Source organism: Apium graveolens, chromosome 2 (assembly GCF_009905375.1).
Source record: "Apium graveolens cultivar Ventura chromosome 2, ASM990537v1, whole genome shotgun sequence".
Taxonomy (NCBI): domain Eukaryota; kingdom Viridiplantae; phylum Streptophyta; class Magnoliopsida; order Apiales; family Apiaceae; genus Apium; species Apium graveolens.
The window spans coordinates 31,971,149-32,115,327 of NC_133648.1; the positions used below are offsets into that span (position 1 = coordinate 31,971,149).

Genomic DNA, 144,179 nt, shown 5'->3' on the forward strand with positions numbered 1-144,179 from the left:
TTCCTTTTCTTCTAAGCAAGATTTTCAGAAGTTAATATTTCACATGTTAAAGTTTAATCTTTGTAACTAATTAACATGATTTTAAGATATAATCTCAACTCAGTAATATCATCAGTATGAAAAGCATAAGTTGTTTGAGGTACCTTCAATTCAGCAGTTTCAGGGCTGCCTTCAGCATTTGCCATCAAGGCATAATTCACCTCATCTTCAGAATCTGAAGAGTATCTCCAGTTTTCTTCTTTGTGACAAGTGCCTTACCTTTGTCACTCTTTCCTTTCTTGCAGTCAAGAGATATGTGGTCTCTTTCACCACAATTGTAGCATTTGATATTTGAGTTGTCTCCTCTGTCAAACTTTGCACTTTTGCCAACAGACTTTCTGAACCCTTTCTTATCAGCACTTACACCTTTCCTGGAAAACTTCTTTCCCTTTATGAATTTCCTGTAGGCTATCTTTGTGATACCATTCACCATAAGAGCACACAATTTCATCATCTCTGCATCAGCATCCAGTTCAGGTAAGCATTCACTTTCTGAATCATCATCATCAGAATATGATGACTCTGAATCAGACTTTATGATGAGAGCCTTTTCTTTGCCCTTCTTTGAGACAACAACTGTAGGAGATTCCTCCTCAGCCTTAAGAGCAACTATCCTTGACTTTCTCCCATGTCTCTTGCTCCTGTGATCCATCTCAAGTTCATAAGTCTTGAGCATACCATAAATTTCATCAAGAGTAGTTTCATCAAGAGCATAGTTGTCTCTTATGGTAGTAGACTTCAAATCCCAATTTTCAGGAAGAGCTAAAAAGAATTTCAGATTTGAATCTTCAAGATCATATTCCTTGTCCACCAGTGACAGATCATTCAAGAGTTTGACAAACCTGTCATATAATTCAGTTAATGACTCACTAGCTTTTGAGTCAAAGTGCTCATACTCTTGCGTGAGTATAGTCCTCCTGTTCTTTTTGATTACATCAGTTCCATGGAATCTTGTCTCCAAAGCATCCCATATCTCCTTTGCAATCTTGTAATTAATTACCCTGTTTGACATGACATTATCAATGGCACTATGCATCAAATGCCTTATCCTTGCATCCTTGGCAATAAATGAGATGTCTTCAGCTGTGTAATCACCTTTCTCCTTTGGTATGGACTTTGCTGGTTGATCTGCAACTGCAACAGAGAGCTTGCTTGGCTTATATGGTCCTTCATTAATCCTATCAAGGTATTCTAGATCTGTAGCTTCCAAAAACATAGCCATCTTCACTTTCCATATGGGATACTCAGAAGGTCTCAGTATTGGAACCCTAATAGTCTCATATCGACTGTGGATTTGAGTGTTTTTAGTTTCTTCAGTTTTGGTGGGCTTGGTTGGAGTTTCTGCTTCTTTAGACATGATTGTTTGGATCTTTACTGTATGTGTGTTAACAGATAAGCTCTGATACCAATTGTTAGGTCACACAACACTGTAGAAGGGGGTTGAATACAGTGTTATTACAACCAAATCGATCTTGAACACAAGTAACAGTAAACAGATATATTCAATATAATAAATTCTATTACAATGGAACTGTTGTCTCTCAGTGATGAACAAATATTACCAAGAGCTGCTAGGTTACAATGAATAATGTATCTCGATAATGATAACACATATAGTGTAAACCTATGTTTGTGTTCATATATTACACAGTTACAAGATAACTTCTAATTGATATGGAATATAATTCTGTCTCCTAAAATATATCAATCAGATATCTTATACAAGTCTTCCAGTCTTCTAATTCTTTCCATGCATATCTTCTTTTATTTTAGTCTCGATCTTCTACTGTAAATCAACTTCCTTCCTTAACTGTAAGTCCTCCCGTACTTAAGTTCTGATCTGACCTTAAGTTCTGATATGAAATTCTGACTTCCAGTAAGTACTGATTCTAGTAAGTCCTGATATTTCCTATTTTTTAAGATCTGAAAACTAAATATGAAATATATTAGACATGACATCTCAAATATATCTAACAGTTTTCTAATCGGGCGGTCTCGGCTCTGATATTTTTATAAAATTGAAAAATTATTATTTTCACTTGAAATTTTTATAGAAGTTAGGAAACTCAATTTACTACTCTCTGTAAAAATTTCATGATTTATGAACATTTTTAAGTCGGTCCTTTTTATTTTCAAAGTTCGTAATTCGTAGCAATTTTTGTCGCGTAAATCACTTTTAGTAAAACGGCCATAACTTTTGATCCGTAAATCGGAATCAAGCGATTCAAGCACCTAGACGATCCTTATAAAATTTTATATCATAATCAAGGATTATCTTTCAAGAAACTACAGTTTACATCTTCGGGACTTTCTGCAGAAACTTAAAGTTACATTTTGTTCGTTTTAGTGAGATTACGGTTACGATCGGAGTTTCGTTTATGCCTTAAATCATTATACTACCACCAACAATCAACGTATAATTATCACCACACTAACTCCTCTCAAGAACATCATGTTCTTGAGGCAACAACAATCAACTTTAAATCTAATTAGTTAAACATCAAGATTACAACAATACTTCCACTAAAACTAGGTTTACAACTATATCCTAAAAGGATCTTGAACTTAAATCTTAAATAAGGTTGGGTCAAAGATTCATACCTTTCTTGAGAGCTTGAGATGTGTTCTTGATGATGATGAAGTCTTGGGAGAGCTTAGTATGGTTTTTGGAACCTAAAACATCCATTAAAATCAAGAAACCAAAAAAGAGTTACTATTCACACTATTCATTCTCATCTTTGTTAAATTTATTTCACCCATCAAATCTTGATTAAAAGAGATCAAAGATTTATCTTACCTTAGTTTAGGTGGTATAAAGCTTGAGAATTAATGGGAGGATTTATCCATGACTAGAGCTTGAAGATTTGAAATTGGTTTCTTGGTTTTTCTTTGAAAAAACCAAATGAAGAAGAAGAAGAAATGGGGATAGAAAATATTGTTGCTTCTTGGTTGCTTCTTGCAGTGATGTTTGTGATAGCTTGTAGTTGATTGTTATTCCTTAGTATATATCCTAGGATTTGATCTTGGTTGCCAAATCTAGAGACAAAACTAGCTAGCCTTTGTAGTTTACAAGCTAAGCTACTTGGTTTAGTTCTTTAGCTTACTATTTGCAAGCCCTTGGTTGATCATCCTATGCTCCTTTGTAGTTTGTTAATGATATGTAACATAATTATTTTTTTTTATTTTTTTTAACTTTGGATAGCTTTTTACAATTATTTTAACAATAGAAATACTTAAAAGTTGAATTTTTTTGTTAGAAATTAGTACTCACTTAAAGATTTTTTTTTTGGAATATTACTTATTTTTTAAATTTTTTATTTTAAAATTGAGTTTTTTCCCAATAATCCATGTTTTCCCGAATTTGACTACAGGAAGTAAATAACCTAATATATAAAAAGGGATCGCGAATAAGTCCGAGTCCGAATTTGAGTACTCCCCCGAATGCACATCGTGTAATACAAGTTTTGAAACAGGGATTAAAAACCAATATAGTGCTAAAATAAAGTTAATATAGTATGCCTAAAATAAAAATAAACTTTTACACTACTTATTAAAATTAATATGGTATCGGCTGTATAATTAATTTATATCTATATTTTGCATCCAAATTATAGGGAAATGTTATTTTCAAAACTCTTTTTTTTGTTTCCAAAGCAAAAAAATTGCGAAAAAACCAAATTAGCCTTATATTCATATTTTCAGAGGGAGGACAGTTTTATCTTTTTACATTAATATTAATCTGGACATAAAAAAATAGCTCTGAAAATAATATTTTCCAAATTATATTTGATGTTTCAACTTTCAACCGTTCAATTCAATACCTGCCATGTTCAAAGAACATTAGTAATCAGAATCTGGATGTACTAGTTTTACACAGCATCATATTCACTGTTTGAAGTTACTTCACTTGTACATCATCATTAATAACATCCTTCATCATCGGAAAAAGATGGAATTCCTAATTTAGATTCTAACAAAGAGCAAAACCATGAATGATTCAATATCATATAAATCAGTTAAAATGTAAAGAAAGCCAAATTAAATAATTACGAGAAATTAAATAAAATATCTGTATATATAACAATTGTCAAAACACGGCAATTAAACTTGGAAAAGTGATTATACATATAGTGAAAAATAAGTCATGCATCATTCTTTCTTAGCAAAGAGACCTCCAAAGCCACCAAATCCACCGCTCTCCTTCTTGGGTGGCGGAACCACGACGGAACCTTTACGAGAACCAGTTGTACCAGTAGTAGACGAGGGCTTCTCATCCACCTTCTGAAGAAGTGGATCAACTTCATAGAGCTGCTCTTCTTTGGCAATTGCACCAAGTACAAAATCCCACAAGCTCTTCTCCTCGCTTCCTCCACCCGAACCTTTGGCTGCGGTTGCGTATGTTTTTGTTGTTGGCAGTCTTTTCCTCCCGGGGATGACTGCTGGACAGAACATTAATGTGTTCAATGAAGCCATCTGGAAGTTCTGAATATTCTGAGAAAATTAGAGAGGATGAGAAATAGCAGTACAAGGTGTTTTGATGAGGAGGATTGTGTTGGAGAATTATATGGACTTGTTTGTAGCACAGAATTATATGGATGGACTTGTTTGTAGCACAAGCACTCCACAAGTATCTTATCCCCTTTTCTTCCTGTTTATTGATTTTTTTAAATTGATTTATCTTTTATTTTATTATGTGCTTCTTAAATTCTAATCATGTTTTGGATGTGTTTTTTAATGAATTATTTTTCTTCAAAAATATAATTATATAAATTGAAATTTAATTAATTATGGTTTACTAAGAATAAAAATATGTTTTCATTATCTAAATTATATTCAATAATGTTATTTGCAATTCGAGTTAATATAGCAGACAGTTATTATTTGTAGTATTTTGAAGTTAAAGCGCAACTTGACCCTGAATAATAATTATATTTTACTAGGTTGCTAGATTTTGTGTAAGAAAAATAGAATTTATTGTATGTAAAACAATTTACAAAAGGTGGAGAAAAGATGTGAATAAAAAGCTGGTCCTCAGAGATAATTGGCTATCAGTTCGTCACGTGTCATTACTTGTGCAAATCGTTTATCAGAGGGGCAAAGCAATAGGTGAAGAAATATCGACAGGCCAAGATCAAGTTATAAAATCTAGAGTAATTAGTTTTTCCGTTGGGTTTCCTAGTTTACAAATCAACGACTTGCATTCCACAACTTCAGCATTTGCCACGTATTGCAATCCTTGACCTAAATTCTGTTAAATTTGACTGTTAAAATTCGTTTATCCAAGTTGAAATAAGGATCTTAACTTTAAACAAAATAATTCTTTGTCAGGAAATATAATTTTTTGCGAATATTAAAATTGTGAGATGCAAAGGGTTGATTACAATTCTGAATTCCTATGTGCAAAATCTGAAAATAAAAAAGATGCAATACAAAAATTACTCCTCTCCGTTGACTAACTTTAACGGTTAAAGTTAACGAAATCTAGGGTCAGGGATGTAATATTTATTGTAAACACTATTGGGACGCAAATTATTAATTTGTAAATTATGAAACTAACTGTAAGTGCAAATCCGAAAACTAAAAGGGATGTAAAAGGTACCACATCGAGAAGATAATAAATAATACTCTTGTACATAGGGCGGGAAATTGAACTCCTCACTAGAATGAAGGGTTTTGGGATATACTCAAAAAAAAATTGTGGACCTGGTCTAAAACGAACAATATCGTACTATTGTATCCAATAAGAGGTATCAAACAATAAGGTTCAGAAGTTGGATCTTGAGGGAGTAACGGGATGCGGTTGTTCGATATATGAGAAGTTCCTATCGGTGTGAAAACGATTAAAAATCTATCGAGTGCCTTGTGTCAAAAATATTATTGATGGTGTCTTCAAGTTGTGGGTTATGCGAGTAATAACAGCGGTGCAAGATGAGCACATATTATTCGCAGGTATAAGACCACGGGGTATGTGGTTCTTCGTTTGAAGGGAGGATTTTCGGGTGGTGTCAACTCAAATACCACATCGATGAGATAAGAGATAATACTCATATATATCGAATTAATTATATTCTCCATTAGTATGAGGATTAAGATGCATGATGGAGTGCTAAGACATTGACGGATGTGAGACATGACCCTGATTTGAAGAAAACCTTATTTATGTTGGTGCTTTGATTTTGGTCGGTGTAAAATCATTACACATAAGGGTGAGATGAAAGTTGTCCGGGGTTCTTTGGTTGTGATGAAAGGTATTTCTCAAGAAAATATTTATTCTGTTTTAGGGACAACGTTAACTGAAAATGCAGTCGTTGAATAGTGGCAGAAACACATGTGAATGCACTCGGTTATGGCATAGGCAACTTTTGCATATGTCAGTTATGACATTAGCTTGCATGATTTTTTGTGAGCACCGCGTGTATGATAAAGCACGCCGAGTTCAGTTTAAGAAAGACAAATATATAAATAGAAGTATATTAGACTATGTACATACAAATGTCTGGGGTTCAGCTCCCATAACTTTCAAGGCAGGCTTGAGGTATTTTATCACTTTTATTGATGCTTATTCTAGAGATGTTTGAGGCTATTTCATGAAAAAGAAGATTGAGGTATTCAACACATTCAAGAAGTGGAAAATAATGGTTATGAATAGAACTTGTAAGAAATTGAAGACATTGAGACCTGATAACAACACATAGTATACAGATGATGCTTTCAAGGAGTTTTATGATCAGGAAGACATCGTTAGAAACTTGACAGTCAGGAAAATACCACAACATAATGGGGTTGCAGAAAGGCTTAATTGCACAATGTGAGGAAAATTAATATGTATGTGATCATATGCTAGGTTGGGTAAAGAATGACGGCATAGTCAAATGTTATGGCACACTATATTGTCAACTAGTCACGTCGTTATGCATATGTAGATGGAGATGTATCATACAAGGTATGATCGAGCAAATTTGCAGATTATGAGAAACTTAAAATTTTCGGATGCGCATCTTACTACCATGTTGACGAGGAAAAATTTGATGTAAAGGCCAAGAAGGCTATATTTTTCGGGGTATGCAACATTTGTAAAAGGTTATCGTCTTTGATCTATTGATTATTTTAAGTTTGTAATCAGTAGGGATGTTACGTTTAATAAGGATACTATGCTATATTCTCTGAAAGCTAAAGTAATTTGTTATAAAACACTGAGACTTCTAAGTCTCAAGTGGTTGGGATATAGTCTGAAGGTTATCCAGGTTCTAATAGTAATCATTCGGAAGATTATGAATATATTCATAATAATGAGAATGATGAGTTTGAGTACGAGACTCTTGAGTAAGAAAATTTGCAGGAACATAAACAACAAGAGTTCAAAGAAAGTTTGGCTTCGGCTAGGCCAAATCAGGCATATAAATATGTTCAAAATCATGGGTCAGATAAGCCTTTACACTACGTGCATGTTAGTGCAATAGGGTATGCACTCTCGATGGAAGAGGGTGAGCCTATCTTCTTCAAGGAAGCTATTTGGAATAGAAATACTGAGAGTTGTTTGACTGCGATAGATCTTAACAAAGGAAGCAAACTTGGGATTTAGTCACATTTTCCGCAGGGAGCAAGCTGTCAACATTATTTGGACTTGCTCAATATCAACATGTGTTGATTTCCCTTCTGGGTGGGGTGAAGTGGATATTTCACCCCATGATGAGAACTACTAGGGCTAATTGCGGTGCGGGTGGTGCGGTTTTTACTCAAATAACATATGCTGTAATAACCCCAAAATTTTCAACTTTTTGTAACCCTTGTGAATAGTGTTTTAGCTGAATGAGAAAACTTTTCACGCCACACTATGTAGGGGTTCTGTTATGGATATTTTGGGATATTATTAGTACTCTATGAAGTATATAAGTGTATGTAAAGATCGTCAGAATCCAATTCCGAACACTTTGGTTTTTCCCGGAAATCCACAAGATACGGAGAGAATTGAGTATAAGGTAACAGGATAAAAAGGATTTAAATTAAAGGATTATAATAGAGGATCATAAAAAGGAATATAATGTATTGAGAAAGGTTAAAGGAACCTAAGTAATAAGATCCCGGGTATGATCCTTCAAACGATAAACGAAAACGAAAGTTAAGCGAACCGTATAAAAGATCAGCGGTCATTAGGCAAACGATTAGGAAGTTAATCAAAGGGATTAGTGGGAATGATGTCATCCAACCAATAAAAAGAGGACAAGGAATGGAGGATGACATCATGAGGATGACACAAGCATGACATGGGAAGGAAGGAGGTGTGGTGGCTTTGTAACCACATAAATTCAAGGGCAAGAAGGTAATTGACTAAATCAAACACAAAAGCAAAGCAACCAAGCCAAGTAAAATCATTTTCATCAAAAATCAAAAAGCAACCAAGGCTTGTTCTTGAAGAGCTCTCGGCTTTTTAGCATTTTAAAGGCAAAGAATTTCAAAACTCAAGATCCAAGCCTCCTAAATTGGTAAGATAATTCCCTAATCATCTTCATGCTTAGTTAGGACTATATCATGAGTTTAAGCCATTAATTCCTTCTCAATCTTCTTCATTTAATCAAAGAAGAAGACAATGAATAGTGTTTTCAAGTTTTTAACTTGAAATTTTTCTTGTTTTTCTTGAAGATCCAAGCATTCTTAAGACTTCTCAAAGCTTCTTAAGGCTTCCTAGCTCCTCCAACCACTTCAAGGAAGGTATACCATCTCCAAACCCTAGGTTCCTATATATTATAAGATGATTTTGATTAGTAGGATGATATTGTAGCTTGTTGTTGTGATTAGAGTTTGGGATTTGAAATGGTAGTGAAATGGAATGGTAAATGTTGTGGTTTTGATTTAAAAGAACTTAAGTATGATTAAAGTTAAGTTTAGGCATAAGTATGAATGATTAAATTGAATTGGTTGGGGTTGTTATGATGTGATAAGGATGGATGTTGGTTGTATGTTGGATTTGAGGTTGATTTGGAATGGTTTTGAATGGTTTAAAATATTGGAAATCGCGTAAACATAGCCGTCGTAACGTCCGATTTTCTTTGGACTGTTTTTGTGCATAGCATTAGGACCCGAGAACCCCCTGCTAGATTATGACCACTGCCATGTTTAGATAGCTCATGTTGCGAGCTTCGTTTTGATATGTAGTTCGTTCGATTCTGATGCACGGTTTAGGAGAAACGACCGTTTCAAGTAACGGCGTTTCGCGAATGAAACTTTTTCCCTCGCCTTACTTTGAAACATAGGTTAAAGACCAAAAAGGGTTAATTAATGTATGAAACATTTATGGTAAGTATGTTAGGCAGTTGGTAAGACACTCGCGAAGGAATCGCTTTAAAACTCGTAAAGGTTAAATTATTAAAAATGGTGGAGCCGAGGGTACCCGAGTGACTTAAGCAAATCAGTGAGCGCAAAACAAGCGTTAGAGTCTAAGTTAGTTAAAGTATAGATTTACAAGTGATTTTGGTTTAATTCCAACTTACTTGTTGTTTATAGGTTACCAGACTCGTCCCGAGCCTTTTATCACCCCGAGTCGCTCAGGCAAGTTTTATACCCGTTATAACTGTTGTTGTGATGAATATATGTATTTGCATTATCTTGTGATAGATGCATGTTGGTTAATTAGCAAATGTTGCAATATATTGAAGCATGCTACTATGGTATATATATATGCATGCCTGTTTCGTATTCTTTCCATATATATCTGTTGATTCAGTTGATAATACCTATGCTAGAGGATAGCGGTAATTTGCATATACCCTTAGTACAGGGACCCAAAGGTGAAAATATTTTCTAAAATCGGGAGTCGAGGATCCCGAGTAGATTTTGTATATATGGATATAAATAAATATATATATATATATACTTATATATATATATATGGTCATAGTTTTCAAAACTATTAATCGAATAAGGTTTATTCGATAACTTTAACTTTATTTTATTATTGAATATTATTTTGAATATTCATTCGAGGACTTATGACTCCTTTTATTTTAATTATCTGAATATTATTTGAATATTCATTCGAGGGCTTATGACTCAGTTTATATTATTTAATGAATATTATTTGAATATTCATTTGAGCATCTATGACTCCGATTATTTGCTGAGATATATTCTTTATTTTATTAAAGAATAAGGTGTCAATAATCAAACTTATTTTCGATTATTCAAATAAAGATAGTACTTTCATATAAGTATATCTTTGGTTATTTAATACTCGTTTCAAGTAGAAGTTTTAATACTTCTACTTCAATTATTTTTATAAAGATTATTCTTTATGGGAATATTATTTAAATAATAATATTCAGTCATTTTCTAAATATTCTGGGGACTGATTTACTTCATTAAATCAGCTTTACTCCAAACACTCTATAAAGTGTTTTCGAGTCTTCAAAATGATTTTTAAAGTCAGAGCGGATCCCAAAACTCATTTTTATATTTAAGATCTTCCTTTTTTAAGGGGATTTAAATACTCGCTCAAAACCTGGGGAATCCGGCTCTGTGGTGTATTTTATATTCGCAACGAGGTTGCAGTTTTGGTAAATGAATTGATTACTTGCCCAATGTTCGGGAAGTAAGCCCATCTAATTGAGTCGGCATAAGCGACAGGCCGGGGTACGGTCTATCAAAGTGTAAGTGGCTGGGTGGCAGTCCATCAACGCGTAAGAGGCCGGGTGGCGGTCCAGCACAAGGTCCTTATGTGGCCAGGGTGTTGACCGGTTGGGGATTCATCCATCTACTAGTAGAAAAGGTTACTTATTGGTATCTTTGCCTGATCAGCAAGATATCTGGTTTATGCCAAAATTCTTTTCCTTTCCAAAATTTATTGGATGTTTCAAACTCTGTTCATACTTTACATAACAGAGGTTCCAGGAAATGTTTAAGAGATATATATGTGGATATATATATATCGGGACTAAATAAAGTATCTCGTAACTTTTTTTCATTCAATAATATTTCAAAGATTGAATCTATTCAAGTCTTAACTTGTGGTCTCATCTATGGGATGTTTTTCTTAAAACTTATAATACTTTGAACGGTGGTAGTTCAAGTAGCTTTATAAATGATATAAGTGTGGTGAAGTATTGGTAACTTCATTCCTTGTTTTTACTTATATCTAGTAAGTAATTATCTTACACATGATAGAGATTCTATTAAGTATCCATTTAGATACTTATATTATTGTTATCACTATGTATTATCTTGCGAGCTGTAAGGCTCACTCTTGCTTTATTTCTTCATCACACAACGACAGTTAGGAGAGATGGCCAGACTCCAGCAGACCCAGCGCAAGCGCGTGGGAAGCGTCCCGCGTCTTCCCGATGATGTTGTAGCTGCTATAGCTGCAGAGGTAGATCCATTGTAGTTCAGACCATCTACTTTTGAGAATCAAATTATGTATAATTATAACTTGTGGCAGATAATGGCAATTAACTGTAAATTTATCAAGTAATCATTTTGGGTTGTAATAACTTTTAAATGGTGGATTCAAAGACTTGTACTTATTTAAATTTCATCTCTGAGACTATAACGGGTTGTGGTGTGTGTTAGTATGGGGTCACAGCATGAGGTTATTTATTATTAATTAAGTGAAGTGATATTGTGGAAAGAAAGACCGTGACAACCCGGATCCCCGACCCCGGATCTGGGGGTGTTACAGAAATGGTATCAGAGCTAAGCGTTATAAACCTCAGAGATGATGCGTCGATATAATAACAAACTCACAAAGATAATAAGAACTCTTGCCAAGTTCATGGTCGGACTACTTAAAGTAGTGCTGACAGTTAAAACCCTTACGGGAACCCTTATAAGTATCATGATAGTAACTTAGCTCGTTTAATGTGTAGGCGCCTGAGATAGAGGACCCTGAGATGTTCGAGCGTGAGCATGATGAGGCATTGCTAGATGTTGAGGATCAGGAGGAGCCTGAGATGGAGGAGGATGAGGAGGACCCCTCAGAGGAGCCTGAGACGGAGGTCATTGCTGTTTCAGATGAGGAGGACCCCTCAGAGGAGTCAGAGACAGAGGTTATTGCTATTCCAGATGAGGAGGACCTGGATGAGGTCCCAGTAGCTGAGGAGCGTGTTGGACCTATGGTAGTGTATGCTGGTACCCCATTACCCACACTTCCGGTGGTCAGAGCCCCTACCCCTCCACCACTATCTTGGATTCCTGATGATGACAGCTCAGAGACCCATACTTCCGAGCCTAGGCAGACCGAGGAGGCACCCTCAGCGGCTCTGGATTCACCACCTCTTGACCCTGCCAACAGGCAGTCTTCGTTAGCTCATGGATATGTTCAGGATGTATTGAGGACCCGAGTGGCTGTTGCCGAGGGCCGACTAGATGAGGCCAGGAGGGAGTTGGATGCAGAGAGGGCGGGTAGGCGTACCCGAGCTTATGAGACTAGGGCTTCTATACCCCGATCCTTGAGGAGGGAGCTTACGGGGATAGAGCTCACATCCCGAGCGAGGCTCAGATCGCTCCAGGGGGACAGGCATGGTAGGATCTCCAGGCGGCAGGCCGACTATATCTTCCGTCGTACGATGGAAAGGGTTTGGGAGCTGACCCGCTCCGGTGTGTGATTCAGGATTGATGATGGAATAGTCTAGTTATCTAGTTAGCCGAGGCCTTAGTAAGAGCCAATTTTCCGGGATAGTTGACTTGTATATAGCATCCCTTTTTCTGACTAGACAGATAGACTCTTGTGTATCACTTTTGGGACAGATGACTGTAGCACTGTTGTACTTTTGACCAGATCAAACTATGTATTTCTCGCATTATGTATATATTTGTTTCCTTTCGGTTCAGTTCCATACTGACGAGATCACTGTTTTTATCATTATTATTACTGCACTTCGTATTAGAACTTTCTTAAAATAATAGAATTGCGTTATACGTTCTCCCCATTATAAGAGCTGTGCAAGGCACAATGTTGTATATGATTGTGACCTAACGTTGAATTTTCCCAATAATTGTTTTTATTATTATCAGAATCATGCCGCCAAGAAAGATTGGAACTAGGGCGAACCCTGGATCTGAAGACCAGGGAAGCCATAACCAGGATGATAGGAACCAGGAGCACAGTGAAGAGGAAGATGAGGATTATGTGGAACAGGATGACTCCCTGTATGAAGAGGAAGAGGAAACATATGATGTTGAGGGATTTGAGATAGAGGCTGAAGAAGGAGAAACCGAGGTGGAACAACCAGTACCAAACCCAGGCATGGATCCCATGGGCCAGTTCATGCAACTCCTAAGGAAGAATTTGGAACGTCAACCCAACCCACCCCCTCAAGGAAGTAACAATGTTGTGGCAAACTCTTTCAGGGCTTTTAAGTCCCTTAAGCCCCCTGAGTTCCACGGATCAGCCGACCCAGTTGAGGCAAGGGCATGGTTAAAGGAAATGGAGAAATCTTTTGAGATTTTGAGTACCGAGGAGGCACAGAAGACTGTATTTGCTACCTACCTTCTGAAAGGAGAAGCTAACTACTGGTGGGAGGCCAAGAAAAACATGGAGACAGATGCTATTATAACCTGGGAGAGATTTAGTCAGTTGTTTCTGGGAAAGTATTTCCCGAGGTTTATGGAAAACCAGATGGAGCTCAAGTTCTTGGAGCTAAAGCAGAATAACTTGTCTGTAGCAGAGTACGAAGTGAAATTTACTGAGTTATCAAGGTTTGTGCCGGAGTTTGTGAGCACCGAGGAAAAGAAAGCTAGGAGGTTTCAGCAGGGACTGAAACCGTGGATTCAGAATAGGGTGGCAATCCTTGAGCTTACGGACTATGCCACTCTGGTGCAAAAGGCAACGATTGTAGAAGTCGGAAGTGAACAGATGCAGAAGGAAAGAGAGAAGAAAGGAATAAAGAGGAAAAGTATGAGCATGGGTGGAGGTTCCGCAGGAAGGAGCTTCCCAACTAGATTTAATCGAGGAGTAGTGTCCCTACCAGGAAGGAACACTGGGTTTAAGCGTCCAATGAGTGTGAGTGTGAGCCAGGGCGGCCAGAAGTCAAGAATGTCCTATTCCAACCAGTCTCGACCCCCATTGCCAGCCTGTAACATATGTGGAAGGAATCACACTGGGGAGTGTAAAGGAAAGCCTGTAACCTGTTTTAAGTGCGGTCGGGAAGGCCACTACTCAAATAAGTGCCCATCATCAACCCCTGCCGTCATTCCAACCGCCACTTGTCATCAGTGCGGACGCCCAGGTCATTGGAAGAGGGAATGCCCAATGAACAAACCAGCAGCTTCGGGAGCAAGCAGGGCTGCTTCCAATAAGCCACCTACTGCGAGGACTTTCAACATGACAGTCCAGGATGCTATGAAAGATTCAGATGTGATAGCAGGTACCCTTTCTCTAAATTCAGTCAGTGCAAATGTTTTATTTGATTCGGGAGCAACTAAATCTTTTATATCAAAGGACCTTGCGCGTAAGTTAAAACTTAAGGCTGAACCCTTGATAGAACCCTTACAAGTAGAAATAGCCAATCATGAAATTATTCCTGTTAACCAGATTCACCCCGCCTGTGAGATAGGCATAGGGGAGCAATCTTTCAGTGTTGATCTGATTCCTTTTAAATTAGGGGAGTTTGATGTAATTTTGGGAATGGACTGGCTATCTAGCAACGATGCTCAGATAGACTGTAAAGGGAAGAAAGTTAAGTTAAATATCCCCGGGAAGAAAGAAGTTATATTTAGAGGAAAGAGGAAGACGCAGAAATTTTTGACTATGACCCAAGACAAAAGGATGCTATGAAAAGGAAGTGAGGCTTACCTAGCCTATGTGGTGGACACGCAGAAGGAGGTGCCCAACTTACAAGATATTCCAGTAGTCAACGAATTTGAAGATGTATTCCCACAAGACCTTCCGGGATTACCACCCGATAGAGTGATTGAATTTTCTATTGAGTTGGCCCCAGGGACGGCGCCAGTTTCAAAAGCACCTTACCAGTTAGCCCCATTAGAAATGAAGGAATTAGCTATCCAATTGCAGGAACTCTTGGATAAGGGTATGATAAGACCCAGTGTGTCTCCGTGGGGAGCACCGGTTTTATTTGTTAAGAAGAAAGATGGGAGCATGAGGTTGTGCATAGACTATCGAGAGTTGAACAAGCTAACCATAAAGAACAGGTACCCATTACCTAGAATAGACGATCTGTTCGACCAGCTAAAGGATGCTGTTTATTTTTCCAAGATCGACCTGAGAACTGGATATCACCAACTAAAGATTAAACCCGAAGATATTTCCAAGACAGCGTTCCGTACCAGGTATGGGCATTATGAGTTCTTGGTAATGTCCTTTGGATTAACCAATGCCCCAGCGGCTTTCATGGATTTAATGAATAGAGTATTTAAGAAGTACTTGGACAAGTGTGTGATAGTTTTTGTCGATGATATTTTTGATCTACTCAAGGACTGAGGCAGATCATGCAGAGCATTTGAGGATAGCTCTAGAAATACTCAGAGAGGAGCAGTTATATGCCAAATTCTCGAAGTGTGAATTCTGGCGGAATGAAGTACAGTTTTTAGGACATGTGATCAATAAAGAAGGAGTATTGGTCGACCCCTCCAAGATAGAGGCGGTCTCAAATTGGGAAAGGCCAACCACACCCACAGAGGTAAGAAGTTTCATAGGATTGGCTGGCTACTATCGTAGATTTGTTCAGGACTTTGCGAAGATCGCAGCCCCTTTGACACGACTTACTCGTAAGACAGAGAAGTTTGAATGGACGGAGAAATGCGAGAACAGTTTTCAGGAATTAAAGAAAAGGTTGATAACGGCTCCGGTATTAGCATTGCCGGACGGAAAAGGAGATTTTGTGATATATAGTGACGCGTCGCACAAAGGATTAGGATGTGTGCTTATGCAGCACGGTAAAGTTATTGCGTATGCGTCGAGACAACTGAAGGAATACGAGGTTAGATATCCTACTCATGACCTTGAGCTCGCGGCAATAGTATTTGCTTTAAAAATTTGGAGGCACTACTTGTATGGAGAGAAGTGCGAGATTTTCACAGACCATAAGAGCCTCGAGTACATATTTACACAGAAAGAGCTCAACATGCGCCAGAGGAGATGGTTAGAACTAATCAAGGACTATGATTGTGAGATTCTCTATCATCCAGGGAAAGCCAATGTGGTGGCTGATGCCCTTAGTAGAAAGGAGAGACTCAGAATGATAACGACTTCGGAAGAGTTGATAAGGGATTTTGAGATAATGGAAATAGAAGTAAAGGTAACCGGAACCGGAGCTGAAAAGCTTTTTGAGATCTCAATGCAGCCAGAGTTATTGGAAAAGATCAGATTGTGCCTGGAGAAAATAATGAATGAAGGCAGAGAGTCAATGACTGGAGAGGAGATCCATACTGAGAAAGATGATAAAGGGATAATGAGGTACTCCTACCGAATTTGGGTTCCGAATGTTCAAGAACTTAAAGATGAGATTTTGGATGAAAGCCATAGTTCTAGGTATTCCATTCACCCGGGAAGTACCAAGATGTATAGGGATTTGAAGGAATATTACTGGTGGCCCAACATGAAGAGGGATGTAGCAGAATGGGTAAACAAGTGTTTGACTTGCCAAAGAGTAAAGGCAGAGCACCAGAGACCCAGTGGACTTTTGCGACCCTTGGAGATTCCCGAATGGAAATGGGAACAGATAGCGATGGATTTTGTTGTAGGCTTGCCAAGGACGAAAGCCAATCACGACGCCATTTGGGTAATTATAGACTGACTGACAAAGTCAGCTCATTTCATTCCTATCAATGAGAGATACACAGTCGATAGACTGGTGGACATTTACCTTAAGGAAATAGTGACGCGACATGGAGTCCCAGCGTCCATTGTCTCAGACCGAGACCCCAGGTTCAACTCCAGATTTTATAGGAGCTTTCAGGAGTGTGCGGGGACCAAGTTAAATATGAGTACCGCGTACCATCCCCAGACGGATGGACAGAGTGAAAGGACCATCCAGACACTAGAGGATATGTTGAGAGTCTGTGCAATAGACCTTAAAGGAAGTTGGGATGATCACTTGCCGTTGATCGAGTTTTCTTATAACAATAGCTTTCATGCTAGCATCGGAATGCCGCCTTATGAGGCCCTGTACGGAAGAAGGTGTCGATCTCCCTTATACTGGGATGAAGTAGGAGAGCGGAAGATGCTCGGACCCGAAGTGGTCCAAAGGACCAAAGATATAGTGGATCTTATCAGAGGGCGACTTGTAGCAGCCCAAGACAGACAGAAGAAATATGCAGACCTAGCCCGAAAGGACAAGGAATATGAAGTAGGGGACTTAGTACTGTTGAAAGTATCCCCTTGGAAGGGATTAATGAGGTTCGGAAAGAAAGGAAAACTAAGCCCAAGATACATTGGACCTTTTGAGATATTAAGACGGATTGGAAAGTTAGCTTACGAGCTAGCCCTACCCCCTAATTTGCAACAAGTTCATAATGTGTTCCATGTGTCAATGCTAAGGAGATATCATCGGGATGTCAGGCACATAGTGGAGTACGAGCAGGTGGATATGCAGCCAGATCTAACTTACGTGGAGAAGCCAGTAAGGATTATGGATAAGAAGGAGCAGGTGCTTTGGAACAAAGTGATCAAGCTAGTCAGAGTACTATGGCAGAATCATAAGGTGGAAGAATCAACTTGGGAACTAGAGAGCACAATGCTAGAAAAGTACCCCCATTTGTTTTATGTTTGATTCCGGGACGGAATCCTTTTAAGGAGGGGAGACTGTAATAACCCCAAAATTTTCAACTTTTTGTAACCCTTGTGAATAGTGTTTTAGCTGAATGAGAAAACTTTTCACGCCACACTATGTAGGGGTTCTGTTATGGATATTCTGGGATTTTATTAGTACTCTATGAAGTATATAAGTGTATATAAAGATCGTCAGAATCCAATTCCGAACACTTTGGTTTTTCCCGGAAATCCACAAGATACGGAGAGAATTGAGTATAAGGTAACAGGATAAAAAGGATTTAAATTGAAGGATTATAATAGAGGATCATAAAAAGGAATATAATGTATTGAGAAAGGTTAAAGGAACCTAAGTAATAAGATCCCGGGTATGATCCTTCTAACGATAAACGAAAACGAAAGTTAAGCGAACCGTATAAAAGATCAGCGGTCATTAGGCAAATGATTAGGAAGTTAATCAAAGGGATTAGTGGGAATGATGTCATCCAACCAATAGAAAGAGGACAAGGAAGGGAGGATGACATCATGAGGATGACACAAGCATGACATGGGAAGGAAGGAGGTGTGGTGGCTTTGTAACCACACAAATTCAAGGGCAAGAAGGTAATTGACTAAATCAAACACAAAAGCAAAGCAACCAAGCCAAGTAAAATCATTTTCATCAAAAATCAAAAAGCAACCAAGGCTTGTTCTTGAAGAGCTCTCGGCTTTTTAGCATTTTAAAGGCAAAGAATTTCAAAACTCAAGATCCAAGCCTCCTAAATTGGTAAGATAATTCCCTAATCATCTTCATGCTTAGTTAGGACTATATCATGAGTTTAAGCCATTAATTCCTTCTCAATCTTCTTCATTTAATCAAAGAAGAAGACAATGAATAGTTTTTTCAAGTTTTTAACTTGAAATTTTTCTTGTTTTTCTTGAAGATCCAAGCATTCTTAAGACTTCTCAAAGCTTCTTAAGGCTTCCTAGCTCCTCCCACCACTTCAAGGAAGGTATACCATCTCCAAACCCTAGGTTCCTATATATTATAAGATTATTTTGATTAGTAGGATGATATTGTAGCTTGTTGTTGTGATTAGAGTTTGGGATTTGAAATGGTAGTGAAATGGAATGGTAAATGTTGTGGTTTTGATTTAAAAGAACTTAAGTATGATTAAAGTTAATTTTAGGCATAAGTATGAATGATTAAATTGAATTGGTTGGGGTTGTTATGATGTGATAAGGATGGATGTTGGTTGTATGTTGGATTTGAGGTTGATTTGGAATGGTTTTGAATGGTTTAAAATATTGGAAATCGCGTAAACATAGCCGTCGTAACGTCCGATTTTCTTTGGACTGTTTTTGTGCATAGCATTAGGACCCGAGAACCCCTTTCTAGATTATGACCACTGCCATGTTTAGATAGATCATGTTACGAGCTTCGTTTTGATATGTAGTTCGTTCGATTCCGATGCACGGTTTAGGAGAAACGACCGTTTCAAGTAACGGCGTTTCGCGAACGAAACTTTTTCCCTCGCCTTACTTTGAAACATAGGTTAAAGACCAAAAAGGGTTAATTAATGTATGAAACATTTATGGTAAGTGTGTTAGGCAGTTGGTAAGACACTCGCGAAGGAATCGCTTTAAAACTCGTAAAGGTTAAATTATTAAAAATGGTGGAGCCGAGGGTACCCGAGTGACTTAAGCAAATCAGTGAGCGCAAAACAAGCGTTAGAGTCTAAGTTAGTTAAAGTATAGATTTACAAGTGATTTTGGTTTAATTCCAACTTACTTGTTGTTTATAGGTTACCAGACTCGTCCCGAGCCTTTTATCACCCCGAGTCGCTCAGGCAAGTTTTCTACCCGTTATAACTGTTGTTGTGATGAATATATGTATTAGCAAATGTTGCAATATATTGAAGCATGCTACTATGGTATATATATATGCATGCCTGTTTCGTATTCTTTCCATATATATCTGTTGATTCAGTTGATAATACCTATGCTAGAGGATAACGGTAATTTGCATATACCCTTAGTACAGGGACCCAAAGGTGAAAATATTTTCTAAAACCGGGAGTCGAGGATCCCGAGTAGATTTTGTATATATGGATATAAATATATATATATATATACTTATATATATATATATGGTCATAGTTTTCAAAACTATTAATCGAATAAGGTTTATTCGATAACTTTAACTTTATTTTATTATTGAATATTATTTTGAATATTCATTCGAGGACTTATGACTCCTTTTATTTTAATTATCTGAATATTATTTGAATATTCATTCGAGGGCTTATGACTCAGTTTATATTATTTAATGAATATTATTTGAATATTCATTTGAGTATCTATGACTCCGATTATTTGCTGAGATATATTCTTTATTTTATTAAAGAATAAGGTGTCAATAATCAAACTTATTTTCGATTATTCAAATAAAGATAGTACTTTCATATAAGTATATCTTTGGTTATTTAATACTCGTTTCAAGTAGAAGTTTTAATACTTCTACTTCAATTATTTTTATAAAGATTATTCTTTATAGGAATATTATTTAAATAATAATATTCAGTCATTTTCTAAATATTCCGGGGACTGATTTACTTCATTAAATCAGCTTTACTCCAAACACTCTATAAAGTGTTTTCGAGTCTTCAAAATGATTTTTAAAGTCAGAGCGGATCCCAAAACTCATTTTTATATTTAAGATCTTCCTTTTTTAAGGGGATTTAAATACTCGCTCAAAACCTGGGGAATCCGGCTCTGTGGTGTATTTTATATTCGCAACGAGGTTGCAGTTTTGGTAAATGAATTGATTACTTGCCCAATGTTCGGGAAGTAAGCCCATCTAATTGAGTCGGCATAAGCGACAGGCCGGGGTACGGTCTATCAAAGTGTAAGTGGCTGGGTGGCAGTCCATCAACGCGTAAGAGGCCGGGTGGCGGTCCAGCACAAGGTCCTTATGTGGCCAGGGTGATGACCGGTGGGGGATTCATCCATCTACTAGTAGAAAAGGTTACTTATTGGTATCTTTGCCTGATCAGCAAGATATCTGGTTTATGCCAAAATTCTTTTCCTTTCCAAAATTTATTGGATGTTTCAAACTCTGTTCATACTTTACATAACAGAGGTTCCAGGAAATGTTTAAGAGATATATATGTGGATATATATATATCGGGACTAAATAAAGTATCTCGTAACTTTTTTTAGCTATCCAATTGCAGGAACTCTTAGATAAGGGTATGATAAGACCCAGTGTGTCTCCGTGGGGAGCACCAGTTTTATTTGTTAAGAAGAAAGATGGGAGCATGAGGTTGTGCATAGACTATCGAGAGTTGAACAAGCTAACCATAAAGAACAGGTACCCATTACCTAGAATAGACGATCTGTTCGACCAGCTAAAGGATGCTGTTTATTTTTCCAAGATCGACCTGAGAACTGGATATCACCAACTAAAGATTAAACCCGAAGATATTTCCAAGACAGCGTTCCGTACCAGGTATGGGCATTATGAGTTCTTGGTAATGTCCTTTGGATTAACCAACGCCCCAGCGGCTTTCATGGATTTAATGAATAGAGTATTTAAGAAGTACTTGGACAAGTGTGTGATAGTTTTTGTCGATGATATTTTTGATCTACTCAAGGACTGAGGCAGATCATGCAGAGCATTTGAGGATAGCTCTAGAAATACTCAGAGAGGAGCAGTTATATGCCAAATTCTCGAAGTGTGAATTCTGGCGGAATGAAGTACAGTTTTTAGGACATGTGATCATTAAAGAAGGAGTATTGGTCGACCCCTCCAAGATAGAGGCGGTCTCAAATTGGGAAAGGCCAACCACACCCACAGAGGTAAGAAGTTTCATAGGATTGGCTGGCTACTATCGTAGATTTGTTCAGGACTTTGCGAAGATCGCAGCCCCTTTGACACGACTTACTCGTAAGACAGAGAAGTTTGAATGGACGGAGAAATGCGAGAACAGTTTTCAGGAATTAAAGAAAAGGTTGATAACGGCTCCGGTATTAGCATTGCCGGACGGAAAAGGAGATTTTGTGATATATAGTGACGCGTCGCACAAAGGATTAGGATGTGTGCTTATGCAGCATGGTAAAGTTATTACGTATGCGTCGAGACAACTGAAGGAATACGAGGTTAGATATCCTACTCATGACCTTGAGCTCGCGGCAATAGTATTTGCTTTAAAAATTTGGAGGCACTACTTGTATGGAGAGAAGTGCGATATTTTCACAGACCATAAGAGCCTCAAGTACATATTTACACAGAAAGAGCTCAACATGCGCCAGAGGAGATGGTTAGAACTAATCAAGGACTATGATTGTGAGATTCTCTATCATCCAGGGAAAGCCAATGTGGTGGCTGATGCCCTTAGTAGAAAGGAGAGACTCAGAATGATAACGACTTCGGAAGAGTTGATAAGGGATTTTGAGAGAATGGAAATAGAAGTAAAGGTAACCGGAACCGGAGCTGAAAAGCTTTTTGAGATCTCAGTGCAGCCAGAGTTATTGGAAAAGATCAGATTGTGCCTGGAGAAAATAATGAATGAAGGCAGAGAGTCAATGACTGGAGAGGAGATCCATACTGAGAAAGATGATAAAGGGATAATGAGGTAATCCTACCGAATTTGGGTTCCGAATGTTCAAGAACTTAAAGATGAGATTTTGGATGAAAGCCATAGTTCTAGGTATTCCATTCACCCGGGAAGTACCAAGATGTATAGGGATTTGAAGGAATATTACTGGTGGCCCAACATGAAGAGGGATGTAGCAGAATGGGTAAACAAGTGTTTGACTTGCCAAAGAGTAAAGGCAGAGCACCAGAGACCCAGTGGACTTTTGCGACCCTTGGAGATTCCCGAATGGAAATGGGAACAGATAGCGATGGATTTTGTTGTAGGCTTGCCAAGGACGAAAGCCAATCACGACGCCATTTGGGTAATTATAGACCGACTGACAAAGTCAGCTCATTTCATTCCTATCAATGAGAGATACACAGTCGATAGACTGGTGGACATTTACCTTAAGGAAATAGTGACGCGACATGGAGTCCCAGCGTCCATTGTCTCAGACCGAGACCCCAGGTTCAACTCCAGATTTTATAGGAGCTTTCAGGAGTGTGCGGGGACCAAGTTAAATATGAGTACCGCGTACCATCCCCAGACGGATGGACAGAGTGAAAGGACCATCCAGACACTAGAGGATATGTTGAGAGTCTGTGCAATAGACCTTAAAGGAAGTTGGGATGATCACTTGCCGTTGATCGAGTTTTCTTATAATAATAGCTTTCATGCTAGCATCGGAATGCCGCCTTATGAGGCCCTGTACGGAAGAAGGTGTCGATCTCCCTTATACTGGGATGAAGTAGGAGAGCGGAAGATGCTCGGACCCGAAGTGGTCCAAAGGACCAAAGATATAGTGGATCTTATCAGAGGGCGACTTGTAGCAGCCCAAGACAGACAGAAGAAATATGCAGACCTAGCCCGAAAGGACAAGGAATATGAAGTAGGGGACTTAGTACTGTTGAAAGTATCCCCTTGGAAGGGATTAATGAGGTTCGGAAAGAAAGGAAAACTAAGCCCAAGATACATTGGACCTTTTGAGATATTAAGACGGATTGGAAAGTTAGCTTACGAGCTAGCCCTACCCCCTAATTTGCAACAAGTTCATAATGTGTTCCATGTGTCAATGCTAAGGAGATATCATCGGGATGTCAGGCACATAGTGGAGTACGAGCAGGTGGATATGCAGCCAGATCTAACTTACGTGGAGAAGCCAGTAAGGATTATGGATAAGAAGGAGCAGGTGCTTCGGAACAAAGTGATCAAGCTAGTCAGAGTACTATGGCAGAATCATAAGGTGGAAGAATCAACTTGGGAACTAGAGAGCACAATGCTAGAAAAGTACCCCCATTTGTTTTATGTTTGATTCCGGGACGGAATCCTTTTAAGGAGGGGAGACTGTAATAACCCCAAAATTTTCAACTTTTTGTAACCCTTGTGAATAGTGTTTTAGCTGAATGAGAAAACTTTTCACGCCACACTATGTAGGGGTTCTGTTATGGATATTCTGGGATTTTATTAGTACTCTATGAAGTATATAAGTGTATGTAAAGATCGTCAGAATCCAATTCCGAACACTTTGGTTTTTCCCGGAAATCCACAAGATACGGAGAGAATTGAGTATAAGGTAACAGGATAAAAAGAATTTAAATTAAAGGATTATAATAGAGGATCATAAAAAGGAATATAATGTATTGAGAAAGGTTAAAGGAACCTAAGTAATAAGATCCCGGGTATGATCCTTCTAACGATAAACGAAAACGAAAGTTAAGCGAACCGTATAAAAGATCAGCGGTCATTAGGCAAACGATTAGGAAGTTAATCAAAGGGATTAGTGGGAATGATGTCATCCAACCAATAGAAAGAGGACAAGGAAGGGAGGATGACATCATGAGGATGACACAAGCATGACATGGGAAGGAAGGAGGTGTGGTGGCTTTGTAACCACACAAATTCAAGGGCAAGAAGGTAATTGACTAAATCAAACACAAAAGCAAAGCAACCAAGCCAAGTAAAATCATTTTCATCAAAAATCAAAAAGCAACCAAGGCTTGTTCTTGAAGAGCTCTCGGCTTTTTAGCATTTTAAAGGCAAAGAATTTCAAAACTCAAGATCCAAGCCTCCTAAATTGGTAAGATAATTCCCTAATCATCTTCATGCTTAGTTAGGACTATATCATGAGTTTAAGCCATTAATTCCTTCTCAATCTTCTTCATTTAATCAAAGAAGAAGACAATGAATAGTTTTTTCAAGTTTTTAACTTGAAATTTTTCTTGTTTTTCTTGAAGATCCAAGCATTCTTAAGACTTCTCAAAGCTTCTTAAGGCTTCCTAGCTCCTCCCACCACTTCAAGGAAGGTATACCATCTCCAAACCCTAGGTTCCTATATATTATAAGATTATTTTGATTAGTAGGATGATATTGTAGCTTGTTGTTGTGATTAGAGTTTGGGATTTGAAATGGTAGTGAAATGGAATGGTAAATGTTGTGGTTTTGATTTAAAAGAACTTAAGTATGATTAAAGTTAATTTTAGGCATAAGTATGAATGATTAAATTGAATTGGTTGGGGTTGTTATGATGTGATAAGGATGGATGTTGGTTGTATGTTGGATTTGAGGTTGATTTGGAATGGTTTTGAATGGTTTAAAATATTGGAAATCGCGTAAACATAGCCGTCGTAACGTCCGATTTTCTTTGGACTGTTTTTGTGCATAGCATTAGGACCCGAGAACCCCTTTCTAGATTATGACCACTGCCATGTTTAGATAGATCATGTTACGAGCTTCGTTTTGATATGTAGTTCGTTCGATTCCGATGCACGGTTTAGGAGAAACGACCGTTTCAAGTAACGGCGTTTCGCGAACGAAACTTTTTCCCTCGCCTTACTTTGAAACATAGGTTAAAGACCAAAAAGGGTTAATTAATGTATGAAACATTTATGGTAAGTGTGTTAGGCAGTTGGTAAGACACTCGCGAAGGAATCGCTTTAAAACTCGTAAAGGTTAAATTATTAAAAATGGTGGAGCCGAGGGTACCCGAGTGACTTAAGCAAATCAGTGAGCACAAAACAAGCGTTAGAGTCTAAGTTAGTTAAAGTATAGATTTACAAGTGATTTTGGTTTAATTCCAACTTACTTGTTGTTTATAGGTTACCAGACTCGTCCCGAGCCTTTTATCACCCCGAGTCGCTCAGGCAAGTTTTCTACCCGTTATAACTGTTGTTGTGATGAATATATGTATTAGCAAATGTTGCAATATATTGAAGCATGCTACTATGGTATATATATATGCATGCCTGTTTCGTATTCTTTCCATATATATCTGTTGATTCAGTTGATAATACCTATGCTAGAGGATAACGGTAATTTGCATATACCCTTAGTACAGGGACCCAAAGGTGAAAATATTTTCTAAAACCGGGAGTCGAGGATCCCGAGTAGATTTTGTATATATGGATATAAATATATATATGGGATGTTTTTCTTAAAACTTATAATACTTTGAACGGTGGTAGTTCAAGTAGCTTTATAAATGATATAAGTGTGGTGAAGTATTGGTAACTTCATTCCTTGTTTTTACTTATATCTAGTAAGTAATTATCTTACACATGATAGAGATTCTATTAAGTATCCATTTAGATACTTATATTATTGTTATCACTATGTATTATCTTACGAGCTGTAAGGCTCACTCTTGCTTTATTTCTTCATCACACAACGACAGTTAGGAGAGATGGCCAGATTCCAGCAGACCCAGCGCAAGCGCGTGGGAAGCGTCCCGCGTCTTCCCGATGATGTTGTAGCTGCTATAGCTGCAGAGGTAGATCCATTGTAGTTCAGACCATCTACTTTTGAGAATCAAATTATGTATAATTATAACTTGTGGCAGATAATGGCAATTAACTGTAAATTTATCAATTAATCATTTTGGGTTGTAATAACTTTTAAATGGTGGATTCAAAGACTTGTACTTATTTCAATTTCATCTCTGAGACTATAACGGGTTGTGGTGTGTGTTAGTATGGGGTCACAGCATGAGGTTATTTATTATTAATTAAGTGAAGTGATATTGTGGAAAGAAAGACCGTGACAACCCGGATCCCCGACCCCGGATCTGGGGGTGTTACATATACGGTTTGATCGAATTTTCAAACCGCACCCGCAAAGCGTATCCTCAAAAACCACATAAATCAGACCACAAAAATATGATGCGGTGTGGTGCGGTTTATATATTAAAAAAAATATAATTAAATATAAATACAACAAAAATTTAGCTAGGATGAAGGCGAAATTAATATGTCGTTAATTAAAAATTAAAATATGTCGGTGCTTTGTATTATTTAAACTAATATTTATAATAGAAAATTAGATTAAACAAGAAACAAATCTATAATATATAAAAATGTCAAACCTCAAACTGCACTGAACCGCGCGACTTATCAAAAATTCAAAATGCAACACAAAAAACTAAAAACTACGTTTTGTGGTGCGGTGTGGGGCAATGCGGACGGTTTTTGCGGTTTGTGCGGTTTGATTATCACCCCTAAGAACTACGGTGGCATGATCCCGGTTAAGGGTACGTATGAAGTTATGGTAAAAATAATGCAGCCAGTTGGAGTTTATATATCGAAGTGTTCATAGTTTTCTTGGTGTTCGTCCATAATTTGAGGTCTATAAAATGATGCCCGAGGTGGAGAATTGTGAGGTTGGAGGCTGGGCTAGTTTATTGTGCTAATTTGAAAATTTAATTGGAATTTTTATAGACGAGTTAGTTATTTTATTTTTGCGTTTCCCGGAGTTCCAACAGTCGGAGGCCCTGAATTTTGAACAGCATATTTCTAGCTCATGTATCTAAATTATTAATGGTGGAGTTCGGTTTTGGAGGTCTAGAAGATTGCACGCGCAGGATTATTATGTACCACGGTGAGGATTAGGCTTCTTGTGATGCGGCGACTTGGACTGAGTATTTGTTTTTGCCTAAAAGATGTTTCTGAGTGAATTCTTAAACTCGGCCCATGGTCATTAAGATATGTCAAATGTAGTGAATTATATAGATTTTTTTGGTGTCGTGTGTTGTATTATATACAGAAAATATATACATACCAATATATACATAAGAAAAATATCCTTTCATTTGGTCAACAAAATTGCTTCTTCTTTAATTTAAATATTACTTGTGTTATAATTTATAAATTGTGGTGGGGGAACTTAGTGTGAGTTCTACATAATAAATTTCTTTTAGTTGCATTATTTCGCTGCGTGAAAGGTTGTCCTGATTAGGGACTCAACAATCAAGAAGACTTTTGACACAAGGCACCTTACATATATCCAATCGCCTTCACACCGAAGGGAACTTCCTACATCGAACAACCGCATCATGTTACTCCCCTAAGATCAAGCTTCCGAACCTTAGCCTCTGATACCACTTGTTGGTTCACGAGAAAATCTAACTCCAAAAGAGGATTTAATTAGTTTTCTATATAAATTAGATATTTTTCTATAATTTACTCGATGTCGTACTTGGGTTGACACCACCCATGAATTTTCCCTTCAAAGCAAGAATTACATATCAGATGACCTTACACATACGACTAATCTTTCTACATCTTGCACTAGAGCTGAGCAAAACCGAACCAAAACCAAAACACTGAACTGAATCGTGCTAATTCAATTCAGTTTGGTCCTGATTTTTTAGAAATTCTGTCTATTCGTACTACACCATATTTGACCTGTAGCAACACCAAAAAAAGTGTTAAAATATCCAAAAAGTGTTACCTAAAGCAAAAAAATGGGCTATGGTTACATTTTTTGAAAATTTGGGGGTGTTGGATTTGCCCTTGCTACAATTGGTGTCTACGGTTACACTTTTTGAAATTTTGGTAACACCTCTCAATATGTTACAATAGAGTACATATAGTTACATTTTCTATTTCTATGGTAACAAGTTGAAGGTGTAACCACAGTTCTGTTGCAAGACACCTTACCCTTTAGTAACACCAAAAATATGTTGGAATAGACTATTTCGTAACATCATATTTGCTATTGTAACACTCAATTCAATATTTTGGTAACATTTGTATATCTTATTGTAACATTCTTTTTTAACACTCTGGTATTTTTTTTGGGTAAACGAGGTCTAAGTCTCGTAAAATATATAAAAGAGAAAGAATTTACACGAGTTACTTCTCAAAATATCTCTTAGAACAGGCTCTAAGAAAAACCAAGAGAAAAAACAAAAAACAAAAACAAATTACATCAAAAATCAAACCTAACTTAAAATAAGAAAGGTAAAACTAAAAGACTTAACAAAAAAGCCCACTAGCAACATAAAAACAAACCCCGGCCCACCATCTCCAAAAAAAAAAGCCCAAAGACATCCCTGGCCCATAAAATGCTCCAAGAGAAAACCCTACTCCAGCAACGGAAGACAACAAAAAGGAAAACATGGTCCTCCAATGACAATACTTCGAAACAACTAGACACCTGCAAAGCAAGCTCTGAAAATCTGGAAATTCCTGCAAAAAAAAACCAGACCAAAATTCCCTTCGCAGCATCACAAAATTCATCTACTCGCCAACAAAAGAACACGACCTCTACCCCTATACCCTGCTTGACTCCACAGACCCAGGAAAAAACCGAGACCACCTTAGCATAAAAGCTGACAAAAATGGAGAGAATACCACTAATAAACCACAAGCTCCAGACCCACACTATACTACCAAAGAAACTCCACTTCAACAACCTAACAACCCCTATAAACAAATATTTAAACAAAATCAGTATTGCAGGGAGGCTGAGAAACCAAGTGCATCAACAAAATAAGATAAAAAACAATTCACTCAACTAATACAACTTATAATGATTATGGAGGCATTAACTTGACTAATTACATATATTAAGAAGTAACCAAACATACTGCATACATCATCAAAAAATAAGCTATACCTGGTACAAGACCACCACCAAGAACCCTGGAAACTTCATTTCTGAATAGTCCAGACCTAAAATTCAGGCAGATGACTAACTACAGATGCAACATACATCAACAAGATATATGCAACATATTATTGCTTGAGCTACATACACCCTAATACAATTATACAGGCAACATCAACAAGATATATGCAACATATTATTGCTTGAGCTACATACACCCTAATACAATTATACAGGCATACATTAACAAGATATATGCAACATATTATTGCTTGAGCTACATACACCCTAATACAATTATACAGGCACATAGAAACCATAGCTCTACATGTGTTGTAAGCAGGAAAATTTTAAGCAGTGCTAAAATAAGGCATTATTGTGCAAGTGAATAGTAAATCTTCTATTCTGCATTAGCATCCTATTAAAACTTAAAAAAGTTGCGTGTTTATCATTTTTATGAACATCCTATTAAATATCTATTCACCTCAGTGGATCAGTGATATTGTTAATCACTAATTTCTCCGAGGCTCAGGCTCTCAAAATGACGTGAACCCCTTGGATTAATTTGGATAAATCAGATACCATTAAGCCACAAAAAACTTCTCCAAAACAAATGAGATTGACAATTTTCAAAGCAGTAAGCCGAAACATTAACATATTTCCTGTAGCATGAAAGAAACAGAAAATAAAAAATTACTAATCATATGCAGACAAATATTGCTACATGTAACAGTTCTCCAAGTTTTCCACTTACCTCACAACATGACGATAACACTCTTTCAGCTACACCAACATTCTTCGTCTGATTCTGAAAGTAAAAATTTTGTGATCACAAAAACTAGTATTACAGCCATCGCATCAAAATATCAACAAAAATCAGAAGAGAAAGATAAAACATTCAACAATCAACATATTGCAAATATTGCAAGTCAGAACCAAAAATATATACTTGGAGTCCTGGATAGTTGGACTAGAAGTTTCTCCACTGAATAAATATTTACATTATGCATTTGTGTAATGCTCAAAATGGAGTCATGGTCATATTTCAAGTATATACACTTCTTCATGGTTTCAAGGAACTGGGAAACATTCTTCCATAAAATCCATACCTTCACACTCCCCGGCTTCCGCTGTACCACAAGATTCACACTTTCCAGACTCAAGGGGTAGACCAAGAAATGGATTTGACAGCTGACTGGCATGACTAATAGGATAGTCGTTGTTCGATGATACACATTTTATTAGAACATAGTAGAAATTGTACTGCTAACAGTCGAAAGCCTCCTTCAATATTTGTCCATTGTGTATATTTTTGTGTGTTTGTGCTTCAAATATATTCATATACTACTTATATATCATTAATTGCAGGAGAGGCTACAAACTAGAAACCAACATTTGCTTAGAAAAAAATTGTGTTTTAAAACTGTAGCTGTAATATTCACAAAAAGGGAGCGCTAGACTTGTGTTAGTACATGGTAATTTCAGCGACCAGAATCCGTTTAGACTGATGTAACTGGAAATTTCTAGAGAAGCACTCTTACCCAAAAACCAGTGTTTCCAGCTATCTCTACAGCAGTATCGTCGACATTGGAAAATCTGTTCACCCAGTCTGAAATCAAAGCTAATTAGGATGTTGTACACAAAGTGAATTGCTTTTATAAAGCTGAGTCTTTCTCCTAGTAAGATTCCGCACATCAAGGAAAGTAGAAAATTTAGTAAATTTATTGAGGCAAGTGTCGAAAATCCATTTTGGTACTGCATATGCTTCTAAGATAAAATTGGTCAAAGACTCAAAGTTATTTAGACACTAGAACAAGAACATAAAAAAGTGTGCACACACTTAGAGTAAGGGGAACAATATATGTGGGTAAAGAGTTCCTATGTACCAAGTTCAAAATATCTCCTACTCCTGAGCTATAAGTTGAACCTGTAACCAAATCATTACAATTATAAAGTTGATATAACAATGACATTATCAAAATAATTTAACAATTTTAGTTCCAGAGGACGTTTAGGTACTAGTCTAAAGATAATTTCATGAAAAATAAACACATACCCTGAGTATGTCAGCATTTATATAGGCGCAAAGGCATCATAATTTAACAGTTCATTTAAAAGAACCATTCTTTTATCCCACTACAAATTTGATAAGCATAAATGGGCAAATGAAGGAAAATAGTTTTATATTAGTTATCTACTCCAAATTTGATTAGCATAAATGGGCAAATGAAGGACAGTAGTATTATTTTACTGAATTAATATATAAACACCGTCTTTCCATGGAAAAATCTGGGGCATAGTTCCCATTTATACCAAAAAGAGGAATGAGAAGTTGAAAGATAATTGGAAAATTAATAAAAAAAATGGGAAGGTGCACAAAGGGATAAAATTGAAAATACTTATGAAGACTGTAAAATAAGGATGATTTCATATTTGTGCAAAATGAAAACACTGAGACAAAATCACAACTGATGTGGCAATACCAAGACCCTGCACTATCCATGCTTCTATAGCAGATTATAATTTATAGATGAAGATGAGTAAATCATAACTAAGTACCTTTTAAGAAGATGACACCATAATCAGTGAGCTTACTAGAGAAAATCTGCAACTCTTTCAGGCTTGTAATGCCTCGTAAAGCAATGCATACAGCAGAGCATAGAATCTTAGCACAAGCAAAAATATGTAGTGCGAAGTCATTATATGAATGTTAAACTTGACTAAAGGATGAACACAAATCTTTTAATGGTAGAAAAAATATAAGTAGATGCTACCAGACTCCCCAAGAAGCTGCAAAAATATAAGTAGATGCTACCAGACTCCCCCAGACTTTTAGGTCTGTTGTTTCTTAGTTTTCTTTCTTTGATGGTCCGACACTAATGATTTCTGCTCTTTTCCCTCCTTTCCTCACTTTAGATATCACCAACACTTGATCTACATCTCCTATGATTGTAAAAACTTTGCTCGTAACACTTGCAGAGACATGATCCCCTCCTGCAGGTACAATTCAGTCAATCTATAATTGTGTCGCGCACACATAGAGACTACTTAGCCTTGTTCTTATTCAGGAGAAATAAAGAATTGAGCAGAACCTGAGACATTGGTAATTGCTTTCAAAACTTCAGTCCTGCATTTGTGGTACTTCATGTTTACTTTCAAGTTTCAACTTTATTTTCTTCTCACAATCAAATCACATTAATTCCGCAAACACAAAGTTAAGTAGTTAGTTCCATGTCTTGAAAGAATGTGAAATATATTTAACAAAAAGAAAAAAGGATACAGGATGGCTGAAAAGAATAAAAAAAGTGTAAGTAGAATTTAAACTTTCATATTAAGAAACTTTTGCAGCTTAATGTTGGAGATGAAATACATAAACATACATACACTTCACAGAGATTTAATTATAGTTGTGGTGGCGGCCAATTTGGTGACCAAGTCTGTAATGGTGATGACGGCTTCTTTACATAATGTACTATTTTGGAGTCCAAACAAAATCAATCTGCAAGTACAATTTTTCACACGCTGTCGCTGTATCAACATATCAACATGATCGCTAACTGATTCGTCGGGATCCACACATACATTTTTCACAAGGACCTGCAACAGGAGTTAGAACTGATTAGACATCCAGGCAAATTTTGGGAATTAAAGTGTCATATTTCATTTTTTGTAACTCATAATACTAATTTCATTAGCAGTCATGGCACATCATTTCACAAAAGAAACACTAAACTATTAAATTATTTATTTTAGTTTGTTTGTTAAGTATATATTAAAAATCACATTTATTTTGGTAATCACAGCAACTAATATCGAAATCAATTATTTCATTGTAAAAAATAAAAAGATGTCCAGTTTCTTTTCCTAAGAATGGCAGTACCTCTTACATAGAATACAAACTCAAGAAGGATATAAACATTCATATACATAAAGACATTCACATGGATATATAGTGGAAAAATAAAATGAGAAAACAACCAATCTCTCTCCCTCTCTCAAGTCATAGTCACATTCCCTTCTCCACAAAAAACTTCAGCCCTCACACCAAAAGAATAAAAACATATGCACCAGAGCCACACTCTATGTATTGTAACACTCAACATCATGTATACAAAAAGATAAATCACACAAGAAAATTAGAGCCTACCTGAAGAAAGCCCCAAATTACTACAAGAAAAAACCCCAATTTCTACAAACATAAACCCTAATCTCCAAGCTTTAAGATCCAGGTTCTAACCCGACTGAGAACCCTAATTAATAAACCCTAATCTCCAAGCTCCAAGCTCTGACCCAATTGACAAACCTAATTTCGAACCCTAATCTCCAAGAGATGTTGAAGATGAGTGCTTGAGAGTTTTAAGTGAAATGAGTGCTTGAGAGTGTGTATATCGACTATTTTATTTTATTTTAGGAAAAATGAGCGGGTCAAATTTTATCTTCTGGACCGCACAAAATTTGATTAAAATTTGGGAAAAATTGAAATTCCACCAAAATATCTAGTTATATGGTAAAACTAATTATAATATCAATGCTAACACCCATCTTTTGTGTTACAATAGCAATTTCATCATGTCTATGGTAACATCTAACATTCCCTACTGTAACATAAACATAAAATGTTACCTCAAATCAAATTTTAGTGAGTTTAGGTAACATTTTATGCTTGTAGCACCAAAAAAATTGTTGCTACAGGCCAGATATGGTGTAGTGTCGGTGACCGAATACACCGAAATTAAATTCGGTTTGTTGCGGTTCTTTTATAAAATATTTTGGTCCGGACCGAATAGACCAAATCATAAATACTATAATTTTATATTAAATATATTTTACATATATCTTAAAATTAATAATCTTAATTTATAATTTATAATTTTATTTATTCACTTTTAGAACTCTACATAATCCCTTATTTTAATAATATTTTTAATTTTAGTTTTTTTGGTTTAAAATTTAATACATTTTTTTTAAAATCGGTTCACTCAGTCTAAAATTGGACCAAACCGAATTATTTCAGTTCGGTTCGGTCTGGTCCATAATATAATTTCGGTCCGGTTCAGTACAAGAAAAAATGATAATTCGGTTTTTCGGTCTATTCGGTCGGTCCAAACCGAACCGACTGAATGCTCAACTCTATCTTGCACCGCCACAGTTTACCTTACAGAACTCGCTATTTGAACATACCATCAAGAAGACTTTTGACAGAAGGCACCCAACAGATCTCCGATAGCCTTTACAACAACCGGAACATCCAACAACCGAATCCCATTACTCCCCAAAGATCCAGCTTCCGAATCTTAGTCTCTTATACTATTTATTTGGCCGCAAGAAATCTTAATTCCACAATATTATAATATTGTCCGATTTGAGCCGAACGTGCATGAATTTATTTTTGTGCACATCCTAAAATATCTTATACTAATAGAAAGTTCAATTGGTTATTGTATATATAAGAGTATTATCTTTTCTCGATGTGTTATTTTGGTTGATACTGACTAGTAAATTATTATAAATCTATCAAGGTAGTATTCCCCCAACTGTTAAGAAAACTTGCTGAGTGATAAAAATCAAAAAGTGAATAAAAATGGTTTAAAAAATTCGAGAAAAATTAAAAGCTTATCACTTAATATTTATCATTGTCAAATCATGGTATTTATGAAAAATATTACGTAATCAAATACATACGATGTACACATTATATTTGTTTAATTTTATCTCTTAAAATATTGTTTCATTTTAAACATGAAGTATATATATTGAATGAAAACTTGATTAGCCACTAAAGGTAGAATGTGTTACCAGCAGTTAGCATCTTTGCTGAGTTTGAACTGTCCTTCGATGTAATGTACAAAATGGCCTTTTCTGATTTTGGATTCAATGAGATTGCTTAATTGGTAGCATTGTTCTGTAGTGTGTCCCATATCTTCATGATAGTCACAATATCGAGAGCTCGGAGGACGTCCTGGCTTCATCGGCCTCGGGGGTCGAAAGTCAGGTTTTGTTTTTAAAATTTCCAAGATTGTTGCTTTGTCGACTGTGAGTTTGGTAAACTCTTTGTCTTTTCTGTCATGGGGCTGCCATTTTCTATCTGAGATGGACCATCGTTGATATTCTTGACCTCTCGGGCTTCAGAACTCCTCCTTTCTAACATCCCTTCTCGGCGATGAACGTCGAGGGGATTTGGAGTCATATCTCCGAGATCTCAGGTTCCGGGGGCTATGAGTTCTTGTCCTGTCATACTTGTAGTTAGAGCGTCGTGGATATCTTATTCTTCCCACTGCTTCTTGGAGTGTCATTCGATGTTCAACAATCTGAAAAGCGGCATGAAGATGTTGGGGATGTTTTTCTATGAGCTCTTTTAGCAGAATGCCATGTCGGCTTCCATCAATGCCTGCTGCTAAATAGTTTACTGCCAAAGGCTCTTCTAGGTTTGTTATTTCATATATAGCTTGACGAAAGTGACCTAAATAACTTCTCAAGGATTCTCTAGGCCTTTGACGCATCGTAATCAAAGATGTTATGATCTTACCCCCTTTATAGTTGCTTGAAAATCTTGTATGAAATTTAGTCTTCAATGTAGTCCAGGAGTCGATTGACCTAGATGGGAGATTGTTATACCAACGTAGGGCTGTGCCCTGTAAGCATGTAGAGAAGAATTGGCAACGGGCGACTTCTGAGTTTCCGTAGAATGCCATTCGACCATCAAAGGTGTTAAGGAATCCCGATGGGTCAGTTGATCCATCAAATTGATCGAGCGCCGGAGTTTTCAGAGTCCTGTCTATCTTAGCTTTTTCAATGCTTCGAGATAGGGCATTCTGCTGAGCCATATCTTCCTGCATTTTGACTAAGTCACGCAACTGAGCCATATCTTCCTGCATTTTGAGGAATTTCTCCTGTGATATCGAGTCTGTTGACATCGACCCTTGCGGGGTACCCCCTAAAGAAACTGTCCTGGGGCGTCGAGGTCTGGAATATATAGACTCAGTAGATACTTCTTCCTCATCATAATAGTAATCTTCATCATCCTCCGATAGTTCCACATATCCAAGCTCTTCATCACCAGCTTCCTTAATCGACGCTTATTTTAACTCCTGCTACAAACGCTGAATTTCTCTTATTTTCTCTAGTTTTGCTTCCAGTCTTTTGGTTTCAGCCTCTAACATCTTAAGTTCTTCATCTGAACCTTCCGTACCTTCTATCTCCTGCTCCCGTAGAAGCTTCCTATGCTTTAACTTCTGTAAATGCAACCTAGCATCACTGGAGAGCACCTGCTTTCCTTTTTCCGTTAGAATACGAGAACGAGTATCTTTAGTGACTCTCCTTTTTTGTTTGACAGGTGGTTTCTGCACCTGAGAGCCCTCAGGTGGGGGGTTATCCTCCACCGGAAACAGCCGTATTGGCTTGAGGGTCGATGGTGCTTTCTCTTATCTGCTGGATTAATATGCTTTGATTTTTAAATGGTTTGGATCTCATCGGTGTTTCCACATTTCTCTGGATCTTCTTCTTCAATAATCATGTTGGAGTATCAAATTTAAGAGCTCCTTCTAGCTCCAAATGATGACCCTAAATATGAGCCATGTTTATGTGAGGAATAATACTCTTTATTGATATTTATTTTTCCAACCTTTTACAAGTAGGGAAAATATGCTCTATTTATAGGGAGTCCCAATTGGGCTTTTTCCCTTATAATTAGGCCTTTATTCGGTTGTTAATTTACAAATTCCTATCCCCTAGTCCTATCTAATATCTGTGAATACAATCTACGATTAATACATATAAATCAAACAAGTGTGTGCGTGAGTAAACGAAATCAAACAGAGAAAGAAAAGATATAAGCAGAAGAGAGATCCTCGAGTCCAGTTGAAACTGTCTCCTTAAAGCTATTTCACCTCTCACCGTATGTGCGAGTTGATAGCCTCCCAGGATAATATGAGGTAGCGGCGGCGTCACGGGTAATGAGCACCTTCAACGAGGTTGAACGGGCACGAAACTATCACCAACAGAGAGAGAGGTAGGGTTTTGTGGTTAGAGGCGAATATGTTGTTGGTGTGTCTAACCCTAACACCTTAGAGGTGTTTATATAGGTGTAGATAGACTTGTGCGCTACTCTTTTCCATAATTAAATATCATTAATTATGGAATCGGTGTAATACTTGCAAGCTACTCTATTCCATAAATAATCTGAAACAGAATCAGATTAAATATATCAAGACATACACCATATCAATTAATTTGAAACAAAATCAAATTAATTTATGCCATAATATTTGAGCCAAATTCTAATGGAAAATAATAATTTCCATTATTAAGAGAATATCATCATATATCACACATCTTTTAGTCATAATGCTCAAAAATATGACTTACCAATATGTGACTTATACCCATATTTTCCAACAATCCCCCACATGGGTGAGATTGGTGATCTTAGTAGCACACACCAGAAAGACAGACAAACACAAGGCTTGACTTGGTGATAGTTTCTTCGATCAGATATAACATACGATAGGTAGAGAATGCTCCTTGAACCTCCGCTCGAGTAAGCATACTGACTTTACTGGTAGACAGTAGACATGTTTGTCCCTGAACTATTCGACCGTTTGTGTAAACGATGATATACTTATCACTATATCATTTCTGAATCGTTCAGCTCTTATGAGTATGTCCATTTTGGCCATGGAACATCGTCCTGGTTCTGCAGGAGTTTCTAAAGAATTATGCCTCGCAATTCTCCTTTGAAGCGGCATCACTTCTCTCCCACATAGGTGATCTTTATCTTATAGAGTAACCCGCGTTTACTCAACTAAATTCCATGCGTTCATACCTGAACTTCATGTATTCATCAAAGATCATTAAAAACTCAAAGCTTAACCTCGTACCTTACGGGTCTCACTGTTTCCTCATCATAGGAACAGGACAGGGGTTACCCCCACAGTAATTTGGTCATCATGATTTAGTTGTCCCATTGAACCAAGTTCTTGGGATCTCCAGTCAGTAATGGTTGGGTGTCCACCATGATGCCGTTAGGCAATAGGCTTAAGGCCCATCCCTCTCGATAATTTCTCAACCACTTCTCTTGATAACCCTTTGGTTAGTGGATCCGCGATATTATCTTTTGACGGTATATAGTCAATAGTGATAATTCTGATTGAGATCAATTGTCTAATGGAACTGTGTCGTCGTCGTATATGACGAGACTTTCCATTATACATCATGCTCTGTGATCTTCCAATAGCGGATTGACTATCACAGTGAATCCCTATTACAGTTACAAGCTTTGGTCATCTTGGAATATCCTCCAAAAACTAACGTAGATATTCAGCCTCTTTGGCGCATTTATCTAGTACCACAAACTCAGCTTCCATCGTGGAATGAGTTATCACCGTTTATTTTGAGGATTTCCATGATATTCCCGCTCCAGCTAATGTAAACATATAGCCACTCGTAGACCTAAGTGCTTTCTTACTAGATATCCAATTTATGTCCTTATATCCTTCTAATACTGCTGGGTATCTGCCATAGTGCAGTCCATAGTCTCGAGTTCCCCTCAAGTACCTTAGTACCCTTATGTTCGCTTTCCAATAATCAGCTTCCGGATTACTCGTAAACCTACTCAACTTGCTAATTGAGTATGCAATGTCTGGTCTTGTACATCTCATGAGGTATATCAGACTACCAATTATCCTCGAGTATTCCAATTGGGAAACAACTACACCTTTGTTCTTGGATAGGTGCAAAGTCATATCCACAGGTGTCCTAGCTTTCTCAAAGTCATCCTTAAGAAACTTCTCAAGGATCTTGTCAACATAATGTGGTTGACTTAATGCGAGACCCTCTGATGTTCTAGAAATTTGAATTCCCATAATTATATTTGCTAGTCCCATGTCTTTCATGTCGAATCTTGATTTCAATATGTCCTTTGTAGATTTGATCACTTTATCATTGCTTTCGGCAATAAGTAGATCATCTACATATAGTGTCATCATGACATAGCCACTCTCGTTATCCTTGTAATAGGCACAACTATCACATTCATTGATTTTGAAGCCATTGGCTAGCACGACCTCATCAAATTTTTCATGCCATTCCATAGGTGCTTGCTTCAAACCATACAATGATTTCACCAATCTACAGACTTTCCTTTCTTGTCCAGGGACGACAAACCCTTCAGGTTTTTCCATATAGATTTCCTCATCTATGTCTCCATTTAGGAAAGCTGTTTTCACATCCATTTGATGTACAGTTAGATTACGCAATACAGCGATAGCAAACATCATCCTTATGGATGTTATTCTCGTTACAGGAGAATATATATCAAAGTAATCAAGGCCTTTTTGTTTCTTGTATCCTTTAATTACAAGTATAGCCTTATACTTATCGATAGTGCCATCAGTTTTCAACTTCTTCTTGAAAACCCACTTGCTACCTAATAGTTTGCAACCAGTTGGCAAGTCCACTAATTCCCAAGTATGATTCTGCATAATTGAATCAACTTCATTCTTGATGGCCTCTTTTCATGTAGGTAACCGCCTCCTTATAGGTTTTCGGGTCACTTTCTTCGAGCAAATAGGTCATAAAATTAGACCCATATGATTTCTCCGTTCGTTGTCTTTTGCTCCTTCTCACTACCCCCACATTTTCGTCTTCACTTTTGTCACTCTTATTATTGTCATCTATAGACTCATGAGATCGTTTAGACGTCATAGGTTGTTGGTTTCCTAAATTACAGGGAAACATCATCTCAAAGAATGAGGCATTCCTTGATTCCATAATGGTATTCTTTTGAATATTAGGAATCTTGGATTCATGAACAAGAAACCGATATGCAGTACTGTGTGGAGAATATCTGATGAAGATACAATCCACAATTTTAGGACCTATCTTCACCTTCTTCGGTGTAGGGATCAGTACCTTTGCAAGGCACCCCCTCACTTTCAGGTGTTGGTAACTTGATTTCTTTTTCTTCCACATTTCGTAAGGACTTACATCCTTATTCTTGCGCATCGTAATATTTAAAATATTATTTGCGCTTAAGATGGCTTCTCCTCACATCGATTGTGGAAGCCCAGAGCTTAACAACATCGCATTCATCATCTTTTTCAGAGTGCGATTCTTCCTTCCAGCCACACCATTTGACTGAGGGGAGTATGGTGCAGTGACCTCATGGATTATACCATGTTGTGAACAGAATTCCCCAAATGGTACAACATATTCACCTCCACGATCACTTCGTATCGTTTTGATTTTCTCAGTTTGTTGTGTCTCAACTTCTTCTTTATAGATTTTAAATTTATCTATAGTTTCATCTTTGCTTTTCAACAAATATACATAGCAGTATTTTGTACAATCATCAATGAATGTAATAAAATACTTGTTTCCTCCTCTTGTTGGAGCGAATTTTAAATCACATATGTCGCTATGTATTAGGTCTAACACTTTGGTGTTCCTTTCCACACGTTTAAATGATGATCTCGTTAATTTTGCCTCAACACAAGTCTCACACTTATGTTTTGAATCAATAGTGAGTTTTGGTATGTATTCTTTTGCACTTAAACGTCGTAAAGTGTCATAATATACATGTCATAATCTAGCATGCCATAAATTAGGAGACTCAAGCATGTAAGCAGAAGAATTCTTCATTTCATTATCGTCCTTAACGAACATCACATTGAGCTTAAAAAGCCCATCGGTTACATAACCCTTGCCTACAAACATACCACTCTTAGACAAAATAACTTTATCTAACTCTATTACAATTCGAAAGCCATGTTTATTCAACAGAGAACCAGACACAAGGTTCTTGCGAATATCAGGCACATAAAGTACATTCTTCAAAGTCAGATTCTTCTCAGAGGTCATCTTCAAGATCACCGTGCCTTCACCCTCAATGGTAGAAGTTGCTGAATTCCCCATATAGAGCTTCTCACCAGCATTGGAAGCTTTGAGTCTAGAGAAAATCGCCTTGTCTGAGCAAACATGCCTAGTAGCACCAGTATCAATCCACCATTCATGCGAATTAGAATCGACCAGGTTCACTTCAGAGACCGTAGCACAGAGGTCTATATCACCCATCTCCTTGGAGATATTATCAACCATGATTGCTTCTTTCTTCTTGTTGGGCTTCTTGGGCTTCTAGTAGTCAGAAGACCTATGACCAACCTTATCACAGTTGTAGCACTTCCCTTGAAATTTCGACTTCGAAATCCCTCCCTTGGGTGCCAGCTTTGCCCCTTTACCAGAACTAGTCTTCTTGGGCTTGGAGATTTGAGCATGCTCCACCATGTTTGCCTTCTCAGTGACAACATTAACTTTCTTCTCAGACCCTCTGTTGTCTTCTTCAATACGAAGTCTAACAATAAGATCCTCCATAGACATCTCCTTTCGCTTGTGCTTAAAATAGTTCTTGAAATCTTTCCATCCAGGTGGAAGCTTTTCAATAATAGCAGCGACTTGGAAAGACTCACTTATGATCATTCTCTCAGCATGAATGATCATTTGCAGTTCCTGCACCTGACTGACCATGGTCTTAGAGTCTGTCATCTTATAATCAAGAAAGAGGCCAACAATCCACTTTTTTGCCCCAGCGTCCTCGGTTTTATACTTATGGTCAAGTGACTCCCATAAGTCCTTAGTTCTTGGCTTCGTGCTGTACACATTATACAACGAGTCAGACAAACAATTTAGCACATAGTTCCGACATATGTAGTCGGAGTGCTTCCAAGCATCAGCAGCATACGCAGTCTGCACGTTACTCTCAGCAGTGAGCAACGGTGGTACTTCCTTGAGGAAGCGATCCATATGCAACGTGGTCAGATAAAAGTGCATCTTTTGTTGCCAACATTTGAAGTTCGTTCCGTTGAACTTCTCAGGTTTTTCAGCATGTGCAGTAGACACAGTTGGAATAACAGGTGCAACAGGCACCGCATGTGGAACAGATGGTACGTGCGTCTGTACTACAGGTGTATGCACACCAGTAGGCACCGCAGGTATAATCGGAGGAGTGAATCCTGCCGATATCTGTCCAAGAGGCACACTAAACTATCCAGTAACAGTGTGTCCTATAGGCATATGTCCCGAAGGCACATGTCCAACAGGTGTTTGACCCCCATCAGATACTACGATCTGTGCGTTAGGGTTAATCGCCTGCTGGTGAACCCCATCAGATCCAGCGATCTGTGCGTTGGGATCTGCCATCACGTTTCGAGCGTTAATCACAGTTTGGTTTTCCATCGATCTGTTACTTAACAAACAAGCAAATACAGATGTATCAGTCACAGATGTATATATATAAAAAATAAATAGCTTTAAGATTGTGAATACAATCTGCGATTAATACATATAAATCAAACAAGTGTGTGCGTGAGTAAACGAAATCAAACAGAGAAATAAAAGATATAAGCAGAAGAGAGATCCTCGAGTCCAGTTGAAACTGTCTCCTTAAAGCTATTTCGCCTCTCACCATATGTGCGAGTCGATAGCCTCCCAGGATAAAACGAGGTAGCAGCGGCGTCACGGATAACGAGCACCTTCAGTGAGCTTGAACGGGCACGAAACTATCACCAACAGAGAGAGAGGTAGGGTTTTTTATTTAGAGGTGAATATGTTTTTGGTGTGTTTAACCCTAACGCCTTAGTGGTGTTTATATAAGTGTAGATAGACTTGTGTGCTACTCTCTTCCATTATTAAATATCATTAATTATGGAATCGGTGTATTACTTGCAAGCTACTCTATTCCATAAATAATCTGAAACAGAATTAGATTAAATATATCAAGACATACACCATATCAATTAATCTGAAACAAAATCAAATTAATTTATGCCATAATATTTGAGCCAAATTCTAATGGAAAATAATAATTTCCATTATTAAGAGAATATCATCATATGTCACACATCTTTTAGTCATAATGCTAAAAAATATGACTTATACACATATTTTTCAACAATATCTTCACTTCTTTTATCCTATTCTGAGGCCCAACAACTAGTTATACATCAATTGATCTGGGCTTGAAACTTCAGTTTTGTTGAGTTAGACGCAAGGTGTTTCACGTACTAAGCCTGGTATCCTTCAATCTGGACCCCATTTTTTTTGTTTGTCAAAATCTCACTTCTTTGTTTGTTCCTCCATAGTCTCTTTTCTGAGGGATGCTAGAGTCACAAGCGGTTTTTAAAATCGTTCCTAAATGCTTATAGTTGATTTGAAAAATCGTTCCAAAGTGCTGGTAGTTGATGTGAATATCTGGTGAATTTTTTTAGATAATGAGATGAGATCCCTCGTCATACATAAATTTGCCGTTAAAAAAAATGATAAATATAAATATTTTGAAAATTGATTCGAGATAACTACTCTTCTTGTTTGTTTACGGCCAGAGTGCTTCATGCAAGATGGATTAATTGCGTAAATGGGCAAGTAGTCGTTGATTGCTTATGGAGAATAAGAAATCGACATCAAATTAACAGTAGTTCAGATAAACATTCATATAATTGTGTATAAGGGATCATTCTAGAAGAAGCTGCAAATGAGTATGGAGTCAAAAACACTGTCCACTCCATTGACATCCATGTTTACCAAGCTTTGCTACAACAACTTAATTTCTCAATGTGGGTAAACCGTTCCCCAACTAACTCCTCCTTCACAAATCAATGTTTACTTCAAATACCAGACTATATTTCTCAATAAATATAATATGCATGTTGGTTTTATTTTTAATAGCAAGTCTTGCTAGCTGTAGCCTTCAAGACTTGTTCATTCATGCACCATTCATGATGCTACCTTAATTTGTTAATCTATTTAATGTTCATGATACCCCTAAAATAGCAAGTCTGCAGAGATATTTACAATCCCTAAATGCGAGTATAATTAATCCTTGTGCCAGATATATCACTTATTTATGGACGTCCGTCTATATGTAACCGTATTTAAATATGAATTATATATAGGAATCAATACTTTTGATAACTTTTTATGAGTTTATATTTACAGAGTTTTTGTAGTATTAGAGTTTAGATCGGTTTATATACACTCATTCATGGCTGAGATTACATATATCATATAGTTTTGGTTTACTTATCTTAATTTTATAAAAAAGAAATGCTAAATATTTCAAAACGGTTAAAAAACATTCACCAAATGCTAATATGTAATGTTCATATTTAATGACTTTTCACATAGAAGATGAAATTATGCATGTACACGTGTAAATCAAAATGACTTAGAACCCACAAAATAAAACTTGACAAATTTCAATTATATTATTTTGTAAAAATTTTAAAATAGATTTTTGAAATAAGGTTACCTAAAATTTCTTTATAAGAAAATCTCCAATAGCGTAGAACGTGTAGAAAATATATATAAATTTTATAGCACTTCTTCAATGCACAATTTACCCTTATCAAAAAATTTAAATAATTATATTTAAATAATCATATGTCATTAAATGGCATGTGGTGTAAACTGTAAATGATATACAAACGTAAAATAGCAGCCTTCAAATAAAACCCTAAATTAATAAAAAAGCCTTCAAATAAATAGATACTCGCTCAATATATTTTGTGTAAATTATTAGATGTACACAAATCTCTATAAGTTTAATATAAAATTTATAAATAAGTCCTACAAGCCAAGATCTATCTGTCAATATAGATTACATTATTTTAAACATTTTCATAATCTCCGTCACCTTTACTGATCTCTATATTTCTTTGCATGTTCATCCAATATGTGGATAACGTATCTCCCTCAACTTTGTTTTCTGTAATTTGAGAATCTCAAATTTCGAATAAAAGAGTGAAAGAAACAGACGCCGCCGGATATTCTCTGAGAACCTGAGACAGCCTCTCGTTAGTATAGGAATCACGCAGTCGTAAAATAATTAACAAGGGACAAATATTGCTGATATATTTATTTTAAATAATACTCGGAAAGCTCGCTCGAGTTGAATACAGTTGAGTTTCTATCAACTCAGCGACTAATTAATTTCACGCTTCTATGAATTTCTCAACAACTTTTCCTAAACCAACCGCACGTAATCATAAAAACCTTATATCTAAATTTGCATATATAACATCACTCATCCCTCACAAATTAATTACACTCTTCATTTCTCTCCTGAAATCAAATGGAAACCCTACTCATTACATTCAGTCTCGTAGCTGCAACTACAGCTTATTTTTTCTGGTTCTTCGCCCTCTCTCTTAAACTATCCGGTCCGAAAGTCTGGCCGATTGTTGGAAGCATCCCGGTTCTGTTCGTGAATCGGAGACGCTTCCATGATTGGGTTGCTGAGAATCTCCTTGCAGCTGGTAGTGCTGCTACTTACCAAACTACTACCATTGCAATACCTTATTTTGCTCGTAAACAAGGGTTTTATACTGTGACATGCAACCCTAAAAACATTGAACATATTCTTCGAACTAGGTTCGATAATTACCCTAAAGGTCCAACATGGCAAACGGCTTTTCATGATCTTTTAGGGCAAGGAATTTTTAATAGTGATGGAGAAACGTGGCTGATTCAGCGTAAAACAGCAGCGCTGGAGTTCACTACTCGTACACTTCGACAAGCTATGGCGAGGTGGGTTAGCAGAACAATCAGAACTCGGTTTTGGAAGATTTTGGAAAAAGCATCCGTAGATCGACGATCTGTGGATTTACAAGATTTGTTGTTGAGGTTGACGTTTGATAATATTTGTGGACTTACGTTTGGTAAAGATCCGGAGACTCTGTCTCCAGGTCTACCAGATAACCCGTTTGCGAGAGCATTTGATTCGGCCACAGAAGCTACACTGCAACGTTTACTATACCCGCAATTTTTATGGAGATTGAAGAAATTATTCGGAATTGGAGGCGAATTGAAATTGAAAAAATGTCTTGAAATTGTTGAAAATTACATGACGGATACAATTACTGCACGTAATGAACATCCGTCCGATGATTTATTATCTCGATTTATGAAGAAAAAAGATATGCATGGCAAATTATTTCCAAGTCATGTACTAAAACGCATGGCGCTTAACTTTGTTCTAGCAGGGCGTGACACTTCTTCGGTAGCAATGAGCTGGTTCTTTTGGCTAGTCATGAACAATCCAGACGTCGAGAGGAAGATCATCAACGAATTATCTCGTGTTTTATCACAAACACGAGGTAATGATCATAAATTATGGGTAGAGGAGCCAATAATTTTCGATGAAGCAGATAAATTAATTTATCTCAAGGCTGCACTTGCAGAAACTCTCCGATTATATCCCTCGGTGCCCCAGGATTTCAAGTACGTCGTCTCGGATGATGTTTTGCCTGACGGAACATTCGTTCCAGCCGGTTCGACGGTGACTTATTCGATTTATTCCATGGGAAGAATGAAGAGTATATGGGGTGAAGACTGCATGGAGTTTAAACCGGAAAGGTGGCTCTCACCCGAAGAAGACCGGTTCGAACCGCCTCAAGATGCGTACAAATTTGTAGCTTTTAATGCTGGACCCAGAACTTGTTTAGGAAAAGACTTGGCTTACTTACAAATGAAATCTGTAGCTTCAGCTGTGCTGCTGCGTTACCGGCTATCACCGCTTCCAGGTCACCGGGTCGAACAGAAAATGTCACTGACCCTGTTTATGAAGAATGGGTTGCGGGTCTACTTGAATCCACGGGAGCTTGCCACGTGTTCTTAGGTGGAAGGGTGTATTGGTCTCTGTCTTTAGGAGATTGGCTAAAGGATATTCTTGTCATTTCAAAAAAATTATACATTCTCGTTTCAATTTGATACATGTAGTAAGGTGGTTGGTTTTTGTCTAAAATGTTACTGCTATAAGTTTGGTCCTTATGTCAACAAAGAAACATAATCAATATACAATTTATATTTCAATATTCTCTCACTCCTTCAAACAGTATTACTATCCTGCAGCAGACAGTTTTCTCTAAACCACCATTGAATTATTTCCTTTTGCCAGTTAAAAAATGTAAATACATTTTATTCCACAGTGGCAAGTTTCATCCGATAAATAAGAGATAAAATAAGTAACTTATTCCCGGAAACTTGAAAATCATCATGGGTCAAGAGGGAGGTGAGTAAACAATAAACTAAAATATTTACCAGTACTTCCACGATATATTGGCCTATTTGAAAAGTTCGAAATGAATTGGTTTGGAATCAAAAGCAGCCTCACATAAAAAAATATTGTAGAGTCAGTAAGGCAGAAGCCGGAGAAATTCCAATGTCACTACGGTAAAATCACGGTTCCCTAACCATGTTTCAGATAAAGGAACTCATTCTTGGGTCAAACAGCAGGATACAACAATCAAAGTAACAATTGACGCTGCTATTTTTAGTGATCACAATGCTTTTGGCATTGGTACAGTGGCTAGAAATTCTACAGGAGTTTTAATAATTGCCGGATCTGCAAGTTTCAAAGAACATGTTCGAGCGGAGTATGCAAAGGCAGTTGCAATCAGAGAAGCACTCGGTTGGATAAAAGAAAGAAATTGGCCAGAGGTGATTGTTGAGTCGGACTGTTTGGTGGTGACACAGACAATCAATAGTAATGCTAAAATGATCTCTCCGTTTGGGCGAGTCATTCAAGAATGTAGAGGCATGCTGAGTGAATTAAACACAATTCGAGTGTTATTTATCCGAATATCTGCTAATAGGGCTGTCCACCTAATGGTTAGGGAGTCATATTCATTTCCGGACTGAGTTATTAGTAGGGATGATGTTCCTACTAAGTTGAATAGTATCTTGTTAGTTGACTTGAATGAGTAATAATATTGAGTTTTTGGTGTAAAAAAATTACTAGTACTTAGATTTAAAATTTTGCCCGAGATGCATATTAACTCACCCAACTACTCATCCGAAATAACTGATCTAAGAACTGGTTTCTTTTACCTATATGTATTCAATAAGTAGTAAATTAAATTAAGTTCCTGTTTGTGAAATCTTATAAGCCAGCTTATTGGCTTATAAGCCCGTAACAGCTTATTGACGAGTGTTTGTCGACCCAACTTATAAGTTGAATTTACAACTTATAAGCTGATAAGTTGAATGTAACGACGTACTTTTTCTCAACCTATTTTTGATTTTTCGTTTTTTTATCAATTTTAATTTTAGAATATAATTTTTAAAATGTTAATCTAACTTAAAATATAAGAATTAAGATAATTATATATATAAATTATTTATTTTAATTTATTTAAATAAAAACAATTCTGACTTATAAGTTAAATTATCCAAACACTTATATAACTTATAAGCATTTATCAACTTATCACTTATCACTCACTTATTCAATTTAAATTATAAGTTACTTATTTTAAAATTTTCCAAACGGGCACTAAGTTTTATAATCGAGATATACTAAAATTAGCATTTTTAATGATGACAGTTATAAGGTCTAAGAGATTGAATATTTTATTACAAAAAAAATACTGTTTTTTTCATATTACAAACTGCAAATCTCACTTTACAAGGTTCATGCAGTCTACACTGTATATGGACCCAGGTGGATCAGTTCATGTCTTGTTGCTATCAGTTCTAAGAGCACCCACAACAATGGCGCCTGTTTTAGGCTGAGCCTATTCTCTACTTCACGTAAGAAAAAAATAACCCCACTAAAGGAAGTACATACATGTATGTCTCCGATTCAGGGTCACTTTAGCACACTATTTAAAATAATTTACACAATATTTTATACTCCCATACTGATTGTACTAAATTGATTATACACTAGTTTATTAACTTGAGCATTAAACTTATTTATTCATTTTCTAAAAATAACTCGATTGTACTAGTTTAAAATTCTAAATTAAATAATAATTTTAAAACTATAATAATCAAATTAAAGTGATTAAAATTTTAAGTATGTTAATTAAATAAGATAAAAAATGAAATGAAAATGTATCATATTATTAAAAAAATGAAATAAAAATACATTAAATTTAAACGTGATAGTTTTAAAAAATTAACTATTATTATGAAACTGCGAGATATGCTCAACGAGGTCATTTTTTAACTGACGATGTGTCTGTCTATCACGCATATGCATACTGTTTTGGACATTTATTTCATACGGGATAAAAGGTTTTTCCGTTAAATTTGGTTTCGGTAAGCCATTTGTTGTATCATCATAGGTTAAAGTGGACCAAATTGAGTGGCATGTGCATGCTCTCATGATTTTCCCAAGATCTGCTATGTTCCACAAGCGTGCCGGACCATCTACAGTTGCGAAACGGGACTGTAACACACCAAATGCTTGTTCAACGTCTTTTATTTGGCTTTATTGATATTTTGCAAATAATTTTTTTTTCACTTTGTGGACGAGGTATTTTTTTAACGAATATTGTTAACCATTCAGGATATATTCCATTTGTTAAGTAATATCCCATATTATAATTATTTCCATTGGCAGTAAAATTTACCTCCGGAGCACGACCTTATAGCACATCATCAAATACCGGTGACCGATCTAAAATATTTATGTAATTATTTGATCCAACAACTCCAAAAAATACTTGTCATATCCATAAATTAGATGAAGCAACTGCTTCATGTATAATTGTAGAAACTCCTTTGTGACCACTCATGAATATTCCCTTCCATACTTTTGGACAATTTTTCATTGCCAGTGCATGCAATCAATATTTCCCATCATACCAGGAAAGTCACGAGTTTCACCCATCTGTAATAGATGTTGCACATCATTCGAGTTCGTCTTTCGTAAGTATTCACTCTCAAATATCGTATATACAGTGAATATGAATTTTTTCAAGAATTTAAACACAACACTCTCTCAAATACGAACACAGTCATCAACAACATCAGCAGAAACACTGTAAGCTAACATACGCATCGTTGCAGTGCATTTTTGTAAAGGTGATAAACCTTTTCTTCCCACTGCATCAATCCTTTGTTGAAAGTATGGATCAGAATTTGAAACGAAATCCACAAACAGTTCAAATTCATCAGATGTTGGCGTATCGTTATTTCCTTATGATGAGTAAGCTCAAGAACTACTTAATTTAGTTCTTTTAGAACTTGCACTAGTTGGAGGAGGTCTCCATTTAGGATGTCTACGAATCTCACGTCAATGAAGCTCAAAATTTGAATTCTTCTTAAAATTAGTTAAATGATAATCGCGAGATTTCTCAATTAGATTGTCCAAGTTTGTACCGCTCCCGGCTGTTCGTTGAGCCTCTTCATATATCGCTCCAAATTTCTGAGCACCTTCATTTATTCGTTGCCACCTTTTTTTAATTGTCATAACTCTCTCTTAATGACACCGTGAGATTCTTCTCCGCAATATTGTTCAATTTGATTCCAAAATGCTTCGGCCTTTTGATTAGTACCAATTAGTGCATCGGTTGACACATTCAACCACGTACTTATTAGGAGTTTATCTTCAACCCACTTCCACTGATCGATATTTTCTCGTACATCTTCGTTTTCTTCACAATCATCATTTAGATCAATAATATTTTCGTGGACAAAGACCGACACTTGTGTTTCGGGAGAATTTTAAATATTATTTGGTATTTGTTGAGTTTCAAATTGTGAATTTGGAATTGGAGGAAATAGATAGTGATAGGGCGAATTTTGAGGATACGAAAATGGAAATTGAGAATTCTGAGAAGGTGAAAATTGGTATGGAGAATTCAAATTTTGAGAATTAAAGTTTAAATTTTGTGAATTTGGAAAATAGGGATTTGGATATGGATATGGAAATTAATGTTTTATATTTTGAGAATTTGAATTTTGGATTGAAGATGGGGAATTAGGTGGGTTCATTTTTTGCTAAGATTTTTTTGAAGTAAGAAGTGTAAATAATAAGGGTTTAGAAATTGGTATATATAGAAATAAAAATGTTACTGCTTATATAATCGTTACGATTTTAAAGTAAATATTGTAACTATTGGTACTGTCAATATCTACTCACAGTCTCACCTAATCACATGCATGTATAGTTTTGGCAACAAAGTATTATTAAAAAATTAATTTGTGGGAAAGTAACCCCGACCCGGGACAGTGGCTCTAGACACTTTCAACTGTCCACTCCAATGCTTTCTTTTCACTTGTCCAGCCATTTGGACAATTTGTGTGTCCTCATGCACGACTCGACCCCGCGCCACGGGTGCTCTATTAAGCATTCTGCTCCAAGCCTCCAATAGATAATTAAGAATATTATATATTTAGTATGACTTCAATGCATCAATCATTAAACCTATAATAGAAAGAGGAAAATTTTATGCTGATCAAAGTAAACACATCCAGTGATGGAGAAACATTCAAACTTCGCTGAATTATATAATTAGCGTAGACCGTGATACTGAAAGATCGATGTGAAGTTATTCTAAACATTATCATAATATGGCTTTACATGACGCAACATATTAAAGAGTAGCAACTTATACAAAATATGGCTTACATGGTGCAGCACATTCAAGAACAGGCTTACCAAGTTGGATTTTGTTCCATATTTTACAACTTCAAATATTTTCGTTTAAACAAATGTGAGGCCATGATCATGGATTTTGTCTACCATAATATTACTACCCCCAAACTGGACACTGGAGTGCTCGCGATAACATGATCTTTCAAAGCATTTCTGAAGATGAAATGAAAGATCATACATACTGCAATCATAGAACCAAAGGTTTGCATCAATGAAAACTCACAATTCATCTTCATTATCCATGGCTAAGCCATCCAGTATCATATATAGGATTATGAGGATTTCATGGATGTTTAACTCTTCTTGGTAGGGGTGAGCAAAACCGAACCGAAACCGAAAAACCGAACCGAACCGTAAAATTTCGGTTCGGTTTGGTTTGACTTTTTTAAAAAAATTCGGTTATTTCGATTTTTCGGTTTAAACCGAAATAAAATTGGTTCGGTTCGGTTTTTCAAAATATTAATTCGGTTTAACCGAATTAACCGAATTATACACACATATATTTTTAATTACATTTTATATATAATATAACATGAACTTGGCAGTAATCGGAGAGTACAGTGGTTATAAACGTAACTTTTGTAGTATATTTGTGTAAAATGACGACAAGAGTCTCAAAGGCATGTTATAATTATATATAAACTTAAATTAAATTGAGTGGTTGTGAAATTTTTTATATTTTAATTTGTAGTTTTCTAGTGACAGTGTTTAACTTTAATTATAATTTACATATTTAACTTCTCAAATTATTTTTCTCCTTTTTATTAAATTGTGTTAATGGTCATTAATATATTTTATTTTTTAATTTTAGTGTTTGTAGAAATAAAATATTTTTAAATATTTCGGTTTTTTATAACTGAACCGAATAAACCGAAATAATTCGGTTCAGTTTTCGGTTCGGTTTATAAGTAAGTTCGGTTCTGTTATAAAAAAATCAGCTATTCGGTTTTCGGTTAATTCGGTTCGGTTCAGTTTCTGACCGAACCGACCGAATGCTCAGCCCTACTTCTTGGCTTCATAATACATCCATGACATACATAATAATAACATTCCTATAACCATTACTCACACGCCAACTTTTATTTTCCACATGCTTTATAATATCAAAATTTATCATAATTATAAACCTGTTCAAGTTTGTGGCAGTGAGCTTTATGTTTGGCCAATATGGGTAACGTTGCACATCCAATGTGAAGATATATCTACCAAAAAGGAAAATGAACCAAAGTTTCAATACAACTGAAGAATATACAATTATATGGAACTTGACAAGCGTTACAATAAAACAAATGGTACGGTGCACTCAACTTATTTGCCAAAAGCATTTTATGTGACCAAAGAGGGTGACTGTATAATCTCTTTCGTGGCAATTCCGCACAGACTTTTTCAATACTCAGAAAAAGTATTGTGATTGTTGGGCTCTTACGACTGTTAATATGGTTAATAATGATCTTGGCCTTAAATCCACAAAAAAGGCAATCATCATGGATGAATTACCATGTGTTGACGGAGAAATCTGGTAACAACAAAGTTCGAGGTTTCTCGCCGGAATTAAGATCTATGACAGTGGTTCTTCTCCGAAAAATCAAGCGGTGTGTGGTGGTTGTATGTTAATTGGTGGCTGAGATTGATTAGGGCAAGTGGTGGCTCCTTTTCAGCTCTCAACTTCCTACCCCTCTCAATGTGCCTACATACCCTTTATATAGGTATCAAGTCTGACATAGTTCTTAGGGAACAAGAAATCTAATAGGCTTAGACTTCTTATTCCTAGGCCTGGTAGAAGCCCATCCAGAATCCATCTTCCGCTAGCTTTAGGAATGTCCAACTATGAGGCCCAACCGCGAAGGCCCAAGGCTCGTCCGTAATCGTAGGACTTCACGGATAATGCATCTCCCTACGCAAGGATAACGATCCGCTACATCTATCTCCCTTGATTTACGGACGCAGGTATAGCCACGGTTCACCCCAAATGTCGGACGCGTCCCTATCCCCCGAATAAGAATAACCCACCAGATAATAGGACAGGTGATCCCAAGCTCTAGGGTGCAAAGTGCAGGATGACTCCCAAGTTCTCCAACAAGGACACCCGTTGAATACAAGAACAGAGCTCCCAAAGCACACACCAAAGGTAACCCCACATCCCCAATGAGGACACCCGTTGAATACAGGAGGAGGCCTTCAATCATCAGGCATACCCCTGGTGGCCTTCAAGCTTTTCACGGACATCCCCATCATTGACCAACTCAAGGAGGGAATTCTTCAAAAAATACCTACAACAAACACATTAGTAAAAATTCAATCTTCATTCATCTTTCCATCAAAGGACACGTCATCTGTCTTGGGTGCGTCTTGTCCTTCATGCAACTGATATTGACCTCTAGCATTCACTTCCCATAAGGACGCGTCCTAAACCTCTGAACGCGCGTACCAACCTTTATTGCTAAAGGACCACAAATGCTAGATACTTTCACCATGGTGGACGCGTCCCATATACCTGGGCGCGCTCTGCCCTGGATATGTGCTCCCAAACCTTCTCATTATAAGACCATCCTTCGTAAAACACCCCCACAAAGGTGGGCGCGTCCTTGGAGCCTAGGCGCGTCCTCTCCTTTTGCAATGCAACACCGATTTTGACCGTAATTAGCCCGCGTTTGACCCGAGTTGTTCGTAATACCAAAATTTTGGTATAACAACTACCCCCTAAATTCCATTTGCAGTTAAAAATAAAATTGGAATTTCTATTTAAAACCACAAGCAAAATTTTGGATTGCTCCTCTGTTAAACATCGGGATGCGTCCGGCTCCCTAGATGCGTCAAACCTTTAGACTCTCAATATCGACCGTTGCGTGACAGCTGGTATACACGTCAACACTCATTCTCTCTATAAATACCCCAAAACATGACCCCCGTCACCATTTTATTTTCTCTCAACAACCGCCATCGCCGCCATTCAAGCAGGAGCTTAAAGTTCCAGGGTACATGAATCTGTTTTTATTTCTTCATTCCATCAAGTAAATCGATCATAATAAGTAAAAGACTATTGGCGTTCTTCCTTTTTACCCTTATGTTCTTTGACTATTTCTTCATTACAGTAGTGCATATATATGTATGTATAGATTAAATCAACATACTTTGCTTCTTTTGATTTCTAATTGAATGTTTCTAGGGTTTTAGAGAATTTTTCCCAAAATTGACCACAGTCGATTTAAATTCGGCTATATTCCCACTATTGTGGACGCGTCTACCACCTAGGGCGCGTCCTGCATATATTTTTGTTCAGTTAGTCCAGCCAAAAGTTGAATAGACGCGTCGTTAACCTAAAATATGTCATCTTACTATGTTTCTTGCGATAGATTTGTAGGACGCGTCTCCACAACGTCCCATCTCCTCCCTTATTTTCTTTTACATATTTTCATTATCTTCTTCTTTAAACATGGACGCATCCTCAAGATCTTCTTCCTTCTTTTTTCAGCCGGAGGACGCGTCTTCTTTGTCACCTTTCCATCCATTTAAGACTCTTAACAAGCGCATAGGGATCTACTCTCCCCCTCCACTTTCTTTCGCTCCTGAGTCACATGAACACCATAGGACAGAATCATTCTTGGAAGCAGAGTCCCGTGCTTTCGAATCTTTGAAGTCCAAAACCTCAATTATGGCAAACTCAAGCTCTAAATTAATGGATAACGTTCCTCTGAGCACAAGATTGGGACGGAAACGTAAAAGGAACTCCCAAGCCGCCCGTAGTCAAGCAATTGAAGATTGGACGGATGATGTGGTCATCCCTTCTTCTACCAAGTCACAAAAACATGAAGTTACTCCGGACGATGACGCGTTTACTTCAGCTCAGGAGGCATCTCCTGCTAAGGATGCATCTCCCTTTCAGGACGCGTCTCCCTTATAGGACGCGTCTTCTCCTCATAATGAAGGTGAATTTGAAGAAAGGGCTCATGAACCTGACAAATATCCTATCTCTCATCAACAATCCGCCTCCCCATTGAAACATTGGGAGCCAAGCGATGTAGAGCTTGATTTTGACTGGAAAGAACTAAAGGACCTTCCTGAGACAGAAAAGAATGTTTGAAGGAAGAAAGAGCATTAATTGGCCTGTGTTGGGATGAAATCCACTACAACAGACCTAGAGATTGGGTGGACCATAAAGTATTATGACATGGAGGGAATCTGGGCGCGTCCTCTCAGGATGATGAGGCCCCATATCTTTAATGTGAAAAATTTGAGGATCCCTAGGATAGTCCTAACTCCAAAACTCATTTCTTTAGGTGTGGGCGCGCCCTTGTACCCATACATTAAAATTTTTTGAAATGGTATGAGTTTGCTCCAGTTCAATTATCTCCAAACTCGTACAAACTAGCATGGGCTTTGTACATCATGTACAACAATCTTGGGTTGGGTGCGCCCTCCATGAAGGAGTTCAGCTTTTTCTTCAGCATCAGGAAGTCCATCCCTGGCTACCACTTCTTTGTTGTTAACAAGTGGTTAAACAATAAGGGTTTCAATGAAGGCAAGGTGAGTCACGAGAGGTATTGGAAGGAACCTTTCATCTACATCTATGATGTCAAGAGAGCCTGGGTTCGCTTCAACTTAGAACCAAGTAAGTGATTTCCCTATAATGCGTCCTCTTAACTTGGACGCGTCCTCCTTTTTACAAAATCTTCATCTCCTCTTCCCTTAACAAGTTATTATTTTTCTTCTTTAGACAAAAGGGTCCAAAAGAAATTAACAGGAAAAAGAAAGAAGAGAGCAGAGAAGGTACTCAAGTACGCTGAGGAACATTTCAACCTCAAGGACATGATCACAAAGGCCAACCTTAAGAAGATTGGGGCTTTGTCCGAAAGGGTTGGCTCTCTTTGTAAATGTCGAGATTTTTACAATGGAAAGCCCGTCCCTACGGCCTCTGAAAATGCTAGAGGGCTTAATGCCACAGAGTTGGTTCAACTGGACATCAGTAGACAAGTAGACCTAGAACAAGGTATGAACAATCAGACATAGGACGCGTCATAAGTTTATGACGCGTCATGCGTGTGCTCACCCTTCTTTTTACATGCATAAATTTTATCTAGCGTGATACATGTACTTGTATTTCTAACCCATATGATCACTTTTGACGCGTTATACCTAGGACGCGTTCTTGTATAATATGCGTGACTACAAGATGGTTATGTTGTGGCAAGTCTGTCACTTATATTTTCCTCACCAAAAGTGCACCTTCTAGCATTCACAATGAACACTTGGTTGAAGTCTCATACACATCTTCATAATCCATGCAACTGTAATGGATGTGTCATCCCATCCGGACGCGTTATCATTATAATTTGGGTAAATTTTTGAGGTGCGCATAAAATTGGTATATCCTTGTCTTTATTTTTAAACAACTCATATTATGCAGGTATATCATTTTTCATATTACCGTACGTCTTTAATCTTCAAGACGCGTCTATATTTATGGACATGTCCAGTACTGATATTTTACATGTCTTTTTTCAGATATGACTTCTCTTCCAAAAGGGTTTGCCATAGGGGCCTCCAAGAAACTGAGAGCCAGGAAGCAGGCTCCTGCGAAGTCTGATCCAAAAGCTAAAGATCCCTCAACGGCGGTGGTTCCTTCTCCTCCTCCCCAGATCATTGACACCACTGTGGTTAACATCTCAGATAAAGAGGACGCGCCCTCAAAGCGCCAGAAGACAGTGCCTGATGACCAATCTTTTGTCCCGAGATATCTGGGTGCGTCCTCATATGGCACTTTCACAGAGGAAGAAGTTCGAGGCTGGACCTTTAGGACAGAGGAGCAGACTGAGCAAGCCATGGTGAGGGCTGCAGCTGAACTCCATTTGCATGCAAGGCAAAGTGCCAACATGGCTGCCAGACTTAGAGCGCATCTTGCTGTCACAGACACTGCAAAAAGTGAAGCTGAAGATAAGATCAAATCTCTGCAAAAAAGCATCACACTGCTCACCAAGAAAAGGATGCTGAAATCCTTCAGTTGAAACATGACAAGGCACGTCTTAAGGGTGAGAAGGCCCAACTTGAAGGAAATGTCACCTCTTGGGAGAAGGCTATGGAGAGCGTAGTCATTCTAAATTCCACCATACAGCTGGAGCTTGACACTCTGAATGATGACAGAATGCACGGCTGGAAAGAAGAGAAGAAATTAGTGTATCAAAATGGGTTTACAACTGGTTTTTAAGAGTGGTGTTCTGGGTTCATAGCAAATGACCCAGAATACACCTTCTCCAAGTTTGATGAAGATACCCAGAAATGGGTAAATGATTTCAGAATCAGGGCAACAGACTCTATCAAGAACAAAAAGGATCATCCTAGGCCTGGAAGAGGATGACGTGTCCCCTGCGCCTTCTCCACTTCAAACTCAGCCTCCACCTTCTTCCCCAAAAAACCAGGACAAGAATCAGGATGCGCCCCCTGCCTAGGACGTGTCTTATGTCCATTGATGAACTTTTATCATAACTATCTCAAGGGTGCAGGCCCTTTTAAGCCTTGCAAGTTATAAACTTATGACTATTTTTGAATGTTGCTAGTACCTTGAATTATTTTGATGCATGTTGTGCTTTCCTGATCATTCCATTTTCAGACATATGGGGCGCATCTTAAGCTCAGGACGCGCTTTATTTTGCTTAGTTCCTCGGCTTTTTAAATTTCCTGGGTGATATATCTTTTTCCCTTAGTATGATAACATGCTGTTATACACTTTTTTATTTATGCAATGCACAATATATGGGCGCGTCCTAGTGCTTTGACGCGCCAACCTTTCACTTTCTGAAGGTAAGAACTTTGACATATCAGTTTGGACGCGTCCTGAATAAGGACGTGCCCTCGTTTTTAGTTATGGAATACTAAACTTAAAGGAGCATCAACCAAGATTATGCACAGGTTAGGCGCGTCCTTAGACCCAAGACGCGTCTTAGTTTCAGTTTCACCTGAGTCTTCTTTAGTTTCTCCTTTACAAATCGTGCTTTTGCAACTGTAAATAAAGGACTACTTCTTAGGGCGCGTCTTGTGTTGAGGACGCGTCATATAACCAAGCAAACTTACAAGCAAACAACCATTTGGAAATGTTTCAAAGTTTTTATTAATAATGCGCTCTAGTGTTAAAAGGGCACCAGTCCCATGGCTACTATGCTCTATGGGTAATTTATTCGAAAAATGGTCCTTCAACTAGTTCTAAGGTAAGTAGTACATGCACTACCCCCTAGGCTAGGAGGATTTTTATTGCTTCTAGCCTATAATTTGGGCATAACCCTAAGTATATAATGTAAACATGATATGTAAGGGGCCAAAGCCGCGCCTTACTGATAATACTTTCGAATATGCTCCGCGTTCCATGCTCGTGGAACCAGCTTTCCTTCCAAATCTTCAAGGTGATAAATACCCTTCCACAAAATTGCTTTTATCTTGTATGGTCCTTCCCAATTAGCTCCAAATACTCCGTGCTGGGGATTCTTTGTGTTTGGCATCACCTTCCTGAGCACTAGATCTCCTACCTTCAGCAGCTGTCCCTTTACCTTCTTATTATAATACCTTGCAGCACGGTGTTGATATGCCGCAAGCCTCAGCTGGGAATTTTCCCTTGCTTCTTCCAAGAGATCCAAATGAAGTCTCTGGTTAATTTCTGCATCTTCCTCCGTGTAACGATCTCTACGAAGCGACCCTGAGCCAACTTCCACAAGGACCATAGCTTCATACCCATAAGTCAACATGAACGAAGTTTCTCCCGTAGTAGATCTTGGAGTAGTGTTGTAGGACCATATTACTTTTGGGAATTCTTCAGGCCAATTCCCTTTGCGCTCTTCCAGTTTTGTCTTAAGGGTATGCTTTATTATTTTATTCACGGCCTCCGTTTTCCCATTGCTTTGAGGATGATAGACCGCTGGAAACTTCTTCTTAATTTTCAGATCCTCACATAACTGTCGCTACTCCTTGCTATTGAACTGCTTTCCGTTGTCAGAGACAAGTTTGTAAGGAATACCAAACCTGCACACGATAGAGTTGAAGACAAAGTCTTTATTTTTCTTCGCGGTGATAGTTCCTAACGACATAGCTTCTGCCCATTTAGTAAAGTAATCAACCGCAACCACTGCATATTTGACATCTCCTTTGCCTTTAGGTAATTTTCCAATAAGATCAATCCCTTAAATGGCAAATGGCCATGGGCTCACCATATGCGTCAAGAGCGTCGCTGTCATAGACGAGTAATTCATAAAGCGTTGGCAGTGATCGCATGCTCTAACGAAATTCGCAACATCCTTCTTCATTGTGGGCCAATAGTATCCTTGGCATAAAACTTTCATCGCCAACGAGTTACCCCCAGAGTGATTGTAAGAACCCAAATTTTTGACGTCAGTAAAAGACCTTTTTGAATAGTAATATAACAACTCAAATTTTTGAGACCTTGTAAAACGCCTAATGAATGGTTACCCTGACAGAAGGGAAATTTTTTTTAGCCCACACTATGTTGTGCATGAGAAAATGAGATTCGAAGTTGATATTATAATTATACGTACCAAATGAGTGTATGTAAACGCTATTAGTTTTCGAAGAAAATGAACTTTGAAAAACGACCATATTTACGAATCATCGAGGATTACGGGAATCATAATATACTTATGAATTTAAAACCGTACGGATTTATATCCAAGTATGATAATTCAAAACATAAGGAATAAATACGAAAGTAATTACGTCACGAACCATTTACGAGAAAGTATTTTGAAAATGTTTAAGAAACCGAGCGAATGCGCAAACGATTAAATAAACGTAACACACTAACTAACCATGGTAAGAAAGTAACCATGGTTACTTTATCAAATAGTGAGCTAGAGATAGGATGATCAACCAAGGCTAAGCAAATAGTGAGCTAAAGGGCTAAGTTAAGTAGATTAGCTTACAAACTACAAGGCTAGCTAGTTTTCTTGTCCATGGATTTGGCAACAAGAATAAACCTAGGATCCTAAACTAGAAGATATCAATCAATATAAGATATCACAAGCTATCACAACCTCATTTCCAAGAAGCAACCAACATACTTTCCTAGAAGCAACCAAGGAAGTAAGCATAAAAACACTTCTTCTCTCCCAAAACCATTCCATTCGGCCATTCATCTCCAAGCCAAGAAATCAAATTCAATTCTTCAAGTTCTAGCCATGGATAAATCCTACCATTAATTCTCAAGCTTCCTAACAACCAAACTAAGGTAAGATAATTCTTTGATCTCTTTTTATCAAGGTTTGATGGGTGTAATAAAATCAAGAAAGTTGAGAATGAATAGTATGAATAGTAACTCTTCTTTGGTTTCTTGATTTCAATGGTGGTTTTAGGTTCCAAAAACCATACCAAGCACTCCAAGACTCCACCATCCTGAAGAACACATCTCAAGCTTTCTAGAAAGGTAAAAATCTTTGACCCAAACTTATTTAAGATTTAAGTTCAAGATCCTTTTAGTATGTAGTTGTAAACCTAGTTTTGGTAGTGATATTGTTGAAATCTTGATGTTTATCTAAGTAGATTTAAGGTTGATTGTTGTTGCCTCAAGAACATGATGTTATTGAGAGGAGTTAGTGTGTTGATGATGATATGTTGATTTTTGGTGGTAGTATAAAGATTTAAGGCGTAAACGAAACTCTGATCGTAAACGTAATCTCGTTAAAATGAACAAAACGTAACTTTAAGTTTCTGCAGAAAGTCCCGAGGAATTAAACTGTAGTTTCTTGAAAACTAACCCTTAATTATGATAGACAATGTTATAAGTATCGTTAAGGTGCTTAAATCGCTTGATTCCGATTTACGGAACAAAAGTTATGGCCGTTTTACTAAAAGTGGTTCACGCGACAAAAAACTGCTACGAATTACGAACTTTGAAAATATAAAGGATCGACTTAAAAATGTTCATAAATCATAAAATATTTACAGAGAGTAAGAAATAGAGTTTCTTAGCTGCCATAAAATTTCAAGTAAGAATGTTGATTTTTCAATTTTATAAAAATATCGGAGCCGAGGTCGCGCGCAGTACGAATGTCAAAACAACCCCCGTTAGGAAACTGTCACTTCGGGATTTTCACCCCTGTTACCAGAAAACTATTTTCAAATGTTGTGTTTTAAATTTTGTCTAGATCGCACACGCGAAAACGTTACGTCAATTGAGTTAACGGTTTGAGAGATATCAACGTTTTAGTGAAAGCGGTTTGAATAGTAAAACTCCGTAGTTGACCGAACTTTTGAAATGCTTTTCACCTAATTAAATTCATTTTATCAAAGTGAAACTTTTAGGATAAATATTAAAATCACTCAAGAAGCTCCACGAGGTGGTTTCGTATTAAAATATTAATTTTAAGATTTATTAAAAATGATAGAGTGCAAGCCACGTAATAGTAATATTCGATGAAGTCAATTCTAGAAGACCACTTTGACCGTCCATATCGACCAAGGAGTGATACTTATTTCGAGTCGGTCAAATAATGAAAGTTATGAAGTATTGAACTTATTAGAAATAGAAGTTGGTGATGAGAGTAGGAATACTTATTAAGATTATAATGTTTGTTGATTAGAAAACCCGGAATGAGAGGAAGTCGGGGAAACGTGTCTTGGACTCCAGGCAAGTTTTCAAACCCTACCTTTTAAGAACTGTTGTGTTGTGAATATTTTACAAAACTGTGATATATGCATGAGATTGCTTTAAACTGTTTTACGAAGTTTGAGATGTATTACATTACTCAATTGTTGATAATTTCTAGTATATGTTCATAACCGAATTCGAAATGTTACGTTTAGACCGAGAATCGGTCGGTGTAAGCTTATGAAAACCCGGAAGTATTCCGAAGGTGCTTTTATTAAGAATATTAACGCTACAGTAGAGCGTGATGTATAAGTCGTAAGATTGAGTGTCGATCAGTTTTGTTTTATAAAATATAAACCCGAGAATCATCCCGGAGATGTTTTGGACGATTAAAAATCCGTAATTATTTTATTCCAAGGGAATCAACGTCCACTTACGAAATATTAAACACCTCGAACTTTTATTAAAATGATTTCCAAAGATCGTATTCCCTCAACTATACTTTATCGTTTGGACAAGAAATATTTACTTACTATTCAATTATTAGGGAGAAGTATTCTCCAGTAAATATTTACTTCAATCTTGATTAAATATTAAAGTTTATTAATTTATTAAACATAAATTAGTTGGGGAATACTATTTTATTATTTTAAAGGTAAACTCCTTCGAGGTTTAATTATTTATCGATTATCATTTAATTATTTATTATTCATTAAAGGGTTTATTTATGATTTAAAAATCATAGATCCTGATTTAAAATACTTTCTGATTTTCAGAAAAGTCATTCGGATAATTTCAGAACGTCGGAGAATATTATATCGACTTATTTTAAATATTTTGAATATAGTTTCAAAAGAAACTCCCCCTTATCTAATTATCTATTGACAACGGTCAACTCACATCCTTAGTACTTCCTCCGAAAACTTTTGGAAGTACATATATATAAGTAAAGATATGCCTATCAACAAGCAAAACGCTTGGGGGAACTTCGATGTGGTTCGAGTTCTCGAGATATGATAGGATTTCCTAAAGGACAAGGGAGGGGTAGGATCCAAGTACTTCGTGTATTGGATAGACTACTGGTACCGTAGGAAACGGTACAATATGTACCTAAGGACCTGCGAAGTGTGTGTATACCCGAAATGAGGGCACATAGTTCGTATGCGGCAAAGGTGATAACCGGGATACGAAGGTGTCGTCCTTCTACTAGTAGAAAATGTTACTTTTATCGTAGTACGACTGATCATCATATACGGTGGCTCCAACGAGTGTCCTATTCTTCCAATTGGAATTGTGATGCAATACCGTAACCCAAGCCTAGGTGCTGGGTTTACCATTAAGGTATTCGCTGGATAATAAAATCCACTAAAGAATTGTTTTCATGAGAAGGTGGGGGTCACCAAGGAAAACTATTTTTGAATAAAACGTAATTATCATATATGATATTTTACGAGAGTTTATTATACAGTCATTTTCATACTGTATATTATTATGCTGGGCATTATAGCTCACTCTTACTTTCTTTTAAATGACACAATACAACAGATAACTAGTATGCCGGTATGGGACTTAGTCGCTCGCAGTCATGGGGAGAATCCCTGGAAGCTTTGTCTCAGGTGTGCCAGAGTATCAGATAGGTATAAGATATCAGTCATAATTATTGTAACTTCATGTAGAGGTTATGAATAATTGTTTGAGATCCTGTAAAGTATATTTGAGTTTTAATAACAGATGATACTTGTTGTACGTCATTTCTAAGGCTATAACTTGTGAGTGTGTGAGATTGGGGGTCTGTGATATGGAATTATTGGGTTATTGAGTTAATACAGGTTACACATGATTGAAGGATTGCGTGACGACCCAGATTCCTGACCCCGGATTTGGGGGAGTTACAGTGATTACCACAAATTCCTTCATGTACCTCCCTTAAGATGTAATTTCCTTATTCTTCATCGATCACCTGAGCAATGGTTGATTGAAGCCTCTTTTGTACAAAACTTCATCGTACACCACATACCTCGCAGCCTGGTAGCGGAGTCGCCGAGCCTTAAACTTATCCTCAGGAAGTGTCCCTTTATGAATATAGGCAAGAACGGGCATCATCCATGTTTCCTTGGGAGCCTCATCTACTTGCATCACCTCTACCTCTGGGATACTAGGGATCTCTTGGATCTCTAAGGGTATAGATCCCAACAACACAGCCTCTTGCTGGGACCCCATTTTTTTCCGGAGCATCCGCATTGCTGTTCTTTTCCCGCGGTACACATTTCAGCCTAACCTCTTTGAACTTCCCAATCAGACGCTGTGTACACCTCAAGTATAATTCTGTCCACTATCCTCGAGCTTGAAACCCTCCATTCACCTGGTTTACCACCAACTCTGAGTCACTCTTTACAATTAAGTTCCGCACCTCCATTTCCAGAGAAATCTTCAGGCCATTGATCAATGCTTCGTATTCCGCATCATTATTTGTCACATAGAATTTGAAGTGAATTGCACTCATCAGATGATGGCCTTCCGGAGACATAAGTACTATGCCCGTGCCTGCTCCTCCATTGTTAACTGCTCCACCCACATGCAAAATCCACCAGGGGTATGGAAACTCCTCTAAGACCTCCTTAGTATGAGAGGGATGTAACTTTACCAAAGCCTTATCATCAACCTTAGAGTCAAATTCCAACAAGAAATCAGAGAAAGCCTGCCCTTTGATTGCTGTACGAGGCATATATTCCAAGTAGAACTGTCCCAACTCCACGGCCCATTTTAACATCCTCCCGACGATTATGGCTTGTGAAGGACTTGCCGCAGAGGATATGCTGTACGAACTTCAATTCTATGAGCCTGGAAATATGGGCACAACTTCCTTGATGCAAGAATTAAGGCATAAACCAGCTTCTCCATACTTGTATAGCGAGTTTCAGCATCGTGCAATTGCTTGCTCATATAATACACTGGTGACTGTTGCGTGTCCTCTTCTCTCACTAGCACTGCGCTAATTGAATACTCAGAAACTACAAGGTATAGGATCAGAGACTCCCCATCCAATGGTTTTGACAATATGGGAGGGTTTCCCAGTTGTTCTTTGATCCTCCTAGAAGCTTCCTCACATTCTGGTGTCCATACAAAATCTTTCCCTACCACCTTAATTGCCTTAAAGAATTCCTTGCATTTGTCGGACGATTTAGAAATAAACCGGTTCAGCGCGGCGATCCTTCCAGTTAAGCTTTGCACTTATTTCACATTGGTGGGAGATTTCATGTCTAGAAGTGCCTTAATTTTTGCGGGGTTAGCTTCAATTCCTCTATGGTTGACAATGAACCTGAGAAACTTGCCCGACTCAACACCAAATACACATTTTTGCGAATTCAACTTCATGCGAAACCTCCTTATAATGTTAAACAATTCCATCAAGTGCTCGATATGATCATTTGCTTCCTTCAATTTTACCAACATGTCATCTACATATACTTCCATGGTTATTCCAGTCTGATCCTTGAACATCATGTTCACCAATCATTGGTAGGTTACGCCAGCATTGGTCAACCCAAATGGCATCCCTATGTAACAATATAAACCTCTATCAGTGATGAAGGATGTATGCTCCTGATCGGGGCCGTACATGGGGATTTGATTGTAACCGGAGTATGCATCCATAAAGCTTAACAAGACATGCCCTACCGTCGCGTCAACCAACTGATCAATTCGTGGGAGCGGAAAACTATCCTTTGGGCAAGCTTTGTTGAGATCTGTGAAATCTACACACATCCTCCACTTCCCATTTGGTTTTTTCACAAGCACTGGATTTGCAAGCCATTCGGGGTAAAAAGATTCTTTGATCAAACAAATTTCCAACAATCGATCTACCTCTTCCTTTAATGCTATCGCCTTTTCCCTGCTCACCGGGTGACGCTTTTGTCGTATGCCCGTGCAATTAGGAAAAATATTCAGCCGATGACACATTACCCCTGGGTCGATCCCCACCATGTCCGAATGACTCCATGCGAAGACATCGAGATTTTTAATCAGAAAACGGGTAAGCCTTTCCCTAATTTCATAACTTAGTTGAGATCCCACCTTCAAAACCTTGCTTGAGTCATCTTTATCGACCGAAACAGATGTTGTGTCTTCGGTCGGCCCCGTTTTCTCGGCAGGCATAGGGATCCTGGGATCCAGATCAAAATCAAAGTCCCGGGGGTCCTCCACTTTCATTCCTACATTCGAGGGCGCATCCCTGTATGTGGGAGCATCCACCTCAGGACAAGGCATGTCTTTATGCATTGCAGGTGTGGAGGGCATGCCCTCGTTTTGAGGAGCATCAACCTCAATTTCATTTTCACTTTCCTAGGGCGCATCCTACCTTTGAGGAGCATCCACCTTGAGGTTACTTTCTAGGTTTTATAAAATCTCACTTCTTCCTTCCAACTTTTCTCCATTAACCTCCTTTCTCATAATCCCTTCTGTACGATTCACCATGATTTCCTCCACATGACGGATCCTCGAAACATTCCCCAATATCAAAGCAGAGATCTCGGTGATATGAGTTTCTTCTTCCCCTGGATCTTCCACAAAATAATGGGCATGAACCTCTCCACTTGGTTTTGCCTGAATATCCGCCGCATCTTCAAATGGCAGTCCGTTTCCCTCATACCTTCTCCTGTGAAATTGTTTAACAACCTTGTGATAGCAGTCGCGTGATTCGTATTGCGACCCTCTCAGACTGCCCACTCTATTAGGCATTGGGAACTTTATCATCAAATGATGTATCGAGGTTATCACCCTGAATGCTCGCAACCAAGGTCTGCCCACCAACACATTGTGCGCGGAGTCCTGACTCCTGATCCAACACTTTGAACTCTATCATTTGGGTGACAAACAGAGCTCCTTCCTCATGCGTGATAGGAAGCCTAACCGAACCCATAACTCTTACCGCCTCTCCAGTAAAACTGTAGACGTGTGCATCTTCAAAATTCATGTCACTGTCCGGGAAACCCAATTTCTTGTACGTGCTGTAATACAGGATGTTCACAGAGATCCCGTTGTCCAAGAAGACTCGAGGCACGTTCATTGCCCCAATAAGCATAGTTATTACCAGCGCATCGTTATGAGGATGATATACCCATCTTGACTCTCTTTCCCTGAACGTATTGTCAGCCGATTCCCCTTTGAATATTTTTTGAGGTCTATCTTCCAAGCTATGAATATTGGTAAGTGATGGGTGTCGTGCCTCTCTTGCATTTTTTTCTAATGCCCAATTACTATCACCAACAAATGGGTGTCCCCCAAAATTTTCCCTAATACTACCAGCTCTTTGGAACTTAACCTCCACTGTTTTTCCACGTCCTCCGCCTGTGGGGGATGCCTTTCATCTTTCCCCTTGTCGTCACTTCCTCTGCGTCGTTTCACCTTGTCATTCCACTCCCCCAGATATCCAGCCTTGATCAACTCTTCAATTTCATCTTTTAGGTGACGACACTCGTGGGTGTCGTGACCGGTAGACTCATGGTATTCGCAGTATTTTTTCTTGTCTCTAATCTGCCATAAAGTCAAATGGTCTGGCTTCTTGAAGATTCCTCTATCCTTATTTACCTCAAAGATGTGATCAATGGATGCTGCCAGCGGAGTGTAATTGCTCACCCTCTTTTCATAATTCGACGGTGGGCTCAACTCTCTCCGCACGTTCACGTCATTCACCATATTAGGGCTTCGAGCATTCCGCCGATAATCTGGACTCGCAGATCTGTCTCTCCTCTTAGCTCGTCCCTTGGAGTTGTGGGTATTATCATTATTCTTTGTCTTTGCAAGTGATTGCTCAATCGCTTTGAAGGATTCTGCCTGCGCAAGTACATCAGCTAATGATACAGGGTCCTTTCCTTGGAGGTGTTTCCAGAAATATGTTCCCACGCGCAGACCAGCTATAAGAAGTATTTTCAGTGTCTCATCAGTTGCGCCTCTCACCAAGGTAGACTCCGTGTTGAACCTTTTGAAATACGAAGTCAAGCTTTCCCCTTCCTTCTGTTTCACATTGGTCAGTGTGGTAACAGGCGGCGTATACTGCACTGCAGCCTGGAACTGAGTCAGAAATAAGATTTTCATCTGTTCCAATGATGTGATCACCCCTGGACCAAGTTCTTGGAACCATTGTTGAGCGCCTTCTCTAAAGGTGGCCGCCAGAAGACGGCATCGTGCCAAGTCAGGTACCTGATACACATCCATCTCAATGTTGAAAAACCCCAAGAATTCCACAGGGTCGGATTTTCCATGAAAACGCAAGTCATTAGTTGTGTTCCTTTATCCTTCAGGCAACTCGCTTCCCTCATAACAGCTGAAAAAGGGGATGGAACCTGCGCAGATTCTGTTACCCTACCTCCTTCAAGATGGTTGAGCAACCTCTTAAGATCATTCACATTAAACGTTCCTACTCCAGGAATGGTTTGAACGTTGAGTTGTTGGGGTTGCTCCACAACTTGTTATTGTTCCCCTTGATTACCCCTGGGTGTACCGGTGGATCTCGCTGCCCCTCTCCCTGAGGCTGCGGCTGTGGTATATTGGCATCTTGATTTTGAACATTCCCTCACGCACGAGGTTCCTCTTGGCCGCGTCTCGGTATTTGATTGTTGTTTTGCAACCTTTCTTGAATTTGGACGCCGTCCCGGTCATGAGGACGCGTCCCGAATCCGTTGCCTGTAGCACTGTGAGAAGCCACGGGAACAACAATAGGTGCCTCATCAGTTAAGGGCGTGCCCTATCGTCTCCCATTATATGGCGCCCTTCCCTGTTGGTATCCCATCCTTCCTCATTCATTTCTCTGATAGCCGCGGTCGTAATTTCCAAACCTTCCTCGTGGAGGGGCACGCTCGTGCTGGCGGTGCCACACCTTATTATCCCTTGGATAAGTAGGGGGCACACGCATTGTATCACAGGGCCTCGCTTCTCCACCATTTCCTTCCTTTTGCTATTCTAGCAGCAACATTCTCAAATCGTCATCTTCCAACCTTATGCCAAGCCTTCTCTTTAGGGTTGAAAAATATCTTCATTTTTCATCTTGATTCTGAATATTTTCCGCACGACGACGCTCGTCCATCGTACGCCCAGACCTATGTGGGTGTGGTACAACCTGATTACCGAGACGAGGCCTTTCTTAACTGTTAGTGTCCTCATCAACAAGCTCCACAATAGGCTCTATATCATCAGAATATTCCAAGTGCCGGGGAGTGATTCGTGGGTTTTATCCGCGGGCATCCTGAGCATCTCCTTCAACTACGGGTGCTTTCTCCATGGCGTGGCCACGACGGGGTAAACGACGACCCCTCCTCGTTTTGCGACGCTCCACCGTACTCAGGCTTGAGTGAAAGTTATTCAGAGTATCCCCCATGCGGTACAACTGCTCTAAGATATCAGCGTTGCTGATGAGAACTGGAGGCGTTCCTCCCACATCTGGAGCTCTCGGAGGATCTACCATGTTTCTGGGCACGTACGATTCATGGCGAGTGTAGCCTCCCTCACCCTCTCTTTCAGATCTGCTATCACTTCCATCATAAGAACGTCCATCATGATTGTAATACATCTTTTCCTCCCAAGATTATGATCCTAATCAGCACCCCTCCTTCTAGCGCTAATTTGTTGATGGAGGAATCTGGTAACAATAAAGTTCGAGGTTTCTCGCCGGAAATAAGATCTATGACGGTGGTTCTTGCCGAAAAATCAAGTGGTGTGTGGTGGTTGTATGTCAATCGGTGGCTGATATTGATTAGAGCAAGTGGTGGCTCCTTTTTAGCTCTCAACTTCTTACCCATATCAATGTGCCTATGTACCCTTTATATAGGGATCAAGCCTGACGTAGTTCTTGGGGAACAAGAAATCTAATGGGCTTAGACTTCTTATACCTAGGCCCAGTAGAAGCCCATCCAGAATCCATCTTCCGCTAGCTTTAGGAATGTCCAACTATGAGGCCCAACCGCAAAGGCCCAAGGCTCGTCCGTAATCGTAGGACTTCACGGATAATGCATCTCCCTGCGCAAGGATAACACTCCGCTACAACTATCTCCTTTGATTTACGGACGCAGGTATAGCCACGGTTCACCCCAAATGTCGGACGCGTCCCTGTCCCCCGAATGAGGATAACCCACCAGATAACAGGATAGGTGATCCCAAGCTCTTGGGTGCAAAGTGCAGGATGACTCTCAAGTTCTCCAGCGAGGACACCCGTTGAATACAAGAACAGAGCTCCCAAAGCACAAACCAAAGTTAACCCCACATCCCCAACGAGGACACCCGTTGAATACAGGAAGAGGCCTTTAATCATCAGGCATACCCCTGGAGGCCTTCAAGCTTTTCGCGGATATCCCCCCTCCTTGATCGACTCAAGGAGGGAATTCTTCAAAAAATACCTACAACAAACATATTAGTAAAAATACAATCTTCATCATCTTTCCATCAAAGGATGCGTCATCCGTCTTAGGTGCGTCTTGTCCTTCATGCAACTAATATTGACCTCTAGCATTCACTTCCCATATGGACGCGGCCTAAACCTCTGAACACGCGCACCAACCTTTATTGCTAAAGGACCACAAATGCTAGATACTTTCACCATGGTGGACGCATCCCATATACCTGGACGCACTATGCCCTGGGTATGTGCTCCCAAACTTTCTCATCATAAGACCATCCTTCGTAAAATACCCCCACAAAGGTGGGCGCGTCCTTGGAGCCTAGGCGCGTCCTCTTATCGTAATGCAACACCGATTTTGACCGTAACTAACCCGCGTTTGACCCGAGTTGTTCCTAATACCAAAATTTGGGTATAACGCCATGTTAAGAATCGTAAGAGCCCAATCAAAAAAAAGGCTAATGTGTGTTGAGGATGGTTAAAATTGTGGTCCTTTGAAGATGACAAACTTGATGAAAATATAAAGATCAGTACTAAAATCGTATATAACATGAGAACCACATCCATGGTATCATCTAGGAGGTCTAGTATTTAACTTAAAGAAAAGTTTTACTTGCATTATTAGAATTCTTGAGAATATTAAATTTAACAACGAATAAAACTTGTTTACAAAGTTATTCTACACAATATTATTGGTGCAAGAATTCTTGAGAATATTAAGTTTTTTATACTATAAATCAGCTTATTTAATTAGTCCAAATTCCACACTCTGGTTTAGTTGAAATCACTAACAGAAGATCTCCAAATCTGAACCAGGCCCTAATTTTATTTTTACAAGTGATTTCCATGGTAGTAATATTTTTACAGTACTAATGAATATTTATCACCTTAGATGTAGAGAGTTTATAGAAAGAATCTAGATTAAGCTACAAATGATAACATGAGATACATCAAGCTACAAATGCAGATTGACCTTGAGGTGCCAACTTCGTAAAATATCGTCACTGCCTGAAGTGAAGGCCTTTCACCCTACAGTCCTACACTAATCACTCAACTTATTACCATGATTAAATTTACAACTTTAAGGTGGAAGATTATTCGTACTGTAGCTTGACAAAGGTACTACTAGCATCAATCTAGCAAATCTGATTGTTTTCTTCTTTGATTTTCGGATTCCTATGAATCACCTGTGATGGATTATGGAGTTATTACTTGGCATTCACCCAAACTAACAGAAAAAATTGTCCATTTATTCTGAAACATATTTATCTAACACATCAAAATGACTGATAACTGATAATGTTCAACAATTTGGCCAATGGTCCGGAGTATATGACTTGTCCTCCTCTTATCAAAAACAACATCTTACACACATTTGAACCGTTATCAGATGAAAACAAAATCATAAGAAATATTAGAATCAGGTACAACATTTGAATCAACAATCGACATTACAATTCTATGGAAAGAAGAGATATATTGATCTAGAAAAGACTAGGTGTTAATAGCCAAAGGTCAATTCATAAATTATTCTCTCGGAAATTTAATATATAAAGGAAAATATAAGTGGCGAATATGCAGGGAAGCGGAAATTTTGCATATATAGAACTGCTGTTGCACAGGCACATATATGCAAAAATAGTCAATTATTTTATTAAAAGCTCGGTGTTTCCTAGTTCCCATACCACCTCCAAGTTTATAATCTCTTTGTGCAAAACCCTTAGGTTGTGTTCACTGGGAATGAATGGAATGGAACAGGGATGAAATGAGATAGGGAATGGAATGAGGCAGGAATGGAATAGTGATGGATTGGAATGGCCATTCCATTCTTATGTCTACTTGTTCAAAATTTTTCGGACGGAATGGAATGAAATATTTTATTTTTTTATTACTTTTGTTCCAATTGAATTGATATAACAATCATTTTATTTATTTTTTATGTAAAATTTGATTTTATACTAGTTATAGTAATTTCACTGTTACAATATCAATCGAGCTATCATCAACATGACCTTGTTATAATTCATATATCAATTTTTTTAAAGAAAACAAAGATCAACCAATCACTTATTTTGCTTTTGAGAAATGAAATAATTATATTTTAATAGCCAAAATAAAAACTGTACACCAATAATAGAAACTCATAATTTTTACCCTAACTTTCGCATTTGCAAATGGACAGAAGAAGTAAAACAAACCAAAAGTGAAATAAAAAACACCAATTCTAGATATAGAGGGACAAAGTTTCCTGCAATACTGTGAGAACATATAGTTGCATGATTTAAAATACTAGGGATTAATGCAAAACAACATCCACAAGGTCGGGTTACCGAGTCTAATTTCAGAACAAGCAAATTCATAGAATAAGTCCAGGAGCCAAGTCTGCCAGCATAAATGAGTACTGAACACACAAAATAAAATAACCATACTTGCCATTATATTTTACCAGAGAGAATAGCATCGACAAGTTTCTTCTTCTCTTCATCTGATGCTCCGAAAAAATACCATCAAATTCTCGCTATCAGCTATTTTCTTTGCGGCCTTAAATTTTTTCACAACATCAATGTCAGAAATCTTTGACAACTCCTCCATTAATTTTTCTTTTTTTCCAAATTCTGACTTTCTACAGCAATAAGCAATCTTGTCGAACTCGCAAACTCAGCTGCTATTACTTTAGTAGAACTAGCAAACTCAGCAGCTATCAGTTTTGAAGCGTTATACATTGCTTCAATCATTGGATCAGCATCGACTTTCCTTTTCTTAGAGCCTTTCCGACATGTAGACTCATCAAAATTCTGCATCATTGACTCATCATCAGGCAAGTCAGCGAATGCTCTTTGAGTAGCAGTTTAATCTGCATTAATTTCTTTTTCTGCCTCAAATGCACTCTCAGCATGACGACCTGTTGCTCTGTCCTTGCCAAATATTGTTGAAAGATCACCAAAATGCGGGAATGACGTGCTCTTCCATTTTACAGCCCCAGGATGTGCCTTTAAGACAACAAAAAAGAAACAAAAAAGACAACATAATAAGAGACTCAGAGAGTTAAAAAAATAAAAAAATACCGTGTAAGCAGATATTAACTTATTGACATTTCAAAAGGCAGAAACAAACATTGCAAATAGGACTGTCCATGATCTATATGCAACCAGGTTGCATTATGTAATTATTTTTCTCTGATTTGCTTCACCATTTCCATATTTCTTCTCTTAATTTTCTGGATTCTCTGTCTTTTAATTCTATTTATTTCCATAATTCATAAGGTAAAAGGTCTAAATTTTATATTACTTAATTCCTAAACTTATTATCATATTACTCAACCTTAGACAAAATCAGGTTACTAAATGAACATCCTGACTCTTACATATTTGACTATTTTTGCTACCTGATTTTAATATTCAAGAAGCAAAAGAACCTGAATCTAATGAACTATTATTTTGGAAATGAATCCAAGGTTTAGGGTCCAAAATCAAGAAAAAATACCACAACATTCTAATAATTTTGATTGAGTACATGGTGCAAAGAGCAGAAAGCAGTAAAATCACTCTCAAATCTCAACTAAACCAGTTTCATGCATAAAGTTATATAATGAAAATGTTGAAAGTATCTCCATAATCAGAAATCTAAAAAAACAAATATATAGCAAGTAATTAATGGGATCATATCTCTTTACTAATTTACACTGGTACGCAGCCCTGAACAAAACAAGCAGTTAATAATAGCAAAACAATACAACCAGACACAAATCACTAAAATATATCCTGCAATGAAAAATCTCCGATAATATATTTCTTATAATGTAAAATGAGTCAGCTGCAAAGTAGGTACACGAAGAACTGTTGCATGTTCAAGGATAAAAAAAGAAGAAGCAAGAAGATTCAAATCGCATTATTAATGGTTGAGGCAGTAACATTACAAGATCCAACTTTAAGCCCTTCAAACAAATTAACTTTTTCTTCCTACTCTTTTGTAATGGAAAATATTTAACATAATTTATATCAAAAGATTGTAGAATAATAAGAATATATAATTGTATACAAGAAATAATCAAGAAATAAAAACACAAGAAATTCAAGAAACCCAAATGGGTCAGTGTAAATCTAACTAAAATGAAAAAAGATGAAAACTTTGAATCAAAGAAAATGAAAATGAAAAATGGGTCAGTGTAAATCTAACTATACCAGTGTTTGCCTGTTTGGTATGCATATAACATCTTCAGAAAATCAGATAGTACATCTGTTTACTGAAAAAGAAAAACGGTGAGTAAAAAGAATTATATAAATGTATATTTAAACTTTGGGAGTGCTGCTACTTAATGTGATACACTGAAATCCTACTTGCTAGTTGGTACCATTTTCATTATATTTAGTTATGGTTGATGCCTAAGATTTTTTGTTGTTCACACATGTTAATAACTATTATTTTAATCCAAGGCCACATTGACCTACTCGAGATGATTAAATTTATGAATATGATTCCAGACTATTAATTTGACACAACAAGAGCTCGGTGCATCAAACTTTGCCAATTTACATTATTAACATTGTCACGATATATGTTAGTACTGATAACAGAGAAGCTACATATGGAGATAAAACATACATATCTAGGTTCTCAAGTATTATTACATAATTAGTAGTACATAAGGAAGAAGCTATTGTTGTACACCAAAGTTACAGTCTAAAAAGAAATAGAAGAAATGAATGCTTGGTAACCAATGTGATACACCAAAGTGAAATACACAATCATCCAATATAAAGGCTTTGTGAGTTTTAATTTTACAGTTGCGTAAATTAATATCTTTAAGCACAAAAGTGGTTACTGTCCAGTAATATAAACTTTAATACCAGTAAAATTACAAACATACCTTAACGTATGAATCCCATACATCTTTTGGTGCCGTAACAACTTGACTTTCAGGGTCCCAACCGAATCCAGATGTGCTTCCAAATCTTAGTTCATACACAGCTTGTGACGCCCTCAATCTCGGGGTTAGGAAATGAGGACCCACACACCTTTAATCTAATAATTAAATAAGCATAAACCCCGATTAACTACTAACAAGATCAAACAGGATAAAGTATGAGACAAGATTATAACTACCAATCATAAAATATAACTTACAACCCCAAAATAATATTAAATAAACATAATCGATTTCAGCTTGGAACCGACAGATAACCCATTGTATCTTTACAATTTTCCTTCTAAGCGCTTGCTCACTCAGAAATACCACTACCTGCTCTGGCAACCGGAAGCCCTCAATACGATAGGGACCACGAGGTACGCTCTTACGAGCAGTGCGCCTAAGCCTGGCCATCTTCTTGCTTAACTGCCATGGTTAGATTGAACAAAACATATGAGTATAAAACTCAGCAAGTAATTATAAAGCAGTTCTACGAAATGAAATCCACAATATACTTTACCAATCTCAGGGCATTCTACTTTATTTGTTCTAGGTAGCAGATTTCCATCTTTTGGGTTAGGGAAGGGATTATGAAGGAAAAATGTGAGGCTTCCAAGGAACAAGGCTCAAAGCAAGGTAAAAACCGACATTCATCACAAATCATTAAAGGATCAGAACAGATCTTTTAGAAAAAGGAAAGCAACAATATTTCACTATACGGAATCAGTTATATGATCAATAGATTAAAATCAGGGTTATCGAGCTTTAAGCTTCACATTATCACAATCAACTCTTTTCAAAGCGATATAAACCATTTTTCATTTTTAAGAATCAATTACTGAACAGGAAGTTTCAATTCCTTTTTAAAAGAAATCAATATATAACCCTTGATTGGATCTCTTTATCTACTCATTTCATTATAATACGGGTGATCAGCCCGTACCGACCTCCATCCGGTCTTCAAGGTACCAATCGGCATAATTTCATCCTTAAGTCGGACTAGCCCCGCTAGCCTCTTACCATGACTGGACTAGTCCCACTAGCCTCTTACGTCCCAATCCAATCCATCAGGAATTCGTTTGGAAAACCTTGAGTTGGAAAAGTAGGTTTTCTAAATTCATTTTATCATTATCAAGAATATGAAATCATTCAGACTCTTTCGAGTCGAAACTCATTCTTAAGTCAAATTTCAAGAAATCAAAGTTAAGGAAGTGATTCAAACACAAGCAAGGAACAACTCTAAGGATTCTGAATCAAGGATAACAAGGTATTTAAATTAGAAGGATCAATATCTGTTTCAGGGATCAATAGGAAATATGGTGATCAAGAAATAAGGTATCATTACAAGGGGTTCGTAAAGATAATTATAGGGTTTATAACACTTCATGGCTTAACAAATAACTGAACAGAAAAGAGAGGTTACCAAAGGGTCGAATCAATAAGCTTATCAATAATATTTTAACAAGATCAAAGACATGGTATCTCAAGTCATTAACAGGGGTTCATTAATTAAACAGTTCCATACTCTATATGGAATGAACAATAACCTCTCTATAACCATTTTCACAAGTACTGAGAGTTACTTGCTTGAATTCGCTTTCCTGAAGGTTGAACTACTGCCACCTAGCATACCCTTTCCTTTCCTAGCCTGAACGCCCTCACGCTCCGAATCTACAATAAAACCAAAATATTAATCAGTTTCTCAACTCTCGTTCCCGGAATGATTACTCAATACGATAGCTCGATTATACCCTTAACTCGAATATGCGAGTATATCTTCTACACATAAGCACATAGCACATCACACGTCATATACTTTACTCTTAACCTTTACACCTTTATATACTCGAAAATCGACTTATAAACATCCTTATCTCAACTCGAAGTCAAATCATACTTTATATTAGTACACATAGCTCTTTATACTTGGAATTCTTATACGAATAAACAAATGACAGAACTTACAATAACGACCCTAAAGTCATCTTTAAACCAACACGACAACCATAGTTAACACAAATCAATCATCCCCTTTCTTTTATACTTTAATTCGAACCAAACATAGCAAATCAAGCAAAATCTTACATACAATCCTTAACTAATCTTCATGATCAATTCAAACACTTAAATTCGAATTTGACCATTTTAACTACTATAAACCATTCGGCCATTCTATAAACATCACCCAAGATCAAGTAAATTTTTATACCAAATCCATATAACATATAATCAATTAAACATTCACTTAATCCAACTTAATATTCCCATTAAAAATTACCATATCATTCGGATTTTCAAGAACAACCAACATGCATTCAATTTTTGATCTAATACATAGCATGCAAGCATCAGTCCATGGTTTAATCCTAAATTCTAATGAATCCAAGCAAGAACAACACACCAATTTAATTATTCTTTCTTTATCAATAAAAATTCGAACCAAGGCAACTTATAATCTCATATTTATATTCGAATTTCTCATCTCTAATTCCATTAAACACTCTATTTAACTTATCATTTTCAAACAACCATCAAACAATCATTTTTATCAACTCTAATCAATCCCTTTTTGATAAACCAAAGCCCTATGCGGCTTTTATATCAAATAAACACATGCATGGCCTAATTTAGCTTTAAATTCATCTAATCATTCAAATCAAATCATAATTCATAGATTTAAACTTCAACAACTCATTCCTAATAAGCAATTATCAACTTAACTTTTAGAAATCAAAACCCTTTTTGAAATTCAAACAAACCAAGCATGCAAACACCAAAAATCAAGTTTTGTGGAATTAGAGTTCAGTTTTACCATCATAACTCACCACCGGTTCACCGCAGTTCATCACCGGTGGCGGTGGTTTCTCGGTGGTGCCCCATTTCGGGGTTTCCAACCTTGAAACCTCCGATTTATGCACACACAAGGCACATGCAAGACTCATTTAGCTTTGATAATCATTTTTCAATCATAAAATCACCTCCTTAAGCACATATTAGATCATATATACATACGTACACACGCATCAAGCATGAACACACACACACACACATCGAGCTTGCATGCAAGTGGATACACACACATGCACACTCTAATACCTACTTATATGTGTTTATCAAGAGATTTTGAGAAGAATTGGTGAGATTTATCAAGGGAACAAGTAGTATACCAAGAGAGAAAATAAAGCCGAGAGAGAGAGAGAGAGAGAGAGAGAGAGAGAGAGAGATAGAGAGAGAGAGATAGAGAGAGAGAGAGTAGCCGAGAGAGAGAGTGAGAAAGAAAGAGAGAAAAGAGAGAATGGTGTGCACGGGGAAAAAGAAAAGGAAGGAGGGGAGGATGAGTTTATAAATAATAAGGACAAGGGCAATTTAGTACTTCTCTAATTCCCTTTTTAAATTGATTTTCCTTTCTCTTTTTACTCCCATAGAATATTGGTGGAATAATGAATATATCTCTCTCAGAAAGTTGAAAATTATAGTGATTGACAATTTTAAAACATAGATCTCGAAATTAGCTTTCCAACCATTACTCATAATAAGATTTTGAGCGTACGGTTGATTTTATATGATTTTCGCAAGTTCGCTTTAATAATAACATTTTTCCACATAAAAATCAATTTAAAACGCAATGACCACCAAATAAATCCGTTCATCATTTTTAAAAAGTCTGTAGGATTATTATGAAGATAACAGAACAAATCCCATGCTTTTATCTTACTCAAATAATTTTATAAAAATGCGCGAATGTTAAATAAACCTTTATTTAAATCAAATAATTCCCTTAAATCCATAAAAATGTCAACAGATTACGTAATCATGCATACAGACAAGTAAGCACACATACGAACACGTCCCAACTCATGTCTGATCATAAAATTTATCTTTCTTTAATATTATTCCCTACGCGTTCCGGGTCACGTTCAGCCTGGCGGCCCGACGCTCAGCGTTTCAATTACGCTTCTCAATATCGACCGACACGTCACTAGGACGAAATACTTTACTTAAACATTTCATTTCACACAAAAACACATACTTCACATTTTAAATATCTTAACCCCTTTTTAGGACGGGTTCCGTTCTACCTGACGGCCCGACAATACAACTTAACTCCTAAGCTGACTCTTTAAATTGGAACGCTTTTATTTACGCTCCTAGACTCTAATATATAGAAAAGGCAATTAATCAACACTTAATCACACAATTATAATCACTTCACATAAATCACACTTTATTGACTTAATTACATTGCAAAATTCTCAGTCGTCACACAGCTGTGAAGTCCTTCTTGAGTGTCTTTAGTCGATATTCAATGTGCGGCTTTCCTTTCAGACCTGAAGCAGGGATTTTGGTATTTAATGAGCTTTCCAGAAAATCTAGATATCCCGACTTAAAACCATTGTCTGCTTTACATGCTCCATTGTTCACCAATTCTAGAAGAGATTCAATCAGTGTTCCATCTTCATTTTCGGTCCATTTCCTCTTATTCTTTCCAACACCTCGTTCTACGGTGTCAACTCTTGATTCCATACCTGCAAATTACTATAAATGTACAAAATAATTTCTGGTCAGTCATTTGACACCAGAAATATTATCTTCTGGGCAATCAATTAAAAATTGTATTCCATACATTTAAAAAGAAACCAATCTAGCCACTAATATTTGTAGTGCAGTAAGAAAATATTCTGAAAATCAGAAAGGTATCCAAATCCAAAAGGGATATACTTAATTAAACATTAAATTAGCAATATTTCACTCATTAAGTACAAGTCACAAATCAACATCACTATTTAATTCCACCGATTAAACATTGAATTAGCAAGATTCTCTCTAAATGATGTCCATTCATTATAAGCACCAATAGTTGTAATATGTTCTCCGACAAACTCATGTTCATTTTGTGGCTCATTTTCATCCTCGCTTCCTTCCTCATCAAACTCGATCTCATCTTGAGCAAACGACATCTCAGTCCTTATGTAATTGTGAAGAATGCAACATGCCAAGACAATCCAATTTTGTGTCTTTACGGGATAAAATGATGGACTTCTGAGAATTGACCACCTCTTTTTTAAGATACCAAAGCACCTCTCAACAACATTCCTAGCCATCGAGTGCCTCATATTAAAATATTCACGAGCGGAGGTGGGCCCATTCTCATCATCCCAATCATTCAAATGATACTTAAGCCCTCTATAGGGTGCCAAATAGCCTTCCCCATTAGAATTTTTGGCATCTATTAGATAGTAGGTACCTTCATAATAATAAGAAAATTATGTCATTTAAAGTTATCTTTTATGTATTCAAACAAATAACAAAAATGTAATTAATTACCACCTGGGATAATTAATCCATGTCTATGTATGGCATCCCTAAGAACTCTACCATCTGCAGCTGAACCTTCCCAACCAGTTAACACATACTGGAATAGTAAATTTGGTGAACAAGCTGCAAGAACATTTGTTGTAATTTCACCTCTCCTATTTCTGTACTTTGGTCTCTCTTCTACAGGAATAGTCATCTTAATATGTGTCCCATCCAAGGCTCCCAAACAATTATATAAGGCAATTATTATAATGAATTAATCATCAACATACATGATATGAAAATAATACAAAATTATTATATATTGAATTACTATATATTGAGTATACCTTAAAATACTTCCACTTATGATCGGTTGAATTGCTTTGAATCGGTTCAGGTTTCTTGAAATAATCTCCTTGCAATCTCAAAACCCCATTTAATACCTCATGAAAAAACCTACTAATCGATTGTTTGGACCTTTGAAAGTGGGTGTGAATACCTAGCATTTTTGCGTGGTTTCCTAATATATATAAAAACATTGTAACTTTTTCGACTATATCAACATTCTTACTTTCTTTTACATAACCTCTAGACTCCAATATGGAACACAATTAATAAAATGACCTTTTATCCATCCGAAGGTTTTCAAGACAACTAGAAGGACTTTCATGAATTAACCTATAAATATATTGTCTTCTCTCCAATTTCAAAATAGTATATCGTTCCCTCACAGTTTTCTTCTTCATTAAATATATTAGTTGAAAAATCATATTAACCGATACAATCATTCACATCCACATTGTGTATATTAATATAACCTTTTTCTTTCGAATATGTTGAACTGTACTTAATGGAACTCGTGCCATCAGCTGCTGCATTTAATTAAAAATATGAAAAATATCAAGACACAATGACAATTTACACGTAATTTTGCTTAAACGTAACACATGATAATACTTCCGGTGTTAAAGCACATCAAAATTCATATAAATAAAGCTGAACTTTCAGTAATTTTTTGAGTAACCTAGATCTTATACCAATTAAAGAGCTAAAATCAGTTTATATATATATATACAAAGAAGAACAAACAAATGGCAGAGAATAGATTTAACACAGATAATTGTATACATACATATATACTACATATACACACACGTATTACATATCTAAAAATTACAAAGAATCGAGCTAATTATTGAAATTCAATTGAAACTAGAGTTTGAAATTGAAAACGTACTTGATTATAGGTATGAAGATGATGAAATAGAGGGGAGGCGATGAGATGAAACGATATGTGTGAGGCGAGATGCAAGAATTTAAAATCGCCGAAGAAACGATAAAGTCGGGCTTAGATCGGAATGAAAATATCCCACATGTACTGAAATGAATAGTTTTGGAGGTTTAGTTGGACATTGGAATGGGCTCAGAATGACTCATTCTATTCCCTGGGCCCAAACAAACAACTTATTTTTCATTCCAGTAGAAATGGGTCATTCCATTCAGGCCCAAAATCATTCCATTTCACTGAAGTGAACACAACCTTAGTTTTGTTCAAGTTTGAACTGAAGTTTTGTTCAAATTTTAGAGGAATGCTCAGTTTTAGCTTTTAAACTTAAGTTTTAAGAGCTAAGTTTCAAATTTAAGTTTTAGGAGTTAGTTAACGAGCTCAGTTTAAGCTTTAAGTATTGAGCTTAAAGTTCATGTTCAAGATTAAGTTTTCAAGATCAAAATTTAATATTCAAACTTCAAGTTTATGTTTATAGTTGCAGTTCAGTTCAAAGTTTTTCATGCGATTCATTTTCTAGTAACAGGCAGTGCACATCCTGGTGCCCTACCAGTATGTACAACATTTTAAGTTCCCAAGACAGATCAGCCTCTTCAAATTGATATTAAATATATGGTGCCTAATATTAATTCCCTTAAAGATCCAGTCAATAATTAGACATACGATAATTTATTCCAACTATGAAAAAAACCCGATATCAGACTCCATCGGCAAAGAATCAAATAACGGATAAAAAATAGTGGGCTAAAAAAAAAGATAAATCTACACAGTAATAACATTTGTAGTTGTCCAGGCACATCAAATAATAGATTTGCCCATTTACACCAATAATACCAGGTCTAAAAGATATCTGCATAAACCTTCCCAATAAACATTATATCAGGAACAACAAACATAAAACTGCATTATTCTGCCAGTAGGAATCAAAATTAAGCCCAGCCACCATTGAAAAATGAACCACATTTCCCTGATCAAAGACTTCCCATATGCTAAACCCATACTGAGGTCCAGGAAATTGAAATATAAGATTACTAGTTGTCACTAAAACCAATCACATCTGATAACGACCAAGAAACTTATATAACCTTCCATCCGATTTGATGAAACTACAGTAGTGAGATAGAACATGTGAATAACACTTGGTTATATGAAATAAACCAGAAGCCTGGCGAGTCCATGTCAATATGGCCACACTATAGGCAATTATACAACCACATTCCTGGCCTAAGATAAACTGAAATTATAACACCCTCTCTAAAAATCTGCAGCAATCCACTCCCCTTAAAATTTAACCGTAAAGAGTTTCAATCTCAACACACACAACCGTAATCCTCATAAAAATAACAAAGCAGAGAAAAACTAAGAAAAAATAATATTTCTTCCTTTTTCCACTACAAGTAAATTTTTGCTTAATATTTTTGTTCCAAATTTATCAATTTTGTTGTCGAAATTGAATTATAACTAACCGAATCAAGAATTTAAAAAACAAAATCTTTAAGTATAATTACGATTTTCAATTTTTAACTAAGCTTTAATAAAATAAACCAAAAAATAAACCTACAATTGTAAGGAACCAAAAAAATAGAAAAGTGTAATGAACCTTGACTGAAAATGTTAGTTATGTTTAATGTAGAGGAAGTATAGGAGAATAGAAGATGGAGAGAAAGTTGTGTTGTATTTCATTAGCTAAATGAGCTATTTATAGTAGTTGGTTTACAAGGCTTACTAAGTAAGCTATTCAAATCTTCTTCATTAAGTATTACAAAACTTCCTCGATAAGCTTTACAAGTCTTCCTCGATAAGCTTTACAAGTCTTCTTTGGTAAGATTTGAGAGACTTCCTCGATACGCTTTGACAATCACTTTATTTTTATTCAAATATTTTAACACTCCCCCTTGATTGTCAAAAGCGAGTTATTGCAAAGATTGACTGCCTCGTTAAAACCTTGCAAGGAAAAACCCAGTGGGATAAAAACCTTGACGAAGGAAAAAGTGTACAGCCTCCCCCTGAATAAAGTGTCTCACATTCTGACATTTTGATGTAGCAAACTTTTTAACCTCCGCATACCCATATTATTTCTTAGCTTCTCAAATGTTGATGTAGGTATTGACTTTGTAAGTATATCCGCCAGATTATCGCATGAGCGAACTTGTTGAATATCAATATCACCATTTTCTTGAAGTTCATGAGTGTAGAAGAATTTTGGCAATATGTGTTTTGTTCGATCCCCTTTAATATATCCTTCCTTAAGTTGTTTGATGCAGGCCGAGTTATCCTCGAATAAAACTGTAGGACTATCTGAAATACTTGATAATCCACATGATTCTCGAATATGTTGAATGACCGACCTTAGCCAAATACATTCTCTGCTTGCTTCATGAATTGCTAGTAACTCTGCATGGTTTGATGAAGTTACGGCCATAGTCTGTTTTGTAGACTTCCAAGAGATAGCAGTATCACAATATATAAATAGGTAACTTGTTTGTGATCGCCCAAAATGAGGATCTGACATGTATCCAGCATCTGCATATCCAACTAGCCGTGATCTTGAATTGTTTGGGAAGAATAGTCCAAGATCGATTGTCCCTCGAAGATATCTGAATATATTTTTTATTCCATCCCAATGCCTTTTAGTAGGGTCAGAACTAAATCTTGCCAACAAGTTCACTGCAAATGCAATATCAGGCCGTGTGTTGTTTGCAAGATACATGAGAGCGCCAATTGCACTGAGATATGGAATTTCAGGTCCAAGAGTCTCTTCATCTTATTTTCTAGGACGGAAATGATCTTTTTCAACCTCGAGTGATCGAACAACCATTGGTGTGGTTAGTGGATGAGCTTTGTCCATGTAGAACCGATCAAAAATCTTTTCAGTGTAGTTTGATTGATGAACAAATATTCCTGAAGATAAGTACTCCACCTGTATACCTAAACAAAATCTTGTTCTTTCAAGATCTTTCATTTCAAACTCATTTTTCAAATAGTTAGCAGCATTAGTAATATCTTCAGTAGTACCGATAATATTCAGATCATCCACATATACATCAATAATAACAAAACTAGTTGATGATCATTTAATAAAAATGCAAGGACATACTTGATTATTAACATATCCATCATTCAATAAGTACTCACTAAGCCTGTTGTACCACATATGACCAGATTGTTTCAAACCATACAATGATCGTTGTAATTTAACAGAATATAAATGTCGAGGCTTAGTGTCCTCAATCTTTTTCCCTTCAGGAATTTTCATATAAATATCACTATCAAGTGATCCATATAGGTATGCTTTCACAACATCCATCAAACGTGTTTCCAGTTTTTCCATACAAGCCATACCCATTAGAAAACGAAAAGTAACTCCATCCATCACAGGAGAGTATGTTTCCTGGTAATCAAAACCAGGTCTTTGAGAGAATCCCTGGGCTACTAGCCGGGCCTTATATCTCACAATTTCATTCCTTTCATTTCATTTTTGTATAAACACCCATCTATTCCCCACAGGGACTACACCAGCTGGTGTTTGGACTGCAGGTCCAAATACATTTCTCTTGCGTAATGATTGCAATTCTTCTTGAATCGCAATTTTCCATTTTGGCCAATCATCTCGGTGTCGACACTCTTCCACACTTTGTGGTTCAGGATCGGAGTTCATAATAATACCAGATGCCACGGAACAAGCATATACATCATCAACTTCAATACTCCCACGATCTAGTAATTTCGCGTTATGGACATAATTCATTGATATCTCATAATTTTCAGGTACCTTTGCTTCCGTGGAAGCATTTGCCACTTCTGGGGCATGTGCCACTTTTGGGGCAACATTCTCTTCTGGAGGCAATCCCACGTCTGGGAGTTTTGTTACAGCCACTTCAGGGGCTTGAACCTCTTAGGAGGAAATACCACTTCTGGGATATTTTCTAAAACTTTTGCCACTTCTGGGGCAATTCCAATCAATTTCCGTTTTCATGGTACAATATCTTTTGCACCAATAGGTCTACCACGCTTCTGGCGTGGCTTTGAATCACTAATCAATTCTCCAGGAATTGATTTCTTAGTAGGGATTTCAACTCGTGCCGGAGCATTAACAGCAGGTATATGTGACCTTATAATATGTCTAGAGTCACTAAAGGCATCCGATATTTGATTAGCAATATTTTGCATATGAATAATTCTTTGAACTTCAGATTCACATTGATTAGTACGTGAATCAATAGAATTTAATCTTGATGCATTCCATGATATTTCGGAATTTAATTTATGCAAATCATTATCTCCCCCTAATTTAGGGAACATGGATTCATCAAAATGACAATCAGCATAGCGAGCAGTAAAAACATCACCAATTAATGGTTCCAGATATCTTATAATAGATGGAGAATCAAAACCAACATATATACCAATTCTTCTTTGAGGTCCCATTTTATTTCTTTGTGGTGGTGATATAGGAACATACACAGCACAACCAAATACTTTTAAATGAGATATATTAGGTACTTGACCAAGAACTAATTCTTGAGGGAATTGTTTGTGGTAAGCAGAAGGCCTTATTCTAATTATATTTGCAACATGAAGTATTGCATGACCCCAAACAGATATAGGTAACTTTGCCCTTAGGAGTAAGGGACGGGCAATAAGTTGAAGTCTTTTAATTAAGGATTCTGCTAAACCATTTTGTGTATGTACGTGAGCGACCGGGTGTTCGACTGAGATTTCTACTGACATACAATATTCATTAAAAGTTGCAGATGCAAATTCAGCAGCATTATCTAGTCGGATTGATTTAATGGGATGGTCAGGAAATTGAGCTCGGAGTTTAATTATTTGGGCAAGTAATTTGGCAAAGGTTGTATTTCGGGTTGTAAGTAGACATACATGAGACCATCGAGTTGACGCATCAATTAAAACCATAAAGTACCTAAATGGGCCAGAAGATGGATGTATAGGACCACAAATATCACCTTGAATTCTTTCTAAGAATTTCGGGGACTCGGTTTGAAGCTTAACTGGGGATGGTCGGACAATAAGTTTTCCTAAGGAACATGCTGAACAATGAAATTCATCTTGGGATATTATCTTTTGAGTTTTAAGAGGATGTCCCACAGAATTTTCAATGATACGACGCATCATAGATACTCCTGGATGACCGAGTCTTTCGTGCCAAAGGGAAAATAGTTTTGGGTCTATGACTTTGGGGATGTTGACACTATGAGATTCAAGAACTCGTATACTTGTAACATATAATCCTGAAGAAACCGAGTGAAATTTTTGTAGGACCCTTTTATTGTCAACGGTGTTTGAGGTGATGAGAAGGTATTCTTTTTCATTCTCATTAATAGTTTCAACGTGAAACCCGTTAAGACGGATATCTTTAAAACTCAGTAGGTTTCTAGTTAACTTGCTAGAGTATAGAGCCTCTTGTATGTGTGTCTTATTTGGTAGAAGAAAACTAGCTTTCCCAAAACCTTCTATTATATTTGATGTACCCGATACCGTCCAGACATGTGAGTTGGTTTTAGTCAACTGTGAGAAGTATTTCTGACTCTGTAAAATAGTGTGTGTGGTTGTGCAGTCAACAATGCATATATCTTTCATCTCTATACATATATAAACGAAAAACATCTTTATTAAAAACAAACCGAGTACATAGAACAACAACATGAAACAAGTACATAAAATGAGTACATAAGTAAAACACAAAGAAAATAAGTAAAGCATGATAATACATATGAAGTCTAGTCGTCTAAACCATAATAAAGATTAGCACCAGTGTCTATTTCATTTGAGGCCTTATTGACTGGTTCATTAACTAGATTATAATTAGCGAAGTTGGTTTCTACTCTCTTTCCATTATTCCTTTTGGATGACTCGTAGAGATCAACAAGATGTTTGGGTGTGTGACAAGTACGTTACCAGTGCCCCTCAGATCCGCACCTATGACAGATGCCTCGGTTCTCTCCTTCTTGGGGCGCCTTTCTTTTATTTGGCACTTCACGTTGCCATTTCTGGTGGCCAGAGTTGTAACCATCACGTTGCCACTTCAGGTGGCCAGAATGATACTGATTGTGAAACCGACCACGAAAATTTCCACGTCCACGGTTTCGTCCATAACCCCGTCCTCCTCTATGCCCTTTCCCGCGTTCATTCTTCAGGAATGACGTATTATGTACTTCAGGTAACTGGGCAGAGCCTGTGGGACGTATCTGATGATTTTTCAGTAGCAACTCATTATTCTTTTCAGCCACAAGAAGGAGAGATATCAGCTCGCCATATTTCTGAAAATTACGCTCCCTATATTGTTGAGCCGGGATCATAGTGTTGGGGTGAAAGATTGAGAGGGTCTTTTCAATCATTTCAGTATCAGTAATATTTTCACCACATAAAATTAATTTTGAGCTTATCTTGAAAAGAGCAGAATTATATTCAGCTACAGATTTGAAATCTTGTAACCTCAAATTAATCCAGTCATATCGGGCAGATGGCAAGTGAACAAGTTTTTGGTGATCAAATCTATCCTTGAGATTATTCCAAAGGGTGAGTGGATTTTTGATAGTGAGGTATTCAGATTTTAGATCTTCGTGGATGTGATGCCTAAGAAAGATAATCGCTTTTGTATTTTGTTCAACAGTTGGGATCTTTTCCGGGTCAATAGTATCTTTTAGGCCATTAGCACTAAGGTGTAATTCCGCATCAAGGACCCATGACAAATAATTATTTCCGGAAACATCCAAGGCAACAAACTCTAATTTTTCAAGATTCGCCATTCTGAATAGATTTTAAATAAGATATAATATGTCACATAATATTTAAACATGCAAGTTGAAATAATAACTTTATACAAAAGTTACGACGGTATAGCCGGCCAGAAAACTTTTGATTATTACTTGACGGCAGCGCCATCTTTATAGTAGTATTACTTGATGGCATAGCCATCTTTATAGATTTCAATCAGTAACATAAATATGTAATAATATTTAGAAGAAAATGAGGAAAAAAAAACGTACCTCTTTTATGAAATAGTTTTAGTTGATAGGGACTCGTGGGTTAAAATAAGTCGTAGCTCTTTCGAGAATAAAGCTTCAGTTGGCAGAGACTCGTGCTGATAACGTGTTATGAACCTTGACTGAAAATATTAGTTATGTTTAATGTAGAGTAAGTATAGGAGAATAGAAGATGGAGAGAAAGTTGTGTTGTATTTCATTAGCTAAATGAGCTTTATAGTAGTTGGTTTATAAGGCTTACTAAGTAAGCTATTCAAATCTTCTTCATTAAGTATTACAAAACTTCCTCGATAAGCTTTACAAGTCTTCCTCGATAAGCTTTACAAGTCTTCCTTGGTAAGATTTGAGAGACTTCCTCGATACGTTTTGACAATCACTTTATTTTTATTCAAATATTTTAACAAAAAGAACGTTGTAAAAAACAAACAAATTGATCTGTCAGAAATTTAAGTAGAAATACAACAAATGGGTGGAGAAATCTCCTAGAAAGAATACCTAACAATCTATAAATTCCTACCTCCAAAAGAAAAATATATCTATACTATACTATTATAAGCGAAACATGGTTTCGTTTGATCGGTTGGTTACCTCCTTCCCAAAAAATATGTTAATACTTTCCAAAAAAATAAATCATGTATCTAATATAACTACAAACTCTATGAATTATTATCCAGCTTAATATCTAATCGCACTCAACTTCTTTCTTAGTAGGAAACTTCTTTTATAGGAAAATCAAACACTTCCAAAATTAATTTTATTAATTCAAATTATAATGTAATAAAATATTTTATTTCTGGCAAAAAAAATATTTATTAAATTAAGAAATAATTAAAAAATAATAGCAAATCATCTACATCCAAATACACATATTCAAGATTCCCACTTTCCTATAGGTTTATAATTTATTTTTATATAATAAGCAAATTGTAAATATTATAATTATCCGGTGCATCGCACAGGCTAGTATATATATATAGAGAGGGGGCTACTTTAATAGAAACCAATTTAGAATGGAAACTAGAAACCAAATAATTTTTTTAAAAAAACTAATTCGAAATATAACACATATGGTTTGCAAATCAATGTTGAGAGATGTAAAAAAAAATAGTGAAATCGGATTTTAAAAAAAACTTACGGTTTGACGGGAAAAATCAAATTAAAAACATAGGGGAAAAAGCTGAAATTGGACGTGGGAGGGTGCAGAGTAGTTGGGTGGGATGATTTAGGGAGGGACCATTAGATTAGGTAGATTTAATGGCTTAGATTGGTTCCTAGTTTCTATTTTAATTTTAGTTTGTATTTGATCATTTCCTTATATATATATATTCGATATCTTTCGTCCTCTCGTGATTGGATACTCGCACTTGTTGAACTCTGCAAAAAATATACAAATAAATTCCGTTATTGTTATCGAATTATACAATAATGTGCAAAACTAAATTATTTGCACAGAAACTTAGTAGAAAATTGAGTAACCACATAGACAGCTCCACCATAACAACTCCTGCTAGCACGAGACATTCTCTGATAATAACTGTTGAAAGTGTAAGAAGCATGGGCCTCAGAGTATTCAGGTGAGAACCTGACTGAATTGGCTTACAATCATCCCCGCCTCTCCATAAGCATAATCAAGCGCACTTTGTTGTTTCTCCGGTCCTGCCTCCACATTAGCCAAGGGCTTAGCTACCCCTCAACTTTCAAGTATCTTCTTATTTACCTTATATAAAATTTAAAATTTTATATTTAACCCCGCTTAATATTTTTGACTCGGCTTATATTTTATTCTTGACCCCCTTAATAATATAACTTGTAAAGACCACGTAGATTTATCTTTTATGTTTGATTAAAGAGGTTCAATCTATCGGATTGGAAAATAAACCTTTAATGATAATCTTGTTAAATATATATCGAAAAAATTGTATTTGAAGGTATTATTGATGAAACAATTATTTAAGGTTTTCCGAACATGAAAAATGATCGTACAATTTTTTTAACTCCCCTAACAAAGTTTTCTGACTACGCCCCTTACATTAGCTATTACCAAGTCTATCTGTGTGTGCTTGGACCCTTACTCACTGGCGGTGATGCTACTGGCACCTTTGCTCTACTTCTATGTGTCAAATTTGACATTCTACCATTCAATGCATATATTGACAATGGAATGTCATAAACTTTTTGCGTGTTTGGATAAAAGTGGCCATAATTTCGTTCGGAAACAGGTCCGCTTTTCTAATTTCATTGAACTGGGCAAATAAAAAGACGTTGTGTTTATCGTTAGGCCTTAAGAGAGTGCCACCACCCGTGAGTACTCTGCGCACTAGAGTCCCATTATAAGCTGCTGCATTGTCAGCTCTAGCACCAAATTTCGTATCACCACCTGCAGAAGGCCAGCCAGTCTCGAAAACAACAACGTTAATATCAAGGCTCTTAATTTCAAGGCATCAAGAGTTACAAAAACAGCTTTAAGTTGGGCTTAAAAAAAGCTCATATAAACATTCCCATTACGAGAGTCTTTCACGCCTTCATTAATGGGACCCTGTTCGCCACTAAAACGTGATAGTATTGGATTTATAAGCAAAAAATGAATAGGAAATTAACCGTAACATACGACCCTATTCACTGAATAAAAGTGAGCATAGACTTGATATAAGGCTCGATCAAGTCAGACTCAAACGATCCAGATGAAGACGGGTAAGAACTTTGAAGTGCACTTAGCGCAACAGAGGAGGAGACCTTAATATCACCACTAAAATTAAGTTTTCTAATAGAATCATACATATTTTTAATAGCAAGCACGAGAAAATGACTACTCTGAGGGTCTACAAACACTTCATTCCCAATCGTGATAGCTTCAATAGGGGTTTCACGTTAAAACAGAATAATGTTGGATTTGAGCATCAGTGAACACCTGATCATTAGCAACAGAAGAGAGCAATCCATTCGGCATGCAAACTGTAACACTAATATTTGAACCAGCCAGAGCGAATAAAATAGAGAAATCAGCAACGAATATATTCACGCTGTTGGGGTATTAATCTAAAATTGGGAGTTATTTGTTTTTCTATTTGTATGTTTTAGTCATGCAATTATGTCATGTCTGTGTGGATCGTGGCATTGAGAGTTTTTAGGAGTAGTATTGAATAAATCTTTTTGTAACGTTAGAGTTTGATTGAGTCTGGATAGGTAGTTATGCAGTTCCTATTTTGTAGGTCACTCCCTAGTTTCCTTGTATAAGTATTTGAGTCAGTTTTAATAAAAATCTCTAAGTTGTTCAACGCTTACTTTCTCTGTTATACATACAAACTATACTTATATAGCAAGTTGTGTTATCATTGTTCCAATAATATGGTATCAGAGCTAGGCAACACAGTGAATGCCCAAGTATATGCCTAAGGCACAAGCGATGGAGTCAGGGAAAATTAAGAACGGGACGATCAGCTTGAGTTACCCCATGCTGTCACGAGCGAATTACGGGCCATGAAAATGAAGGTCATCCTGCAAGCCCATGGAGTTTGGGAGGCAGTTTCACCAAAAGATCAGAAATCAACAAAGGTTGAAGAGAAGGCGGATAAACTGGCCCTGGCAGCAATATACCAGGCCATACCTGAGGACATTTATTGTCTCTTGCTGATAATGAGACAGCCAAGGAGACATGGGAGGCTATCAAGGTGACGTGTCAAGGAGCTGAATGCGTCAAAACTGCTAAAGTGCAGACATTAAAAACTGAGTTCGATTCACTGGTTATGAAAGAAAGTGACAGCATCGATGATTTCAGCATGAAGCTAGCAGGACTGGTTACGAATATACGAGAATTAGGGGAAGAAATCGATGAATGTAATGTGGTAAAGAAGCTATTGAGGGCTGTGCCTATAAAGTTCTTGCAAATTGCATCAACTATCGAGCAATTTGGGGATCTGGACACAATGACATTAGAGGAAACAGTGGGATCACTAAAATCTCATGAAGAGCGGCTTAAGGGAACGACTGATACTGGGGGAAATCAATTGTTGCTTACTAGGGAACAATGGATTGAAAGGGAAAATGATGAATCAAAATTGCTGTTAACAAGGGAGGAATGGTTAAAACGCAGCTACAAAGGCGGTGGTGAGATGAGCACTCAAAGATTTCGAGGAAGGGATGGTGTTCGCAGCAGTCGTGACAAAAGCAAGGTGCGATGTTTTAAATGCCTTGCCTACATGCACTATACAATTGAATGTAAAAACCCAAAGAGGGAGAAAGAAGTAAAAAAAGAAGCGAACATGGCACAAATCCCTGATGACGAACCTGCTCTGTTATTGGTTGAACATGAAAAGAATGAGAAGACCGAGATGTTAATTAATGAAGAGCGAGCAAACTGTGGTATTTATACAATGGAGCTAGTAACCACATGACTGGACACCTCTCAAAGTTCGATAAACTGGATGAAAGCGTAGTGGGTCAAGTCAAATTCGGGGACGAATCAATCGTGCAAATAAGAGGGAAAGATTCTATTATTTTAAAGTGCAAAAACGGAGAAACCAGAACACTAAGTGAGGTATATTATATTCCTTCTTTACGTAGCAATATAATTAGCCTTGGACAACTTGCAGAAGAATGATACAATGTAGTCATGAAAGGTGAATATCTGTGGGTTCGAGAACAACAAGGTAATTTGCTGATAAAAGTAAAAAGGTCGATGAATAGACTGTACAAGATCATTATTTACAGTGGGGAGATTCAGTGCTTAATGTCACATTGTGTGGATGAAAGCTGGCTGTGGTACTCACGTCTTGACCATGTCAATTTCAAGGCCATGACACTAATGTCTACGAGTAAGATGGTACAGGGAATGCTAGTTATTAAGCAGCAAAGCGAAGTGTGCACTGGATGCTTGATGTCAAAGCAATCCAGAAAACCTTTTCCAACTCAATCGAAGTTTACTGCAACTAGGTCACTTGAACTGGTGCACGGTGATCTTTGCGGTCCTATCTCACCATGCACTCCTGGAGGTAACAAATATATATTTGTCTTAATAGATGATTATAGTCGAGTAATGTGGACTTACCTGTTGAAAAATAAAAGCGATGCTCTTGAAGCATTCAAGAAATTTTGTATGTTGGTTGAAAACTGTCCAGGGAAGAAAATCGGAACTCTCAGAACCGATAATGGTGGGGAATTTACCTCAAATGAATTTGCCATGTACTGTGAGGAGGTTGGGATAAATCGACATTTCTCTGCTCCGTATTCGCCACAACAGAATGGCGTGGTTGAAAGGCGCAACAGGACTCTAATTGAGATGTCTCGGAGTTTGCTAAAAGAAAGGAACATGCCAAATTATCTATGGGGGGAAGCCGTTCGACACTCAACTTACTTGTTGAATCGACTTCAAACCCGAGCTATCACTGGTGTCACCACCATACGATACGTGGTCGAAAGAGAAGCCATGTGTGGAACATATACGAGTCTTTGGTTGTCTAGCACATATGAAGGAGCCAGCCGTGAGGCTAAAGAAACTCGATGGTAGGAGCAGACCAGTTGTGTATCTTGGCTAAGAAACTAGGAATGAAGGCCTACAGATTGTTGGACCCTGAAAGTCGAAAAATATATGTGAGTCGAGATGTGGTTTTTGAGGAGAAAAAATCATGGAATTGGAAGCAAAATGAAGCTACTGAGTCAATACACACTGGAAATTTCGTCGTAATTTCAGATTGCCCGGAAGAAAATGTCAATGTTGAAGAAAGAATGCATGAATCAAGAAACGAATCTGAAAACGAGAACAACGAAGATGTGCAAAGTGTTGATACTTCCAATCACAGTTTTGATGTAGATGAACCACCTGTGAAGTTCAAATCCCTCAACGAGATGTATGCTTCTACTGAGCGTATTGAATTGGAAGATGACGGAGAACTCTATCTTATGGGAATTGATGAGCCAGCTAACTATATACAAGCAGCCAAAGGATTTGAATGGAGAAAGGCAATGCATACTGAGATGGAAGTTGTTGAGAAGAATGGAACCTGAGAGTTAACTCTACTACCAAAGGGGCGCAAGGCTATTGATTTAAAATGGATATACAAGATTAAGCGAGATGCAGCAGGCAATGTCACTAAGCACAAAGCCAGAATCATGGCAAAAGGTTACGTGCAAAAGAAGGGAGTAGACTTCGATGAAGTCTTTGCACCTGTTACTCGTATTGAAACAATATGATTATTGTTGGCTCTTGCAGCAAAAGGAAATTGGGAGGTGCATCACCATGACACCAAAACAGCATTTCTGAACGGAAAAATCAAGGAAGAAGTTTTTGTAAAGCAGCCTGAAGATTTGTTAAGCACGAAAAAGAGCATCTCGCGTATAGGCTCTTGAAGACTTTGAATGGGCTTCGACAGGCCCCAAGAGCCTGGTACTCAAAGCTGAACAGGTGCCTGGAAGGATTAGGATTCGTAAGGTGTGCTTATGAGCAGGTTGTCTACACCAGGCACGTGGGAGGACAAGTATTGATCGTTAGTGTTTACGTCAATGACCTGTTGGTAACTGGAACAAGCATCGAAGCCATCAAGGAATTCAAAACCCAAATGACCGAGAGTTTTGACATGAGTGATATGGGAAAACTCACGTATTATTTAGGCATCGAGGTTGAACAAGGCAAAGATTATATATGTTTAATACAAGCAGGCTACACGAAGAAAATCCTCAGTAAAGAAGGAATTCTCGAGAGTAACCCCACGAAAATTCCACTACATCCCAAGGAAGTTATTAACAAGACGAAGGAGGCACATTCGTAGATCCTACATATTTCAAGAGCATAGTTAGAGGACTAAGGTACTTGATTCATACTAGACCTGCCTTAGCTTATTCGGTTGGTGTTATAAGTAGTTTATGGAGAGACCCACTGTGATGCATTTGAATGCAGCAAAAAGAATTTTGCGTTATGTGAAAGGAACGATATATTATGGATTAATCTATACTAAGGATGATGAAAACAACGTGGTGATTGGCTATTCAGATAGTGATTTAGCAGGGAACGTAGAGGACAGAAAGAGCACTGGTGGCAAGGTCTTTTATCTGAACAAAAGTCTGATAACCTGGAGTTCACAGAAGCAAAAGTGTGTTGCACGCTCCTCATGTGAGGCAGAGTTTATGGCGGCAACTGCGGCTTCATGTCAAGCAATATGGCTAAAAAAGTTGTTGATGCAGATCACTGGAATTGGTATTCAACCCGTGACCTTATTCATTGATAATAAGTCAGCTATTGACTTAGCAAAAAACCCGGTCTTTCATGGCAGGAGCAAACACATAGACGTGAGATTTCACTTTATCAGAGAGTGCATTGAAAATGGCGATAGTCATGAAACACGTATGCTCAAAAGAACAGAGGGCTGACCCTCTAACGAAGGCTTTGAGTACAACCAATTTCGAGAGGATGAGGAACATGCTTGGAATAATGAATTGCGTTAAGACAAGTTTAGATTAAGGGGGAGTCTATTGGGTTATTAATCTAAACTCGGGAGTTATTTGTTTTTGTATTTGTATGTTTTAGTCATGCACCTGTGTTATGTCTGTGTGGATGGCATTGAGAGTTTTTAGGAGTAGTCTTGAATAAATCTTTTTGTAACGTTAGAGTTTGATTAAGTCTAGAAAGGTAGTTATGCAGTTCCTATTTTGTAGGTCACTCCCTAGTTTCCTTGTATAAGTACTTGAGTCAGTTTTAATAAAAATCTCAAATCTGTTCAACGCTTACTTTCTCTGTTATACATACAAACTATACTTATATAGCAAGTTGTGTTGTCATTGTGTTATACATACAAACTATACTTATATAGCAAGTTGTGCTATCATTGTGCCAATACACGCAAGTAATTTCATTAGATTTGAGAAGTTTCACTACCTAGAAGGTCGTGGAAGATTATTCACAGATTAACCATATTCACACCGATGTAACCCTAATTATCAATGGAACACATGGTTCAAATCAGTGTTCCAGAAATCGCTAGGCGTGCCAGAGCGGTGAGGGTACCTTCGAGAGATTAATCGGTAAGTCGGAGATTAATCAGACCGATTAATCGGAACAATAATCGGAAGAATATAAATATTATTTTTAATTTTTATAATTATATAATGATCAACATGTCAAATATTTGTTTGAAAAAAGAAATTAGAATGATATTAAACAATATCTACACATTTGACATGCGTTATGTACTAATTATTGAGTTTACAATATTAACTATATTTTAATTCACTTTTAAATTAATTATAATATGTTATTTTTATATTTTAAGTGAGAAAATAAATATATTAGATTACTTGTTACTTCTTACCAATACTTTATATTATAAATTGACATGATATTGTGTGAAATTATGAAATTAATGATTTAAAATTATAAAAACGTAAAAAAAAAAAAAATTTAAAATTATTTTCCGCCTAGACCGCCTAGGACCGATTTTTGACCACCTAGCCCGCCTAATCCCGATTTTGACCCGATTTTTTGAAAAAACGCATAAATCACCGCCTAGGTCCGAGTCGGGCCGTTTTACCACCGCCTAGCGCCTAGGCGCCGCCTAGACCGATTTTTAGAACACTGGTTCAAATAGGCAAATCAAAAATAATGTAAGCATTGACATCGTGCGAGTCATATTTAAAAATTTATCAAGAATGTTGGCAACTTGGACTTCAGTCAAGTCCAATTGACTAAATAAATCAAAAGTGAAGAAATATTTAATGATATAATTTTGATAATTACTTTTAACTATATAATATATGCGAATTTCATCAAAATTAATCAATCAAACCAATAATTCTAATATGATTTTTTTTTAAAAAAATCACATTAATTATTCTAGATACTTATTATCCTTGATCTATCACTAAGGAGATTCCGTTCTAACAAATTGAGTTATGTTGAATCGGTAAAATAAATTTGAACTTGAATTAGACAAGGCTCGTTGAAATTTGAACTAAAATCGTATTTGTGTAACATTCATCGAAACCACTGTATTTTGATAATGTTAATTTTGTTAATTGTGTGCATTATATATTATTTACAATATATATTAAATATTAAACATTATGTATTTAATTATTAACTTTTAAAATGAGCTAGGATTGATTAATTAATAAGTATGAGTATTCCAGTATTAGTAAATTATTCAAAATTGGTTTAAACGAAATTGATTAAAGAAATAATCAAAGTAGAAAGATCACATTCGAATTCACCTCGCATCAAAACAAAACATAAAAAATTAAATTCTAATTCGTATTCTATACGATTTGTGCCAAAATTTCAATTTTATAATATAATAATCAAAAATTATTTTTATATTTCAAAATGTGACTTTTGGAAAAATAAAATATTTTCGTATAGAGTTAAAATAATATTGGACTATTATACCGACAAATATGATATTTGACCGTCAAAATGTAAAATCTAATAAATTTTAGATATAATTTTAGATGAAAAATATATATTTACACTGGCACGTAATCATGACCAATGATCAAGGTAATATTCACTTTCATTTGTTATAGAACAATAAACTTGCTTTGAAGTAGAGCGGACAGTTTGGTACACGACACGTGAACACGACACGAAATGACACGAAAAATACAGATATGAGTTTTAATTTTTGGTACACGAAACACGAAATTACACGATAGATTTAGTGTCGGATATGAGTTTCAATTTAGTTACACGAAAGTATACGAAATTACACGAGATAAATATATTTATAAATTAATATATATAACACATGCATATATTTATGTATATAATATAAATATAATATAAATATTTACAAGTTTTTATCGAATACTATGTAAAAATATATATATTTATATATATACTCTCCATATTTCATTAAATTACACATTAAAATAGAATTTTTTTATATATTATATGTATATATATTGTAATAACCCCAATTTTTGGGAAATTTTTGAAACCCTTATGAATAGTGTTTTTGCTGAATGAGAAAACTTTTTATGCCACACTATGTAGGGGTTCTGATATAGATATTCTGAGATTTTATTAGTACTTTATATGGGATATAAGTGTATGCAAAGATCGTCAGAATCCAAATCCGAACACTTTGATTTTTCCCGGAAATACACTAGATACAGAAAGAATTGAGAAAAGGGTAACAGGATAAAAAGGATTTAAATTAAAGGATTATAGGAGAGGATCATAAAAGGAATATAATATATTGAGAAAGGTTAAGGGAACCTAAGTAATAAGATCCCGGGTATGATCCTTCAAACGATAAACGAAAACGAAAGTTAAGCGAACCGTATAACAGATCAGCGGTCATTAGGCAAACAATTAGGAAGTTAATCAAAGGGATTAGAGAGGGTGATGTCACCCAACCAATGAGAAGGGGACAAGGAGGGAAAGATGACATCACAGCATGACATAGGCATGACATAGGAGGGGAGGAGGTGTGGATGAATTATAACCACACAAAAATCAAGGTTAAATTGGTAATTAACCAAAAACAAAACAAAACTACAACCAACCAAAAGCAAAACAAAGCAAAACACAAAAATCTCTCTTTCTTCTACATCTTGCTCTCGGCTTTTTGAAGAAATGCAAGGATGGGAATTTCAAAACCCTAGCTACACATCTTCAAAAATCAAGAGGTTTGTTTTTTTAGCTTCCATAATTCATAGCTTAGATGAGCCATAAGTTTAAACTCAAGATTCCATGATTTTCATAGCTAATTAATTCACCAAAGATTAGGGTGAATAGTGTTTTCAAATTTTTAACTTTGTGTTCTTGATTTCATTTGCAAGATCAAGGTTATATAAGGATAGATCAAGGTTCTTTGAGGCTCCCTAGTAACTTTTCACCCTCCAAGGAAGGTATAACTTCTCAAACCCTTAGTCTTAAGTTTTGTTGGTTTGGATTTCATAATGTTTAGATGATGGGTTAGTGTAATGAGTGTGTACTCATGATAGAGCTTTGTTTAGTAAGTGGTTTTGTTGAATTTGGAGTTAGGAGTGATGCTTGTTAGATTTGAAGTTCTTGGTCACATTTTTGACTTGGTTTAGATGAATAAATTGGTAATATTGAGTTGATTTGGGGCTGTTGTAATGTAGTTTATATGGAGGTTTGATTGGGTTGTGAATTGGAGTTGAATTGTGGTTGGTTTTGAATGGTTTAAATTTGGGAAATCGCGTAAACATAGCCGTCGTAACGTCCGATTTTCTTTAGACTGTTTTTGTGCATAACATTAGGACCCGAGAACCCCCTGCTAGATGTTGACCATTGCCATGTTTAGATAGCTCATGTTACGAGCTTCGTTTTGATATGTAGTTCGTTCGATTCCGATGCACGGTTTAGGAGAAACGACCGTTTCAAATAACGGCGTTTCGCGAACGAAACATTTCCCCTTGCCTTACTTTGAAACATAGGTTAACGACCAAAAAAGGTTAATTAATGTATGAAACATTTATGGTAAGTGTGTTAGGCAGTTGGTAAGACACTCGCGAATGAATCGCCTTAAAACTCGTAAAGGTTAAATTATTAAAAATGGTGGAGCCGAGGGTACCCGAGTGACTTAAGAGAATCAATAAGCGCAAAACAAGCGTTAGAGTCTAAGTTAGTTAAAGTATAGATTTACAAGTGACTTTGGTTTAATTCCAACTTATTTGTTGTTTATAGGTTACCAGACTCGTCCCGAGCCTTTTATCACCCCAAGTCGCTCAGGCAAGTTTTCTACCCGTTATACTGTTGTCGTGATGTATATATGTATATGCATTATCTTGCAGTAGATGCATGTTGGTTAATTAGCAAATGTTGCGATATATTGTAGCATGTTATATGGTACATATGCATGCCTGTTTCGTATTCTTGCCATATATATATATCTGTTGGTTCAGTTGCATAATACCTACGCTAGAGATAAGCGGTATTTGAATTTACCCTTAGTATAGGGGATCAAAATGCAAACATTTTCTAAAACCGGGAGTCGAGGATCCCGAGTAGATTTTATATATATATATATTTATATATATATATGATTATAGTTTTCAAAACTATTAATCGAATAAGGGTTATTCGATAACTTTATATTATTTATTGAATATTATTTCGAATATTCATCCGAGGACTTATGACTTCTTTATTTTATTATTGAATATTATTTGAATATTCATTCGAGGGCTTATGACTCCTTTATATTATTTATTGAATATTATTTGAATATTCATTCGAGGGCTTATGACTCAGTTTATATTATTTAATGAATATTATTTGAATATTCATTTGAGGATCTATGACTCCGATTATTTGTTGAAATATATTTTTTATTTTATTAAAGAATAAGGTGTCGATAATCAAACTTATCTTTGATTATTCAAATAAAGATAGTACTTTCGTATAAGTATATCTTTGGTTATTTAATACTCATTTCAAGTATAATTCTTACAACTTCTACTTCAATTATTTGTATAAAGATTATTCTTTATGGGAATATTATTTAAATAATAATATTCAGATATTTTCTAAATACATTGGGACTGATTTATCTTATTAAATCAGCATTACTCCAAACACTCTTTAAAGTGTTTTCGAGTCTTCAAAATGATTTTTAAAAGTTAGAGCGGATCCCAAAACTCATTTTTATATTTAAGATCTTCCTTTTAAAAAGGGGATTTAAATACTCGCTCAAAACCTGAGGGATCCGGCTCTATGGTGTATTTTATATTCGCAACAAGGTTACAGTTTTGGTAAATGAATTGATTACTTACCCAACATTCGGGAAGTAAGTCCATCTATCGAGTCGGCATAAGCAACATGGGCTCAGTGGGCGTCCATGATAGTGTAAGTGGCTCAGTGAAAGTCCATCAAATGCATAAGTGGCTGAGTGGCAGTCCAGCATAAGGTCCTATTGCGACCAGGGTGATGACCAGTGGGGAATTCGTCCATCTACTAGTAGAAAAGGTTACTTATTGGTATCTTTGCCTGATCAGCAAGATATCAGGTTTATGCCAAAATTCTTTCCTTTCCAAATTTATTGGATATTGCAATTCTGTTCATACTTTACATGACAGAGGTTTTCAGGAAATGTATGTATATATATAGGTGTATATATATATCGGGACTTAATGAAGTATATCATAACTTCATTTCCTTCAAAATATTTCAAAGATTGAATCTATTCAAGTCTTATCTTGTAGTCTCATCAGTGTGATGAACTTTTGAAACTAATTATAACTTGAACGGTGGTAGTTCAAGTAGTATTTGGAAAAGATATAAGTATATTGGAGTATCTTGTAACTTCATCTTTTAAACTTATATCTAGTAAATGATTATCTTATGCATATCAAAGACTTTCAGAAAAATGTTGAGACAAGGTTAGATATATGAGATCACCTTGCAACGATATTTTTTTTATACAGTTATAAACTGGAACTTTGTGTATATTATACATGGAAGAGGACTTCCAAGATTTTGAAAAGTATATATGCGTATATACTGAATATTTTGTGACTTCATCGCATTAAGATATCAAACTTGGTTCATTTCTTTTGACCAAGACTTTCATGAGTACTATGAGAAGGCTCATATATTATTAATCATTATACATATTATTTTGGTGGGCTTGCTGCTCACCCTTGCTTTCTTCTTTCATCACACAACAACAGATAGAAAAGATGAACAGGACCAAGCTCCCGATTCGCGAGCGGATAGGAAACGTTCTGCAGTTTCCTATAGGCGTTGATGACCGTCGTAGCTGAGGTAGGAGCTACCAATAGGCTAGGCTTTCAACTTTTGATGTACCAGATTATGTATATTTATGAATTGTAATAATGGCAAAGAAATGTAAATCTATTCAGAAACCCTTTTAAGGTGTAATGGCATATAATTTTGGAATAAAATGATTCGTGTTACTTTTAGATATTCATCTCTGAGACTATAACTTGTGGTGTGTGTGTTTGTTGTGGGGTCACAGTACAGAGTAGTTGATTGTTTATTAAGATTGGGTGTTATTAAGGGAAATGGAACTCGTGACAACCCGGATTCCCGACCCCGGATTTGGGGGTGTTACATATATTATATTAATTTTTTTATTTAATATACACGAAAAATACATGAAAAGTACACGACACGATTCGAATCGGATATAAGTTTTACATATGGGTACACGAAATCATTTTGGGCCGAATATAGATTTCATGTTTACGTATACGAAATATGAAATTACACGACACGAAAGTATATGAGACGACCGATTGACTACTTTACTTAAAAGTTAGTAGTCCCGTGCCCGTCCATTTCATTCTTTCCGCTGCTTCTGTGATAAAGAAAATTAAGGAAAGGAGGCCCCTACACCAGTGGTGGAGCCAGCTATATATATATCGTAGTAGCGGGGGGCCAAAATATTTTCTTAAAATATTATAATAATAGTCTAATAGTAATAAATAATAAGTTATAATAAAAAATAGTAACTTTTACTAATTTTACAATTCATAATACCAGCATTTTTCGTGTTCTTAAAAAAAATATAGTAAACAAAAGATATGAAAGCTGGATCAAATGATTAAAAATAGCCGATGAATGTTGTCCAAATATCCCTCAATGGTGTGTTTGGCATTGCTTTGCAGTTGCTTTTTGCTGAAAAATAGTTAAAAAACTGTATGGTAAAATTAATAAGTTATTTTCTAAAAAGTGTTTTTTTGACGTAAAGCTGCCGTAAGAAAATGTAAGGTTCCCGTACTTTTTGTAAAAGCTTTTACGGCTTTTACGAAAAACATGATTTCATCATCAAATATTATTTAAAAACATTGTTTTTATAATATTTTACATCAAAATATATACAAATTAAAAATATTACCAAAAACTCATCTGATTTTTTCAATGACACTTTTTTTAACAATACAACAATTTTTTACAATAATTACAAACAAAACCTCAATCTCCCTCGTACATTTTTGTTCTTGTATTTATAGAAGGAGATTTTTCTATCGTAATGACTAAATTAATACTCCTTTTAAGTTTAATAAAGTCAATAAGCTAAATATTATGCATGTATGAGTACGATGCTAACTTCCCGGAGACCTTCTCTAGCTGTTGGGAGCAGATAGTGGAGGAGATTGGGAAGAAGATCCTGGAGCTGACTCTCACAGCCTATCCAGTCCCTGTTATTCCTGGGAAAGAGCCTCTTCTTGAGGATATTCCTCTCTCTCCTACTCTGACTACTTATGCTGAGGCCACAGCTGTTTCTCCTCGAGATGCTGATCCTATGCTCGTTCCCCCTTCTACTGCTGCTGATGAGGGAAACGTTGATGATGACTTTTTCAAGGATCTTGAGTAGTTTGTTTTTCTTATTTGGCCCATCGTGGCTTTTTATGTATTGACTTATTCGTATCTCGAACTTATTACCCTTCGGGGTTTATTATGTTATTTTAAGTTATTTGTTTGCTTTTCTACTATCCTTTCAAGTACTTGTACTATTAGTTTGCTAGCCTTTTAAGAGTTGTTCCTTACTTTCCTCGTACTTGTACTAAAATAGATAAGCAAACTCAACCATATAGTATTCACCAAACATTTCTATGATAAGATGAACTAAACAATTGTAAAACAAGTTTATGGCAACTCTTGGGATTCATCCCTTACACAACTCCTAATAATCCTGAAAAACAAAGCTAAAACATGTAAATCCTAAGCAAGCAAAGCTTCAAGGCGCTTTTCAACCTACTTGTCACCTTGACAAGTGAGAATCATGTTTAATGGCTTCACACATAGTAAACCTTCAGGTTTTGTGCATGCCAAGTTCTCGGGACTTCAACACCATCCATAGTCTCCAGCCTGTAGGTTCCTTTACCTTGTACACTCTTGACCTTGTACGGCCCTTCCCAATTTGGGGCAAGCTTCCCTTTCTGCCCTACACCAGAAGCTTCCACCTTCCTCAAGACTAAGTCACCCTGTTTAAAGAACCTTTCTTTAACCCTTAGGTTGTAGTAGAACGAAGCCTTTTCTGATACTCCACTATTTTCGCATGTGCCTCGTCTCGCACTTCATCAATTAGATCCAGGGCTAGTCTTTGCCCTTCCTCATTCTCCTCAGCATTGAAAGCTTGAATCCTGGGAGAGGAATGTGATATCTCTACGGGAACAACTGCTTCTGCCCCATATGCTAACATGAAGGGAGTTGCTCCAGTCGTGACTCTACAGGTGGTCCTATAGGCCCATAGTATTGGGAGTATTTCATCTACCCAGTTATTCCTCGACTTTTCGATCCTCTTCTTTAGTCCATCCAGGATTATTCGATTTGCCACTTCCGCTTTCCCATTGGCTTGCGGATGAGCCACATAAGTGAATCGTAACTCAATTTCGTTCTCTTCACAATACTTCTTGAATTCCTCGTTGTTGAATTGTGTTCCATTGTCAGTGACTAGGATGCGGGAATTCCATACCGGCACATAATACTTGCCCATAGGAATTGTGCAACCTGCTTAGTTGTGATTTTTGCCAAGGGCTTGGCTTCAATCCACTTGGTAAAATAATCGATGGCTACAATCAAAAATTCCTTTGTGCCGTGGCCATGGGGAAAGGCCCAAGTATATCCATTCCCCACATAGCAAAGGGGATAGGTGAGTTGACGGATGTCAGCATCTCAGGGGGTTGTCTAACAACAGGTGCATACTTCTATTAGCCAGAAATGATGGCTGACGCCAAAGAATATGTGAAGAAGTATATGGGGAATAGGTGAGTTGACGGATGTCAGCATCTCAGGGGGTTGTCTAACAACAGGTGCATACTTCTAACAGCGGTCATACTTCTTCACATATTCTTTGGCGTCAGCCATCATTTCTGGCTAATAGAAGCCTAAACGGGTCATCTTATGAGCTAATGCTCTGCCCCCCAAGTGTTGCCCACATATGCCTTCATGTACTTCTTCAAGAGCTAAACGTGCCTCATCGGGCCTGAGACACCTTAAGTAAGGCACCACAAAAGATCTTTTATACAAAATCCCATCTATTAAAGAGTATCTTAGTGCTCGAACAGCCAACTTTCGTGCTTTAGTAGCATCGTTTGGCAACCATCCAGTAATATGTAATATTTTCTTGACTAACATATCATCAACATATACCTCTATAGTCTTGCCAATAAGAACCTTAAAAATTTTATTTACCAACCTTTGAAAGGTGGCTCCTGCATTCTTGAGACCAAATGCCATAACAAGATAACAATAAACACCAAAGTCAGTGATGAATGATAACTTTGGAATGTCGTCCTTATGCATCCTGATCTGATTGTATCCACTAAATCCATCCATGAAGCTAAGCATTTCATGCCCAGCAGTGGCATCTATCAAAGTATCGATCCTTGGTAACGGGAAACAATCCTTAGGACAGGCATCATTTAGATCAGTGAAGTCTACACACATCCTCCACTTTCCATTGGCTTTCTTCACCATGACAGGGTTTGCTAACCACTCCGGAATTGAATCTCCTTAATGAAACCAGTCTCTAAGAGCTTTTCCACTTCCTGTTTTATAGCTTCTTGCCTTTCTGGAGCAAAACTTCTTTTCTTTTGTTTCACCGTCTTCCGACTTGGATCCACATTCAGCTTGTGAGTGATCAGTTCCGGATCTATTCCTGGCATATCAGCTGCCGACCAAGCGAACACATCACTATTTTCTTGCAAAAATTTCACCAACTTCCCTCTAAGAAGCCCCTCGAGCTTGGCTCCAATAAAAGTCACCTTCTCAGGATCTTTGGGGGCTAAAGGGATTGAAACCAAGTCTTTTGGTGGCTTTCCTCTTTTCTCATCATTCTCTCGGATATCCAGGTCTTCAATAGGAAGAACCTGCCCTCCAACTCTGTCTGCCCTCAAAGAGGCCACATAACAACTTCTAGCCATTTTTTGATCTCCTCTCTCTTCCCCAATCCCATCTCGGGTCGGAAACTTCATAACTGAATGATAGGAAGAAAGGACTACCTTGAAGGTGTGTATCCCTGTTCTTCCCATGATAGCGTTGTAGGTCGAACTAGCCTTCACCACCACAAAGTCTAACATCTGAGTTGCTTGCCTTGGTTCCTGTCCTATGGTTGTTGGCAACTTGATTATTCCTTCTACGGGGCATTCTACTCCCGCGAATCCATATATCGGCATGTCGGTTGGGGTCAATTGGGAGTCATTATATCCCATTCTTAAAAAGGTGTCATGGAGCAAAATATCCACTGAAGCACCATTATCCACAAGGACCCTTCTTACCGGGTTGTTCCCTATTATCGGGGTTATGACCAACGGGTCGTCATGGGGAAATTTCACACCCTCCAGATCAGAATCATCAAAAGACATTGTTACTCCCATCCTGGCCCTCTTCGGGGCTTCCCCAATAATATGCATAACTTCTCGAGCATATGCTTTCCTGGAGTTCTTGGATAACCCAGCAGCAGTTGGTCCTCCAAAAATTGTGTTGATCACAGGCCCTCGGGGGCGTGGTCCTCTAAAGATTGTATTTATCACCGGTCCCCTAGGTTGGGGATTTCGCCCCTGATCTTCTTGATCTCTCCTTCGGTCATCAAAGTTCCTTCTCACGTTGTTGCTTCTATCCCCTTCTTCTCCAGTGTATTTGTTTAATCTTCCTTTTCGAATGAGGAACTCAATTTCATCTTTTAGTTGTCTACACTCATCGGTGTCGTGACCAACATCTTTGTGAAATCTGCAATACTTGCTCTTATCTAGCTTGGCTGGATCAGCCTTCAAAGGCTTAGGCCAACAAATATCTCGATCTTTCTCGATCTCCATCAAGATCTGGCTTCTAGGAGCATTCAGCTTAGCGTATTCAGTGAACTTTTGCCCAGGTCCTCCCTTCTTGGGGGTTGAATCAGAGTTTTGCTCGGTTCTAGGATACTTGTCCTTAGCAATATATTCCAGGTCAGTTTTCCGCTTCTTGCCTCCACTGGGCTCATTACTCAATACGGTCTTCCTCATGCTCTCTTCCACCTTGATGTACTTCTCGGCTCTATCTTGGAGCTGCAACATGCTTTCAGGGAGGCGTTTGGCCAAGGACATCTTGAAGAATTCATCCCTAGTTCCCTGTTGTAATGCTATCATGGCTACATTATCATCAAGGTCCGGGACTTTCAAAGCCTCCTTTGTGAAACAATTCAGGTATTCTCTCAGGGATTCCTTTGCTCCCTGTACAATGCTCATCAGGGATGCTGAACTTTTCTCATGCACTCTCCCACTGATAAACTGCTTAATAAAAGCCTGACTCAACTCTCTGAAGGACCTGATAGAGTTCGGGGGTAAACGACTATACCATCTTTGAGCCATACCCGACAGGGTTTGAGGAAAAGCCCGACACTTAATAGCGTCATTCACGGGTTGCAACAACAGTGCATTAGAGAATGTCCTAACATGATTAGCGGGATCTCCCGTGCCATCATAAGCTTTGATAGTGGGCATCTTAAACTTCCTCGAGATATGGGCATTCATTATTTCTTCAGTGAATGGCGGGGTAGGATCATCCGGATCTCCAAGGGGAAGAAGATTGCTTGGGCCAGCCCTTGGGACAATGACCCTTCTCTGTATCGGACCTTCCAGGTCTATAAAAGGGGGAGGAGTCCTCCCCTTTGGGGGTAATGGGGTTCTGGTGGTCTAATGCGCCTCCAAGTCGCGCCTCAGGCTTTGAATCTCAGCCTCGTGAGCCCTGATCCTTTCCAGCACTTCTTGGGGATTCGTCCCTTGGGTGCTTTGAGGACGTTTGCTACCATCAGCCATCGGCTCTTTGCCAGCACGTCTCCTTCTAGGGGCTACTTCATCATCCGAAGATTCGGAGTCTCTCTCAGTGTAAGGAGCAAAAAATTTCCGATCCTCAAGGATAGGAGCCAAGCCTCGTATGTAGGGAGGAGATTGCCCCCGTGCTTCACTCCGTCCAGCGTGTCCACTTCCTCCAACCTCGGGGTAAAGGGGCATCCCATAAGGGGGATTAATAGTCACAACAGTTGAATACTCGTACCCAATAGGTCACGAATTCACAGGTGCATGTAGTTGTTGAACTTGGAGATTCGTACCTTGAGTAGCCGAGGGAATCGTCCCTTGTGGCTGAGGTTCAGTTGCCCCTATCCGGGCTTCTCCTTGTGTGGCTGCATAAGTCGAATGAGGAGGTACCTCCACAGTTGACGAAATCACTTGGGTTGTCCCCGTTGGTGTTCTTCCTTCAAGGGCTCTAACTGTTCTCCGTGTTTTCGCCATGGTTGTTATTGTGCGTTTCCCACAGACGGCGCCAAATATTATGGATAAAAAACTAAGGTTATTATTTACTGTATTTATTACTAAGGTTCGGGAGCTCAAGGCCTTTAATGGCTGCTCTCGTGTTTCGTAGCTTAACTCCGCCTTTACGAGATGTCTACGTATCTCTGTGAATTAGAGAATCAAGCCAAAAAACGTAGTTCTGATTTGTGGGACGAGGCCCCTTATATAGATGTTAGGAGTCCTTGAATTGGACTTGGTATAGGAGACTTGTTGATCAAGTTCTCAGACTTTAGATAGACTTAGAAGTCCTAAAATAAAGGAATCAGATTCCTAGTGGGTGTAGTTGCCCTTGGGGCTATCTTTTACAGATTTATATCACTGATTGGACTCTTTTAATGAGCTATTAATCTCCCTTATTTATTAATTACGAAATTAATAAATAATCAGAGTTTCGGGCCCCATTAATTGGGCTTCGTTACTGGACCATACCAGGTCTAATTAATTCAACATTAATTATATTTCTAGGCTAATTTTAGGCCCATATCAATAATTTATTCCCTAAATAAATTTTAAATTTTTCAAAAATAATATATTTTTCAAAAAATTGTACTTTTTATACTTTTATATTTAGTTTTTATTTTATTTTTATATTTGACATTGATAGCATAAATACAATGTACATGTTATAATTTATTTTATTTCTTCGTTATCTCATCTTTTCACATTATAAATTTGTAAAAATAATTTTTTATATTTTATAATTTTTTCTATTTTAATAATGATTTTAAAAAAAATACTTTACATCTAATTGTTATAGTATTTTTTTTACTAATCAGTTGTCATAGTATTTTTAAATGTATTCTATTATATTTTTATTTCAATATGAATTGTAATAATTTATTATTATTATTATTATATTTCTTCCTAATTTTTATGTTTTATTGGATTCATCTACTTTAAATTTTTTAAAAGACAATTCATAATTTTCTTATTTCAAAAAATGAAACAAAACATATGTAATATTTTATACCTAAAATGTGTTCCTCATTTTATAAGATAAAATTAAAATTATCTATTCAAAAATATTTTAAATCAAACTTACTCATTCCAATTTTGTTTAAGAAAATGATAGATTAACAAATAATTCTTTGATTGTTACATACATTTATTTTTATTAAGATAATTATTGCTCGTATTACATATATAACACTTTTAACATTATTTTATATCATTTAAGAATATATAATGATAGTTCGCTTTCTTAATTAATTACATATTGTGTTTGCTAAACAGACTATTAGATATTATAACAAAATAATAGAATAAATGTAATAAATATAATCTATGATATATTTTATTAGATCTGTATTTCAGTTTTGAATTCTAATAAATTTATTATTATTATTGTATTCCTCGTTTTTATGTTTTCAGAGGATTCATGTACTCTACATATTTTAAAAGATAATTTATAATTTTCTCTTTTTTACAAAATGATATAAAATAATATAATATTTATACCTAAATATAATCTAAATGTGTTCATTATTTTATAAGATACAAATGAAAATTATATGTTCAAAATATTTTTAAATCAAACTTACTCACTCTAATGTTTTTTTAAAAAAATGATACAATTTTAACCCGATTATAAATTATTTGTTAATTGTTAGTTATATTTATATTTATTAGGATAATTGTTGCTTGCATTATATATATAATATAATACATTAAATACTGATAGGGATAAATAAGTCCTGATTTTATAATTAATGGGCTGCTAGGCCCAATAAGAAGATGTATGATGTTCAGACCAGAAAGGTTAAGCCTGACGGACCAGATCAGGCCCGGTGGAATAAAAAAGGCCCAAAAGCCCTGATTATTAATTAATTTCGTAATTAATTAATAAGGGAAAAATCAGCTATTGAGAAGAGTCCCGATAAGGATATAAATCCTTATAGATTAGCCTCAAGGGGACCTAAAAGGATAAGGAATCAGCTTCCTACTTCCTAGGACTCCTAAGTCTATTCAAATTATGAGACTTGCCCACCAGGTCTCCTATACCAAGTCCAATTCAAGGACTCCCAATATCTATATAAGGGGCCTCACCCCACAAATCAGAACTACGTTTTTTGGCTTGATTCTCTAATTCACAGAGATACGTAGGCATCTCGTAAAGGCAGAATTAAGCTACGATACACGAGAGCAGCCATTAAAGGCCTTGAGCTCCCGAATCTTAGTAATAAATACAGCAAATAATAACCTTAGTTTTTTATCCATAACATTTGGCGCCGTCTGTGGGAAACTCAACAACAACCATGGCGAGAACACGGAGAACAATTGGAGCTCTAGAGGAAGGAACACCAACCCAGGTAATTTCATCAACCGTGGAGGTTCCTCCCCATTCAACTTATGCATCTACTCAGGAGGAAGCCCAGACAGGGGCAACTCAACCCCAGCTACAAGGGACAACTCCCCCGATTCAAGGTACGAATCCTCAAGTTCAACAAATACATATACCTGTGAATTCTCGACCCGTCGGGTATGAATATTCAACTATTGTTACTACTAACCCCCTTATGGGATGCCCCTTCACCCTGAGGTTGGAGGAAGCGGATATGCTGGGCGAAGCGAAGCACGAGGGCGGTCGCCCCCCTATATACGAGGTTTGGGTCCTATCCCTGAGGATCGGGAATTTTCTGGTCCATACACTGAGAGAGACTCCGAATCTTCGGATGATGAAGTGGCCCCGAGAAGGAGGCGTCCTGGAAAAGAGCCAATGGCCGATGGAAGGCAACGCCCCCAAAGCACCCCAGGGGCGAATCCCCAAGAAGTGCAGGAAAGGATCAGGGCTCATGAGGCTCATGAGGCTGAAGAAGAAGAAGGCTCCTCCTCCTATCATAGACCTGGATGGTCCGGTAAGAAGAAGGGCTGCTGTCCCAAGAACTGATCCAAGCAATCTCCTTCCCCTGGGAGATCCTGATGATCCAACTCCACCTTTCACAGAAGAAATAATGAATGCCCATATTTCAAGGAAATTCAAGATGCCCACTATCAAAGCCTATGATGGCACGGGAGACCCCGCTAATCATGTTAGGACATTCTCTAATGCACTGCTGCTGCAACCCGTGAATGATGCTATAAAGTGTCGGGCTTTCCCTCAAACCCTGTCGGGTATGGCTCAAAGATGGTACAGTCGCCTGCCCCCAAATTCTATTGGATCGTTCAGAGAATTAAGTCAGGCTTTTATTAAGCAATTCATCAGTGGAAGAGTCCATGAGAAAAGTTCGGCATCTCTTATGAGTCTTGTGCAGGGAGCTAAGGAATCCTTGAGAGATTACCTGAATCGTTTTACAAAGGAGGCTTTAAAAGTCCCAGACCTTGATGATAAGGTAGCCATGATAGCACTGCAACAAGGAACCGGGGATGAGTTTTTCAAGATGTCCTTGGCCAAACATCCCCCTGAAAACATGTTGCAACTCCAAGAGAGGGCAGGGAAGTATATCAAGGTTGAAGAAAGCATGAGGAAGACCGTAGTAAGTAATGAGCCCACTGGAGGCAAGAAATGAAAAACTGATCTGGAGTATATCGCTAAGGACAAATATCCTAGAACCGAACAAAACCCTGATTCAACCCCCAAGAAGGGAGGACCTGGGAAAAAGTTCACTGAATACGCTAAACTGAATGTTCCCAGAAGTCAGATTTTGATGGAGATTGAGAAAGACAGAGATATTCGCTGGCCTAAGCCCTTGAAGGCTGATCCCGCCAAGCTAGATAAGGGCAAGTATTGCAGGTTTCACAAAGATGTTGGCCATGACACCGATGAGTGTAGGCAATTGAAAGATGAAATTGAGTTTTTGATTCGAAAAGGAAGATTGAACAAGTATACTGGAGATGGAGGGGACATAAACAATAATGGAAGGAAGAACTTTGAAGATCGTAGGAGGGACCAAGACGATCAGGGGCGGAATCCCCAACCTAGAGGGCCGGTTATAAATGCAATTTTTGGAGGACCGTGACGCCCTCGAGGGCCAGTGATAAACACGATCTTTGGAGGTCCAACTGCTGCTGGATTGTCCAAAAATTCCAGAAAGGCATATACTAGGGAGGTTATGCATATTGTTGGAGAAGCCCCGAAGAGGGCCAGGACAGAAGTAACATTGGCTTTTGATGATTCCGACCTAGAGGGTGTGAAGTTTCCCCATGACGACCCGCTGGTCATAACACCGATAATAGGAAATAGCCCGGTTAAGAGGGTCCTTGTGGATAATGGTGCTTCTGTGGATATCTTGCTCCACGACACCTTTCTAAGGATGGGGTATAATGACTCCCAGTTGACACCAACCGACATGTCGATATATGGATTTGCTGGAGTAGAATGTCCTGTGGAAGGGATAATCAAATTGCCGACCACCATAGGTACGGAGCCAAGGCAAGCAACGCAGATGCTGGATTTCGTGGTGGTAAAGGCTAGTTCAACTTATAATGCTATCATGGGGAGAACAGGGATACATGCCTTCAAGGCAGTCCCCTCTTCCTACCATTCAGTCATGAAGTTTCCCACCCGAAACAGGATTGGAGAAGAGAGAGGAGATCAAAAAATGGCTAGAAGCTGTTATGTGGCCTCTTTGAGGGCAGATGGAGTCGGGGGGCAGGTTCTTCCTATTGAAGATATGGATGTTCGAGAAAATGATGAGAATAGAGGAAGGCCAGCAGAAGAATTGGTTTCGGTTCCTTTAGACCCCAAGAATCCTGAGAGGATGACTTTCATTGGAGCCACATTAGAGGAGCCCCTTAGAGGGAAGTTAGTGAAATTTTTGCAAGAAAATAGTGATGTGTTTGCATGGTCAGCAACTGATATGCCAGGCATAGACCCGGAGTTAATTACTCACAAGCTAAACGTGGATCCAAGCCGGAAGACAGTGAAACAAAAGAAAAGAAATTTTGCCCCGGAAAGACAAGAGGCTATAAAACAGGAAGTAGAAAAGCTCTTAGAGGCTGGTTTCATTGAGGAGATTCAATTTCCAGAGTGGCTAGCAAACCCTGTAATGGTGAAGAAGGCTAATAGAAAGTGGAGGATGTGTATAGACTTCACTGATCTGAATGATGCATGCCCCAAAGACTGTTTTCCGCTGCCTAGAATTGATACTTTAATTGATGCCACTGCTGGACATGAGATGCTGAGTTTCATGGATGGATTTAGCGGATACAACCAGATCAAAATGCATAAGGATGACATTCCAAAGGTATCATTTATCACTGACTTTGGTGTTTATTGTTATCTTGTTATGGCGTTTCGTCTCAAGAATGCAGGAGCCACCTATCAAAGGTTGGTGAATAGAATTTTTAAGGATCTTATTGGTAAGACTATGGAAGTTTATGTTGATGACATGTTAGTCAAGAGTCTAGTAAAGACTGATCATATAGCCCATTTAAGGGAAGCTTTTGAGGTCCTGAGGTACCACAAGATGATGTTAAATCCTACGAAGTGTGCTTTCGGAGTAGGATCTGGAAAATTCTTGGGATTAATGGTCTCAAAAAGAGGAATTAAGGCTAATCCCGATAAAATAAAGGCGATCCTGGACATGGAACCACCAAAAACTATCAAGGATGTTCAGAAGCTCACAGGAAGGGTTGCTGCGCTAGGACGATTCATCTCCAAGTCAGGAGACAAGTGCTTGTCATTCTTCAAGTCACTAAAGAACATTAAAGACTTTGTATGGAGTGAGGAAAATCAGAAGGCATTTGAAGAATTAAAGAAATATATGGGCCAGGCCCCGTTGTTGGCCAAGCCAGTTCTGAATGAAGTTTTATTCTTGTACTTGGCTATTTCAGATAGCGCCTTGAGCGCGGTGTTGGTTAAGGAGGAACTGAAGGTCCAGAAACCCGTATACTATGTCAGCAAAATCTTGCATGGTGCTGAGTTGAATTATTCAACTATTGAAAAATTCGCTTTAGCCTTGGTAATGGCTTCAAGAAAGCTGCGTCCTTATTTTCAAGCTCACCAGATTGAAGTGCTAACAAATCAGCCACTGAGAAACATCATTCACAGTCCCAAGGCAAGTGGGAGACTGATTAAGTGGGCAATAGAGTTGGGAGAGTTCGATCTCAAGTATAAGCCGTGCACGGCTATAAAAGCCCAGGCACTAGCTGACTTCGTGGTGGAATGTACCATACCCAACCAAGAAGTCGGGGGGCAGGAAGATACCATACCTCAAGACAAGGGAGTCGACAATGGGGATAAAGAGAAGGATGATAAAGAATATTGGGTTCTCTATTTTGATGGGGCATCAAAAACAAACTCCAGTGGAGCAGGATTGGTTTTGCAAAGCCCTGATGGATTCTTAATTGAGTATGCTATGAAGCTAGACTTCCCAACCACAAACAATGAGGCAGAGTATGAAGCCCTGATTGCTGGCCTTGGTCTAGCTGGGACACTTAGAGTCAAAAACTTAAAGGTCCGTGGAGACTCGAAGCTGATCATATCCCAGGTAAAGGGAGAATTTGAGGCAAGGGATGATACGATGGCTAAGTATGTACGCCTAGTAAGGGCTGTGATGACTCAATTTAATGAATGCCATGTTGAACACATTCCAAGGGAAGAAAATGCTAAGGCAGATGCGCTATCAAAGTTTGCTTCATCTGAGATAGAAGAAAGTTCAGGAAGTGTATACTTCCGTGTATTAAAGACACGAAGCATAGATGTTAAGCTTGTGGCTCCCATAGGCCTGGGGACGTCATGGATTGATCCTATCAAGGCTCACATTCAGACCGGTTGGTTGCCAAGTGATGCAACTGAATCACGGAAGTTAACCATTCGAGCACTAAGGTACTCTTTGATAGATGGGATTTTGTATAAAAGATCTTTCGTGGTTCCTTACTTAAGGTGTCTCAGGCCCGATGAGGCACGCTTGGCTCTTGAGGAAGTGCATGAAGGTATTTGTGGGCAACACCTGGGGGGGCAGGGCCTTGGCTCATAAGATAACCCGTTTAGGCTTCTATTGGCCAGAAATGATGGCTGATGCCAAAGAATATGTGAAGAAGTGTGATCGCTGTCAGAAGCATGCACCAGTTGTTAGACAACCCCCCGAGATGCTGACCTCTATCAACTCCCCAATCCCCTTTGCTATGTGGGGATGGATATTCTAGGGCCTTTCCCTATGGCCACAGCACAAAGGAAGTTTCTGATTGTAGCCATTGATTATTTCACTAAGTGGATTGAAGCCAAGCCCTTGGCCAAAATCACAACTAAGCAGGTTGCACAATTCCTGTGGGAACACATTATGTGCCGATATGGAATTCCCCGTATCCTCGTCACTGACAATGGAACACAATTCAACAACGAGGAATTCAAGAAGTATTGTGAAGAAAATGAAATTGAGTTACGGTTCACCTCTGTGGCTCACCCACAAGCTAATGGGCAAGCAGAAGTAGCAAATCGAATAATCCTGGATGGATTAAAGAAAAGGATCGATAAGTCAAGAAATAATTGGGTGGATGAGATACTTCCCATATTATGGGCCTATAGGACTACCTGTAGAGTTACGACAGGAGCAACTCCCTTCATGTTGGCGTATGGGGCAGAAGCAGTAGTTCCAGTAGAGATATCACATTCCTCTCCAAGGATTCAGGCTTTTAATGCAGAAGAAAATGAGGAAGGGCAGAGGTTAGCCCTGGATCTGATCGATGAAGTGCGAGATACGGCACATGCAAAGATAGTAGAATATCAGAAAAAGGCTTCATTCTACTACAACCTAAGGGTTAAAGAAAGGTTTTTTAAACAAGGCGATCTAGTCTTGAGAAAAATAGAGGCTTCTGGTGTCGGACAGAAAGGAAAGCTAGCCCCAAATTGGGAAGGACCGTACAGAGTCAAGAGCGTTCAGGGTAGAGGAACCTACAAGCTGGAAACTATGGATGGTTTTGAAGTCCCGAGGACCTGGCACGCACAAAACCTGAAGGTTTACTACGTGTAAGATAGGCGAAGTACGATTCTCACTTGTCATTGTGACAAGTAGGTTTAAAAGCACCTGGAAGCTTTGCTTGCGTAGGATTTTATATTCCAGTAGAATTTACATTGTCTAGTTATTATTGATTAGGGTCGAACCCATGCTATGTAAGGTTTTGAAAAACCAGACTTCATATTAAAGAGTTTGAAATCCAAGGATGTTTAAGATTCAAATATTGTAAATTCAAAACAGAAAGAGGCAAGAAAAGCAACATATAAAATATAAGCCCCGAAGGGTAATAAGTTCTGAATACGATTAAGTCAATACATAGAAAGCCACAATGGGCCAAACAAGAAAAACAAAATACTCAAAGATCCTTGAAGAAGTCATCATCGATGTTTCCTTCATTGGCAGCAGAAGAAGGAACTGGAACAGGATCAGCACCTCGAGGAGAAACAGTTGCGGCCTCAGGAGAAGAAGCAAGAATAGGAGAAAGAGGGATATCATCAAGAAGAGGCTCTTTCCCAGGAATATCAGGGACTGGATAGGCAGCAAGAGTCACCTCCGGAATCTTCTTCCCAATCTCCTCTACTATCTGCTCCCAACAGCTAGAAAAGGTCTCCGGGAAGTTAGCATCGTACTCAGTATTTAGGACATCCTGAAAGTCCTGAGATGCCTTATACTCAGCTATCACCTCAGCTCGGGCCCTTTGAGCATCCAGCTCCAGCTTACGAACTTTCTCCTTCTCATCCGCCAGCTCCTTCTCTACCTCACGGAAACGAGTGAAGTTGGACTCGGAAGCCTTGAGGTACCTATCCCTGTCCCTCTCAGCAATAGTTAGGCTGGTCCTCACATCCTTCAAATTGTGAAGGGCAGCCTGGAGATAGGTATTCATCTGCACGAACATGTCAAAGCACAGTAAGTAATTAAAAAAAAAAGTTAAAAAAGGAAGAGGCTTACAGAAGCCACGGCCTGAGCACCCAGACGCTCAATCTGTAGGTCATCAGAAGACTCTACGATCTCAGCCCTGTCACGAGGCGTGATCACACTCTGAGACCAAACGGCGGCAGCCTTGGAACTCCCTACCACCGTGTCCCTCCTCTGAAGGCCCCAAGTGACGGTGAAGGGAGAGGTATCTTCATCAAGGCTAGGAGGCCTCTGGGATAAAAAGGTAGGAACGGCCTCCTGAACCGTGACTGAAGGGCCGTCACCAATCCTAACCCGCTTGTCGCGGTGGGTCTCAACAGCAGAGCCCTTGGCGGCACGGGCCTCCCGCTTCTTGAAGATCGTGTCCAAAGCGGCCCTAGCTGCAGGCAAATACGAGCACGTAAGAAAAAGGACAAATAGAGAATGGAGGAAATGGAACAAAAAGGGGAAAGAAATACCCTCGGGACCAAGGTCACTTAGACCTAAACCTTGCAAATTACCCTCTGAAAGGATGAGAGCGCAATGGTGCAAGTTATCAGCAGTAATGGCCTTGATGGCCGCATCCTCATCTATCCCCAATTTTAGGTCTCTTAAAGACCCGTCTATACTTTTTGAGAAGTTGGGCCTGAAAAAATGGTCCCAACCCTCCTCGGAATCCAGAAATACATAAAACCACTCACTCTTCCATGTTGGATACGAGTCGGGATTGGTGCCAGAAATAAAGCAGGAACGAGCCAAGGATCTATAAACTATTTTGACCCATCCTTGGTCCACAGAAGCATTTACAAATTTAAATAAATAACGAAAGACACAAACATTTGGCTCAAAACCGTGTTTACGAGATTGGGCCATATAACAGTGAATAAAACGCCAAGAGTTGGGTGTGAGTTGGGTCGGACAGACTCGGGCCTCAGCCAAAAGGCGAAAAACAAAAGGATGAGGAGGTAGGCGAAAACCAGCATAGAAGGTTTCCTTATAGACCCGAATGGCCCCAGGTTTTGGGTAGCAGGCCCTATCATTTGGGCCTGGAGCCTCGGCCCTATAAGGGTGAGAAATGCCAAAAAGGCGGGCTATGGTACCTACTTGATCTGGACCAAATCTAGAAGGATAATTATATGCATCTAAGTGTAACATGTTAGGAAAGGCTTGCCCAAATTCGGTTAAAAGATCCCTAAGAGAAATAACTGAGGAATGTACAAGAGATTTTTTACCTCGGCTGGCCCTAGAGGGACGGGCAACAGCTTGGGGGACATGGGAGTGAGATGAATCAGAATCCGCCATGGATGAAGACAAAAACCCAGGAAGCTCATGAAAGTAAGTAAAGAAGATGAAGATTCAAACGGAATCTTCAAAATAAGCCCAGAAAGCGGCGGAGTAGAAAGCCGGAAATCGCTTGGAGGTGGCGATTCTTGAGAGACTAATTGCAGAGTTGAAGTTTAGAAATTTTTGTGAAAGTGAAGTGTGAGAAATGAACTCACACTCCACCTCTTATATAGAGGAGCTCAAAGATGCACAAACGGGCCTGGGCCTAAGAAGAAGGCGGGAAGCCCATAAGATTTGAATTTTGAAAAGATTTAAAATCAAAGTTCATTGAATGAATCAAGGCTCGAACAGCCTCAACAACGCCCAGGGTACATTATCCCAAGCCGTTGTTAGAAGTGTGGCTCCTAGGCGTGGTACAACAACGCCCAGGAAGCATCTGTCCTCAACAACGCCCAGGATGCATCATCCCTAGCCGTTGTTAGAAGTGTGGCTCCTAGGCGTGGTACAACAACGCCCAGGAAGCATCTGTCCTCAACAACGCCCAGGATGCATTGTCCCTAGCCGTTGTGAAGAGTGTGGCTCCTAGGCGTGGATCAACAACGCCCAGGAAGCATCTGCCTCCAACAACGCCCAGGACGCAAGTTTCCTAGACGTTGTTAGGAAACCGTCTCCTAGGCATGGATCAACAACGCCCAGGAAGCATCTGCCTCCAACAACGCCCAGGACGCAAGTTTCCTAGACGTTGTTAGGAAACCGTCTCCTAGGCGTGGATCAACAACGCCCAGGAAGCATCAGCCTCCAACAACGCCCAGGACGCAAGTTTCCTAGACGTTGTTAGGAAATTGTCTCCTAGGCGTGGATCAACAACGCCTAGGATGTATTGAGCAGCAAAAGTTCTATTTTTCTGATCATTTAATTAGAAAATAAGGAAATTCCTTAAATATTTTCTGAAAAATGTTAATATTTTCAGAAATAAGGAATAAATCCAGAAAAATTAAAGGATAAGTCCCAAAAATTAGGGAAAAAATCCAGAAAAATAAGGAAATTCCTTAAATATTTTCTGAAAAATGTTAATATTTTCAGAAATAAGGAATAAATCCAGAAAAATTAAAGGATAAATCCCAGAAATTAGGAAAAAATCCAGAAAAATAAGGAAATTCCTTAAATATTTTCTGAAAAATGTTAATATTTTCAGAAATAAGGAATAAATCCAGAAAATTAAAGGAAAATCCCAGAAATTAGGGAAAAATCCAGAAATTAAGGATAAATCCCAGTAAATTAGGGAAAAATCCAGAAAATTAAGAAAAATTCCAGAAAATTAGGGAAAAATTCCTGGAAATTAAGATGATTCCTGAATAAAAGGAAGATTCATTGTAAATGTATAGGTCGCTCCATACTTTACGCAAAAATGAAACCCTGTAAGGGAACGAATAGATTTAACTTCTGCGAAACCTAATCAATGTTTCCCAAAAGTTGGGGGGCAAATGATAGGGATAAATAAGTCCTGATTTTATAATTAATGGGCTGCTAGGCCCAATAAGAAGATGTATGATGTTCAGACCAGAAAGGTTAAGCCTGACGGACCAGATCAGGCCCGGTGGAATAAAAAAGGCCCAAAAGCCCTGATTATTAATTAATTTTATAATTAATTAATAAGGGAAAAATCAGCTATTGAGAAGAGTCCCGATAAGGATATAAATCCTTATAGATTAGCCTCAAGGGGACCTAAAAGGATAAGGAATCAGCTTCCTACTTCTTAGGACTCCTAAGTCTATTCTAATTATGAGACTTGCCCACCAGGTCTCCTATACCAAGTCCAATTCAAGGACTCCCAACATCTATATAAGGGGCCTCACCCCACAAATCAGAACTACGTTTTTTGGCTTAATTCTCTAATTCACAGAGATACGTAGGCATCTCGTAAAGGCAGAATTAAGCTACGATACACGAGAGCAGCCATTAAAGGCCTTGAGCTCCCGAATCTTAGTAATAAATACAGCAAATAATAACCTTAATTTTTTATCCATAACAAATATTATTTTATATCATTTTAGAATATATAATTATAGTTCAATTTCTAAATTAGTTGCCTATTGTGTTTGTTATACAGATTATTAGATATTATAGTAGAATAATGGGATAAATGAAATAAATATAGTCTATATTATAATTATACTTTAGCACGTGCAACCCATAAGTGAAATAAATATATTCTATAACCAAACTGTCAAATCACTTACTCTAATTATATATAGGATATAATATAATTGTTCATATTTAAAACAAAATAATAAAAGTTTAAAATAAAATATTTTTATAAATAAATTAATACTTATAACATAATAATATAAATACAAATAAAAATATAATCCGTGTAATCTTGATCAAAATAATATATGCTATTCACCCGAATTAAACAAAATTATATTATTGATTTCATCTTAAATAAAAAAAACTTATATATAAAAAACTAAATATGATTAGTTAAATTTATTGACTCGAATAAATATTACCGACACAGCTAAAAATTATGAATAATACTAGATTGGTACCCAAAAATGGCCCATGTCATTGTCTGATTCGTTATAAAATAATTAATAATAATGGACCTCTATATTGACATAAATTTCACCAATAAAATCATTACAAGTTGTTAAGTCATCATTGTCACGTTATTTTGATATCCAATTTACTAAATTTAGCGTTACTCAAAAATTACATATGCTATTGAACCGGGGTTATTGTGGTCGTGCATCAAGCTAAAATAAAATAATATATATTATTAATTATTTATGGCCTGAAATAAACTAAATTTAAATTAGCTTAGTTGATAAATTTTATTTTTGGATAAGTAGATGCTCTCGTCCACTCAAGATAGCGCTTCAATAAAGTCAAAGTTAACACACTGTATACTTCTTTGATGATGAATAATTGACTACCCTGTTAGGTCACACACACTGTAGAATGGGGTTGAATACAGTATTTACTACAATCAAATCGAATATAAGAACTCAAGTAACAAAACACATATTTTATTCAACACAATAAACTCTGTTACAAAGAACTGTTCTCTCTCAGTGATGAACAAATTATCACGAGAGCTGCTAGGGTTACAATGAATAATAATCTCGATTAAGATAACACATATAGTGTAAACCCTACGTCTGTATTTATATAGACACACAGTTAAAAGATAGTCTTCTAATTGATATCGAATATAATTCTGTTTCCTAATATATATCAACTAGTTATCTTTTCTTCCAAGTATTATATTCTTTATAGAATTCTTCTTCATGCATATCTCTTCTTATGTTTGTCTTGATCTTCTTTCCTTTCAACCAGCCGCCTTCCTTATCTGAACGTCTCCTTAAGTCCTAATATTATCTCCTGATAAATATCTCCTGATAACTTAAGTTCTGATATCTTAAGCCCTGACTTCAGTATAAGTACTGATTTCCAGTTAAGTACTCATTTGTCCTGTTCAGTAAGATCTGAAAACTAAACACAAATCATATTAGACATGACATCACAAATATATCTAACAATCTCCCCCAACTTGTAAATTAGCATAATATACAAGTTCAACAGATATTTGATGATGTCAAAAACATTAAGTACAAATGCATGAGAATTTGACTAGATAACTACAACTTACAGTCCTTATAGCTTTACCATCCTCAAAGTCTAATATCAGTTTCAGTCTGTATATCCTTCAGAATTTAAGCAGTTGTAGATCTTTGACTTGACTTCAATTTCTGATCTCTTTGATATCAGGAGTTATTCTGAGATAGTTCTTCAATAGACATCTCTCAGCATATTCAAGTTCATTGACCATCCTCCTTTTAGAATTTTTCAATTCAACTGTATCTTCGCCAGTTTGAAAGATAGCAACCCTGAGATCATTTATTTTAGCTTTCCTTATATCCTGATCTTGTCTGATGATATAGGCTTTATCAGACTCTAGATTGAATTCAAGTCCCTTAATACCAGAAAATGTAGTAATGATTTTAGCAGTATTATGCTTCATTTCCACAATTTCTCCACTGTGAGATCTGTACTTAGGACATTATGGGCTGTCAGAATTTACAGAGTAAAGCTTCTTCTGCCTTTGAATATTTAATTTTAAACACCCTGCAACACCATCTGTTGATCTGTTTTTCACTTGAAGTAGAAATAAAACATGTTCCAGTTCTTCAAAATACTTCAATGGAATAGCATTCTCCCTGATCTGGAATACCCTTCCATCTGTCATAAAGTATAACATGATATCTTCTTTCAAAACAGAGTGGTAGACCATTTGTACAGATTCAAGTTGAGTCAATCTCTCAGGAGTTGCTCCTACACCTGGTTCACTTAAGGAAGTTGGATCATTGGTAATGTTGTGTATTCTCTTCTCTTTAGAACTACCCAATCCTGATTTGTCTCTCGCATCCTATCCTGTAACAACTCTTGCTTCAAAACCACTTGATGTAGTCTTCAAAGGTTGAGTCTGTTGAGCTTTGGTGAATCCTGGTAGTAGAATCTTTGAAGGTTTAACATGAGCAATGTCAGAGGTTTCCTTTTCCTTATCTTCTGATATCAAGCCAACTTGAGCTATGTCAGAGGTTGCTTGCTTCACTGTCATATCAGAACTTACTACATCTTGACTCTGAACAACTTGAGCCATGTAAGAGGTTGGTTGAGAAATCTTCTTTTTCATCAGAGTAAAACTAGCATCTTCTTCATCAATTATTTCTTCATCCATGATTGGCACATATACCTTTACAGGTTCATCAATTTTTTCTTTGCCCTTGGATCTTGGATCTACCTCCACTTGTGATTTGGCTTTGGTTGCCTCAGAATTTGTCCTCTTCTTAATCACAATACCCTTAGGTTTTGGAAGTTTCTTTTCAACAACAGAAGCTTTATACTTGGAGTTGACTTTTTCTGCTTTAAGTCTAGCTTCTTCTTCCTTTAGACTTTCAAAGTCCATTCCTGGATTTTCTTTAAGAAATAATCTCTTTGAAATTTCTTCATCAAGCTCCAGATGTCCAGTAGAACTTATCCTTTTACCAGTATCAGAACTTATTCTTCTCCCAATATCAGAACTTGTTCTTTGACTTGTAGTTCCAGCTTTGCTTGATGAAAAAACTTTACCTTGACCATGACCTCTACCCATTCCATAGTTTCCCTGGTCATCATTTCCATCATCCTTACCCTTCAGTGGTTGAGTAGATTTGCATTTCGACTTAATCACTTTCTCCCCCTTTTTGGCATCAGCAGGTAAAAGAAGAGAGACAAGGAATTCCACTGAGGATTGGATCTCATTGAGTTGAGTTTGCTGAGAAGCTTGATTCTTTAGAATTTCAGAAATTTGATCTTGTTGCTTCTCCTGAGTCTTTTCAATATACCCAATTCGGTCAAAGGCTGGCTTGAAAAATCTGTTATTTTCCAATTTTATATTCATATCTTGTTGGATCAGAGATTCTTGAATTTTGTTCACCTTGTCATGAGTTATTGAGTGTTGACCCTGAAGGTGCATAGTACTCATTGCAGTAACTCTCAGTTGTGCCTTGAAATCATCATTTATCAGCATTTCATCAGCTTTGGCAAGGTGCTCAACAAGAATTTTTTCAGTAGGAAGAAAACTAATTGTGTTCCATTCCTTAGTCCACTCCTTTCCTCTAGGAGTTTCACTCCAAGGTATTGGTGCGTCCTCTCTAACAAACTTCTTGATCAAATCAGCTTTGTTAACTGTTTGTTGAGGTGCATGTCCTGAAGGACCAGCTGCATCAGCATCTAGATTAGTAGCAGCTTCACCAATAGATTCAGCATTGTCAGCATCAGAACTTACAGAGCCTACAGTATCAGCATCCTCTGAAAAAATAACAGTATGTGAGGCTATAGAGGCTTCAACATCATCCTCTAAATTCTGATCTGCAACTAAGTTCTGATCAACAACCAAATTTTGATGCCCACCTATAATCTGATCTTCATCATCTAGATTCAGAACTGGTGTTGATGGAATATCTGTATTGAAATCAGCATCCAAAAGTGGTGTTGTTGGTGGAGTGAGTTGAGTTGGTGGAGCTTCTAAGTACAGAACCTCAGGTATAATCAAGTTATGAATATCAATTTCAGCACCTTTACCTGGATCTTCAACATGTACTGGATTAATTATAGGAGATACAGGAGGTGTAGACACTTGCTCTGGAATATCCTCTTGCTCTTGAATATGAGACTTTGGAGCTTGAGTAAAGACTGATTCAACTGTGGGAAGTAATTCAATGATCATAGGTTCTATTGGGATCAGAGATTCCTGACCCCCTTCCTTAGCTGATGCTTCCAGAATTTCTTCAGAGTGTGATGATACACTTACAGCCCTCCTGGCTCTTTGCTTTTTAAGTCTCTTTGCAGAATTGGAGACTTTGGGGGCTTCATCATCAGAATTTAGCTTTCTAAGCCTTTTGAGGGGCATAGAACTCCCAGTTTCAGTATCTTTCTGAGAAGATATCTTCTCAGCTTCTACAACAACAGGTTCTGATATTGGAACCTTCTCCTCATTATCTGGCTCATCTCTCATAACAATTCTCATTCTCTTCTGTTGAGACTGAGGTACTATCTTAGTCCTCTTGGGTTTTGAAGATGAAGGCTTCACTGGATGTACTGAAGGTTGAGGTTGAGATGAATGTGTTGGTTTGTAATATGTCCTGATGGAGGGTTGAGTTGTTTGAGGTGTTTGTGTAGTTGTGGTATGTTCTGATGGCTGTTGTGTTGGTTGTGATGAGTCGGTGGGTTGAACATCAGGATAAACGGATGTATAAGTTTGTGGATCAGCATTTACCAAGATCTGTTTTACTAATTATGGAATCTATAAGGGTCTCAGCACTGGTTTCTTATTGTCAGCATTTAACAAATCATTAAAAGCCCTTTTTACAAGCTAAAAGGGAGGAATTAAATCACCGGCTAGTGGGGTCTCATCAGCACAACAAAAAGTATATATAAGCTAACAGAATCTAGAAAAGTATACTACATTCCTATCCTCTATCATCCTATCCCCTATGAAACCTAGCACAGCACTTGCAAAATCAAAATGAGTTTGATGAATAAGGGTATACCCGATTTGCTGACTCATGATGGGAATAACATCAAAGTTGGAGCATTATTGGCGAATGCCTTTGTGATACAATCAAAGAAAAAGCTCCATTCCATTCTGATATTTTATCTTTTCAGTTGACCCAGCTTTCCCAAACTCTTATCATAGCCCAGACTGGCCATAAGCTGTTGTAAGATAGGATCCTCCACTGTTGAGAATGTGCAACCTTCAGGTAAGTGGAGAGCTTTACGAACTGCTCCATGAGTAACCACATGCTCAACATCTCCTGATGTGAAAACAATGCTTGGAGTACCAGTAACACCACCATCATCAAAAAGCCCAGTTCGCCAATATGTCAGCACTTATTTGCTTGAAATAGTTTGAAGTTGGGTCAAAGCATACCCAATCTCACTATTGACTAATAAATCTTGCACAAAGTGCAGATCTGATGGAGCTTCAGCCTTGTTCAGGATTGCAGCATAGTTATTTGGTACAAACTTGGCTCCATCAACAATTAAATCCTTGGGCGCCATCAGAAATAAGTGAGAAATTAGTTTGCCTGAAAGGTGTTTGATGAAATGTCTGTATAGAAAACCGTCAGAAAATGTGAGAGAGAATAAGAAAAGAGAGAGAGTGAGTAGAATAAAAATGAAAATAAAATATTTGAAAATATTTTATCTCTTTTACTTAGACACCCCACGTGACAGCAATTAATGAGAAGTGGAACAGACCTTTACACCTGTTAGGCATGCAGCAGTTAAGGCAAAAGTTAATGGGCACGGTAAATAAGTAATAATAGCATTGCATGTTCAGTTTTTTTTTAAAAAAAACTGTTCCCGCTAAACAAATGATTATTACTGCTTTATCTCACATAAACCAATATTCCGAGAAAATAGGACCGTTCAAGTAATGACCAAAAATAAACCAAGTAAATAAATACTGACACGTCAACATCAGAACTTGATTATTATCAGAATTTAAAAGTCATCAGAATATGGCTCCTTAACTCGAAAAGTGAATGTTTATTCCTGTAATTCTTCACACAAATACTGATATGGGTACATCAGAACTTAATCATTAGAACTTCCATCAGATTTGTCCTCAGAATTTATGCAACCGACACTTAAACTGTTTATCTGAAACAACATTTATCACCACAGTAATTTTCATCATTCATATGGAGTGTATGTATGTGCAATAAGAGAAATATCAGACATAGAGTAAAGTCTGATTCACTTCAGTACATCTTAGAAATAAGGCATAACTAAGAACTTTGCTCAAAATATGTCACTATTCTGAAGTCTACTTTAGAATGAGTTCATGCATGAGTCCACCTCAACTGTTTTGTGCTCATTTTATGCATCTTTTGAAATTACTTTTTACAGTGGCTTCTCAGTGTAAGTGAGTCACGACTGCTTATCAGAATTTATGCTGTTATCAGAGTATTTCTCCAGTAATCATAGAATGTGAAAAGTCACCAAGAAAATTTTATTTTGCTTTTCTAATGCATATTACTTAATACCATCAATGCACTTGGGTCTTCCCTTCCACATATAATTTTCTCTAGATCTCAAAGGATTACCTGATATTTGTTTCTTTTCTTTTTCTTTTGATAAGTGAGGCTTATTAGCACTTAGTACATCCATCAGATTTACTAACATCAGAACTTAACAGATAAGAAGCAATATTCTAGTTTTTTACTTAGTAATAAGATACACAAAGTAAACTTTAACCAAGCACAATATCATAATTTGCTTGTGTTAAAAGATTTCCACATAAACAATTATTTCAAACACGGGAGTATTAGTATATTAAAGACTACTAGGTCAGCATCTAGCACAATTATCTTCAGTGTATTGAATAGTCATATAAACATTCATATCACTATCAGAGTTTAGAAATTCACATCAGACAACAATCTGCACTTAGAAAATTTCAATTTTAAGCACATAATACACAATGATAGTAATATCTGTAAATACTGATCATAAAGTCTGATATATCAGAACATAAACTAAGCAGATTTAGAGAAAGAACCTGAAACCATTCCAAGTTCATTTACCAATCTTGTAAAAGTAGCTTCACACAGTGGTTTTGTGAAGATATCTACTAGTTGTTGATCTGTTGGAACAAAATGCAATTCCACTGTACCTTCATCCACATGTTCCCTTATGAAGTGGTACTTAATGCTGATGTGCTTTGTCATTGAGTGCTGAACTGGATTACCTGTCATAGCAATAGTACTTTGATTATCACAGTAAATAGGGATTTTAGAATATGTTAACCCATAATCCAGTAACTGATTCTTCATCCAAAGAATCTATGCACAACAGCTTCCTGCAACAATGTACTATGCTTCTGCAGTTGATGTGGAAATTGAATTTTGTTTCTTGCTAAACCAAGAAACTAATCTGCCTCCAAGAAATTGGCAGCTTCCACTTGTGCTTTTCCTGTCAATTTTGCATGCTGCAAAATATACATCTGAGAAACCTATTAGCTTAAAGTCTGATTCTCTAGGATACCACAATCCTATATCAGCTGTACCCTTAAGGTACTTGAAAATTCTTTTCACAGCTGTTAAGTGAGGTTCTCTTGGATCTGCTTGAAATCTTGCACAAAGACAGGTATCATTCATTATATCAGGTCTACTTGCAGTTAGATATAGTAGTGAGCCAATCATACCTCTGTAATCAGTAATATCTACTGATGTACCAGTATCCTTATCCAATTTTGTTGCAGTGGCCATAGGAGTGGATGCACTTGAACAATCTTGCATTCCAAATTTCTTCAACAAATTTCTGGTGTACTTAGATTGACAAATAAAAGTTCCTTCTTCATTCTGCTTGACTTGAAGGCCCAGAAAATAGCTAAGTTCTCCCATCATACTCATTTGATATCTTGACTGCATTAGCTTGGCAAACCTTTTACAAAGTCTGTCATTTGTAGAACTAAAAATGATATCATCAACATATATCTACACCAAAAGTAAGTCCTTTCCATGGTTGAGATAAAACAATGTTTTGTCTCATACCATGCTCTTGGAGCTTGCTTAAGGCCATAAAGTGTTTTATCAAGTCTGTAGACATGATGAGGAAATTTTGAATCTACAAAACCTGGAGGTTGTTTAACATATACTTCTTCTTCCAATTCTCCATTAAGAAAAACACTTTTTACATCCATTTGAAAGACTGTAAACTTTTTGTGAGCAGCATAAGCCAAAAATATCCTTATGGCTTCCAATCTAGCAACTGGTGCAAATGTTTCATCATAATCAATTCCCTCCTGTTGAGAATATCCTTTTACAACCAGCCTTGCTTTATTCCTTGTAATTATGCCATCACTATCAGTTTTGTTTCTGAACACCCACTTTGTACCAACAACAGATCTGTTCTTTGGTCTTGGCACCAGGGTCCAGACTTTATTTCTTTCAAATTCATTTAACTCTTCCTGCATTGCTTGCACCCAATCAGCATCTTGAAGAGCTTCTTCCACTTTCTTTGGTTCAGTCTGAGAAAGAAAAGAGTGATAGAGACATTCATTTGATGTTGATGTTCTAGTTCTTATACCTGCTTCAGGATCTTCAATAATCAAGTCAGGTGTATGTGCTTTAGTCCACTTCCTTGCAGATGGAAGATTATCTCTAGAACTGGATGCTCCCCCATGATCCATGCTATCTTCATCAACATTTTATGATGCTCCCCCTGAAATTATGTTCTCTGAGTTGGATCCTTCAGAATTTGAGTTTCCAGAATTATCAGAATTTGGCCCATCAGAATTTGAGTTTCCAGAATTATCAGAACTTGCCCCATTAGAACTTGACAAATCAGAACTTGAAGAACATGTTCTAGGTTCTTATGCTTCTTGAGATGTGGTTGGATCTTCAATATGCTCCCTCTGCACATGTGCATTTTCCTTTGGCATAGTCACCACAGTTTCAATAACATCAGAGTTTAACCCATCAGAGTTTGCAGTATCAGGATTTATGCTGTCAGGATTTACAGAATCAGAATTTTAAACTTCATTCTCAAATCACAGCTGATCATGCTCATTAAAATCTTCAAGTCCTGTAATCTTCTTATCATCAAAAGAGACATTAATAGATTCCATGACAACCCTTGTTCTTAAATTGTAGACTCTGAAGGCTTTTGTGGAAAGTGGATATCCAACAAAAATTCCTTTATCAGCTTTTAGATCAAATTTGGATAGCTGTTCAGGATGAGTATTAAGAATAAAACACTTGCATCCAAATACATGAAAATACTTCAGATTTGGCTTCTTTTTCTTCACCATCTCATATGGTGTCTTTCCATGCTTGTTGATAAGTGTTGTATTCTGAGTAAAACAAGCAGTCTACACAGCTTCAGCCCAAAAATAGGTTGGTAACTTTGCTTCATCAACCATAGTTCGTTCAGCTTCAATAAGAGTTCTATTCACTTGACCAAATAGATCAACATGTAGTAGGTGATAAGGCTTAAGAATTGAAGATTCAGTCTTGCTCTTGAATGAAGATTTTCTTTGTTTTGCCTTTTGACATGAATCACAAAGGCCATCAGGAGCAAATACTGATTTTGGCAGTCCTCTCACAAGATCTTTCTTGACTAGTTCATTTATATTGCTGAAATTTAAATGAGAGAGTTTCTTGTGCCAATCCCAGCTTTCTTCAATTGATGCTCTACTCAGCAGACAGATTGCAGAACCATCAGTACTTGTTGAAAGCTTGGCTTCATAAATGTTACCATGCCTGTATCCTTTTAGAACAACTTTGCCTGTAGATTTGCTTACTACTTCACAGTGTTCTTCAAAGAAATCCACATGATACCTCTGTCACAGATTTGACTAACACTCAGCAAATTGTGTTTAAATCCTGAGACTAGAGCTACTTTTTCAATAATGACATTCCCAAGATTGATATTGCCATATCCCAGTGTTTTTCCCATATTGCCATCTCCATAAGAAACACCTAGGCCAGCTTTCTCCACAAAGTCTGATAGCAGGGCTTTATTTCCAGTCATATGTCCTGAACATCCACTGTCCAGAACTAGGATGTTTTTCCTGTTGCCCTGCAATCACAAAGACCGCTAATGATTAGTTTTAAGGACCCAGACTTGCTTGGATCCTTTGGCCTTATTAAGTTTGTTAACATTTGCAGCAGATTTAGCGTCAGAGTTTATGTTAATAGTTTTCTTATCAGAATTTACAATATCAGACTTTACATCAGAACTTACACTAGAAGGAATAATGCTAACTTTCTTTAAAGAAGGTTTTATTTGATAATAATCATTGTACAAACTATGATATTCCTTACAAGTATAAATGGAATGCCATAAACTACCACAATGAAAACAAGGATTTTGTGGCCTATATCTAACAGACTGACTCTTAACTCTTGATTTTGAAGATAAGGAGTTTATGTTTTTATTCTTCCTGCAAAAAGAAGCTAGATGGTTAGAATTTCCACAGTTATAACATTTCTTTCTAGGAGCATTAGGAACAGGCTTATAATCATTGCTTTTATTCACACCTTCCTTTCCATTCCTATTTTTCCTAGGTGACTTTACCTTGTTTACATTCTTAACATCTTTCAGCTTATGCTTAAACTGCTTCTTTGTCATTAAGCCTATGTTAACTTCAGTTGGCTTATCCTGTTTTGGTTTGTCAGAAGTTAATTTCTCTTTAACTTCTGATTTATCAATATCAGACTTTACAGCTACAAACTTAATAGGATTTACTTTTGGCTTTTGTTTAACAACTATAGGCTCAATTTCTACAGTTCCCTTATTATTCTTATCATCTCCATAACCTAAGCCTTCTTTCCAGTTTCCACTACTTAACAAATTCTGAGTTGTTCTGCCAGAGTTAGTCCAAGTCCTGATAATCTCTCTTTTCTTTTCTAACTTAGTTTTTAGAGATTCATTCATTTTAAGCACTTCATCTCTAACATAGAAATCATCATCTCTATCTTTCTGAGTTTGATGGAACATAACTAACTCTTTTTCTAAATAATCATTCCTCTTTTTATAAGCAAGATTTTCAGAAGTTAATCTTTCACATGTTAAAGTTTGATCTCTATAACTAATGAACATGGTTTTAAGATATCTTCTCAACTCAGTAATATCATCAGTATGAAAAGCATAAATTATTTGAGGTACCTTTAACTCAGCAGCTTCAGAACTGCTATCAGCATTTGCCATCAAGGCATAGTTCACCTCACTTTCAGAATCTGAAGTGTATGTCCAGCTTTTCTTCTATGTGACAAGAGCCTTGCCTTTGTCATTTTTTCCTTTCTTGCAATCAGGAGTATGTGGCCTTTCTCACCACAGTTGTAGCATTTGACATTTGAGTAATCTCCTCTGTCAGACTTTCCTCCTCTGCCTTCAGATTTTCTGAAACCTTTCTTATCAGAACTTGCACCTTTCCTGGAAAACTTATTTTACCTTCTGAATTTCCTGTATGCAATCTTTGTGATTCCTTTCACCATAAGAGCACACAGCTTCATCATCTCTTCACCAGGGTCCATCTCAGATAGACTTTCAGTTTCTGAATCCTCATCACTATCAGGACTTGATGACTTAGTATCAGACTTTGTGATGAGAGCCTATTTTTTGCCTTTCTTTGAGACAACCACTTTAGGGGATTCCTCCTCAGCCTTAAGAGCAACTGTCCTTGATTTTCTCCCATGCCTCTTGCTTCTTTGATCCATCTCAAGTTCATGAGTCTTGAGCATTCCATAAATTTCATCAAGAGTAGTTTCATCAAGAGCATAGTTGTCTCTTATAGTTGTGGCCTTCAAATCCCAACTTTCAGGAAAAGCTAAAAGGAATTTAAGATTAGTATCTTCAAGATCATATTCCTTATCCACCAGTGACAGATCATTCAAGAGTTTGACAAATCTGTCATATAATCCAGTTAATGACTCATCAGGTTTTGAGTCAAAGTGCTCATACTCTTGAGTGAGTATAGTCCTCATGTTCTTCTTAATTGAATCAGTTAATTACCCTGTTTGACATTACATTATCAATGGCACTGTGTAGCAAATGTCTTACCTTTGCAATAGATGAGATATCTTCAGCTGTATATTCACTTTTCTCCTTTGGTACAGTCTGTGCTGGCTGATCTGCAACTATAACAGAGAGCTTGGTTGGCTTATGTGGTCCTTCATTAATTCTGTCAAGGTATTCTAGATCTGTAGCTTCCAGAAACATAGACATCCTCACCTTCCATATGAGATACTCAGAAGGTTTCAGTATGGGAACCCTAATAGTCTCATATCGATTATGGATTTGAGTCTTTGGAGTTTCTTCAGTTTTGGTGGGCTTGGTTGGAGTTTGTGCTTCTTCAGACATGATTATTTTTGGATCTTTACTGTATGTATGTTAATAGATTGCTCTGATACCACTTGTTAGGTCACACGTGCTGTTGAAGGGGGTTAAATACAGTGTTTACTACAATCAAATCGAATATAAGAACTCAAGTAACAAAACACAGATTTTATTCAATACAATAAACTCTGTTACAAAGAACTGTTCTCTCTCAGTGACGAACAAATTATCACGAGAGCTGCTAGGGTTAACATGAATAATAATCTCGATTAAGATAACACATATAGTGTAAACCCTATGTCTGTGTTTATATAGACACACAGTTACAAGATAATCTTCTAATTGATATCGAATATAATTTTGCTTCCTAATATATATCAACTAGTTATCTTTTCTTCCAAGTATTCTATTCTTCATAGAATTCTTCTTCATGCATATCTCTTCTTATGTTTGTCTTGATCTTCTTTCCTTTCAATCAGTCGTCTTCCTTATCTGAACGTCTCCTTAAGTCTTGATATTATCTCCTGATAAATATCTCCTGATAACTTAAGTTTTGACAACTTAAGTTCTGATATCTTAAGCCCTGACTTCAGTATAAGTATTGATTTCCAGTTAAGTACTGATTTGTCCTGTTAAGTAAGATCTGAAAATTAAAAACAAATCATATTAGACATGACATCACAAATATATCTAACATACACTATGTGCACATATGTGAGCATCTTCCTATCAATCTTTCTAGTTGCTTCGTATCTTGAGATTTATCCCGTAAGTCATGGCTTCCACAATTTATAATCAAATTTGATCTTCTTCAACTTCACCTCCTACTATATAGGACATTTTCCTAAGCTTTAGAGGTAAAGATACAAGATATACATTTGCTCATCATCTATACAAAGCCTTACATCACACTGGTATTCAAACATTTATGGATGATCTTGAGCTACACCGTGGAGAAGTAATCGAAGACACTTTGATCGAAGCTATTGGAAAATCCAATATTTACATTGTCGTCCTCTCAAAGAACTATATTGCTTCACCCTAGTGCCATGACAAGCTCATGGAGATACTCAATTGTTACAGACCAATGGAAAGATTTGTTATTCCTGTGTTTTACAACATATATCCATCAGTTGTGCGACACCAAAGTGGGATTTTTGAAGAAGCTTTCAAAAAATACTAAACTCATTTTGATTTATAGAAAGTCAATAAATAGAGCCTTACGCTAAGTGAAGTTGCTGACTGTTAGATATATTAAGGGTACTTTAGTCAATATGTGAATTAATCAACTAGCTATGTGTACTCTATATAAGCTCATTACTCATTTTTTGTAACTAACTTTACACAATGTAATCATTTTGTAAATGCAGCTTTCTTTATTTTCTTTAGTTTACATCTATGTAGTCTCTTTTACATATCTTCATATTCTAACATGCTATCAGAGCCACGAGCTCGATTCTTCCACATTTGCACTTGATTTTACTCAACTTGTTCATTATTTTTATCAGAGCTTTGATATATTCTATTCAATTAGTGCTACTGCGAACTTTGCGTTGTGATTTTGGATCATTAACTCTATCTCTAATCACTGATTAATCTCCAATGGTTGCGAGTTTTCATTTCTCGATTCTACTTCAGCTTAATGGTTAGCAGAATTAAGTTTCACCGCGTACATATCAAAGTTAAGTTCGTATATCAACTGTTTGATTAATTTCTTAACCTAGTTTCTTTTATTTTTTCTCCAATTTTTACTTGATTTCATCTTCTTCTAAATAATTATCTCTGAGTGCATCAAATGTTTATCACATCCTCTCACTCGATGTGTGTTTTGATCTCGATTTGTTTTCTTTGATCTCGATTTGTTTTCTTTGATCTGAGTCTGTTCGTCCATTTTATTAACAATTGTTCATTGATCTGTTATCATGATGCTTGTATTGAATTTTACTTTGGTTCTTCGTTGCGATTTCTTATCTATGTTTGCGTAGTGGTGTTACTGATTCTTGTAATACTCCTGCGACTTTATATGTTCATCTTGTTCTTGTTTTGTTGCCCACAATGTGTTTGATACTTGTTCTCTTCGAAATTATCATTTTTACAACTCAATTCACTCGTTCTTTTGCATTTCTTGATCTATGATGGTGTTACAAAACACTCGTCATAATTTTGTTATTTCTGAGTCATTTGTTCATAAAAGTGTAGTTATATTGTACGTTGTGGTGAATTTTTTGAAGTACAGCTGTGTACATAGAAATTATGCATTGACGTGTTTTTTGAGTTTGTATCTAGAATTGGTGTTGTATTGCTATTGGAGAATTGATGCATGTCCTATTTGTTTATATTGTTTCAAAAAAAATCGGAGGTGTTATTGTTCATTTATGAAATCTTGATACGGTGTGATCTTTGAAGTTATGCCGTCATTATGGAAGTAGTTAGGTTTTGTATTGCTGTGTAATTGACAAATGGAAGAAAATTTTTGTTCGCACCTTGTAAGTGTGATTGAACTTGTGGTGTGTTGAAGATTAGTGGTACAACAATATACTATTGAAGAGGTTTGTACGAATGGAGCTATTGTTCAGGTTACTCCAGAATTGGTTTGTTTGTGCTTTCACAGGATTAGGCACATGCTATAATGCATAGGATTGATGCTTACTCAGAAAGCAGATTTATACTTTAAATTCCGATCTCTATTTTCTGAAATATTTCTGTAAATTCTACACTTTAAGCCTTTCCCTCAATGACTTGTCATTACATCTCATATGTTGTCCAAGTATTTCTTAGTTGTGAATTTTTCATATTTTAAATTTTTTGCCCTTTGTGTATTGTGCCCCTTTATGGGTTGGTTGTTCCAACTATTCTTGATTGTGACATTCTCTAAACTTATATTCTGAGATTTTTCATAGGTTCTGAGTCTTTTATGATTCTAAGCCCCATTGTGGGTTTATTGTGCCCATTATGGGTTTCTTCTCCCAGTGTGGGTTTGAATGCATAATGCATTGTTGCATCTTTTCTTACCATTGTTATTATAAACATGGTATGTGCCTGTTGTGCATTATTGTGGGTTTGCTGCCTTTGCGGATTTGATGATCCTTAGTGAGTTTGTTGCCCTTTGTGGGTTTGTTCTCCGTTGTGCATTTGTTGCCTCCGTGGGGTGTTCCGTGGAGTTCGTTATGTGCTCCTGCTAGTGCTCGTTGCACGTTGTTGCTTTGGATTTTGTTTCCATTGCATTACCAGTTGCTTTTATCATGCCTTGCAGTTATATTTTTCTATCTCATACAAGCTTGGTGTCTGGATTCAAAGGTCTTGTTACTTCTTCGATATTGATCTTCAAGTTTGATGTTCTCATTTTCTCTCCCACATCCAACTTGAGGGGGATGTTAGATATATTAAGGGCACTTTAGTTAATTTTTGAATTAATCAACTAGCTTTGTGTACTCTATATAAGCTCATTACTCATTTCTTGTAACTAACTTTACACATGTAATTATTTGGTAAATACACGTTCTTTATTTTCTTTTGTTTACATCTATGTAGTTTCTTTTGCATATCTTCATATTCTAACACCTTTCAGGATACCATATATCCAAAACTAGGTAAGAAAACAACAACATTAATATTCTCTTTCGTTGTTGAAATGAGATTGGATTCGATCAGAATAAGGGCCTGTTCGAATAAGGTTTTCTGTATCTTATAATAAGGAGCTATTTGAACTTTTTAGACAACATAGCTATAACTTTTGTATGTCAAAAAAAATGCAAGTTCAGCAAAATGACATGAATCGTATATTTGTTTTCTTTATTAAAAATTTATAAGACTAGATTTGGTTAATAGCAAGCAACCAAAATTCGTTACTTTTTTTATTGAATGAAATCTCTGTATTTAGTTCAAGTAATAAGATTGTTGGTTACACTTACACTAACGCTTTCCTATTTTGAAAATTAATCTTAAACTTATTATTTAGATATTTGTTTTATTTGCTTTAGTATAATTTAAATAAGTTGATGTATTTAGTGTAATATCCGGGATATATCGTGTAATTATTTTTGCTAATAAATAATTAATATATGTGTTCAGTATCTATTCTGTGAATTATTTGTTAAGTGATAAATGTGTTTGGATGTTTAAAAATATTATTAATTGAGTATTATAATTTTTATATATCCAAAATAAAATATAGATAATTATCATATCTTCCTAATTATTTTGACGTTGATTTAAGAATTTATAAGAATCAAATGAAATTTATAAAATCTTTTTCCGGGTACTTAAAATCTATTTTATAAAAACGGGAACCAATCGACGTCATCCGTTGTTACGTTTTTGGAACCCAAAACTCTTCCGAGAACTCCTTTCTAACCTAATTATAATATTCCGAGCATATTCCATGTTATGACTTTTTCGATCCGGCGTACGGTTTGTCCTGCGCGGGTCGCGGCGCAACATTTTCGATACAATATTGGTTTCGGTAAATCAATAAAACTCGTATTTTTGATAAACGAGAGCTTTTTATTAAACTATCCCAATTATCACCTCGTAGTACGTGTAACCAGGCGCTGAGACCAAGACCGCAGTACAAATTGTACTGATTTGGATAATTGTCCCGAAAATCGATACCGTTTGGATCAGTTTTTATAAATAAACGTACCGTTCTATATCCGGAATGATCCAACGGGATACTAAATTTCCGTGATTATAAATAGCCTTTTACCGTATTTTATTTCGTATCAAAATCATTTGCAGTCAGCTAATATATAATTTTCCAGAGAAAAACCCTAAATTCATAAACCTTTCTGAGAATCAAACAGCAAAATGAAGGTGTTATTGATCTCTGTTTTCAAAGCTTGAGTAACCAAAACGAAGTATTTGAGGAGTACTATTAGATTCTGAGCTTCGTTTTACTGCAGAAATTAAGGTTATTTTTCTATATTTTTATTTATTTTCGAATTATTTTTATTAAAAATATGAATTTCTGTTCGGATGATTGTTTGTATGATTTAATGATTGCATGTTGTAGAGCTTGTTTTCCTGATGATTTTCATATGTCATACGTCTGATTTGGAGTTCAATAACATGCTCAAAAGTGGGTTTAATTCTCGAATTTTAAAATTAGGGTTTATAACCCGTATGAATGTTTTCAATTGAAATTTGGGGCTTTTTGATTTAGGGGTTATTAGCTATTGATTTATAGTGGATTATGTTCCTTATAAAATTTGCAATCGATTGGTATATAGCTCGTTAACAGAGGATTAGTGAATCGAAGGGAATTGTGTTTTGAAGATTTTCGATGTTCGCCGGAAACCGGCAATGTTCTTGGTCATTTTCCGGCCAGAATAGGGATGATTGATGTGTTTTGATTGCATGAATAAGTTCCGGGTAATGTGTAGATTAATTCTAGACAGTTTGGTGGCCTGAGGTGGCCGGAATTGTAACACCCCCAAATCCAGGGTCGGGGATCCGGGTTGTCACGAGTTCCATTTCCCTTAATAACACTCAATCTTAATAAGTAATCAACTACTCTGTACTGTGACCCCACAATAAACACACACACCACAAGTTATAGTCTCAGAGATGAATATCCAAAAATAATCACAAGTCATTTTATTCCACAATTATCTGCCAATACACCTTAAAAGGTTTTCTGAATAAATTTACATTTTCTTTGCCATTATTACAATTCATAAATATATATAAATCTGGTACATCAAAAGTTGAAGCCTAGCCTATTGGTAGCTCCTATCTCAGCTACAGCGACATCAACACCTATAGGAAACTGCGGAAGGTTTCCTATCCGCTCACGAATTGGGAGCTTGGTCCTGTTCATCTTGTCTATCTGATGTTGTGTGATGAAAGAAGAAATCAAAGGTGAGCAGCAAGCCCACCAAAATAATATGTATAATGATTAATAATATATGAGCCTTCTCATAGTACTCATGAAAGTCTTGGTCAAAAGAAATGAACCAAGTTGATATCTTAATGCGATGAAGTCGCAAAATATTCAGTATATATATACATATATACTTTTCAAAATATTGGAAGTTCTCTTCCATGCATAATACACACAGAGTTCCAATATATAACTGTATAAAAATATCGTTGCAAGGTGATCTCATATATCTAACCTTATCTCAACGTTTATCTGAAAATCTTTGTCATGCATAAGATAATCATTTACTAGATATAAGTTTAAAAGATGAAGTTACAAGATACTCCAATATACTTATATATTTTCCAAATACTACTAGAACTACCACCGTTCAAGTTATAATTAGTTTCAAAAGTTCATCACATAGATGAGACTACAAGATAATACTTGAATAGATTCAACCTTTAAAATATCATCAAAACAAAACGAAGTTATGAGATACTTCATTTGATGCAAACATCATTTTGAAAACTTGACCCTGCCAACACTCAACAATCGCCCAATCGTAGCCTTTCTATCGAAGTGCTCTGGGTAGTGTTGCAGAAATATCCAGTTGGATGATGAACTCATTACGGGAGTTTGCCGCGCCAGGAAGACCACTTACGATGATCAGTCGTAGTAGTACAACCCCACCATTTTCTATATGTAGAGGAGAACCTGTCGGATTTACTTGTCAACCGAACACTGAACTCCTAAGGAATGGACCGTCTTAGCGGAACTTCCAGGCCATTTGGGCCAATATAATTAGGCTGGGCCGGCGCCACTCGACCACTTACGCCACTCCTAGTTCAGATGAAATCCATGACTCTGAAACGTAAAGCTCGTCCCCACTTTCCCCAAGTAGAAACTTGTTGATATGGCTCCACCAAGAAGTCGTATCTAGTTGGAAAGGAAAACTCACCGATATTTCCCAGGCGATGCCTGTTAATGGATTAACTTGTTCCAAGAATTTTACTTCCCGAGTATTGGGTAAGTAATCAAAAACTCTTTTATCAAGACAACAACCTTGTTGCGAATATAAAACACACCACAGAGCCGGATCCCTCCGGTTTTGAGCGAGTATTTAAATCCCCTTTTTAAAAGGAAGATCTTAAATATAAAAAATGAGTTTTGGGATCCGCTCTAACTTTTAAAAATCATTTTAAAGACTTGAAAACACTTTAAAGAGTGTTTGGAATAATGCTGATTTAATAAAGTAAATCAGTCTCAATATAAAAAAATATCTGAATATTATTATTTAAATAATATTCCCATAAAGAGTAATTGAGGTAGAAGTTGGAAAACTTATACTTGATATGAATAGTAAATAATCAAAGATATACTTATACGAAAGTAATATCTTTATTTGAATATCAAAAGTAAGTTTGATTATCGACACCTTATTCTTTAATAAAATAAAGAATATATCTCAGCAAATAATAGGAGTCATAGATCCTCAAATGAATATTCAAATAATATTCAATAAATAAAATAAGCTGAGTCATAAGCCCTCGAATGAATATTCAAAATAATATTCAATAATAAAATAAAGGAGTCATAAGTCCTCGGATGAATATTCGAAATAATATTCAATAATAAAATAAAGTTATCGAATAAACCTTATTCGATTAATAGTTTTGAAAACTATAACCATATATATAATTATATATATATATATATAAAATCTACTCGGGATCCTCGACTCCCGGTTTCTGAAAATGTTTTCACCTTTGGGTCCCTATACTAAGTGTATATGCAAATTACCGTTATTCTCTAGCATAGGTATTATCAACTGAACCAACAGATATATATATGGCAAGAATACGAAACAGGCATGCATATATATACCATATCAGCATGCTTCAATATATCGCAAAATTTGCTAATTATCCAACATGCATCTATCACAAGATAATGCATATACATATATACATCACAACAACAGTATAACGGGTAGAAAACTTGCCTGAGCGACTGGGGGTTACGAGTGGCTCGGGACGAGTCTGGTAACCTATGAACAACAAGTAAGTTGGAATTAAACCAAAGTCACTTGTAAATCTATACATTAACCAACTTAGACTCTAACGCTCGCTTTGCGCTTACTGATTCTCTTAAGTCACTCGAGTACCCTCGGCTCCACCATTTTTAATAATTTAACCATTACGGGTTTTAAGGCGATTCTTTCGCGAGTACCTTACCAACTGCCTAATCCACTTTACATAATTGTTTCATACTTCAATTAGTCCTTTAAGGTCTTTGACCTATGTTTCACAGTAAGGTGAGGGGTAAGGGTTCGTTCGCGAAACGTCGTTACTTAAAATGGCCGTTTCTCCTAAACCTTTCATCGGAATTAAACGAACCACATATCAGAACGAAGCTCGTAACATGAACTATCTAAAAATGGCAATGGTCAAAACCTAGCAGTGAGTTCAAGGGTTCTGATCTTAAGAACAAAAACAGTCTACGGTAAATCGGGCATTACGACGGCTATGTTTACGCGATTACCCAATTTTAAACCACTCCAAATCATCTCACAATCAACCCACAATCACAACCCAATCCAAACTCCATCCATACTTTATCATAACAGCCCCAACAACTCAACATTAACAATTTATACTATTCTTTATCATGAATTTAAACTACACTTAAGTTCATTAATCAACAACCAAGATTTACAACTCCAAAAACATCCCAAAACCAACTAATCTCTACATACACAACCATCAAGCCTCTCATGAACTATAATACTCATATTATGCTCTTAACATTCAATAACAAAGCTGGGTTAAGATATTATACCTTCCTTAAAGCTTTTTAACACAACACAAGAGCTTTGAATGCCTAAAGAACCTTGATCCTTGCTTGTATAACCTTAATCTTTCATAAAAATTCAAGAAATCTAAAGTTATTTCTTGAAGGTTACTATTCACCATCTTCTTCCTTGATTTATTGGAAGAGATTGTGAAGGAATTAGGAGCTTAAACTTATAGCATATCCATATCTATGTACAAGGAACCTTAGATAATTACCTTGTGATTTAACAATGCTTGGAACTTGATTTTTGGAAATTTCTTCTTTGAAAAATAAGAAAAGCCGAGAGCAAGCTTGGAGAAAGAGAGATTTTTTTTGTTTTTGCTTTGATTTGATTCTTTGGTTGGTTGTTTTTTGTTTTGTTTTTTGGGTAATTACCTTTCTAACCTTGACTTTGTGTGGTTATAAACCAACCACATCTCCTTCCTCCCTATGTCATGCTTATATCATCATGTGATGTCATCCTCCCCTCTTTGTCCTCTTCTCATTGGTTGGATGACATCATCCCCTCTAATCTCTTTGATTAGCTTCTAATTGTTTGCCTAATGACCGCTGATCTGTTATACGGTTCGCTTAACTTTCGTTTTCGTTTATCGTTTGAGAAATCATACCCGGGATCTTATTACTTAGGTTCCCTTAACCTTTCTCAATATATTATATTCCTTTTATGATCCTCTCTTATAATCCTTGAATTTAAATCCTTTTAATCATGTTACCTTATACTCAATTCTTTCCGTATCTAGTGGATTTCCGGGAAAAATCAAAGTGTTCGGAATTGGATTCTGACGATCTTTTATATACACTTATATACCATATAGAGTGCCAATAAAATCCCAGAATATCCATAAAAGAACCCCTACCTAGTGTGGCATGAAAAGTTTTCTCATTCAGTAAAAACACTATTCATGAGGGTTTCAAAAATTTCCAAAAATTGGGGTTATTACAGTCTCCCCTCCTTAAAAGGATTCCGTCCCGGAATCATATAGAAAATGAACAGGGATACTCTCTTAGCATTGCACTTTCTAACTCTCGAGTAAATTTTCCCACATTGTGGTCCTACCACCACACTCTGCCTAGTTTGATAACCCTTCTCCTAAACACTTGTTCCTTTTCGATCTATAACCCTTTCTGGTTGCTCCCTATAGGTTATGTCTGGTTGCATGCCTATGTGCTCATATGCCCCTATTTATCTGGCATCCGAATTATACTTCCTTAACATTGATACGCGGAACACATTATGACTTGCTACATGTTCTGGGGTAAGGCTAGCTCATATGCTAACTTCCCAATACTTCTTAATATATCCAAGGGTCCGACAAATTGTGGACTTAGCTTTCCTTTCTTTCCGAATCTCATCAATCCTTTCCAAGGGTTTCCAAGGGAATACCTTTAACAACACTAGGTCCCCTACTTCCTATTCTTTGTCCTTTCGTGTCAAATCAACATACTTCTTATGTCCATCTTGGGCTACTACCAGCCGTCCTCTGATTAAATCTATTAAATCCTTGGTCCTTTGGACCACTGCTGGTCCGAGCATCTTGCGCTCTACAACTTCATCCTAACATAAGGGAGATCGACATTGCCTTCCCTCAAG

The 144,179-nt window shown here is 37.1% G+C and overlaps 8 protein-coding genes and 1 pseudogene across 8 annotated transcripts; 4 read left to right on the plus strand and 5 right to left on the minus strand.

Annotated features, from left to right (window-relative positions):
• Nucleotides 1–4,095: 4,095 nt before the first annotated feature.
• On the minus strand, nucleotides 4,096–4,643 carry LOC141707244 (uncharacterized). Its single transcript, XM_074510291.1, has one exon. The coding sequence runs from the start codon at nucleotides 4,510–4,512 to the stop codon at nucleotides 4,189–4,191; it is 324 nt and encodes a 107-aa protein (XP_074366392.1). The 5' UTR covers nucleotides 4,513–4,643; the 3' UTR covers nucleotides 4,096–4,188.
• A 40,704-nt stretch (nucleotides 4,644–45,347) lies between these two features.
• On the plus strand, nucleotides 45,348–47,120 carry LOC141707245 (cytochrome P450 86A1). The gene has a single exon (XM_074510292.1). It carries the CDS (start codon nucleotides 45,380–45,382, stop codon nucleotides 46,922–46,924), a length of 1,545 nt encoding a protein of 514 aa, XP_074366393.1. The 5' UTR covers nucleotides 45,348–45,379; the 3' UTR covers nucleotides 46,925–47,120.
• A 181-nt stretch (nucleotides 47,121–47,301) lies between these two features.
• LOC141687487 (uncharacterized) lies at nucleotides 47,302–47,946 on the plus strand. The gene is made up of 2 exons (XM_074492783.1): nucleotides 47,302–47,317; nucleotides 47,510–47,946. Exons 1-2 carry the CDS (start codon nucleotides 47,302–47,304, stop codon nucleotides 47,944–47,946), a joined length of 453 nt encoding a protein of 150 aa, XP_074348884.1.
• Nucleotides 47,947–59,013: 11,067 nt separating this feature from the next.
• On the minus strand, nucleotides 59,014–59,400 carry LOC141687495 (uncharacterized). Its single transcript, XM_074492795.1, has one exon. It carries the CDS (start codon nucleotides 59,398–59,400, stop codon nucleotides 59,014–59,016), a length of 387 nt encoding a protein of 128 aa, XP_074348896.1.
• Nucleotides 59,401–67,517: 8,117 nt separating this feature from the next.
• LOC141687513 (uncharacterized) lies at nucleotides 67,518–68,489 on the minus strand. Its single transcript, XM_074492818.1, has one exon. It carries the CDS (start codon nucleotides 68,487–68,489, stop codon nucleotides 67,518–67,520), a length of 972 nt encoding a protein of 323 aa, XP_074348919.1.
• A 19,577-nt stretch (nucleotides 68,490–88,066) lies between these two features.
• Nucleotides 88,067–88,921, minus strand: LOC141687528 (uncharacterized). Its single transcript, XM_074492839.1, has one exon. The coding sequence runs from the start codon at nucleotides 88,919–88,921 to the stop codon at nucleotides 88,067–88,069; it is 855 nt and encodes a 284-aa protein (XP_074348940.1).
• A 2,283-nt stretch (nucleotides 88,922–91,204) lies between these two features.
• On the minus strand, nucleotides 91,205–92,772 carry LOC141687537 (glucan endo-1,3-beta-glucosidase 14-like; annotated as a pseudogene).
• Nucleotides 92,773–92,901: 129 nt separating this feature from the next.
• Nucleotides 92,902–93,549, plus strand: LOC141687552 (uncharacterized). Its single transcript, XM_074492849.1, has one exon. It carries the CDS (start codon nucleotides 92,902–92,904, stop codon nucleotides 93,547–93,549), a length of 648 nt encoding a protein of 215 aa, XP_074348950.1.
• Nucleotides 93,550–96,013: 2,464 nt separating this feature from the next.
• LOC141687568 (secreted RxLR effector protein 161-like) lies at nucleotides 96,014–96,517 on the plus strand. The gene has a single exon (XM_074492850.1). It carries the CDS (start codon nucleotides 96,014–96,016, stop codon nucleotides 96,515–96,517), a length of 504 nt encoding a protein of 167 aa, XP_074348951.1.
• The last annotated feature ends 47,662 nt before the right edge of the window (nucleotides 96,518–144,179 follow it).

Coding starts and splice junctions, on each gene's coding strand:
- LOC141707244 (XM_074510291.1), bottom strand. CDS start 4,512: ATGGCTTCATTGAACACATTAATGTTCTGTCCAGCAGTCATCCCCGGG.
- LOC141707245 (XM_074510292.1), top strand. CDS start 45,380: ATGGAAACCCTACTCATTACATTCAGTCTCGTAGCTGCAACTACAGCT.
- LOC141687495 (XM_074492795.1), bottom strand. CDS start 59,400: ATGGTCCTTGTGGAAGTTGGCTCAGGGTCGCTTCGTAGAGATCGTTAC.
- LOC141687513 (XM_074492818.1), bottom strand. CDS start 68,489: ATGGATGTGTATCAGGTACCTGACTTGGCACGATGCCGTCTTCTGGCG.
- LOC141687528 (XM_074492839.1), bottom strand. CDS start 88,921: ATGGCGAATCTTGAAAAATTAGAGTTTGTTGCCTTGGATGTTTCCGGA.
- LOC141687552 (XM_074492849.1), top strand. CDS start 92,902: ATGAAAGAAAGTGACAGCATCGATGATTTCAGCATGAAGCTAGCAGGA.
- LOC141687568 (XM_074492850.1), top strand. CDS start 96,014: ATGGAGAGACCCACTGTGATGCATTTGAATGCAGCAAAAAGAATTTTG.